The sequence below is a fragment of the Malaclemys terrapin genome, chromosome 25 (assembly GCF_027887155.1).
Source record: "Malaclemys terrapin pileata isolate rMalTer1 chromosome 25, rMalTer1.hap1, whole genome shotgun sequence".
NCBI lineage: Eukaryota > Metazoa > Chordata > Testudines > Emydidae > Malaclemys > Malaclemys terrapin.
The window spans coordinates 13,871,492-14,009,529 of record NC_071529.1 but is presented as its reverse complement, the minus strand read 5'-3'; the positions used below and the strand labels follow the sequence as shown (position 1 = coordinate 14,009,529).

Here is a 138,038-nt window from a genome sequence, read left to right as displayed (position 1 = left end):
GAGACAGACCCGGGGTTGGGGGCTGCGTGGGGCAGGCGGGCAGCGCTCTGTGCCCACGGTGCCTGCTGCCCTGCCCTGCCGGTGGCATGGCTGGGCCACGCACATGAGGGCACCCACTGGTGGATGCACCAACACTGTGAGCACCGCGTTAGTCAGAGGGAATTGGCCCCATCCCTTCCCCCGGGGGGGTAGTGGGTTAAGCGCACGTGTGCTTGCACATGCACACACACACTGCCCTCGCACACACACTTGCTGCCCTTGCACACATGGTCCCTCGTGCACACATACGCCTGCATCAAAGCTATTTACAATCGCTTGGCCTTTGCAGGGGATCGGGTGAGACAACAGGGTCGACGCTGTTGCCGGGGGTCTCTCCCGGGTGCCCAGGGCCGGGCTCGTGGCTCGGGGAGCTGAGCCCCTTTTGCTACAGGATAATATCACGTTGTCCTTAACAAGGGTGGGCTGGCATTGTTTGCCCTGCTGGGGAAACTGAGGCACGGACTCGCTCAGTCCCAGCATCATGCATAGAACCAGGTGTCCTGTCACCCACCTCCTGGCACCAGCGATTGGGCAGCAGTGCCCAGTCCCCGCTTTCCCCAGGGGGCCGGCCCGGAGGGGCAGCGGGGGCAGCCCGTTCAGTCCCTGACCTGCCGGGATGCGCTGGTATCGATCCCAGGCTGTCCCCATGCCAGGAATGCTGGGACTCAGCCCCTGCACATGGACTCTGCCCTCCCGCCCCCGCTCTGACCTCCTCCCCCACGCCAGGGGCCAGCGAGGGCCCCATGCCCCCCCCCACTGCTCCTTGACCCAGTCCAGCCCCCTCGCCAGGCCAGCCCCTGGCACGACCCCAGGGAGCAATGTCAGGCGATGCCAAAATGCCCAGCACCCCCAGCAAACCTGCAGAGCCCTTTGTCTATAAACGAGTCACCCCCCACCTACTTCCTAAACCCCTGTATACCTCCCACCCCATATCCCCCCACCCAGCCCCTTCATACCCCACCTCATATCCCCCCGCCCGCTTCCTACCCCCCCGTATACCTCCCACCCCGTATCCCCCCGCCCGCTTCCTACCCCCCCCGTATACCTCCCACCCCGTATCCCCCCGCCCGCTTCCTACCCCCCCCGTATACCTCCCACCCCGTATCCCCCCGCCCGCTTCCTACCCCCCCCGTATACCTCCCACCCCGTATCCCCCCGCCCGCTTCCTACCCCCCCGTATACCTCCCACCCCGTATCCCCCCGCCCGCTTCCTACCCCCCCGTATACCTCCCACCCCGTATCCCCCCGCCCGCTTCCTACCCCCCCCGTATACCTCCCACCCCGTATCCCCCCGCCCGCTTCCTACCCCCCCCGTATACCTCCCACCCCGTATCCCCCCGCCCGCTTCCTACCCCCCCGTATACCTCCCACCCCGTATCCCCCCGCCCGCTTCCTACCCCCCCCGTATACCTCCCACCCCGTATCCCCCCGCCCGCTTCCTACCCCCCCGTATACCTCCCACCCCGTATCCCCCCGCCCGCTTCCTACCTCACCTCATATCCCCTACCCACTTCGTACACCCTACTCCACCCCATATCCCCCCACCCACACCTTCATACCCCACCTCATATACCCCCCAACCACTTCCTACCCCCTGTATACCACCCACCCTTTCATACCCCACCCCATATACCTCCCACCTCACCCAGACCCTTCATACCCCATATCCCCCACCCACTTCCTATACCCCCATATACTCCACACTCCATATCCCCCACTTCCTACACCCCCCATAACCCCCACCTACTTCATACTGTGACGAAGTGGGGGATTTTCTTGTTTTTTTCCGTGTTTTCCCAATGGTTTGCATGCAGAGGGGGTGAGAGTCAGTGTCCCTCGGGGTTACTGGTTTAACGAGGGGAGGGGAGAGGGAGTTTGTTGTTACAGAGGACGGGAGAGGGAACTTGGGACCCCAGCCGATGGCCTGGAGGAGGGACACCCCAGCGACGGGTGACCCGGAGACCCAGCTCAGGAGCTGCAGCCGGTTCTGGCCAGTGGGAGGACAATGGGCTGCGGGGAGAGGACCCCGATGACCGGACCGGCGGGTTCCAGCCAGAGGGGCCAGAGGACAGAAGAGGGGAGAGGAGGCCCAGGCGACCCTGTTTCCCTGGAGAGAAGACAATGGACAGAGGCAGGGCCTGGGGCCGGTGATATCAAGTGCCCAGCAGGGAAGCAGGGGGGCTCGGGGCTGGAGAGGGGGAGCAGGCAGAGCCCACCTGGATGCAGGGGGACTGGGATGTGCTGGGCTGAGGGAGGCCAGGCCGGAGGTCGGAGAGTTTCTTGTGCTGTGTTCAGACTCTCAATAACCCTCCTGCGTTACACTGAATGAGAGTCACTCCGGTCTAGAGAACAGGGGACATCAACCCCTTCGGGGCGTGGAGGCCCCGGGGGCCCAGAGCGAGGGGACTCCCTGAGGGGGCCCACAGCAGAGACAGACATGCTAAGGCTCAGAAAGGTGCGGCTCCAGGAGGTGGAGGGGCCTGGCCCCGGGAGAGAGTGGACCCCCGAGAAGGGCTGTCTCAGTGGAAGGGGCACCCCCCATGGACCTCACGGGACCAAGAATGGGTACGATCTGTGAGTCTGTGACACATACCCCACCTCATATACGCCCCACCCACTTTCTACACCATCCCACAGCATGCACCCACCCCATATACCCCCCCACCCATTTCATATACCTCCCCCCCAAACACACAACATCACCCCCTGAGCCCCCACTGACATGCAGCCGCCTCTGGGGTGGAACACAGCACCCACTGAAGTCCTGCCATTCTGTGCTCAGACAAGCCAGAGGACGCTTTGCCCGAGGACGTTGAGCCTGCCCAGCGACACCACGCGCCAGGCCAGAAAATGGGGGAATGAGCCTTTGGCGTCTGTCAAGATGAGCCAAACGTTTTTCTAAACACAAATCCCTTTGGTTTCGCTTCAGGGCCTGTGGCGCTGAGCCCCGCTCGAGCTCCCGGTGCGGCCGAGCGCCCACCCCCAGCAGGGCAGGAAATTCATTCCCTGTCTTCGTAACTCCATTGTGAGAGCGAGGAGCCTGGAGTCAGGGCAGAGAACCCCGACTCCTAAATCCTCACACCGCACCCCGCCCCGAGATGCTGCCACCTCTGGGGTGCAGCCCAGCAGCCGACTGGAACAGCACGCAGCATAGGTTAGGACAGGAGGCAGCTGGCGCGGATCGACAGAAAAGCAGCCACCTCTAGGGCGTAGCACTGATTTGTTTAACAGCACAGGGGACAGGCAGGGAAGGAAAATCCTGTCTCTGACTGAGGCTGCGGGGGTAGTCAGGAAAGCCAGGCTACCCGCCCCCCCATATTAGTATTTGTAGCACAGGGTGTTGTTAGAGGCCTCAACCAAGACCAGGGCCCTGTTGTGCTGGGTGCTGCACAGAGACAGATAGCCCCTGCCCTGAGCAGGTCACAATCTAAGCACACAAGACAAGGGGTGGGAGGGGAAACTGAGGCACAGTGCAGGGCCAGGACTTGCCCATGGTGGGAATAGAACCGCAAGTCCTGCTCCCCACCCAGTGTCCCTGCCACCAGGCCAGGCGGCCACAGCAAACAAGCCCTCGTTAGTGAGTCTCAGGGCCTCCGTCCACTAGGCCGCGCTGCCTCTGGTCAGGTCTGGGAGGAGCTCATGCAGCCAGCACCTGGGAGCTGCATCTTGCAGGGCTGTTGCCCTCCTGACGCAGCCGTCGGGATCCCAGCCCAGCACCCGCTGCCGTGGGCACAGCTGCTGGCTGGCTAATTGGCGCTGAAGGAATTCCATGTTTCTCTTTGCAGGGGTGCGAGGTACCAGGCGCCCGGTAGCCACGCCAGGGGGAGACAACGAAGGCAAACCCAAGGAACAGAGCAGCTCCACCAAGCTGGCTCCCCGCCCGCTAGCGAATCCGGCGCCCATTAATGGCCATTAGACAAGAGGCCCCAGCGAGATGCCAGGCCGGTGAGGCCAAGAGCTGCAGCGACCCCATGGCATGGAGCGACGGGCCCCCCCTGCCCAGCCTGTATTGCCTGGGGGCAGGCGTGGGGAGAGGAGGGGCTGGGGATCAGCACGAACCCCGTTCGCTGGGGCACATCCATCGTAGGCCCTGTGGGGGGGACTGTCCCTTTGATCCCCGTCTGTGCAGCGCCCGGCCCGCCGAGCCGTGATGCAAGACTCAGGCTCCTGGCACTGCCCCACTACAGCTAATCCACAACAACAGGGCTGGGCCCGAGCGTGTAACAGCAGCACACAGCCCGTCCCAGGGCTCCACACCCCAGGAGAAGGGGCGGTGGCTGAGGGGGGCGCTGAGACTCAGGGGGGTCCCCTTGTGCCACCCGGGAAGGAGCAGAGCCCAGACAGAGCCTCCCAGTGTCTTGCTGTAACCACTAGTCCGCATTGCCGCCCCCCCCCCCCCTTAGCCAGTGGCAGCACCCAGGGATCCTGACCTGTCGTCTGCTGCTCTAATCACACGCCCGGCCCCAGACCTGGGAATAGAACCCAGGAGTCCTGACTCCCAGTCCCCCCCGGCTGTGTTTGAACAGGGGGCACACGGACGCTGGGGAACGGGCCTCCCCGCCTCGCCGGCTGTTTATTTACAGAGCAGGTACAACCTGAGCAGGGCAGGTGGCTCCCACACACACCACGCCCTGCCAGCGTGCCAAGCCCTGCCCAAGGAACAACTCCAGGCCTCCAGTCGTGCCAACAGGGGGTTGTTTAGCGCACAGTGTGTGTGGGGGGGTCTGGGCTGCAGGCATCTGTCACCCCCCACCCCAAGCCAGGGGGAGCATTTCCCAAAGGGGTTTTGCGGCAGAGTATTCAGAGTCCTGGGACCTCGCTGGCCCAGCCCAGCTCCCCGGTGCCCGCTCCCTGGCACGGCCCGTTGTGCTGCTTCAGAGCGCAGGTGGCGCCAGCCACAGGGAGAGGAGTGAAATTGCCCAGGGCCTGGGGGGCGTTTCCCTGAGTGGGGGGAGGGGATTTGGGGACCCCAATTTGGCCTGGCTCCGGCAGGGTGACCAGACCCCAGATGGCTCCAGGGCGTCTGGCCCCCTCCCGCCCACGTCCCCTTGGCTATGCGCGACGCGCTGCAATCTCTCGGGCATCCACGGCAAATCTGCCCCTTCCCCCGCCTCATGCCAGGCACCCAGGCTGGGCAAGCCCTGCCTGGCAGTGGGGGCGAGCATGTCCCGTAGGGCGGCAGGGCCAGCCCACAGGTGAACGCCAAAGCTCCTACTGGGGCGGTTGGGGAAGCCAGGTGGGGTCTAAAGCAACCAACGAGCATCTCCCCTCACGGCGCCAGCCAAGCAGCCGCTTCCCGCCCGCTCCCTCGCTGTGCCCGTCTCCTACCCTGCCCCACGTGGGGCCTGCTCGCCTGATGTCGCCCTCCCAGCCAGCCCCCTGCCATGGGCGTGCACTGGGAGAGGGCACCCACTGCCCAGCCGGGCTGCAGGGGACCCAGCGGCCCGATGCCATTCGGGAGGGGCTGCAGTGCAGTCTCTGGACAGCAGATCGGCCTCGGACCAGCCGCAGCAAACTCCAACCTCCCCTGGCCCAGGGGGACCACAGGGGTTAGCCTAGTGCAGGAGACCCGGGCTCCCTCCGGCCTGGTACGCAACTCCTGCCATGCGGCATCAGACAGGTGACTGACAGGATTACAGCTGGACCTAGAGACCACAGCTCAGACTGGGCCCCATGGGGCCGGGTGCTCACAGACAGGGACAATCCCTGCCCCCTAGAGATCTCAGTCTAAACAGACACAGGGCGGGAGGGGAAACTGAGGCATGCAGCGAGGAAATGACTTGCCCAGCAGGTCAGCAGCAGAGCCAGGAATAGAACTCAGGAATCCTGACTCCCAGCCCTACCCACTGAGTCACATTGTCCCTCCTCGGGTGTCTCTCCTGCTGCACGGGCTGAGAGCAGCCACAGGCCCACTGTCCGTCTCGGACAGCAGCCAGGCCAAGGTGCTGCAGAGGATGGACTATACAACCGTGCAGTTCATGCCCTAGCCTGCCTCCAGGGGATGTTCCTTCCTGACCCTGGGAGGGGGTTTGGTTGACTTGTGCCCTGATGCATGAGGGTGAATATCTCTCAGCCCTTAGCTAGGCTTGCTGAACGAGGGGGAGGGATAGCTCAGTGGTTTGAGCATTGGCCTGCTAAACCCAGGGTTGTGAGTTCAATCCTTGAGCGGGCCACTTGGGGATCTGGGGCAAAATCAGTACTTGGTCCTGCTAGTGAAGGCAGGGGGCTAGACTTGATGACCTGTCAAGGTCCCTTCCAGTTCTAGGAGATGGGATAACGACAGACCAGATGTTCCTTCTGTTGTCCACAGGGCTGAGATGGGGGATCTCTGGGCCTTTGGAAAATGGCGGGGTACGTATTTAACCTTTCCTGAATCGTACCAGGTCCTCGACCATGTGGCTACGCCTTGGGACGGTGAGTCCCGCAGGTTAATGGGGCATCCCCATGTATAAGAAAGGGATTTCCTGCTAGCCGCATGGCCGGTTTGTCTGTTACATTGGAGCGGCTTCGTCCGCCCGTGGGCTCCCCGGTGCGTATCCGCAGAGCGCACAGGGGGTCTCGGCTGCTTCCCTGCTGCGGAAGATGCGATGGAGCCAGAAGAGACTCCAAGCAGGACAGGGCAGCAGGGAGAGATGGAGGCTTCCTGCTACACGCAACTGGGAGCCAGTGGAGGTGCTGCCCGTATCGGACCGTCCCGCTGGGCCATATGGCCTGGTACCCAACCTAGGACCAAGGCAGCCCCAGGATGGCCCCTTTGGCTTTCCCTTGCCATGGGGACCGTACCCACAGGCAGGGTCCTTCCTTCCCGCCCCAGACACTCAGACCCCCCCAGCCCCACCCACCCAAAAACACTCCTCAAGGGGGGGAGAGATTATTCTCGCGAGATCGAGGCTGCTCATGGCCTTACCAGCCAGCTGCCGGGCTGCCGAGCTGGGAGCGCAGCGCCTCCTAGGGGACGCTCCGCACCGCCTGGGCAGTGCCCCTCACCGTCCAGACCCGCCGAAGCCAGGAGGGCGGAGCTAGAGGCTCAGGGAAATTCCCAAGGCAGGACCCCGTGTGCAGGGCAGGCCCATGCTCCAGAACAGGTGCAGGGTACGAGGCACCGCGCAGGCACCCGGGGAGCGGGCAGGTGGGGCGGGGGGCTGCTCCCTGCCCCGGGGCTCCTGCCAGGCAGCGGTTCTGAGCATCAGGGAATTGAGAGCAGCCGCTTACTGCAGCAAGGGGAGCTGGTGTGGGGGCTCCCAGCGCCACCGCCCCTCCCCTGAATCCCGGCTCTGCCAGCCCCCCCCAGCTATTCGCCCTAGCTGGGTCCTCAGGGAGACCCCGAGCTGACCCGCCCCCGGCAGTGAATAGGCCCCAGGGCAGCCGCAAGCAGGCAGACCGGCTCTGCCCCTCTCCTGGGGGCCAGCCCCTGGCACCAGGGCGGGACTGGGGGCCACTCAGTGACTGGCATCCCAGCAGCAGCTGCTGCACTCTGCGGTGGGGACACAGCACCTAATGCAGGAAGAGGGCAGGGTGTGGTTTAAATACCCGCCCAGGAGTCAGGATGCCTGGGTTCTACCCTGGCTAAGGGAGGGAGTGGGGCCTAGTGGTTAGAGTGAATGGGGGCTAGGAACCAGGACTCCTGGGTTCTATTCCCAGCTCTGGGAAGGGAGTGGTGCCTAGTGGTTAGAGCAGGTGGGGGTGCTGGGAACCAGGACTCCTGGGTTCTATTCTTAGTGCTGCCAGTTTTCCTGCGTGACCACGGAGGAGTCACTTGCCCCCTGCCAGTGGGGCTGCCGACAGCGGGGTTGGAGTATTAGTCGTTAGTGCCTGGAGCCCCTGGGATGGGAATCGCTCAGCAGGCGCATTGTTCCGCTGCCGCCGGCTCAGGGCCAACGCCAAGCTCGGGATCAAAGCACTGCCGCTCTGCCCACGAGGTAACTTTGCACCAGTGAGCTGGAGATTAAGCAAATCCTTCGCACAATGGAGCCAGGGTGGTCCTGTGATGAGGGCTGCAAATCCTTCTCTTCCCCAGGCTGGGACCTGTCCTGACATTTCATCCCCTGCTCCAGAGCCTGCTTGATTGTGAGAATCCGGATAAATATACCCTGCACCGCATGGGGAGGCGACGGACACGAAGGCACGTGTCCCATGGTTACTACAGGGGGCCAGGGGCCAGCTCTACTCCTAGTTCTGCCCTTGATGTGCTGCGCAAAGCTCCGCCGCTCTTTGTGCCTCAGTTTCCCCATCTATAGACGATACATGACACTGCTCCTGGGAGGATCTCATAGTGCTTCAGTCACAAGTTAGCCCCACAGGCCCTTTGTGACATGGGTAAAGGGATCACTTTACCTGACACTGAAATGCAGCCACCTCTGGGGTGGAACACAGCAGCTGTTTAACAGCCGCATGGCCACCGGCACCGCTGGCATTGCCCATGCACTGGGCAGCAGGAGCAAAGACAGGCATCCAATCAGAGGGCTCTGCCACCTCCCAGGGAGAGCCGCGCTGGACGCTAAGATCCCAGAGTCCTAGAACAGCCGCCAGCTTCTCGTCCCGCCCAGAATCCCCCCATGCCAGAGCTCAGAGATGGACAGGAGGCTTCCTGCACACCCCCCTCAGCCAAGAATCATAGAATCTCAGGGGGTCATCTAGTCCAACCCCCTGCTCAAAGCAGGACAGAGATGGTCCTGATCAGACCCACCCACGCTGCTGCTAAGGTCCCAAGCAAAGGGGCGAAAGCCCTTTCCCCATGTGCCCACTGCACCCCCTGCCTCGGGACAGGAGAGTCCAGACCCAGATAGCGGTTTGGTCCCCCTCCCCCCCCGCATAGACACCCTTTGCAGGCGCCGTTCAAGGCGCTGAGGGTGAAGCTCTGGTTCACTGCAGTGGACAGGAGCTATGCTATCGACTCCCCGAGTCCAATTCTCCAGCACCCGCATGGGATTGCGCCAGGGCCGTGCGCAGACACGGGGCCAGTGCAAGGAGCACAGGACGCCGCGCAGGACAATGGCCCCCATGATGCATCTGGGCACCCCAGCCCCTGAGCTGGGCTGGGTCACATGGGCCTGTAGGGCCAGTGCGCAGCCACAGTCACAAACCTCCATGGAATGCGCCACAACTGGCAAAGGTCTTGGCGAGGGACCACAAACAGACGGAGGCGGGGGTCCAGGTTGGAGAGCGGGGTGGGGGGAGCCCAGGGGCTATGGGTCGGGAGTGAGGGGCACCGGCAGAGCTGCGGGGAAGGCAGGTAGCTCAGGGCTGGGCTAGCAGGGGCTGCGGGTCGGGAGTGAGGGGCACCGGCAGAGCGGGGGGGGGAGCCCAGGGGCTGCGGGTCGGGAGTGAGGGGCACTGGCAGAGCAGGGCGGGGGAGCCCAGGGGCTGTGGGTCGGGAGTGAGGGGCACCGGCAGAGCGGAGGGGGGGGGGGGGAAGAGCCCAGGGGCTGCGGGTCGGGAGTGAGGGGCACCGGCAGAGCAGGGGATCGGGGGCAGAAGTCGGTGCTCTGTATCGGGATTGAAGACCCCTGGCAGGGCTGTGCTGGAGGGAGCGTGAACAGCTGGTGCCTGCTCCATGCCTGGCTCTAGCCCAGCCTCAGACACAAATTCCACCCCCCGCGTCTTCCCAGGAGCCAAACGCTGCCATGTGCTGCATCGCTCACTCCAGCCTGGGGTCCCGCTGCCCGACCCCCCCGTGCAGACAGCCCAGCCAGGGGTCCCGCTGCCCGACCCCCCCCCCGTGCAGACAGCCCAGCCAGGGGTCCCGCTGCCCGACCCCCCCCCCCCCGTCCAGACAGCCCAGCCTGGGGTCCCACTGCCCGACCCCCCCCCGTCCAGACAGCCCAGCCAGGGGTCCCGCTGCCCGACCCCCCCCGTCCAGACAGCCCAGCCAGGGGTCCCGCTGCCCGACCCCCCCCCGTCCAGACAGCCCAGCCAGGGGTCCCGCTGACCGACCCCCCCCCGTCCAGACAGCCCAGCCAGGGGTCCCGCTGACCGACCCCCCCCCGTCCAGACAGCCCAGCCAGGGGTCCCGCTGCCCGACCCCCCCCTGTCCAGACAGCCCAGCCTCGACTGAACACAGGGGCAGGGCCAGGCATGGGGAGCCAGGCCCATCTGCCCCTGGGCTCTCAGGTGGGGAGCCCGAGGCGAGAGGGGCAGCCTGTGCCAAGGGCCGCGGCTCCCGCTCCGGCGAGCTGCCTTCCACTGCCACCCAGGCTAATTTTAGCGTCGGAGCAACGTTAACGATTAACAGGCGGCTCGAGGGGCAGCCGCCACCACCTGGGCCCCGGCGGCTCCGCCGCGCATTTCTGAGCCCCCTGCAGCCGAGCGTCTCCTGGGATCTTCAGGAGGCCCCAGGGCCATGCTGCCAAGGGCTGGAAAGGCCAATCACTGCCCATCTGGCCAAGGAGGCCTCTCCCATGGAGCCCCCTTGTCCTCCCTCACAAGCACCCCTCTCTCTGGAGGGGTCCCCGGCCTCTGCCCCAGGCTCTCCCCCCACACGGCGCCTCCTGGTGGCTCCATTCTGCAATGACACCGCAGACCGCCAAAGTGGACAGCTCCTTGGGAGAGGGGACTCCAGGCCCCCACCCAGTTACCATAGTGCAGGACCCTGCAGCCTTATGTGGATACCCCAGGCCCTGCCAGATCTGAGAGCCCCCTGACCTTCCCCCAATGGCCTGACCCTCCCCCTCAGACCCCCTCCCCCACAGTGACAGAAACCAAGCCCCACTTTCAACATGCACCTCATCCAGAGAGTCAGACCCTCCCTGCCACCACAGGCACCTGCTGACCCCCCTCCCCTGGCACCAGCCCCCTGCCACCATGGGCACCTGCTGACCCCCTTCCCCTGGCACCAGCCCCCTGCCACCATGGGCACCTGCTGACCCCCGGGCACCAGCCCCCCTACCACCACCACGGGCACCTGCTGACCCCCTGCAGCCCCCCCCTCCCCAACCTGGCACCACGGGCACCTGCTGACCCCCCTCCCCTGGCTCCGTCCCTTACCTGCGCCGCAGCCCTGGCCGTGCGAGGTCGGGCCCCCCCCGAGCCGGTCCAGCAGCGCCCCCAGCAGGCGCTCGGGGCTGTCGGGCGGCCCCGGGGGCCAGCAGCAGGTGGCGGCGGGGTCGGGGCTCAGCGGCGGCTCCCCGCCGCCGGGGGACAGCTCCTCGGAGGAGAAGGACGAGGGGGACCGGAGCGCGGCGTCCGGGGGCCGCAGCTCCAGCCAGCGCCCGTCGCCGCCGGGCTGGGCCGGCTCCATGCCCCGCTCGGGCTCCTCGGCGGGCTCCCGGAGGAAGCCGGGCAGCAGCAGGCGGGAGACGCTCTGGCGGCGCTGCAGCCCCCCGGGCCCGGGCCCGGGCCCGGCCCGGCCCGCCAGGTGCGAGCCCTGCTTCTTCAGGAATTTCTCCAGCGGCTTCATGCCCGGCCGGCCGGGGCGCGCAGCGGGGGCGCACGGGGCGCGCAGCGGGGGCGCACGGCTCCGCGCCGCGCCGCGCTGCGCTCCGGGCAGGGCTCCCCGCGGGGGGCTCAGGGGGCCATGGGGCCCGGCGGCGGGGGGGGCCGGGCAGCCCCGGGCTCGCTCCGTGGCGCAGACTCCGGCCCCGGGACCCGTCACTGCCCCGCTCCGAGGGGCTCTGCGGCGGGCGGGGCTGCCCGGGCTCCCCGGGATGCGGGGATGCCTGACTCGCACCAGCCCGGCGCCTGTCTCCGCCCCGGGAAGGTAACGAGCGCCAGGCTCCGCCCCTTCGGCCGCTTCGCCCCGCCCCCGGGTCCCCTCCCCCTCGCCTCCACATGTTGCTCTTGCCAAGGGAAACACCTTGGTCTGGGAGAAGGAGGCTAAGACTAAACCCGGGCCTGTCCGGGGTGGGGGCAGGGGATCTGGGTGTGTTTGCGCGGCGGGGGAAGGGGGTACAGCCCTGGGAGCAGGGGGGGCAGGGAGGGGTATGAGAGGAGAATCACATCCGTGCTGGGGTGGGGGGGATCAGACTTGGGGAGCGCAGGCCCCTTTGGGGCGAGAGAACAGAGGAAGGCCTGGCTGTGGGGCGGGAGGTGGAGATTTGGGGTAACACCTGCAGCCGCTTGGCTGTGGGGAGATGTGGCCCCGAGCCCATCCCAGGGAGCGGGAGCTGGGTCGGCAGAGTTCCCACCCCCGCAAGTTCCATAGGCCCACACCCTCCAAGGGATTTTGGCTCCTAACCTCCATTGGAGTCCAGGGGAGTTAGGAGCCTCACAGCTTCAAGGCTCGGGAATGTAGGGAGAGTTCGAGGCCAGACGGGACCATTAGCTCACCTGGGCCGAGCTCCTGCCTGGCCTGGGCGAGACACCCCTAGACGGGGCCCCATGTCTGAGGCCAACGTGCTGCTGCAGAGAACTGAAGAGCCCAAGCTGGCGCCGGTGCCCGAGGCCCAGGGGGCTGGTGCTGGGGGGTGGCTTGTGACCCTGGCATCAGAGGCACCATTACATCTTGTGATTTCACAGTTCCTAGTCGCTGCAGTTGGCCTCAACCTCAGTTCTGCTGATGGGGAAACTGAGGAACAGAGCTGTGATGTGACCTACCCAGCTGGGAAGAGAACCCAGGAGTCCTGACTCCCAGCCCCCTAAACTACTTGACGGCACTGTATAAATTGTGACGATTGAAACCTAAAAGAAGGTTTTTGTGATGGAGGTAGATAATGGGTAGTTCTTTTCAGCCATATGGACGAAGGCTACACTGGGTCCTATAGGAGGAAAGTGGCTCACGTATACCGTATACGTGTTGTACAGACCATATAGATCCTTCAGGCAGCAAAAACAACGCGACAGAGGCCTCTGGATGCTACCACAATATAGGTGGTTAATATCAGACAATAGTCGAGGAGTGGGACTTGCCAGAGCTGCCCTTTGATCTCTCAGGACTCCTGGGTTCTATTCTCAGGTCTGCGCCTTTGGGCCAGTCACTGCCCCTCCCCGTGCCTCAGTTTCCCCCATGATCCAATGCGGGGGAAGCGACTCACTTTTGTGCTTTGATAGCCTCGTGTGGAAAGTGATCAATCCACTGCCTTTTGACCGTCCCTCTCCAGCACAAACTCTCTGGGATCGACTTCCAACATGTATGCTCAAATAAATGTGTTAGTCTCTAAAGTGCCGCACGTACTCCTGTTCTTTTTGTGGATACAGACTAACACGCTGCTACTCTGAAACCCGTTGCTAACACTGTCTGTTGCTCTTCCTAAAGGCCTGTTGGTGTTTGACGTGCCTCTTTCGCTTGACGAGAACTTGACAACGACGTGTTAAATCAGGCCGGGCGGCTGGAGCGTTTCCCGCCGCGTGGCCGCTCTGAGAGCCTTCCTGACGCCGGGTCAGAACATCCCCAGGGACGAAGAGTTTATTGCTGGTGCATTTTATAGCGTGTTTTTAATGGCTCCTTGAAGCTGGGTCTAATACTAGCCCCCGTAACGCTTGGCCTGCACACAACCCTTCGCAGTGCTGGACGTTTTCGCTGTTGTCTCAGCCAGGCTCCAGGTCGGCAACGCGCTTCGACATCCTCGGGGAGTGAGGACTTCATCATGTGCTTAACTGGGCTCTAATCTGCGCCCAAGCAGTGCCCGTTTGACACAAAAACGCAGGAATCTCCACCGCCCGACTGCTGCATCCTTGCTGCAGACAGAAATCCGGGCTCCTTGGGCATCTCCTTGGGAGTGAGAGGGGAGCGTGGGGGAGCTGTCGGGGCAAGAATGACACAGGCTAACAAAGAGAAGTGTTTGCAGGGTCAGACCCACAGACAGAGCCCCGGCGAAATTCACACAGACACCACAGAGTGATGAGTTTCACTTTCCGGTGTGTTACACAGTTTGCTTTTTGTGCTCTGTGGTTCTGTTTATTTTCTGAGTTGCACATAAATGCCGATGGCCTATAAATATCTCAGCTCGCTCGCTAGCTACCTGAGCGGGATGCTGGCACGCTTGGGGTCCCAGCATGCAGAGAAATGTTGAAATCCACCCCCAGAACTCTCTTCACTGAAAGAGATCTACAGACATGGACCACATGACTAGCCCCATTGTTTTGCAACAACCACCGCCACAGGCACATGTGCACAGGCAGTCCCGGTCACGTCCCCTTGTCATACATACAAACCCTACGTTCTGTTCCTACAGTGCTTGGCAGAGAAGGCCGGTCCCGCCCCAGTCCTGTTCTAGGGTTCCCCAGCACTGGGTCACGGATGAAGTGCCCTGGGAGCAGGCGGGAGAGCAGCTCAGAGACGCTGTATTTGTCTGAATCAGATCAGGAGCCCCTCGGGGCTGGGGTCAGGGGACTAGACCCTGGTCTTGGTTACACCAAGGGAACGACTTGGGTTTCTGTGGAGTGACTCCACATTTGCGCTGGCCTGGCTGCGAGCTGAATCCAGCACCACAGCTGACGAGTGTCAATCGCTACGTAGCGTGTGGCCCAGCCCCCGCCAATGGCCTGGGATCAGGATCAGTGCGATTTCCACCCCCTGCCCCATGGGACTGCGCTTCCCCTCGTCCTGCGGCACCGGGAGAACAGCACAGGACGTCTCCAAGCAGGTCCGGGCAGCGTTCTGCCTCCTCTACCCGGCTGCCTTGCCCGGGCGCTGGGGAGCCCCGTCTGACAGACGGTTCCCTGCCAGCAGGAGAAAGCCGGGCGAGGCGAAGGGGAACAGGAATGTCAGGCCAGGCGAGCCGGGACAGGCAGCAGGGCTGGGCCCATGCTTGGAGCAGGAAGCCGAGCGCAGTTTTGTGTGGGAGGCAGGTAATTGTGGATCGAAAACAAGGGACCTTGCTGATGAGCGATGGGGCCTTCCCTCCGTCTACCTCTCGACAGGGTGTTCAGGGCTAGACACAGACAGGAACTGAGTCCCCTGCTCCGCTCCGGACGACGCTGGCTGCCAGCAGGGACACGTCCTGATGCCCCTGTGGGGATCGGGGCTCTGCCCAGCTGGGGGGCAGCGTGAAGGAGCTGGAGCGGAGGCCCCGTCTCCCCCAGCCCAGACCTCTCCCTGCTGGGGTCCTCTCCTCCCCCCACGTTCTCCCTCACACTCGTCATCCCCCAGCCCAGCAGCTGCCGCTCCCAGCGGTGCCCCCGCTGCCCGCGGCTGGGTCCCGAGCCCAGGGGTCCAGCGACGCTGCCCGGGGCCCCCCAGCCCCCTTGGCGGTGGGGACAGGAGAGGAGGCGTCTCCGCACTGCTGGCCCAGCCCTGAGCCGCGCGCCCCCAGCTGGCGTGAGACGGGCCAGGAGCCGCCAAAGCCCCTGGGCCCAGAGGGGATCGAGATTGGAAGTGGCATGAAAAGGGGGAGGGGCCCTGCTTACAGCCATCGCCATGGAAACGCCTGAGTTTGTAACACTCATGGAAGGGAGGGGCCAATAGCAATTCTTGGGAACTAGACTGTGCAAGCTGCCCCCCCCCCCCACTCTGCCGGTGCCCCTCACTCCCGACCCGCAGCCCCTGGGCTCCCCCCCCCCAGCTCTGCCGGTGCCCCTCACTCCCGACCCGCAGCCCCTGGGCTTCCCCCCCAGCTCTGCCGGTGCCCCTCACTCCCGCCCCGCAGCCCCTGGGCTCCCCCACCCACCCCCAGCTCTGCCGGTGCCCCTCACTCCCGACTCGCAGCCCCTGCTAGCCCCGCCTGATGCTCAGCTGACCCAAGCCTGTCAGTCGTTCTGAACCCTGTGGGGGATTTTGCCAGCACGGGGGTTAGTGGACCAGCCCCACCAGCCGGGATTTGTGGTCTAGGACACAGACACCCCTGGAGGGGAGGGGCCTGGGAGCTCACTGCACCCTCCAAACCCGCTTCCCGGAGACCGGGGGGTTAAACAGCAGCTGTTGGCTCACACATCGCCCCAGGTGGCAGATGCCCCGGCCCTGGCAGGGGGCCCTTTGGGACACCAGCCAACAGGCTATTCCAGTCCCTCGCCAGTGGGTGGCTCAGGTAGGGCCCCAGAGACAGGCTCTGAACCCAAAGCTCCCCAGCCCCACGGCGGCTCGGGCACCTGGGATCAGGGCTCTCTGGGCCGCTCGGGGGGAGGCAGAGGGGAGGGGCTGGGCTGGGGGTAACATTTACTACCAGGATCCGGCTTGCTTCGATCAGACCCACAGCGACCAATGCACCCCCCTGCTTCCCGCAGCCCTGGGGGTCACCACCGTCCAGCTCCATCCACCCGCAGTTCAGGGACCCCAAAGCCCCTCGCCTGCAAAATAACATTAACAAAACCCAGGCCGTTGGCTCCTGCACGGGGTCCTTCGGCCCGTGGGGCTCACGCCATTGGGGGCCACTTCCTGCCCTGGAGCAGCCACCGCGCAGGTCCAGGGATGGGTGGCCGGGACCTTGACCGCAACAGGGCCCCACTTTAGGCCGTGATAGCCCCGAGGCCAGGGTGAGGAGCTGGGCCAGGTGAGCAGGCCTCAGAGATGCAAGGTCCCCTCTGCAGCAGCCTTCATGGACTAAATGGGCCAGAGAGAGACCCCACCCCACCCCCGAGCCGGCCAGGGCAGGGAGGAAGCAGCTAGATGGTGTGTGTGTGTGTGGGGGGGTTGTGTGTGGATGTGCCCATGTGTGTGCGTGTGCCCGGGCATGTGCACACACATCCTGCCCTTCTCCTCTACCTGCCCCTGCCCTGTGGATAGACAGGCCCCAGCAGCTCCTGACCCCCTGCGCCCCAGCCCCATCCCACCAGTTTTCCTCATTCCTGTTGTGCCTTCCAGCCCCTCCCACTCGGGCCGGGCACCGGGCATGAGCCCACCCGCCTAATCCCATTAGTGCCTGCCCGGCTCCCGTAGGCCCCACCCTCTGCGCCGCAGGGCTCAGCTCCGCTCCAGGATCTGGCCAAGCGGGGTCGTGCACAGGGCACCCGGCTGATGTCGGCGCTGCAGCCACTTGTGCCCTGCCCCAGGGAGCCCCGGCCACGCCCCTGCTCCAGGCCAGCCTGCCAGCAGGTCGCCTCCCGCACCCCCTGCGGGGCCGGACTAATGAGCGGGGGGGGGGGGTGGGGGGGGGCATGGACCCAGCCTCCAATTACCCACCGCAACCAGCACCTGAGAGGGCCCCAGCCAGGCTGACACTCCCTCCCAACGCCCAGGGAGCAGGGCAGCGCACCGGGGTTCACGCCTGGGGCCAGGGTGCTGCCAGATCTAGAACCTGCTCAAGAACCCAGCCACCAGGCCACAGCCCGTACCCAGAGATGGTGTAAAAATAACAGCTTTGGGGGGCTCTTTATTTGCCTTCTGCGTGTTGAGCCTTTAGGGTGCTCTGGGGTCCCTGTTTGCAGCTTTTCCCACAGCCCCGAGGGCTGGGAACTTACTGGCTCTGTCAGAAGGAAGGCTGAGATCAGCCCAGATCCACTTGGGTCCAGGAGCTGGAGCTTTAAGGAAAATGATGATTATCCTGAGACTCACACCAAAACCATGAGAGCTGGACACCGTGCCACTCACCAGCTCCAGGCACCGGCGAAACAGACACCCCAGGAGCCCAGCCCAGCCAGGCTGGGGGAGCGCAGGGTACAGAGATAGGGGCCAGGTGTATTTTGGGAAATCAACCAAAGCTGGAGCCCGCCTGGGGCCTAGCAAGCAATTGGAACCAGGCCTGGAGCCCCCAGGCCCCTTAGGGGGTGGCAGTGAATGCCGCAGCGGGGGGAGCAGTTATCCGCTGTGTCAATCACCTGCTCGGGGGAGACACATCACAGCCAGTCAGGGTGCCCCCTCCCTGCAGCACCCCCAGACTGCCCCCTTCCCCCCAGTCCGGGGCTGCCCACAGAAAGGGGGACTCAGCCTGGTAAGTCAGTGATAGCAGGTCTGATGTAAGAAACGGGTCCAAACATCTGCCCCCCCCGGGCCCTGCCACCCTCTGAATCCAGCACAGCATCCGCCTCCAGCCTGCGGCAGTGAGTTCCGCAGGCCCGTCCCACGCTGTGCTGAGGAGAAAAACTCATGGGCAGTGGGGGGGATGCAGGGAACATCTCGCTCCCATGCTCCAGGGCCCCGCTGCCCAGCTCCAAACGCCAGCCGGACTGGGACTGGTGGTGGTGGGGAGCCGGGAGATCTCATCAGCTCCCAGTGCTGTGTGTTGCCATGTGAAGCCGGTTGCTTGGTAACCTCCTCTCGGGAAAAGGAGCGAGAGCAAAGCGCCTTGCCTGTCGATGCCAGCCGGAGCCCCCCAGGGCTGGGCCTGACGCACCCCTTCTCCCCACCCCTTCCCCCCAGCCCCTGCAGGAGGGACCCAGCTGGAGCCGGGGGGAGGCGCTGTGATCTCATGCCCCTGGCTCAGCTTCTAGCTGCACTGCTGCAGAGAGCCCCCCCCAGGCCACCCCACCTCTGCCCCCCACCCCCCAAAACCTTCTGCACCCTGGCAGGGAGGGGGCTCAGGCCAGCAGGTCCCCTCCTTCCTACCTGCTGTGGGGTGGAAGGTCTCAGCCCAGCGCGACCCAGGGGAGCTGATCTCAGCCCCACTCCAGCCCCTTCCCCAGGGACTCGCCTGCATTTAACCCTAGCGCCCCCCCTCCTCAGCGGGTCAGCAGAGCCCCCGGGTTTGCACACCGTGGCGAGAAGGAGCAGGGGCGATAGCACATGCCAGCTGAGCCGCAGATGGGAGCCGAGAGCCGCCTGCCGCGCAGATGGTGCTGGGGCGTTGGGGAAGAGTTGCCAGCCCAACCCCCAGACAGCACCCGGCTTCGTGCCCAGAGGGGAGGGTGCAGGCTGGGCCCTGAGCACCCGGGGGGGCCGGGGAGTAGGCACAGGGGGCACGGGCCATTGCCAGCAGCTGCTGGGGAGGACCCAGGAGCTCTAGGCCCAGGACTTTGATGGAGGCACCTGCCCACCAGGAGCAGGGCAGAGACCCACCCTGCTCAGCTCCCACCATAGTCCAGCCCCACTGCGTGGGCGTCTGGCAAGGGCAGCCGAGACAGAGGGAGGGGAAACGGACGCAGCGCGACAGGCGCTGGGTCACCACAGCGCGGCTGGGAACAAAAGCCAGCAGCGCTGCCCCCCCCAAGTGTGCTTTGACCCCTCGCTCGCGGGAAACACCCCCGCCCTGCCAAAGCATGGCTGGGCTCGGGGCTTTTGCAAACGGATTTATTGGCTGCTGTTAATTCTCCTACGGAGCCAGGAACAGAATCTGCCCCCCAAACCGCGCATGAAATGTTCAATTCTCTCAAGCAATGAAAAGCAGCCGGCGGCTGGGAGCTGGGGGCTGAGTGTGAAGCCTCCACGGCACCGTTCACAACAGACCGTGCGTGGGAGGGAGAAATTACAAGCATTCAAGACGGGAAAATGTTCTGTGTGAGCGAGAATTTTAACTCGTTTTCACGCCGCGGTGCTGGGAGTGAAAAGGGGAGTTTACCCTCCGGTCTCAGAGAACAAGATCAGCCTTTGTAGAAAAATACTTCTCCACAGCTCTTCTGTAGGTCAGTCATGGCCCAGGACCCCCCCGTGCCAGGTGCTGTACGAACCCAGAACAGAAAGATGGCCCCGCTGCAGAGCACTGACAATCTATCATTAACTGGCTGTACAGGTGGGGAAACCGAGACAGGGGGAGCAGCACAGTCACACAGCAAGTCCATGGTAGAAACGGATCACAAACCACTGTGGCTTCACTTCTAACCCCCTCATCATACTCCTCTCCCAAAGCTGGGAAGACAGAATCCAGGGAAGTTAAGTCCTGCTCTGACCACTAGACCCCACTCCCCTCCCAGAGCTGGGCCCACCACCCACTCTAATTCCAGCTCTGCCACTGACCTTGGGCAAATTTCCTTCACCCCTCTGTGCCTCAGTTTCCCCTCTCGCCCTTCCTGTATTTAGGCTGTAAGCTCCCTGGGGAAAGGGCTGTCTGTGCAGCCCCAGCCCCTGGCTGCTACCCTAACGCATCTCTCAGAGGTGCCCGGCCAGCCCGGTTTCACTCGGGGGAGGCGCAGCGTTCCCCAGGGAAGCTGCTGCCTGAATCCTCAAACAGCCGCGCTCCGGAGGGTTTCCCACATCGCCCTCTGCAGTATCTAGCTCGGAGCCACCTGTGCGTGGAGCGGGGCTCTGCCAAGCGGGACTGGCCCCAGCCGGGACGTCACAGCCAGCCAGCAGATCGGCCCAGTCACCCCCAACTGCCTGCTGAAGAAGGGGCAGTTTCACCCAGTTCACCGAGCAGCAGGGTCGAGTGGTTGAGCGGCCAGGACTCCTGGGTTCTGTTCTTGGACAAGTCACTTCCCCTTTCCACAGCTGGCTCGCCAGCGGCAGCGCCAGGAAAGCTTTGGACCAAAGGGGGAGAGGAACAACAGCCGAAGGTTTCAGCGGGATCCGAGAACAGGTGCTGCTGTCCCTGCTCTCCTCCGCAGCGCCCCAGCATGCCTCGGCCCTGCCGTCACACCTGTCGTGGGTCACCTTCCCTTCCGCGCAGCTGGCGGGTGGGCGAGAAGCGACGCAGGAAAGGGCTGTGCTGGCCGGGCCAGGCTTGGAGGAGGGGGCAGGAAATGAACGGAGAGGTTGTAGCTCCTGCTGTGGGAGGGGAGTGGAGGCTAGTGGTTAGAGTGTAAGGGGATTGGGACTCAGGACTCCTGGGTTCATTCTACACCTGCCCAGGGATGGAGCATGGAAGTAGGCAAACCTGAGGGCTAGGAGTCTAGACAGCCCAGCTCTGCTCCTTTGAACAAGCTCTTTGTCCTCTCGGGCTGTTTACCCTTCTGTTTGGAAAGCCCCATGAGTCCCTCCCTGGAGCAGCCCATGCAAGGGAAGACACCCTCAGCTGCTGTGAAAGGGCAAGGCCTGCCCGGAATGCTCCTGGGAGGGGCCGTCCGCCTGCCCGGCCCCCGGCACGTGCCAAGCCTTCATTCCAGCAGCAGGGCCACCTGCCATGTTTACTGGCGCTCGGCAGCGGCACGGCTCCGGGTCTGCTCATCACTGCCTTGGGCAGCATTTCAACATGGGCCCTTCCGAAGGCGGGGCAAAGGACAGGGAACCCCACACCCCAGCACCCCAGGCTGGCTGCACTGTGAGACAGTGCCAGGGTGCAGAGATCAGCACTAGCTGCCAGCGCCCGGCTCCTCGCTTGCTTTGCAAGGACCTCCAGCGGCTTCAACAGCTGGCTACCAGCAGCAGCCTTCCAACAAGCCGGGCAGCGTACGTGGCTTGGCTCCCGTCCCTGGTGGTGTCTGTGTTGGCCACAGCAGCCGCTCTGGTCTGTCGGGCACACACCCGAGTTCCGCCCATGCAGCAGGGCCCAGCCAAGGAAGCAAGTTGTAGGTAAGAACTAACATAGCTCCTGCGACCATGTCCAGGAGGCAGCTGAATAACTACTTAGGGGCACTGCCAGCTCACAGAACCGATTCTCGTGACCTGAAAAGCACCTGCTAAGAGGAGGAACGGCCCCTTGTAGCGTTGCTGTTGAATATCACACAGGAGGGCAAGCAACTGAACTGGCAACACGTCCAAGTGCTAGAAATCCAGAGACGACGAGGGGTGAACTAGAGCGCAGGGCATTAAATGAGGGGTTTGCTGTAACAGGCAGAGCGGAAACCCGGTGGAATGAGGATAATCAATGGGACGCTGTAATACCAGGGTATAAAATAAGCAGGAATGACAGAGTAGGTCACGGGGGTGGGGGAGCGGCACTGTATGTGAGAGAAAACATCCAGTCAAATAAGGGAAAAACCTTCAATGAATCTAAGTGCACCGTAGGCGCTCGAGGGGTAGAGATTCCAGACCTGAATCAAAAGAGGAGCCGTTGGAATATCCTACCGACCACCAGATCAGGATGGTGCCAGTGATTGTGAAATGCTCAGGGAGATTAGAGAGGCAACAAAGGCAGAAAACGCAGTAATAATCGGGGGTCCTCCAAGGTGCTGTAGTGGGACCTGTGCTGTTCAACACATTCATTAATGATCTGGGAAAGGGGGTGAGCAGTGAGGTGGCCAAATTTGCAGCTGATACAACATGACTCCTGGTCGTTAAGTCCAAAGATGGCTGCGAAGAGCTACCAAAGGACCTCACTCAACTGGGCGAGAAAACGGGCAGATGAAGTTCAATGTTAGTAAGTGCAAAGTATTAGACTCAGAGACTTTAAGGCCAGCAGGGACCATCTGACCTCCGGCACATCACAGGCCACAGCACCTTCCCCGCCCACTCCTGTAACAGACCCAGACCCTCGGGCTGAGTTACTGACGTCCTCACATCAGGAATTAAAGATGTCAAGTTACAGAGAATCCACCAATTACACTAGTTCAAACCGACAAGTGACCCGTGCCCCCTGCTGCAGAGGAAGTCCCCCACAGGGTCTCAGCCAATCTGACCTGGGGGAAAATTCCTTCCTGACCCCAAATATGGTGACCAGTGCAACCCTGAGCATGTGGGTAAGAACTACCGTCTGACACCTGGAAAAGAAGTCACTGTAGTAACTCTGAGCCTTCCCCCTCTAGTGTCCTATCTCCGGCCGTTGGAGATATTTGCTAGTAGCAGTCACGGATGGGCCGTACGCCATTGAAGGCAACCTCATCATATCAACCCCATAAACGTCTCACGTTCAGCCTTAAAACGTGTTTGGTTCTTTGCCCCCACTGCTCCCCTTGGAAGCTGCTCCGGAACTTCACTCCTCCGATGGTCAGAAACCATCATCTAAGTCAAGCCTAAACGTATTGATGGCCAGTTTATAGCCATTTGTTCTTACCTTGTGCCAACGATGTCCCTTAACTCCTCCCTCTCCCTGGTGCTTTCCCCTCTGCTGTACGTAGAGAGAAATCGTTTGGGTCGGTTAAACAAGTTACGCTCCGGAAGGCTCCTCTGGTAAGGTAGGTTCTCCATTCCCCTGATCATTCTAGTAACCCTTCTCTGCACGTTGAATTCCCTCGTTCTTAACCATGGATGTCGGAAAACGTAACCCCAACGACACATACAAAATGATGGGGTCTAAATTAGTAGTTACCGCTCAAGAAAGATCTTGGTGTCGTCATGGACAGTTCCCTGAAAACGTCCGCTCAGTGTGCAGTGGCAATCAAAAAAGCAAACCGAATGTTAGGGACCATTAGGAAAGGGATCAAGAAGACCAAAAACATCATAATGCCACTACATAAACCCATGGTAGGCCCACATCCTGAACGCTGCAGGCAGTTCTGGTTGCCCCATCTCAGAAACAGATAGATTATATTGGAAAAGGTGCAGAGAAGGGCAACAAAAATGATCAGGGGTCTGGAATAGCTTCCATACGAGGAGAGATTAAAGACGACCCCCGAAGACAGGATGCTGGGCTAGAGACGCTCTTGGTCTGACCTAGTCTGGCCCTTCTTATGTTCTCCTCGAAAGGGCTACAAAACTCCGCTTGCCCCTGCTGCCCTCTGCTGGCCAGCTGTTTGCACGCCCAGAAGGGGTCTCAATTCATGTTTAACACAGGCCATTGGCCTCAAGGGTCAACAGAGGTTAAGCGTCTTGCTCAAGGGGCGTGTTACGGACACATGCGACCCCCCCAGGTCGGCAGAATGTTCCACTAGACTAAGCTACAGCCATCACTGCTGTGGAGAAGGAGAGCCCACCCCCCGTGACCCAGTTGCTCCCCACAGATCAGCGTTTGGGAACCTCTGCGCCAGACCCATTAAAATATTCCAGGAAGAGAGGTTTAAAATCTGCCCGTCTCATCTGCCTCTCTCAGCTCTGCCCCCCTCCAGCATCCCACCCGCTCCTCCTACACTGGGCCCCAAGGGACCCTCAGTGCCTCTCTCACGGGGGCCCAGCCGAACAGCCCAGGGCGAGCTGTCTCCGCGGCTCAGATTCTTTACCAACTTATCCCAGACACCAGCGGAAGCCCGGCCCCAGTGGCGTGCCAGCCAGCCAGCCCTGCAATGCTCCACTGAAGCACAGCGCGGGATGCAGGGTCGTTACTCTCCTGCCGAGCGCTGTGCAAACTGTGTGCTCAGCACCACCTACGCAGCAGTTGTTCCGCCGCGCTCTTGTTTTGTAGCCCCCCCTGGATGCAACAAACCAACCACGGCGGGAAGCTATGTTTTGTTCTGCTGATCGTTCACGCAGGGAGCAGAGGGGATGAGGGCTCAAGTTCTGGAGGGAGAGGGCAGTGGCTGCAGGATTAAAAATGGCACTTAGCGCAGAGGGGAGCTTCACCAAGTGGGAAGAATGGGATTCAGTTTTCCAGCGGTGCTAGAAGCTTGGGGAGGCGGAAATCAGGGTGGTTCGAATACTTGTTTTCCAAGCGTTTCTGATGTCGTATGGCAGAGGGGACATCTGCCCTTCCAGACGACCACAGCTCTATACCAGGTCTCTTGGCAAGACGATTGCAGAGACCACCTTTAAGCAGCACGAAAGACAGACCCAGAGCATTAGTTACTTTCTAAGATGTATTGTCATCTCCACCAAGTCATTACAATGTTGGTTACAAGTGTGCACTCCAAAAGAACAGGAACAAAAACAAAACAAAAAAGCCATCACAGTGTTGTTAGGTCTAGAATGTCAGTCTGCGACCGATATGTTACACGAGACATTTCAGCCTTAAGGCAGAGGAACAGTTACATTTTAAATGTAAAGGATTTTTTTAAAATGCCATTTGAGTTAATTTCAACTAAGTACAAAAGGTTGTTAAATTACAAACACCAACAAAAAAGTACTTCAGTTCGAAAGCCACCTCTGCGTGAAAAGATCTCAACCCGAAACAGGCAGGTGGGGGATCTTCCTCCCGCTCCCTCACAGGCCAAGACGCCGCTTGCTTGTTAGTAACCTGCTGAACGACTCAGACGCACGCTGCCCCAACGCGTCCAGAGCTGAATTCACAACCGTCTGCCAAGTTCCCCTCACGCAATTTGCAAACAGCTGAGAGGCCAAAGCCAAGCTCAAGGGTAGCTGGAAGCGGTGGCGCGATCCCTGCAGGATCTATGCTGCAGAGACGCGACAGCAGATCACTGCAGCGTGGGCAAGCCAGGCTGCTCCAGCAACCACAGTGCTGCAGGGCCAGGCTTCAGACTCCTAAAACAGGGATCAAGGCTCTCTTGCTATTTCAGAGCCAAAGGGGGAGGAACCCATTTAAGTTCTGGTACGTGCACAGCAAGTGTTCCTCCTTGGGGATTAGACCAAGCGGCCTGTCCTTGGAAGTGGATGTGTTAAGGCTGGTTGCATCACCTTGCATTTACACAGAAGCAACACCCAAGTGCTGGGTACAAACTGTACACGGGCTCATCCCGCCAAGCCGGTTTGCCCAAGAACAAGGCTGAGGGAAAAGCAGCCTGCAAGCAAGAGCACAGCTCTTCAGAAAGCCAAGGGCGTGCCTGGAGAGCCGCATGCTCCTCTTTGGGTCCCATTTACTGGAGAATCCCAAGGCAGCAGGAACTCTGCCTTTGCCGGAAGCAGCGTGCACTGGCGGGGCAGCAGAGACTGGACTTTGCCCTGCCTCGGCGCATGCCGCTTCCGGTCTGTTTCAGGTTGAGAGTTTGCACACACTTGGACCACAGAGACTGCCCACAACACAGTTACCAGCAGGGCTTGCTCCAGAAAGAAAGAGGAGGAGCTTCTAAATTACGTGGTGACCGAACGGCCAGCGCGTTCCTGTCAGGCTGCTAACACTCAGCCGCCCTTTCCCAGACATCTAAGCTTAAACAATGTCAGAAATAAACTTGCTAATTTCAGAGCGGAAGAAACAAAGTAACATCAGATATTTCCTTGGGGAGGCGATTACATTCCTGGCTACCTGACCAACAGAGACTCCTATACCCAGCTTAACAGAAAGGCCCAGTTCATTTTCAAACAAAAAACTAGGACAGAACCAAGCCAGCTTCATTCAATATGCTACGATGGGAAAAGGTCAAACATTTAATAACGGGGGGAGGAGAATCACAAGAACTGGTAACTAGGGAGCAACCCTTGTGTTCAGTATTTCAACGCCCTCCATGACCCAGTGAATGGGGGCAGTGGGGAAAGAGGTGGTTTGCAGGAGAGCCCCACGAAACTCTTACGAGGGAGGGGTGCCCGGCCGTGGGCACAATACTGATGCGGCAGGCTGCTGCAGGTGGGGGTCCGCTGGCCTCACCTAAGCACGGAGAAGGGGACTTTTCGGAGTCAGAGCTTCCTGCTTGCTGGCGGTGCCGATTCCGGTGCGGGAACTTCTACGTATTGCTCCTTTCCTTTGATTTTTCACTTGCGCTGCCCTAGAGGGGAAGATGCAAGCCACAGGGTTAGTGCGCTCCTCACACCATTCACAAGCTCTCTGCACAGGGTTACTTCTATCGCCTAGGTGGGCCAAACGGTCCCCACACCAGGGCACTAGAAAGCAGCCACCGTCCTCCCACCACCCTTTGTCTCGGCCGCGCCACCAGATTCAACCTCCAGGATCTCGCTCCAAAGCAAACTTTGTCTGCAGAGTGGTGAAGTGAAATAGGCCAGTGAGGAGTTGGGGCCTGAGATTTCCCCACGGTTACTGGTTAACGTCAGGCAACTCGGAAGCACCTTTTATCAGAGGATCTCAAAGCACTGTACAAAGGTGCACATTCTTCCCATTTTATGGATGGGAAAAACTAAGGCCCAAGGTCACACAGTGAGTTAGTGGCAGAGCCAGGAATCGATCCCGGGGGTCTTGACTCCCAGCCCTCTGCTCTAGCGCATGCTGCCTCTCCTCCTGACGCAGGGAAAGTGACCCTGAACAGCAGCCTGTGATTCTGGGCACGCTGTGACCGAAGCTCACTAAACTCTTACGGTGCACTGGACACCAACACACACACACAAGTGCGTAGCACTGGAGAGGGGAAATGGTACTCAGCAGAGAATTGAGTCTCATCATCTCTGTACAGACTTTAAACCTGCCCCTTAAGCGTCTACACGGTCAAGGCGTCAGCATTTATTTTTCTCGAGAAATCACAATTTCCTAAGTCAACTGGATTTTGTAAGTATTTTTTTCTCTAAACAAAAAGGAAACCAAGAGTCAACTTGGGACTTACTTTGTACGTGGGTTTAGATTTAAAGTATTTAGAAACTCAAATTAACTGGAGCCCTGCTTACAACCTGCAACGAGAAGCTGGAGTTTGGGACACGTCAAAAAGTTAGACAGTTGAAGATTTTCTTGAAAACAACACATTTCTTGAGGGAGGAGAGGGAGGGGGGGAGAGAGAGACATCGCAGGCCACTGGGAAAACGGCTCCTACATGGTCTCCCACAGCAGCACACGGCAGAGGGGTCAGTACCTCGGGAGGCGGCGGCTTGATAGTCACGGGCTGGGATGTTCTTCGTGGTGGTGAAGGTTTCGGCTGTACTTGCTGCTGGACAGTGTTGTAGTAGGTGACCCCTCCGTACACCTGGGCCTGGGCCTGCATCCCCCAAAGAAGGGAAAGGGTTAGTTCTTCCTGACATGCGAAGCTGCAGCTGCCCAGGTGTTGGCAGGGTTCGGCCTGGCTTTCTTTAGAGTGTAAACCAGCTTTCAAAACCAAGTCCTCTAAAGCCAGAGGGGAGCAGAGCGGCCCCCGGCGCACGGCCGGTTAGGGCTCACGGTGCGCTGCGGAATGCCACGCTTTGTCTGCAAATACCTGAAAAAGGAGTTTGCAATGGAGTGGGCTCCTCTCGCTGTCGGCTTGCCCAGACTGCCCGGGGTCACTGGTAGAGGCCCTGCTGCCAGGGTTAGTTGTCTGACTGGGTCAGTCTACACCTAACCTGGTTCAATTCCTAGGTGGTAAGCTCAGAAGGGGTCATTATGCCCTGAATGGTTTTTGCGTAGACCATATAAAGTTCCCACTTCAAATTAGCAACTGGTCTGTGCTCAAAGTGGCTGATCATTCCCCATCATCCCCAGATCACGTCCAGGAGCCCAGGGGTCCTGTGCTCACTCCAGATCAATCTTTCTCTCTTCAGCTAGACCAGCAGAGAAGGGAAAGGTCAAAACGGTTTAGGCTGGGTTAAGAAACTGCACCTCTTTTGTCTTGCCACTGAGTGTCACCCTTGTGCCATTTGCAAGACAGCCTCAATGATGGGAGGTTGTGACCTGCCACAACTCTGATCATTAGCAGGATGCCCTGGAAAAGCTCACACGCCCCCAGAAAGTCAGGCCCTCAAGCGAGACAAACGCTCTATGGCTACAGGACTTGAGTCAGTGGACGTACAGGCCTGGCAGTTAAAAGAGAGCCCCCACCTGGCTTCCAGCAGTTCACAAGAACCTTTCCCAACCCTTTGGGACTGAGATGTCACAGAGGTTTTTCCTGGCCCTAATGTGGCCTTTGGGCTCACACACTGCTGAGATCACAAACACCAGGCCATGCCCAGCCTGCTGTCTTGGTTTGACAAACCAAAGGAAGTTGGCTCTAAAAGAGAAACCAGTAATTCTCTGTGCCTGGCTTAGCTTGGACCGTGAACAGACCCAGCCAGTTAATGTGCTTCTAGGCAGCTTCACTTTCCTAGTTCTCTTGCCTGGTAGAGAATTTAAATTCTTGGCCCAAACAATACAACCACCACATGGCATCAGGGCGCTTATAACTACAATTCCAATTCCAGTCCCAGTGTGGGAGAACCAGGGAGGTCGGATCAGGCTCCTTCTGTTCCCCAAATTGAGTAGGAAGCGAGATGCTTTCCTCGTTCATGCTCTTTACTAAGATTTAACCTTAAAGTCTGTTTAATAACCTAGCGCGTTGCCTCCTCTCGGGAGCAATCCCACATGGCAGGGAGACCAGCTGCTACCCCAGGCCGTCTCAAAGGCCATCCAGGATAGGATCCCATCGCTCCATGCTTAAAGAACTCCTGCTCAAGACAACCGAAGCGTGCTTTAGCCAGCTCACCTGTGTGTTGGGATACAGATGGGGAGGAGGTGGTGGTGGGAGTGCTCCTGGGGGATAGGGGTAGTTGGGATTCCCAAAGTTCATGACTCCGGGAGGGGAGAAATAGGTGGGTGCGAGCAGCTGCTGCGGGGGTGGCTGCCCAGGAGGCATGGAGACTGGTGGAGGATATAAGCCAGGGTTAGCCAAAGGTGCCGGTGTCTGGTGTGGATGTAAACCTAGGAAGCGAAACAAAATAAATCCATATGTAACGTCACCTCTGAAACCAACGCATCCTCGGAAAAGGCTGGGATTGTTTGGTTGCCAAAGTAAATTAGCGTCTCTGGGTTAGCCTGGCTCTGACCTGCGCTATCCTAATAAGCAGGGTTTATAGAACAAGAGCACTTTGCGAAAGACTTCTTGGCACGCGATCACGACAGACTAACTGCTGCACGTTTACGACAGGAAAGTTCACACACTAGTAGTAGCAGGCTGACAGTGGCCTCCAGTTTTCCAAGAAAGTGGTGAGTCTCCCAACATGTGGCTCATGTTAAAACGGAGTGGACAGCGTACCAGGAAGTTACTTACTACGGGGGAACAATCCCACATTAGCCTTTGGGGCAAGTCTAAGAGACCTGCTGCCTCCCTGATTTCTGGGATCCTTCATATCTAATTGCTGCTGGGTCAGAGAGGTGCCAAGCGTTTCCATCCAGGAGGAGGGGGGCGGGCTGCTTCATTAAAACGGGGACGTGACTTAGCCAACGATTCCGCACAAAACTAGCAATGTTCTACCCAGAAGTTTCCAAGACACCCTCAAGTGGGCTTGGACCTGCACTGGCCATAAGCAAAGGAGATGCAGCAGTTAGCAAAACGTATTTACATGGATATATATGACATTTAACAAAGATCACGTCACTTATTCATGGCAGCACCATGGGAGAGAGCAAGATTTACTTACAATGCCTAAGAAATGGATACACGCCTTTGTTGACCTTCATCTCAATGTTAGAGATGCTGCCATAAATGGCTATGAAACCGAAGGGCCTTCGATTTTAGACTTAAACAGATCAGCAACATTTCACATAGCACTTTCCATTTTCAAAATGCAACGCAGATGCCCACTGGTTTAGCCACGAGCTGGTAGGTGAGTATGCCTCATTTTACAGATAGGGAAACAGAAGTTAAATGCCTGGCCCAGGCCAGAGGGAATCTACATCAGAGCTGGATTACAACACAGGAGAGTCCTTGATTCCCAGGCCTGTGCTCAGACAGGACCTTCCTCAAATGCAAGGTTAGCAAGTTTGCTCGTGAGGGCAGGGAGGTGGGAGACAGTGGCTCACCTGGATGTGGGAGATGCATTTCTGGCTGTACAATCATACCCTGGGGGGGCAACGGGGCAGGATTCTCGCTGTGTGTGTAGATTGGTCCCTGGAATTGTACTGCAAGAGAAAACGGTTTGCGAGGAAACAAAAGTTATTTAGCTTATTCTGCTGTAACGAGAGTCACGTTGATTACAGGAGTCAAAGAGAGCCACAGCGTTGGAGCACTGTTGTATTAGAAAAAAAGAAGAACAGGAGTACTTGTGGCACCTTAGAGACTAACAAATTTATTAGAGCATAAGCTTTCGTGGACTACAGCCCACTTCTTCGGATGCATATAGATTGTATTAGAAACACTGCCAACTGCATGTGCCACCCAGCAATGGGATCACCTGCCCGACAGGATTCCAACCGAGGGAGAGCTCCCAGCTATCCCCTACGAATGGAACACACCCCACTTACGCAGTTTCCTCCTTTAATGACTGATTTTCAACATCTCATTTACTCCCCAATCTCTCCCTCATAAAATGGCAACGAAACAGTTATTTCTACCGAGTTTAAATTTCCACTTCTCCTGATCTAGAACAACGTCCGAGTTTCCAAAGCTGCAGACGATCACACAACGATGAAGGCAGTGTCGGTAGGCGCTTTACAAACCAGGGCAGGGATTAAATCCAGAAAACTCGGTTGTCATGGACATTTTCATATTAAGCGTTGACATTTTAGCCAGCTCTGTTTTGGATCTAGAACTAGTTGACCATGTCCCGTTCAAGAGGAAGGATCTCTTCGGGTACTCATGAAAAGCTCCCAATAATTAACTTGGTTTTATGTCTGCACCAAAACACCACATATCCCTTCCCACTGATGGAGCAGCTTCTTAAGTAGCTGGGAACCCCACCCACATCCCGCACTGAAAGCTCATTTCTGAGTGTGCTAAAGAATTGAGAGAAGAGGAACTAGAGCTGCAGGGGTCACTCACGTGGATCATAATAGTGCCCTTCCATGATGCTGATGTGCATGGGGGGAGCAGGCTCTGGAACTGGTGGCCGCTGACGCTGGGATGAGTAACGCTTTGCACGGCCCCCCTGTACTCCCTGAAAGAGTTCAAAGGCATCTGTGAGCTACTGAGTTACAAAGAGGAATTCATCCAGGCTCCAACCAGCGTTACCCACCCAACCTACCTGGAAACCTACATTCGGCTTAAAAAAACCAAAATGACAAATGCTTCTACCCAACGAAAGGAGAAATGATGGTGTGCCACAGCCAGGTTCAAACCATTAAAGCACCGAACCAAATCAACACTTTGACTTAAAATTACTAAAAAGAAAAGTTACACTCCATACAAGATTCCCTGCTTTACCATTTCCTCCATCCTGTTAAACAGAGGTGGTGGTCCAGCTCCCATGTGCATATGATTAGGAATACCTAGGAAAAGAGACACGCTGGTTATTAAGTCTTACACTCGTCTTAATAATACGCAATCTTATGCGTCAGAGGCATCGCTAGAAGTCATCTGCCCACTTATATGAAATGCAGTACAGAAAATGTCACTGTTTTAGAGGAGGTACTGCAGTGCGAATGCCAACATATGCCTTGCAAATTTCAGTGAAAACGCATATATCATAAGGAGCTTTGATGATGAAATAAGTATTAGAGAAGTTAAGGTTTTATGCATTTCAGTACTGAGTACAAAGGGACTCCAACAATTATTTTATCCTTGTGTGATTGGCTCTGCGGCTGTGGGCAGTGACCTAGGGGGTTTTTACCTTCCCCTGCAGCATGCAGGTTACTTGCCAGGATTATCTGGGTCTTTCTCATTTCCCAGTCCCTATTCTCTGTCTATGGCACATAAGAATCTAGTCTCCTGAGGGCTGGGATATTTCGATCTCATGTCGTTGGCTGGGGTTAGCGTGTGGCTGCGGTGAGGTGGGTGGCCTGTGACAGGAGGTCAGACTAGAAGATTGGGAGGTCCCTTCTGGCCTTGAACTCTGACTACATGTAAAATCTCAATCTCAGTGTCATAGGGTAAACCTGCCCCCCCCAGCTCCTCCCCTCGAGTGCCCTCATGCGGCAGGCCACGCCACAAGTGCACTTGCCTCAGTTTCCCCCCTCAAGTAACCCACGGACTCCACTTCAGCGTCTCTTGCTTCAATAAGGCCCTTCCTTGGAGCCGGTTTATTATGAAAATCATAGTGTAAATTACCCAAATCCCAAGAGTCCATTTATCACCCCACTGCAAGCAGTCCTTAAAATCACATATCCTCTCAGCCATTCCACAATACATTCCAGCATCTTCCACCACCCCCGGACTCCGTGTCAGTCCTCCTCTGTCCCTCTGCCAGGACAGCCACCCCTGCCCCTCCCAGCAGGAACCCCGACTGCCTCTCTGCTGGAGATCAGCCTCACCAAGGGACCATCCCTCACGCTCCCAGCCCCTCTGCTGTCAGCCCTCGGCTTCAGCTCTCTGGCTTAGACATTCATACGCTGGTCTAACTTTCCTGGGTAGACAAGCCAGGAGTGCCCTTGCTTCAATCCTGCCAGATTCCACTCTAGGCAGCAGGAGAAACTGCCTAGCACCCAAGCTCAGTGCATAAGAACGGAGGATGTGTCATTCCCAATCAGACCATTGGTCCATTTAGTCTGGCAGTAGCCAAACCCGGCTACACGTAGCTAATTACGGAATGTTGTACACAAAAGGAGGAAAATTCCTTCTGTTTGTCCCAGATGCACCGAGTATCCCCTTGTTCTCACAACATGAGACATGGCAAGAGAGGGAATGATCCGTTTTTATCATACTCTCCCCAGCCCTAAATTACTCCACCTATTTCCTGTTACTAATTCCAGGCTAAATAACCCTCATTTTGGAGGGTTGGGTTGGGAATCTCTTGTCATTACATGAGTCCTGACCAGCTCTCTCCAAACACCTTTTTTGGGACCATTTCAATCTCCACTCCTATCAACAGGGAGGCGGCTAATAGTGGAACATAGTACTCCCAAGGAGAGTGTCATTATTGCTCAACATTCCACACACTGTTTGCTTAATCCACTCAACCACCCCATTGCTAACAGCTGCTTTGCACTGGGCAGATGTCCTAAAGGACCTGGAAGTCTTTCTCTAGTTCCTCTCAAAAGATACTGCACATTCAGAGCCCTTCAGCTCCTACAAGAAGTTTACATTTGTGTTTACACGCATTAATTTCCCCACCATCATGTCATCCAGTCCGTCCTTCAGTCAATGAGCAGTTTCACAATCCTTCTGTTATTAAACCAAGCAATTAAGCTATCCCTCAAGCTCTGATTAACAGACCTTTCTTGCCACAGGAGCCGTGCTGCATTCAGTGGGGAAAACCAATGAAAACCCAGTGGCCCATGGCACTTACCCCGAAGTTCCCGAGGCTGTATGAACGGAGGCTGTCCTTGGGTCCAGGTCTGCTCGGTTAGATTCAACTGAGTCATGTCTTGTTCGAGTCCATCCACGCTGGATTCTACTGGTGTCTCCCAACTACCGGCCTTTGCAGGCGGAGGGGGCGTCACTACCGGCACTGGTTTCGGAGGCACGGGCGTCAATCCTTCTGGAGGCGGGACTTCATCTGCCAGCTTTCCTGCATCGCCAACTTTATTCCTGGTCCTCCTTGCCCGGGAGTAGGATTTCTTTTCGATGGGTCTATCTGGTGGTGGCTGTACAGAGTCTGTACTTGGGGTCTGACTTTCCAAAATGATCTCTTCCTTCTTGACAGGGCTGCTGTGAACATGCGCAATCTCAGCTTCAGGAGAGGGGTCTCTCTCCGGGGCTTGTTCAACACGCCTTGCCCGGTAACTGCTTTCGTGTTTAGCCTGCTCCCCTGTTCGAGAGAGGTGCTGGCTGTTTGCTTCCACAGCTCGGTAGCTTGGACGGTTCTCTTTGTAGCCACCCATCCTTGGAAAGTTCCTGGCTGGGGGCATCCTACCCATGCCCGCGGAGTTCCGGCTGATGAAGGTTCGTGTCGGCAGTGGATCGCTATCAGAGCCCTGGGGTCTTGGTGGCTTGTTTTGCCTCTCGTTGGCCCAGTTCGGCTCTCGCTGCGGAGGGCTCCCAAACCTTAAGGGGAGGAACGCAAAGGATCAGAAACAAACCCCTGAGTTGCACCACTGGGAGGTATTTATGAGCACCAGGGCTGCAATGACCCCTTAAGATCCTTTCCCAAAGGCAATACACCTGTTCTACCTGCCCATCCTGGAGCTGGCTTCCTCCAGAGCCCGATGCTTCCACTCTCTAGTAATAAGAGAATCCCAACGCCAAGGCAGCCCTCTCCCCAAGGTGTTCCCAGACGCCCGGATACCCAGAGGCCTGAGCCTCAATCTGACATGGATGCAGCAGAACATCATGCACCCATCAGTTCTTTGCTCATCCCCCGCCTTCAAGTCCTTCCCAGTTTGACGCTCAACATCTCGGTGGTTGCAAGAAGGCTGATCTTTCTCCCCAGTACACGAGGGGCCTTCTGACTGGCCTCCCTAAGGCCTTGGCTACTCACCGTGGTTTGCGCATCCTCCTCGGCTTGATGTCGTCGGGATTGTGAGCCGACCGGATGTCATAGCCGTAGAGCGCAATCAGCTCCTGCCTGCTTTTGGGGGCTTGCTCGTCTTCCCGGAATTTGTCATGTTCCCAGCGGCCCTCATCTTTCCAAAGCTTTCGCTGACGACCCTTCGGCCTGGAGCAGGAAGACGGAGAGACCCAAGGATACGTGGGTGGAATGGGCATGGATGGTCCAGACCGTACAAAATGCAAACAAAGGCTGCTTATTTCTAGGAAGGGGTGTGCCTGGGAGGCTGTGGAACATCTCCCCTTCCCCAACTCCATTCCCAGACTTTCAGGGCTCAGGGAGTCACTGCCCTGCCAGCTCGGGGAGGTAGAGAGGGTTTTCTTGGGAACACGCCACTAGCACTCCTTTACCTCAGCAAAAGGGGCTCAGCTCAGGCTTCCGTAGCATCACCCGCCTCTGCTTCATCCTCAGGAGCACGTGGAACCAAAGCCAGTCCTGGCAGAACACTACCACTAGGCAACTGGGCCACCACATGGCCACGTCTCACAAGTCTTAGAAAATCTCCCAGTCTGCCAAGTATTTAACACGGAAGCCAAGAGCTGGGATGTTTTAGGTGCTGGCTCAGGACTCAACCTCTCTTTACCCAAGGAAGTTTCATGAGTTTTACCTACCTGACTTCCTCCTCCTGGGCCTGTCCTCGGAGATCATGTTCAAAGAAGAGCCCTTTGCGGGGTATGTACGCAGGGTTCTTCCGATCCTCGTCGTCATCCAAGTGCTTGGGGACCTTTTTCCCAACTTTATTCTCAGCCGGTTCAGTGCTCTCCTATCAAAATCAGAGAATCGTTACACTGCAGCAGCCCTTCTACGGACAGCCAGCCTCAACCCAGGGACCCCACAGCACACATTAGATATCTACCTGCCCATCCCCGCTTTGCCTCTCGCCAGTCACAGCACCTTTCGGGTCAGGTTTCTCTTCCCCTTTCTCTGCTTTTCCTGTGGATTCACTGCCATTGTTACTCTCCTGCTTCAGCTCCACCTTTGAGCTTTCTTCCTCGCTGTACTCCCCTTCCTCGGCCTGAAAACAAACACCCAATCGCTGAGACAAGGTGACACGTGATGCTAGCGGCAGATTCCCCAGCAAGTTATAGCCGACGTGCCTATATCTCCACAGCTCCGGACAGCCCCCTATCCAGTACCTCTTGCCGGTGCTAAAGAGGGCCAGCCGTTTAACACAGAGGAAGGGAAGACCAGACTGATTCCTTTCTCCACAAATACCACAGAGCAATCCTAGGCCACCAACAGTCACAGATTCTAGAAGAATTCAGAGCAAATGTCGAAGAAAATCACAGCACAACCAGATCCTCTGATCTCTACACCACGGAGCCATTTGTACAGCACCGTGAGGGACGCTACCAAGGAGGGTAGCTCATGCCATCAGGCTCTGCTGCTCACATGACTACCTCTCCTTTCCCCCACTGAAGGGCTGGCCCCAGCCACCGCTGGGTTTCTGAACTCCCTGGAACTGCATGGTTGGCTGACTCCAAGCACTCTGTTAGCAAGAGTCTGACATCGTTTCACCCTCCGGGAGACTGCAAGCCTTGCTCTGACTGGAATCGACACTAAAAATAGTATTGAACGATTAACAAGACGACTGCTCTAGTTTCTCTTTCCATACTGCGTGTTCACATGTCAATTGCTGCTCCTTTTATGTATGTTTGGAAACAGGGAGTTTGCATTATATTTAGGTACAGTGGAAGAAGAGAGCCGTACTTAACTCACACAGCAGGGCCAGTACATTAAAGTGTTGGGAGTTAGTTCAGTTGCTCTGGAGCTATGGTTACTGGGGCCCTAGAGACCCAATATCTATATTTTCCAGAGATTTAGCTGCAGTTTGAACGCAGGTCCCTGCAGATAAAGTCTTCTCCTGAGAAGTCGGAAAGGGCACACTATGGAGAGAGGGGAAGAACTCATGATTTCAGAGCCCACTTCCCCGTCCACATTCTGACCTGGCTTTGGAGCCTGCAGCAGCCCCCGAACATTCACTGAAGGGAATGATACACGGAAGCAACGGCATGCCCAGCTAGGTACTTTAAGCAAGCCTCCTCCCCGCCCCTTTCTCTGCCTCCCCCCCATCTCCCCCACTGCTCAATTTGAGAAAGGTTTCACTGAGCTATGCAGCACCCCATACACCTCAGGGGAGAAGTGTTTGGACACTAGAACTGCCATGGTTACATCGCAGCTGGCAGGTGGTCATGGCCACTACCAAACTTCCCAAAACATCCTTCAACCTCCTAGTTCTATTGTCAGACACTAAGTGTCCATGGAGCACTAGACCAGTTTGCAATCAGGGCTGCCTTACTGAACAAACCGGCTGTCCTCAGTGACACAAACAGAAGGAATTACTGACTAGAAATCAAAGAGAAATTGCTGAACTTCAGTTCATTTGCAAATTTGACACCATCAGCTCAGGATTAACAGAGACTATGAATGGCTAGCCAACTACAAAAGCAGTTTCTCCTCCCTTGGTGTTCACACCTCAACTGCTAGAAGAGGGCCTCATCCTCCCTGACTGAACTAACCTTGTTATCTCCAGACTAATTCTTGCCTGCATATTTATATCTGCCTCTGGAAATTTCCATTACATGCGTCTGACGAAGCGGGTATTCACCCACGAAAGCTTATGCTCCAATACATCTGTTAGTCTATCAGGTGCCACAGGACTCTGTTGCTTTTGAGAAGAAATGTTCTCTTTTGTGAGATGTGAATGGTCAGGCCACATTACTGGACGCAGCTCAGCATCTGTATGACTCTTTCAGCCAAAGAATATTTTCAAGTTCAATATTTATGTCTGAGTTACAGCTAATCAAGACATAGCAAGAGCTCTAATCCCCCTTTCCTTTACTTCCTGCTGCCGTTTTCAAATCTGTCCCCAGATCTGCACCATTTGCTTCCACAGAGGAGCCAGACCTTAATTTTAAGTCTCCTAGTATTGCTTGTTGGCAGGGCCGCTCTTGGACCAGAGACCTGGTCAGTTTAAGGCAGGCTAGACAAAATGCTAGATTCCCAGATTCCAGGGCCAGAAGGGACCATGTGACCTGAACGCCTGGACAGCAATGGTCAGAGACCTGCCCCCAAATAATTCCTCGAGCAGAGTGTTTAGAAAAACACCCCATCTGGATTTAAAAATTGCCAGTGCTGACCACCATTGCCCTTGGTATCCTGTTCCAAGATAATATACTACAGTACTGCACTGGCCAGAGGGACAAACTTGATATCGCTCAGTGGGATTTTCCATTTGACAATTTATGCAACATAGCCAGTCTCAAGTACCCACACAGGCTGGATGCAAAGCCTTGCCTGTCATCCCATTTCTTGAGACAAAGGGAAACTCTCCAGCCAGGGTCAGTAGGACCCAGCAAGGCATATGAGCTGGTGGTTTCTGTGCTAAGATGATGCAAGAAAAAAGCTCTGAAGACTATTCTAGGTGTCAGTATAAAGAATACACTCACCTCGGAGTCTTCTGCACTTTCGTAATCCGACAGAACAGCTAGAGAAGAGAAAGCAGAAGTTTGGCATAAATGCTGCAATAGTGGCGCTTTCTCCAAATATGAATTCGTTTTGAACTGTAACACTTAGAGCATCATTCATCAACAATCCAGTGTACAGATACACAAAGTATTCAAACCACAGACGTGCTAAGCATTAATATTAAACTGGTCCTCAATCTCCCAGCTGAATAGCATAACCAGTGCTGGACTAATGCTCCATCTAGCCCAGCGCTACATGCCTCAGAGGAAACAAACAGAACAGGCTCTCAGACTGTAGCAGGGGAAGCAGACAGACAACTGGCCTTTCCAAGTGGCCTCAGAATATGCATTTTTAATAGATAATGAATTCTATGCTTTCATCTCTCACTTCTCCATTCCAGCAGGACAGACCAAAGATACTTATTACTCACCATCTCCTTCGATGCCATCTTCACTTTCCTATTGAGAGAGAGAGAAACACACAGACATATTACCGGGTATGTAGTGACCAGGAACATTTCAGTCACTTGCCTATCAGGTTGACCCCACAAAACATCTAGACAAGTGCCGGGGAGATGCCTGTGGCCGTGACACATATGGGGATCAATGATAAAGGGAGACATAGGAGAGCCATCCTGGAAGCTAAATTTTAGAACACTCAAGGAGAACACACATAGATCCAGGAATCTGTACAATAGCTTTCCTGAAAATGCATCCAGTTCCATGCACAGGGCCAGCCAGACTGAGGGAATGCGTGACGAGGTGGGGTTAACAGTGTATTAAGTCACTATGGATCTTTTGGGGAAGAGGCAGCCTACACAGAAATAATGGGCTCCCTTCATAAAACTGGAACCAGACTGCTGGCTCAGAAGGTAACTGGGGGATTATTTAGTCGCTTTCCCCCACCCTACATGGGCTGAGGAGCGCTCAACTCAGACACGCATCTGCTACAGATGTCAGAAATATAAATGTTACTCTGTACCCAGTAAAGAATAGGGCGGAAGTTAAGACTGAACTGGAAGAGGAGATCAGATCACAGCGGTAAATTCCAGAAACGTAGCAGAGTATCAGACTAAGGAATTTAATAAAATAGGCTCATGATCAAAAATAAAAAACTGTCTATATATTAATGAGAAGCCTAAAAGCAGAAACAGGTGACCGGCGAACATGTCTGAAAACAGAATAGGAATGTGACATAATAGGTCTGATGGAATGACAAGATACTATAATACATGGCTATAACTTGCATAGGAAGAACAATTAGATTGGACAGGTGGGCAGAGCAAAATCCTAAAAGAGTGCATAAAAATCTACAGAACAAGAGGAAGACCAGAACAAATACAACCCCCAAGAGTTATACTACTGGCCTCCTGATGAGGAAAAGACAATGACAAACACAACCAAGAAATTCTGTAATCCTCATAATTCTTGTGTCAAACATGAAACCAGAGAGAGAATTGTTCGGTTCACCGAAGGCGTATGGCCAAGGCAGAAAGAGTGTTTTCACTGTATACACAGTTGCATCCATAGGGCTGACAAGCTACGAAAACACAAGATTACATTTTAACACAATTTCCCTCAACACCATTTTACCTGACTGATCCATTTCAAGAGCCCTGATTGTTTTACATTTCCCCGAAGTCTGACTTGGGGTCAAGCAATACATTCATCCGCTGACCTGCCGTCTTGATGGTCACATTAAGCTTTGCTAACTAGCTGTAAAATTTCACGAGAAAGGGTTGTGGACCAACCAGATAGCGCTATTAATCTGAAAGTCCAGTCCCAGACCACCTGCACTAAATCACCTGAGCAACACAGTCTGTACAATCTTTATTGCTACAGTGGAAAGAGAGATGAGGAAAGACCCAGTCCTGGAATGAAAAAGGATCATTGATACGTAATGTTTCATGTCAATCCAATAGTATTTCCACTGCTACTCTAATGTAGGAAGATGTGAAAGGAGGATCACTCTGTCTACTAGTCTGTCCCTTAATTGTTACATTGCCTGTTTGGCTCAAGGGTTTCAGTCATTTCTGTAGCGTGTGAATGCGGGAAGGACAGCAGGGGGGCGTGTTGGTAATAAGATCTTTAGAAAAAGTTAAGTCTTACTGTGCTGCAAAGATCAGTCTGATAAGGGGCAGGGTTAGGAGATGGAATTCAGGGTTTCTAATCAATTCCTCTCTAAATACTTCAGCCCTAGTATTCTGAATGAGGGAAATTTAGCAAGATTTTTAGGATGCTGGGCCCATCCATAGATGGTGTCTATCCACACATTTCTTGTTCCGGATGATTACTTTAAACTGAAAACGGAAGGTATTAAAAAAACAAACAAACCCCACAGTTGACAAGGATACTGTCAAATTCAGTATCACTTTAAAAACAAAGCTGTCTTCCCCATGGCACTACCACCATCTCGGATTATCAGAAACAACAGAAGATAAAGACGTCTACCCTACCTCGACAGCAAGGAGTTTAACTTCAGCATCATGAGTTTCTCTTTCAGAGTCAAGCCACACTGGTGTTATGTTTAGGCTGCAAATGCCCCAGGTGGTATTTAACACCCTTCCCTCGAACTGCCTTCGGTTTTAAGAAAAGGACCAGGAGGCAGGCTACCCACTCACACCACTTGCTTGCCCCAGGCACCTCCCTTTACAGACCTGCCCTGTGGGGCTGTCAGCCCATCCTGACTTGCCCCGGGCCCCCACTCGCCCCAGTCCCGCCCTGCATCCCCCCCGGGCCTCCCCCCGCCCCCCAGCCCCGTCCTGCATCGCCCCGGGCCCCCACTCGTCCCAGGCCCGTCCTGACTCGCCCCGGGCCTCCCACCTCCCCAGCCCCGTCCTGCATCGCCCCGGGCCCCCACTCGCCCCAGTCCCGCCCTGCATCCCCCCCGGGCCTCCGCCCCGCCCCCCAGCCCCGTCCTGCATCCCCCCCGGGACTCCCCCCGCCCCCCAGCCCCGTCCTGCATCGCCCCGGGCCTCCCCCCAGCCCCGTCCTGCATCCCCCCGGGCCTCCCCCCGCCCCCCAGCCCCGTCCTGCATCGCCCCGGGCCTCCCCCCCGCCCCGTCCTGCATCGCCCCGGGCCTCCCCCCCGCCCCGTCCTGCATCGCCCCGGGCCTCCCCCCGCCCCCCAGCCCCGTCCGGACTCGCCCCAGCCCCGGGCCCCCCCGCCTCACTCACACACTCGGACTCCTGCGGGCTCTTGGCGGCCCCGGCCGCGCTCTCGGGCCCGCGAACCCGGCCCCCGGCGGGCAGGGTCCCGGCGACGCTCCGGGCCGGTCGCGGGGGCGAGGCGGGGGAGCCGGAGCGGACCGGGCCGGCCGGGGAATCGACGCTGTCGGAGGCGGCCGAGTCGGACTCGTCCTCGCTGTCCTGGGAGGCCCGCTGCCGCCGCCTGTCCGCCATCTTGGAGGGTCTGGGGGGGTGGGGTGGGGAGCGCGCGGAGACCGACGGGACGGCGAGCGGACTACAGCTCCCAGGATGCACCGCGGGGCCACCCGCTTCCGGGCCCTCCCTGCAGGGATCAAAATTCTATTTCCGGGAAGCCCGCTCCGCTGCTCCCAGAATGCTTTGCAAGAGTACCTGCCCCGCCCCCAAGGAGTTGCTGAGCTGGGGGCGGTCCCATCCCCGCCTTGCGGGGCGGTGCTATGACGTCATATCACAGCACGTTGACGTCATGCTGGTGTGACATCATTGCCCCTTCCCTCTGCAGGCCCTATTGCAGTGCGAAGAGCCCCACTGCCCCCCCTCCCCCATTGGCCCTGGTGCAGGGGAGCAGGGGCTGGGCTGGGGGCCCCTCAAGCATTGGACCCATGTCTCTGGGGGCAAGGGACAAGTGTCAGATGCAGGGTCTGGGAACCAGCATGCTACATACACGGGGGCGGGGCAGACCGTTAAGGGGCTCACACATGCTGCAGGAGACCACTTCAAGCGAAGGGGGCGATCGAGTGTTAGCCGGGCATGTTATTTACACAGGTTTCATTATGCTCATTTTACAGATGGGGACACTGACGACAACACACACACACACACACACACACACCCCTCCCTTCCTGCAGGATGTTGCACAACCACACATACACCTACGTTTTTCCACTGGTAGCTCCATTTCATACTCCTTACATTGTCCCACATATCATTTTCCAGTGAGGAAAGCTAGGGAGGCCTGGCTTAGTGTCAAATGCTGGTAACTGTGGCCCCATTCCTCGTAGGTAGTTAGGAACCTAAACTCAGTAGGAGTTCCAAAGTATTTAGGTGCTTACTGAAATGAGAGGGAGCTGGACTCCCAACTATCCTTGAGTATCTGGGCCTTTCAGACTAAGTGCGGGGCAGTAGGGAATTAGTCATTCGCATTGTACAGAGAAAGAAACGGAGACACAGAGAGGTGACTGGCACCCATAATGATAAAGTGGGTCACTTGCCTTCACTGGAAACAGACAACACAGGCACGTTGACCACACCTTCCGTGCGCCGTTATCTACCTAACGCACTTGTTCACCCTCTGTAAAGTGAGGTGATTCTCCACATATTCCACAATAGGTTCATCTCTCTCTTCCAGCATTTGGTATTCTAGCACTTGAGGTACACCCCCTGCTCAGCTGTTATCTATGAACAGCAGCAACTGTCTTTGCCTTTCCATCCGCCCACTTGCTTAAAGATTTGTAAAGAGAACAACAAAAAATTAATCAGGAGCAAGAGCCTGTGTGTGAATCTCTGGAATGATTGCTCCCTACAGAATTTATTAAACTAGCGTTTGGCAACAGGCCCGTCAGCACTCCCCACGCACTGACCCAGACCAAGGGGCAATCTGCATTGCAGTTTTTAAAGCGCCAAAGCAAGTTCTGGCAGAAGCCTTTCAGCGCAAATTGGAGTCAGAATACAAACAAACAGCCTCGGGAAATATTTTTAATTTTTTTCATACATTTGAACAGTGGGTTCCACAGATTTGGCTCTGGAATTGAGGGCTAATGGCTTAGGACTTCAACCTTTCAGATGAAAGATCCTTAATGTAGTTTCTACCACCGCCAAAAGAGAGAAAGACAAGGCCTCAAGGATAGACGGTTCTTCCAATCCATAGTTCTAAGCCAGCTACAGCAGCAGCTGACATTTCTAAAACTGGTAACCTCATTTCCATGAGAGGCGCCAAGCAGGCAAGAGAGGCACTTTTTAATTAGGTCTGAGAAAATTTCCAAACAAGACATGTATAAGGGTTTGAGACAAATGTGACCACAAAAACGTACTTTTTTTTTTTTCTATTTTATTGTAAAAAAAATTTGATTTGTTTAAATTTTTAAACATACAGGCAGAATTGTTTAATACTCCCCATTAACACTGTTAATTCTAACAAACTGAAGCAGAAATTCAAAAAATTAACAGCCACAATAGATTTTATTTACAACGGAACTTTTTTTTTTATAAGATATTTACAAGACGACCGATTTTACACATTAGAAATGGTATCAAAAGTATGCATTACAGACAACTATGTGTCAAATGGCCATAAAACAAGGCTGAAGAATACAGACAAGCTTTAAATTTTTTTTTTAAGATTTTATTTTTACACTAGCTTAAACTTGGTTAAAGAAAGCAAGGTTTGAACGGTTCTATTAGGGAATTGCAGGGTCTTCCATTGCAGATTGAATTTCACAGTGTTGTACCCCATATTGGGAGAAATAAGACTATTTTTCCACACTAACACTCACTGAAAATTTAACTTTGTACTTCCCTACTCCCGGCCGGCCCACCCACCCGCCCACCCCCATCTGTAGCTGATGACTGCTGGATAGATGTATATTAAAGAGGATCATTTATAAAACCTGTCTGCCTTTCTGGATGGCAGCATGAAAAAGAGTTTAAAAACCGGCTTTGCACTGGGAGCTAGGGCCAGTGGGACTTTAGTCTGAGGTCAGGCAGCTACCAGCAGATACCTCTCAGAGCTGGCTGTCACTGGGACTCAAAAAGTGTTCTGACCCCTGAAAAGCCACTAACGCAGGGTATAACCAGAATGCTAAACCCGCTCGATGCAGACCTGAAAGAGACAACATCAAGGAAAGAAACAAGGCTCAAGCTAATATTTGCCCATTTAACATTTTGGCTCCTAATTGCACAGAAATCCATTAAGGACACACGCTATCATGCGAAAGCAGGACACCCAAGAACAGCCTTATTTAAAAAAAAAAAAATGCAGTGCATAGCCCTAATTATGCAGTTTATGTGGTACCAGGGCCCATGCTTCTAGAGATTCCCCCTTTTATGTGGGTTTCGGACCCTCTTCCAAACACCATTATTGTAGGAACCCTAGCATAACCCACTGCTGTGTCGCGAGAATCAGCCTCTCTTCCAAATTGCATAAGAATACACCCCAGCTCTCGGGAAAAAGAAAAAAAAAAACCACCACGTTTTGTATTTGTGCATTACTATTAATAGCTGTTTGAACCAAAGCAAGGAGAGAAGATTGCTGGCCTTAGACAAGACCACAAACTCAAAAGGAACAATCAGAGGGGATCATTTCTTCCCTGGCCCACTAACATCTTCGGAAATGAAGTTAGCTCCTCCCTCCAACCGCACACCTGTCAGTGGTAGGACAATAACTGTGGAGCAATCAGACAGGCAAGCATTGTGAACAAGAGTAACAGGCCTCTCTTTAGAGACCAAACATTCCTGCTTTGACTCCAGTCCATGGTGAAGCCCGAAAGGCGATTGAGAATGTGTCGTCCAAATTAAACAAAAACACACAACTCAGCTCAAGACTTCAGTACTAGTTACACCTATAGCAGAGCATTTGGCATCACCCATTAGTGTAGTACAGCAACGAAGGCTAGTTTCGTAAAGGAAGCAAATTACTAGAGCTAAAGCATAGGTACCATTCTAATTTTCTCTAGCCAATCCAAGCGTTTTACAAGATACATGAGTTGCCAGCCAGTGCTGTCCTTAAACATTTAAATAAAAATGAACCACAATTGTGCGTCTCGAATTCTGTTTTCACAAACAAAAATGTTTAAAAAACCCTTCACCCCCATCTATCTAGAACATGGCTTAGCTGCTGGCAAACAGTCTCATCTGCAGAAGCATTTTCGCACTGGTATTCGAGGGCAGTCTCGCTACAGAATATGCGCAGCTATCCGATTTCTGACACAGGTAACTAACCGGGTGCGTCTTGCGGCGACAATGGGATGCAGTGCTCAATCCAGCCGCACTCGGTGAGACACGTCATGGTCAGAACCGTCTGCCAGCCTCTCAGGGTATTCATGAAGTTAGTTTCACCCGTTTATTAAAAAAAAAACAAAAAAACAATCCTATCTAGCACAACACAGGCACTGTATTGGAAGCCTGACCTGTCAGGCAAGAGGAAGTCGCAGCCAAATCTACTATCCTCTTAGATGGGTTCTTTTCATCACAGAGTTTCAAAGTGACAGTGTGACAAGCTTGGCCTAACTCTGCCTGCTGGTCCCATCTGCGAGTTCTCGCTGCTGAACGTCTTTCTAAGAAAATAAACATCAGCTTCCGAAAGGTGACGGGCACCACACACTGAGCCAACACACAGGCATCACCCATGGGGACTCGCAGATGGGACAGGTCGCAAGGCAGGCCTGTTTTTAGGCTTCCCAACCTCCACAAGGCCTCTTATGAAGTGTAGTGGCCACAGCAGCTGATGAAGCTCAGGCAGAGAGCAAAAGGTGTCTCTTAGCTTCCAGCCCTGCTGTTCCAGCATAAAGCTTGAGAACTTGCTGATAAGGAAAGCGGGAGCGGGGGGAGAAATAAATAAACCACAGTTAATCAGCCAGGTAAAGAGTTTTTGTGAAAAACAGGAAAAATACAGAGGCATGGAGAAAAACATCAGTGAATAAGAATATCCACGAGGATAAAGATTCATGGGACCGAATAACAAACAGTTCCTCGCCGCCCGTTGCCAATGGCGCGCTACGCCCATCGCAACGCTACCCGCGCAGCTACTTTCTGCATGTTCGGTGAGGCGTCTGCTTCTTCTGCATCTCCAGCCGACAGCGGCTTCGTTCGTCCAGCCACGGCAGCTCAAAGTTCCTGTCAAACAGGGAAAAAGGCCTTGATCCACGATGAAAACACCCAGTTCAGAACAGAGGGAGGTTTATTTTGAATGAGACGCTGTAGCTGAATTACTGCCCGCACCCCCCAAACAATATTGGATAATTAATCATAATTAGAGTTTATTTATTGTAATCTTTGCATCAGTCGATTTCCAAGCACTTTACAAAGGGAAGCCTAGAGAAGTGTAGTGATTTGCCCAAGGTCACCCAGCCATTGGTCTAGACCCTTGGTCTTCCGAGTCCTCGCCCAGTGCTCTACCCTTCAGGGCCACTGCCTTCCCCATCAGATGAGGGTGCAAATCCGTACAGGACCAGCCTTCAGCATGACGACCAAAGCGCCTGCCCGCCTATTGTTATTCCCTATGGAAGTATTGCAGGCCTGCGATGGGCGTCCTGCTCCCATACGGTGTTGGATTCTGCACTGTTGATTCTAAAGCCTCAGAGTAGGGTGGGAGCAATCTTGTAAGGCCTGGGAATCTGAGCAACTGTTTCTACAAGACTTCCTTCGGGCCCCTCTCCTCCAGCACGCACGGCTATCCTCTGTCCGGGTAGCTGGGAATTGACAGCATCTTCCACATTTAATGCTGCACTAGGCCAGCCACTGGGGCGAGTTCTGTGCTGATCTGGCCTCACACAGCACAGTAGTCAAGGACTGACAGCACGTTGCCTACAGACCTTTACCACTGGGCTGTCACTTTGCTTCCCACTCCACCTAAGCTGAGTACACATCCAATCAGTGTAACTGAGCTACTGCCCCTCCTGCATGACCCTTTCAGGGCTGTTTAGAGACTAGCCCGGTGGCTGTGTGGGTTCTACTAAATGCCACTTCCAAAAGCATGGTCCAGCTTCCTTGCTGGATTCACTTTAGAAGAGCCCTGTCTGAAACTTACAAGTGAGAAATACTTACTGTGGAGTTAGTTTTGGTAACGGTCGGCCAAATGCTACAACAGGCAAGTAGGGGGTAATCAGCAAGCTTTCAACTATCAGGAGAAAAACACAACGGAAGAACGTTACTCAGCCGCACAGCTTATTGGTACGCATGGCTAGGTTAAAGCTACAGACCGGCTGATTTAGAGCAAGTGCTCCCCACCCCCTTCCCCCAAACCTGTCTGATAAGGAACTCACCATCATCTGGCTCAGGGAAAAATGAGGTAACTTCAGGCTCAGATTCCTGGATTCCTTTCTTTTTATACATTCTGAGCTGCAGTCGCTGTAGAATTCTTTGTTCCCTGATCCTCTGAATATCCCACCTGGAAAACGTAAAACAAGCCCCAGACAGTTAAAAATCCTTATTCAGTAAACAATACTTGGTACTTCTTTGAGCTCCTTGGATGGATGGCCGTAGAGCACTTCCCTAATGTCCACTGATTAGGCCTTGTGACTAGGTATCTGCTCCATCTGCAGCCACCATCATTATTCTAAGGCTGAGATAACGGAGAACACACGCACACCGAGTGGCATGCAAGGGCTTCTCCTCCTGGAAGTTTTTCCTGTTCTCAGATCCATGCAAGTTTCCTGCTGACAGATGCTGGTGCATGAACAGGAGATGGCCAAGCTGGCTTCTGAGTACAATGCAGGGAAGAATCCTAGAATATCAGGGTTGGAAGGGACCTCAGGAGGTCATCTAGTCCAACCCCCTGCTCAAAGCAGGGCCAATCCCCAGACAGATTTTTACCCCAGTTCCCTAAGTGGCCCCCTCAAGGATTGAGCTCACAACCCTGGGTTTAGCAGGCCAATGCTCAAACCACTGAGCTATCCCTTCGCCCCCCCTCCCCCAATATACTGGCTGGGGGGATGCACTAGATGACCTCTTGGGTCTAGTCCACCTCTAATATCTATGATCCCACATTGCTTATGATTGTCCTTACAAACACAGAGTTCACAGATGGAAAGGCCAGGAGGGACCATTCTGATCATCTAGCCAAACAGGCCAGAATATTTCACCCAGCAGTTCCTGCATTAAGCTCAATAACTTGTGGTTCCACAAGAGCATCTTTGAGAAAGACACCCCGTCGTGATGGAGACTCCAAGTGTTCGAAAATGTAACAACATCCCTGGAAAGCTGCTCTGATGGTTCAGTTACCCCCTCTGAAAAACCTGCAACTCATTCCCAGTTTGAATTTTGTTTTTAACTTCAAATTCCAACCACTGGATCTAGCTTTGCCTCTGCCTGCTAGGAGATGAGAGAGGGTGTGGAAGTTGCCTGAAGACCACATTCGAGTCTCATCTCTCAACCACCTCTTTGATAAGCTAACTAGACCAAATTCCACACGTCTCTCATCGTGTCTGCCAGCCCCCAGGTCACTCTTGGGCTCTTCCCTGAGCCCTACAGTGACTGAACAGAGGAGGTGGAGTTTAATAGAAGAGAAACACACTAAGAAGTAGAACAAAAAGCTCCTGCTCCACAAACTTCTAATGCCCGGCATCCTTCCTCTTCACTTGTCGGAGCACGTCTGACTCCAACTCATTTTAGAGAAGCCCTGGAGCGCCAGAGGCCACAAAAGCCACTACTGCAATATTCAGGGGGGGAGAATTTTTGCCCTTACCTTTTCCTTCTCTTCTCATCCAGCTCCAGCTTCGCGTGCCTTTTGGCAAATACACTGTCGTCTAGATTCTGGGAAGATAAGAGCAGATGTTAGCCCTCTCCTCCCCCACAACAGGCATGTGCTTGTTCATTCACCTGCTGCAATCCACTTTCCCTGCAACGAAGGGAAGAGCTGCAGAGTGACTGTAATTGCAACACAAACAGCCACAGGACGGTACAAATCCAAATTCTGCGGTGAGTCACCTCTCAGCGGCCACACCCAGTTGTAAAACTACAGCAATTATTTACTCAAACAGTTTAATAATAGTCAAGAGTTTCCAAGGTTTTACCATGATTTAATATCAGCTCGGCAAGGAGGACTGCTCATGCAAAGGTAGGAGATTCCTGGCCCAGCCAGGAAAACTAGTATCTCCCTATTGATCAAACTGTACTAATGGCCTCACAGACACAAGCTGGAAGTTTGAGCTTTAAAACAGACCATGGATCAATGGTAAAATGGGTATTTTTGTTACATCTACAAGTTGTACACACGCAGGCTCACAGCAATTTATTCTCTTTGGTCTCCTTCACCAAAACCATGAATTGACTATGTACCTCCAAGAGATCTGAAGGATTTGAGTCTCTCAGGGGCTCCACAGCATGGTCCCTCCATGAAGGAACTGTGGAAGGAAACAAGAGTTAACATGGGTCAGTGTTTTCACAGGCCAGAAGGGACCTAATATATAACACAGGGCACAGTATTTCATCCAGTCACCACACTACTCTCCCAGAGCTGGGAACAGAACCCAGGAATCCTGATTCCCAGTTCCCTGCTGAAACCACTAGAAAACACGGCCCTTCGTTCTGCACAGATGCTTCTGTGCAAAAAGAGCAACTCACCATCAGTCAATCTGCTAAAAATGGAAACTCTGCTTCCTTACCGTGAGGAAATGTTTAATTCGATCATAGCCTGTAATATATGTACTCATCATTTGCAAGCTTGATTTATGTAGCCTGCTCTGAGCAGAACATGTCAGATCCCCAGTGATCCAGGAACTGGGAACAAAGTTCACCTTTAAGAGAAACCAAACAATTGTATTCTAAAGAAGGGATCAGTTTGGTACAACACACATGCTTAGACTAGAGAGTTTCAAACATAATTTAGTGCCAGATCTGTTCCTTTTTTACATGCTAACCCCAAGCACCATAAATCCGTGTGGGGAGAAAACCCATCAACAGAACAGCGCTCGTTTTAAAGCGGTCGCTGTTTAAAAGGATCAGAGAGGAGCTGTGTTTAGACAGAAGGAAAGAATTGGGGCTAGATGTTCAGCTGGCCTCAACCCAGCCTTCCATGTCATGCATGCACATTTATTAGGGTTTGTGTTTTCCACATCCAAGTGCGAAACCAGGTGCACGTGCAAACTGAGAGGCCTCTCTAAGTATTGCTGCTTACTCTTTAAGGGCCATTGCGTGGAGACTCCCTTCTCTTTACATATCAGGGTTATTTTATCATCAAAGCAGCTAGTTGTTGCTAGGGAACCGGGGGAAGAAAGCAAATGGGGAAGTGGATTTTCAGCTTGTTTGCCTGACGAGTATTTACGCTGTGACCCATTCTATCCCTGATGCAAAATCAGGAACTTGCCCTCTCCCAAGACACCCCCAATCTTTGCCGCTTTGCCAGGAGAGCTTTCAAACAGATCTCAACCCTGGGATCATGAAGTAGTTCCACAAAGCTAACCCAGTTTTTGGCTGTTAGACACTCAACAAGATTTAGAGGCAGGAGAACATGGGCCTCACATTAATCCCTTCTCCTTACAAATCCCCTCACTGGTCCGTTGTCCTGATTTTCACAAGTGGCAGAATTCTGTGAAATTCACCACCACCACAGCACAACCAAGAGACAATTTCTCAGCGACGAACAGCAAGCTGCTTCCCAATTTCACAGAAACGGGCGTGGAAGTGGCCATGTAAACAAAGAGGCTTAAAAGGCAGCCCCGTGAACTGGCCTTGTTCAAATCATCTCTGCCTTGTAGGTCAGTGCACGTCAGCCCCCAGGCCTGCCTCAGCACAGGGCGAGTTCAAAGCATGGATGGTCAACTTGTGCTTCCTGACTTCTGTGCACTGAAATCAGATCCTCAAGGTCACTTCACACTAGCTGGTGTCTGGTTATTTCTTGTTTCAGGACAGGGAGGGGAGATGCCACACAAGTTTGGCACACTTGACCAGCAGCTACTGCCAATGCCAACAGTAGACTAGACTTAGATTTGCTCTCTAATCCAGCTTGTGCGAATGTCTGGTCTGGCCGCAGGCCACCTTACCCTCCAACAGGCAAGAGACAGGTTCCCGAGACAGGATTTGAATTTTGAAGTGATGGGAAGGCAGAGAGCAGTTGGGGGGGGTGGCAGAGTCAAGGTAAAATACATTAGAAAACACCCCTCCCCCTCAAGTCATGGGACAAGAGCAGCTGCCTGCTCACAAGCATTGCCTGTCCACACACCTCGCTGGGCAGCAGACCCCGCTGCTCCCGGACCTCCTCTAGACAACGGCTCTGAGGAGAGTTGTATATATATTGCCTGCAAAGCGCAACGCAGGCTGGGATTGTGGGATCTTAGTGAGCAGCAGACAACACTTCTGTGCAGCTGCAGAAGATGGCTGGAAACTAAAGGAAGGGGGATCAGCGAGCAGGGGGCCCAAGGGAGTTCACTTTGACACCCTGACTGGTTTCTGTCCCAGGGATCGTGTGGGTCACCAAGAGATTCCTTCTGCCTGCCCAGCCATGAGGCAGCAACTCGATGTGTCGACTGTGACAGCATGGCCTGGTGCGTGCTCGTGAGGGCAAGGAAGAAGGGAGTTCACCTTGCAGTCAGAGGCGTGGGTTGCACTGGCCATTCCTCCTATAAACATCCTACTGTGAGCCCTCGTGTAGACAGGGCTCTTACAGCTGCTGGCTTTTGTTGCCATTGCATTGGGCAGCGCTGCTCAGAGAAGGCCTAGGAAACATGGCGATTAAGATGCCAGCAGCGATCAGTGCCTGGTGCCCACCAGCATTCCTGCTGGAGCCGAAAAGTGGCAGTAACGGGGGAAGCTTTTAGAAAAAAATCCCAGCGTAGACAAGGCCAGAGTGAAGGCCCCTTTACATAACTGTCACATTAGAGGTCTCAGAGCTGAAGAGTGTTTGTTTTTTTTAAGTGAAAAGAAAACCAGGGACAATCTACATCCCGAGATACACTTGGCCTTCACAGGATCACGTAAGCACTATGCAAAACACAGACAGAGCCACTCTTGGGTTTACAGAAACCAACTGTGGCTTTAGATCTCCTTCCACAGCTGCTAGTGTGTTACTAGCAAAACCCTCCAGCAACCAGGGAATGACAGAGCACTGCTTTCGGGCAATTCCACCTATTTTCACGTTTGCCGAGCATCTGTTCAATAGGAGGGTAACACTTCAGGTGGCAAGCACGTGTGTCAGACTGACCACTACGCAGCTACGAGCAAGTTTTGTATCGCTTACTTGCTACAGTCTCCTCCTTCTTTGGAGAGGGTTCTCGTAACGGCAACGGTGACGGGGGAGGTTGATGCCAACGACACAAGTACATTTCGGTAGTTGAAAGGTACGGCAGATCTTCTGTCTCGCTGGGGAAACTTTTATCCCTGGGGTGGGCACTGGGACTTTTCAATGGGGTGGATGGTTTTAAGGGAGTGTCCACTAGCGATCTGGCTTTTTCTGGAGTCTCTTGACTCCTCAGTTCACGTTTGCAAACAGTTTCGGATAAAGAGCTACTCGGCTCCTCTTTCACTGGAGAGTGTTTCAGAGTTTTACTCTTGACTTTTGAAAATTCGGCCACCAGCTTTTTAACTGGAGTTTTCCTCTCTGCACTTCCGAATGCCGACTTCCTGTTAAAGAAGGGAGAGAGTTTAGCAGCATATTTGGCTAGCCTATCGCAAGAGCAGCCTACTCATTTTCCCAGGGTCTGTATTTTTATTGTGTGTGCCATAAAGCGAATGCTAGTTGTCCCGTAACCATAGATTTACATTCAATGTATGTCCCTTTGCAGAGATCAGGCAGCAGAGTTTGTAAGAGAGGCAACCGAAGGCTGAGGGGTTTTATTTCCAGAAGACTGGTGTATTGTGCTCCCTGAGGCTACTGTGCTATGCAAGATGTAACCTTCCAATGGTAGCCCCTTACAGACTGTGTTGCAATACAGCAATCCAGATTCCAGAGACATGGATAACTGGGAAAGAGCTGCAAAGTGCCTGCTACCCACACATTGCCAGACATGGGTTAAAGGGACACTCCCAACTGGTGAGAAGGTCACTGATCTATTTTATGAGACAGCATCCTTAAAAAACAAAAAAAGTATGTCTTAAAAAGAAATGTGCGGGGTTTCCCTATTCCCTTGATAACTAGAGGGGTCCACCCAAAAGACCCTTCAAGAGCAACATCAAACAAATGCCTCCTCCCCACCCACTTCCCATACACACCTGCCTGCTCCCTCATTAGGTTCAGCTTTGCTGTTATAGCAAACACCCTCTCGCAGGGCCTGGAGAAGAGCATACTTGTGAGCTTCCCCCGATCAATGCATGAGTGATGAGAGACAGTGTGGTCTAGTGGCTAAGACCCTGGACTGGGAGCCGGGAGACCTGGAGTCTAGTCCAGGCTCTGCCACTGGAATGCTGCACATCCTTGGGCAAGTCATGTCACCTCTGTGCCTCAGTTTCCCCTCCTTACCTTAGGCACTCAGATACTGTGAACACAGTCTAAAAACGCAGACATACTAGACTAGAATGTGCTCATATTAGTGCATGAGACAAGTGAAATGGACCATTAAGAACAGAGTTAAACTGTCAAATGCACAAATTAACAAGATGGGGGAGAGGAGAACAAGAACAGTTTGAGAGAGAGAAAAATCCGATTTTCAAGGTGCCAGTGTCCTCTTAAAAAAGGAAGGGCATTTTGGGACATAAATGTGAACTTGGGAGCAATAAGTGACCCAAAAAAAACATTGCCACGCAAAGTTACAAACTTCTTGGACAAAAAAATGGGCAAACCCATTTGGTAAAGGAGGCAAATTCACTCCTTGTCATCTCCTCGGGATGGAAGAATGCCTTTTATTTCAAGCTAACATTACTCAGATAACTCAAAGGAGCAAATCCACAAGTGGGCTGTCCTAAGTTATCCCTGACTTACGAAATCCAGGCATATTCTTTGTTCTGCATCTAATATGGACGGTACTTGCGGTTTGGTATTTGAACATGTATGTTAACACCTAGCTCTTCTTTAGTGCTTTTCAGCAGTAGATCTTACAGCACTTTAGAAAGGAGGTTGGGATCATTATCCCCATTTTACAGATGGGGAAACTGAGGCACAGAGCAGAGACAAGACTTGCCCAAGGTCACCCAACAGGCCAGTGTCTTATTTGTCAGGCTTCTTGGTATCTGCCAGTCAAACCCTTACATGAAAAGCTGACAGGAGTTAAGGGTAGGAGAAATAGCATTAAAGCTGACCGCTACAATGAGCTTTTATACAAGTGATGTGACTGACAGCAGATGGGTCTACACACACTCACAGGCCCCACTGATGCATGGCAAGCCCTTATGAAGAATAAGGTGGTGAAGGGGTCCTGTACCTTTTATGTCCCTTTCCATTTCTTCCATATGAGAAGTGTTTCGGAGGCAGGGGCTGGGACGTGTCCAAGAGATCCTGCTGGCATTCAATCTGTAGTTTCTCAGACGCTTCGGATTCAGCCTTCTCTTCGGTTTCATACCCTTGAAAAATCCTGTGTTTCTCTCTCTCATTATCCTTCTTCACCAGCTGCATCCTCCTTTCCATGCGCTCAATCCGAGCTAGGAGCTGAAAGAGGAACAAAGGCCAACACTTATGCTTTAGCCGGCATTCTTTCATCAGAAAAGAATTGCATCAAGTCCAGTTTGATTTAATCAAATAAAGACACCCCTAACTTATTTTCTTCACACCACACCTGTTCTGGTATTTGTGCCTGGCTGTCCACCACCTCTGAGCTATAATTACAATCTTTCTCCAAATTGTACAGACAACAAGACATCACAGAGAGGAAGAAGTTCCAAAGAGACTTTATTTCAGTACTGTCATTTGTCTCAGGCTGTACTCCCATGGTTTTCTCAACACAGGTTTCAAGGAAAATGATCAGTACGAACTTCACCTCTAGAAGCTGGGAAGATGGCTGTGGAGTGATCAGATGAATTAGAAATGCTCAAGACACATTTCTGATCCCGATTATAAAGTTGGAAATCCTGAGGCCACACCTCTCACTTTAGAGTGAAAATTACAGCCTCAGGTTGATTTAATATTTCAGACTCACTAAGGCACAGCACAATTTTAAATAATTCAACTCCCCTCCCAAAGTTACAGAGGGGAGAAATCAGGGACAGCTACATGGGGAGAAGGGCAAAAGGAACAGGGTTGTAATAAGAGACCTTTACAAATGAGAAAGTGTTTAGAAGTAAAATTTTCAGAAGCACCTAAGTAACTCTAGAGCCTCAATTCTATTGATTTTCAATGGGACTTAGGCACTTTTACAAATTGTTACGTGTTCTGTTTATCCACAAGAAATCCGGACATCACAGCTCCAAAACCACCACATTTTTGCATTCAAAACTCCATAAAATATTCACTTGTAATTTGACTTATTGCTTCCCCTTGTTCCCCAACCAACTCCATCGGACGATCCCAGAAGGGAACAAAGGTCTACAAATCGTTCCAACTGACAGATATGGCGCAAACTTTGAGAGCACCCAAAACTGCACATCACCTCCACATTCAACTAGGCCATGTAATTGGGTCTGAAGAATATCAATTTAAAATAGATTTTAAAAAAAGACAAGAAAGAGGCTTACCAAAGCCTCTGATTAAAATGCAGTAGGGATTTATAATTCAGATAGATCTGTAATTGTGTACGCAATGCATTCCAGAGATCCACCTCTTCATCCAGGTGCTTTTAAAAAGCACATGTTAAGTGAGAGACACACAAGCTACAGTGACTTTCAGTAGGTCCTGCAGTCCCAAATCAGGCTGGGGGCGTGTGTACACGTGTGAGAGAGAACGCCACCTTTAACCTTCACACAGTCCCACAGAATTGAATCATATGGTCACAATGCACCAAGAAAATGAATTGTAAACTTTCCTCCCTTCAAGTTTTTAAATCAGCTTCATTACAAGAGAGAAAACAAATTCAGTGGTGTCCTTAATTCAACCCCTGCTTTGCCTAGGTACTGCAGTTAGGGGACGTAGCCTCCAGAATGGATTATGCATCTGCAGACAGCAGAAGAGACCAGAGGGTCAGAGAGAACTAACTCAAATGTGCTTGTCTCTCTGTTTGACTCACAGGCTTATCACACATGGCTTGTGTGTTCTATTTCCTTGATTTTTTTTAAACCCTCACAGGAGAATCCCACGTGTCAAAACTCCCATCACACCCTTTGACTGCAGTACAGCAGCTGCTACCTCCATGTTGGTTCACTTTACTCAGCTCAACACCAGGAGAGGTTTTGACAATGCCTTGCATCTCAGATCCTATCCCACCTTGCAGTCAGCATATGCTAGTAAAATACTGCCTGCTGGCTCATGCCATTCCTTTGGAAAGCAAGGAAAATAATCCCCCCCATACTGGATGTGCAGCCCTTTGAAGATTTTTGCAAAAAAACCAAACCAGAACACCCTTCCTGTAGGGGGACAATTATAGGATGGGGAAGAAATTTATTTTTAGGTTGCTGCAGGCATGCAGATTATGGACAGGATAGTGAGGCCAATAGACTCTGTGACATTTTAAGGGAATGGAGAACTATTTATGGGTTTGCACTGAGAAATCTGCACCAAATCGGATAGTTTTAAATAACTCCTGCTTGCAGGGAAAAAGCTAACAAATATTCATTTGGTTCTGATCTAGTGGGGCTTTCCAAATCTATTCCCCTGTGCCCCATGAATATCTCCAGGAGATCTTAGTGTGTGTGTGTGGGGGGGGGAAGGGGGCCACCACTGCTTCACAATTAACCTTCCCCCTAGACGTGCATCTGACTAAGGGGCAAACCCTGCATTAGTACAGCTCTGCAAGTGGGCCAGGCTTCCATGCGCCTATCAGCAAAGCAGGTCAGCAGTATCCTAGTCTGGACACTGGCCAGGTTGTTTCTGTACATTGCCTCAGTACGTGTGAAACATTTAAAGGAGGAGGAGGAACTGAGGCTGGTCTCATTATAGCACAAGGGGGTGGAGAGTGGGAGGCTCCCTGGAGAGGAGCAAAGAGGAGGGAAAGAATTTGCTCTGGGAAGGGGGGAGTGTGTTATCCATTTGTAGTAATTAAAACGGCAGCAATTAAAGGGCCCGCTGTGCTCTCCTGCCCTGCCACCCAGATGGCTCGCTGCAGCCCTGTTTTACTTCTGCTACCTCCATTCTCCTCCATGCCAAGCATATGTAACAGCTCCAGGCCGGGCCCCTTTAATTTAACCCTTCACAAACTATATCGCTCCAGCCTTAACCCGATCATAATCCCTGATGGGCTCCTTTAAATTAACCCTTTCCTTGCCCTGTCCTTTTCTAATCTCAGTCCTATGGCAACCGGACCCCAGCCCTTTAACCCTTACCATACTATGGCCCTTCTCCCCTTCTCACAGTCCCAGAGGCACATTAACCCTTTGGTTGCCAATGCCCCTCCCCCCACTCATTGACAGTTACTATCCCCTTGAGTGTCCTCGGCCCGGCCCGCTGCCCGTTAACCCTTTGGTGACAACGCCCCTCTTGTCCATTAACCCCTCAGGTGCCGTGTGCCCACAGCCCCACCGCCCATTAACCCCTTGTCTCCTGCCCGCTGCTTTGCCTATTAACCCCTTCGTTACAGTGCGCCTCTTGCCCATTAACCCCTCGGGTGCCGTGTCCCCCCCCCCCCATTAACCCCTTGTCTCCTGGCCCGCTTCCCTTTCCCATTAACCCCTCGGGTGCCGTGCCCCCCCCATTAACCCCTTGTCTCCTGGCCCGCTTCCCTTTCCCATTAACCCCTCGGGTGCCGTGTCCCCCCCCCCCCATTAACCCCTTGTCTCCTGGCCCGCTCCCCTTTCCCATTAACCCCTCACGTACCGTGTCCCTCTCGGCCTTGAGCTCCTCGATCTCCTTCTCCTTGGCCTGCAGTTGCTGCTGCTGCTGCTCGATCAGGTCCAGCTGGAGCAGGAGGATCTGCTTGAGGCAGGCCGCCTGGTTCGAGGAGCCCCCGCCGGCCCCCATGGGGCTCTTCCGCACGCCGCCCTTCCACTTGCTCTCCGAGGCCGAGGCGGCCGCTGCGGGAGGCGGCTGGCCCGGCTCCGCGGTGGCCGAGGCCGGCGGGGCCGGGGGCGGCGCGCTGGCCGCGGCCGGGCAGCCCTTGTCCTTCGCCGCCACCTGGGAGGCGGTGTGTCCGGGCAGCACCGCCTGGTACTTGGGCCTGCTGCTGGCATCCCCCACGCCGGCCTGCTTGCTGCTGGCCGGGGGGCAGGGCAGGGGCACCAGGCCGCCCCAGCTCTCCTCCTGCTGCCCGGGCGCCCCGGCCGCCGCCGGCACGCTGCCCCCGCCGCCGCCGCTGCCCCCGCCGCGGCCCTTGTGTCCCCCCAGCGGGGGCGGCTCCTTGGGCTTGCGGGGCGGCTGGCGGTGGAGCGGGGCGGCCTCCCCGGGCGGCTCCTCCTCCGGGCCCGGCTCCAGCGCCAGCCCCGGCCTCTCGTAGTCCAGCCTGTCCGCGTTCAGCGCCGTGGCCGCGGCCGCCTTGAAGACGGTGGATCTCATGGTCATGGCGCGGCCTCAGCGCCGCTCCCGGCCCGGGCCAGCTGCGGGACGAGGCCCCGGCCGCTACCGCCCGGCGCCATGGGCAGGCGGCGACCAGGAGCGCGGGGCCGGGCGGACGGCGCTGTCCATGCGGCGGGGGAGCCGGGCTAGCGGGCGGCCTCCTGCGGGCTCATCCCCGCCCCAGGGCGCAGGCCCCGGCCAGGGGCTCCCCCGGGGAGGGGCGGACACACGGAGCCTCCGCCGGGCTGGGGCGCCCCCTGCTGCGGGGGCGGATACGGCGGGTGGCCCGGCCCGGGTGGAGCCCGGTGTCCCCCCCCGGTGCCCCCCGCTGGGAGGGGCCGATCCCGGGTGTCCCCCCCCCGCTGCCCCCCGCTGGGAGGGGCCGATCCCGGGTGCCCCCCCCCGGTGCCCCCCGCTGGGAGGGGCCGATCCCGGGTGCCCCCCCCGCTGCCCCCCGCTGGGAGGGGCCGATCCCGGGTGCCCCCCCCCGGTGCCCCCCGCTGGGAGGGGCCGGTCCCGGGTGCCCCCCCCGCTGCCCCCCGCTGGGAGGGGCCGGTCCCGGGTCCCCTGCTAGGGGAGGATAGTGGGTCTCCCGGGGCCCCCCCGGGCTGGCTCCCCCTGCCGGCGGGCCGGGCCGGGCCCCTCTCTCGGCCGGGCCGGCGGCTCCGTGTCTCAGCGGCCGCCGAGCGCCTCCATTTTCCCTCCGGCTCTCGGCGGCGCGCGGGGCCGCGGTGGGGGGGTGCGCGCGGGGCGGCCGCGAGTCGCGCTCCTCCGCCGGGCCCCCCGCTCCCGGCCCCGCCTTCGCCGCCCCCCGCGCGCTCGGTGCCGCCGCCGCCGCCGCTCGGGCCCCGCTGCTCTTCGGTGCCTTTAAACCAGCCTCCCCCTGCTCTGCGCCCGGCGCATGCGCCGGCAACGGGGTGGGGGCGTGAGGAGCGGAGGGGGAGAAAGTGAGGGGAAGGGGCAGGGGGTACATGGGGGCAGAGGGGAGGGGCAGAGAGGGGAGAGTACATGGGGGAGGGGGCAGGGGGTACATGGGAGGGGGAAGAGAGGGATATGTGGGGGTACATGGGAGTAGAGGGGAGGGGTACATGGGGAGGGGCAGGAGATACATGGGAGGGGTACATGGGGAGGGGGCAGGGGGTACATGGGAGGAGAGGGGTACATGGGGGAGGGGAGGGGGCAGAGAGTACAGGGGGATAGCTACATGGGAGGGGGCAGAGAGGGGAGGGGCACATGGGGAGGGGCATGGGGTACATGGGAGGGGGAAGAGAGCGCTATGTGGGGGAGGGGCAGGGGTACATGAGAGCAGAGGGGAGGGGTATATGGGGAGGAGGCAGGAGGTACATGGGAGGAGAGGGGTACATGGGGAGGGGAGGGGGCAGAGAGTACAGGGGGGTGGCTACATGAGAAGAGAGGGGTACATGGGGAGGGGGCAGGGGGTACATGGGAGGGGGCAGGGAGAACAGGGGGAGAGGTACATGACAGAGTGGGGAAGGGGTAGAAGGTGCAGGGTATGGGGGGTAAGTGGGGGAGAGGAGGAGAGGGGAGGGGCTAAAGGAGCCAAGGGGTCGGCTGAGGGAGAAAAGAGCAGGGCAGTGCCCTACTTGGGGTGTGCTTTTCCTGGGCAAGGCTAAGGCCCCGTCCTTGGGGGGCGGGTAGGGAGGCTGGGCAGTGAGGTCTGATTTCCTGGGTGCTCTGGGCATAGCCCCTGGTTGGAGGGGGCAGAGCTCTGTGCCATGCAGGCGGAGCTCATGCTCTGCATTTCGTTCTGGTCGGTCGTGGGATCAGCCACCACCCCCCTCCTCCGATTTTTGCTGTACTGTAGTAGAAGGGAGGGTTGCTGGTCAGGATGAAGACACAATGGATTCTTTATCAGAGTCTAGGCCAAGTTCATATGGATCCCATGTAGGAAAAACGATCATTACCCAGTACAATGTTCTCTACCGAGTGATACAGGAATAAGGAGCCTCCAAAATATGTTTGTTGGTGGATAATAATCATAATTGTTTATAAGGTGCTTTCCCACTGCACAACGCGTACCGCGCCGTAGCCATCGCCGACCATTCCATTACCAGAAAATGCACAATATCAACAACACGAGCCACGCAAAGGCTGAAGCAAAGGGTTGTGCGTCTGGAATGTGTTCAGTGGGACAACGAGCTGGGGGCCTCAGGGCTGAGCAATCCAAAAAAAACCCAATACACACTGATAACATATCTTCTGCTGGGGCCTGTTCTCTCCGGGCTGGGCTGTCATTCCATTTCTTTAGATCCCATTTTCAAAGCACCTCAGAATGTGTTTTAGGTTGGGGGGGGGTATAATTGGGAAATTGTCACACCGTCTAGGTTCCTGGTGCCATCTGGGCTGCCATCAGGTAACGTGAGGGCAGGGCCCAACTGTGAATTATGTCATACACAGGGGCATAAATCGGTAGGACTGAAAACCAGGGAGAGTCGAAGGCCCCGATCCTGCAATGATCTCTGCAGTGATACCTATGGGACTCCATGCAGGCTTCCTTATGGCTTCCGGGGCCTTCTTCAGGGCCCCATCAGAGGGACTCCTAATTGGCCTAAAGGGTGGCAGTGCAAAGCACCCCGTTCCCCCGAGCTTACATGTATTGCTTCGGTAACTAGAGACCCCAGAGCACCAGCAATCAGTACCTCAGGGTTCACCCCCCAGGGTCCAATCCCACATCCCAGGAGTGGCCTCCACGCCTTCCAATGGTCCCATTGACTTTAACGGGGCCTTTGTGTCAGCAGAGTGGGCCAGATCAGGGTCACTAAATGGAGAAAAATTCCTGGTTTCATTTTATACTGTCTTCAGGTGGCGGCTCAACCCACCTGCCCTGCAGCATGGGGGAGCCTTGTCACCCCACTGGGGGGTCTGTGTGGACTGTCCCCCGCATTCCTCTCTCTGCTCTTGTTGGGTTGATTTTTTCCCCCGGGTTCATCCCAGTTTCTTTATCTTACTGCTTTTTCCCCGCACGCCCGCTACCTGGCCGCCCATGAGCTCCTGCCCCTCCCTGCGTTCACTGCATTCTCCTCAGCTTCCCCCCCTTTCCTTTCCCTCCCACTGGTCATTTTCCAGTTCAAACCACCAGCCCCAGCTATCTCCTCCCAACCGCCCAGCTCCAACCATCCTCTCCCAGTTCAAACTGCCACCCCCAACCTCCATGAAGCCATCTGAGCTTCTGGACCAGGGACCTTATCCAGCGTGGCAGACTGGCTGGATCAGCACCCGGTGTCTGTCTGCCTGCCTGCAAGCTTGGGCCTTGCATGGTATCTGCTGCGCCACTGTCTCTAATCCTGAAAGTACCAGGCTGCATGGGAAAGCCTAGTCAATTGCACCATCCTGTTGGCCCCGGGGGGGAAGGGGTGTGCATGTCTGTGTTGTTTTTGCCTCATTTCCTGCAGTGGTTTTCCTCCTGCTGAAAAAAAAAACAACCAACCCAAACACATTTGAAACAGAGAAGGCAAAGGCTGACAAGAGGAGCGCAAAGCGGCCCAAAGCGACGGCTGGTGGTAGGGAGGTGGCTGAAGTCGATGGGAGTTCCTCAGTGTCGATTTCCCACTGTTGGGCCTGCAGACTGGGCAGCGGGACATTCTCCGAAGGGCAGATTGCCATGGTCTGAAACGTGGGCTGTTTTTGTGCTGGCCTGGGACCCAGGGGAAGAGGGGAAAGTGTCTCTTTCACTATTGAACAAGTATGATCAGAGCACAACAAATACCAGATTTACAACAAATGTATAAAAAGGCCACAGCCTCTCAGAATCAATTGCTCCAGCTAGTGAGAGATTCAGCCCGAGCATAGAGCCAGGAGCCAGGACCCAGCTCTACGTCTGACTCACTATGAAGTCACTGCACTGCTACGTGCCTCAGTTTCCCCACCTCTATACAATTCAATTAAATACTCATCTAACCCAGCGGGGGCGAGAGGCAGAGAGCGATTGTGCAACTAAAGGCACCATCTAAGTACTGAGGATGGACAGGCCAGGCCAGGCCTGGACCCACACAGAGAGTTAATCTTTGGGGCCACCAATCCAGCCCCTTCCAGCCACACTCACCTCCTGGCCTGACTACAACAAAGCAGTTGCCTCTGCTTGACAGCGAAAGGGCCAGATCCTGCTCTCTGATGGCCATGTAGTCTATGTAGCCCTGCCCAAACACAAAGTCAAAACCCTCCAGATTTACACGGGTGTGACTGAGATCAAAAGCAGCCCTGAGCCTGTCCGCCCTGAGCCCACAGGCCCCACCCAGCAGCGTCCCCTCCCCGGCACCTCGTGACTTTGTTTTGTCTTTCCTGGCCCCTGGGAGGGCTCCCCAAGACGGCAGCGCCCTGCGGGGCCATGGGGACAGCAGCCCGCTCCAGCCCCCTCCTTCAAGGGTGACGCAAGAAACTCAGGGAGGAGAAAGAAAAAAAAACAAAACGTTCAAACCAATAGGCATCACAAGAGCCTAGCTGGATTTTCTCCCAAGCGTCTCAGACAAACAGAGCGTCTTAATTAGCCATGGATGGATTATGTAACAAGCGAAGACCGTGCCCGCCCTGGGGGAGAGAGATCTGCAGAGGCCACTGATCTCCTGCTCTGCGCCTCCTCCCCCGACCGGCCCTGCCACCCTGGCATGGACCTCGAGCCAGGCACCAAACTGAACAGTCTGTGCCGAACGGCATCTTCACTGACCCGCAGGACAGAACTTCCGTGCACAACTTGGCTGGGCCCCCGCACGCGATGCCCAGAGGCATGGCCCCCTCCCCAGCCGACTGGACGTTCCCCGGTGTAAGGGGAAAGGAGAATTTGGCCTGATCATGCTCCTGATGATTCTTGTACGTGAAGGGGGGCAGCTTCTTTGCATCCTCTCCCCCCAACAGAACACAGGCTGGGAGTCTTAGTCTGACTGTCATTTATTCATTGTCTTACCATAGTGTCCAGCAGCCCCCGTCATGAATCAGGACCCCAATGTGCAAACCCCAAATAGTCCCTCCCTCAAAGAGCAGGACTCACGCTCCCGGGAGCCGCACACCTACTTGACTCCCTGCAGCTGGAGGCCTAGTCAGCTTAAAACCAAGACAGGAATAACTCAGGCATTGCTCACCCCTCGCCCCCAACCTTGACCAGGAGAGACCCTGCATCCCCAAGGGTTGGAGAAAAGTTCAGCCTCAACTCTGGGCCTCTCTGCTGAATGAATAGGACCAGGGAGGTGAACCCTGCTGAGCCCTGCCAAACTTGTTTCATGCAGGGCACTGAACACACCCTGCCTCGCCTCGGGGGGAGCTGAGCGAGCAGCCCAGCGGGAAAAGGAGCCACCACCACCAGTTCTTTCTCCCCAGAGCCACCCAAGCTCCATAGGCATCAACCCCAGTCATAACGGGGGAAATTCCCTGCTTGTGTAAGCCACTGAAGTCAACAGTGACACCAGCAGAGAATTTGGCCCGATCATAACAGTAACAAAGCCCTTTGCAGCCATCCATTCACCGCTAGCTTTACGTATACAGGCAGCACCAGAGAGACCATCCAGTTCCGGTGGCCGCACTTCCACGCAGAGGTGGACAAATTGCAAAGGGCTCAGAAAAGAGCTACGAGAATGATTCAGATCAGGGGGACCAGCCTGATCGGGAGAGACTCCAGTTGCTTGGGCTATTCAGTTGAGGCAAGAGAAGGTTCAGAGGTGACCTGAGCGCACTCTAGAAGAAGCGACCCGGGGAAGAGAGTTCGTAGAGGGAAGGACTCTCTCATGGAGCAGACAAAGGCCGCCAGACTTCCAGCGGCTGGGAGCTAAAGCAAGATCAGAAATAAGGCACCTGTTTTTAATAGCGAGGGGAAGGAATCAGCCAGCAACGTGGTGGGGTTTCCACCTCTTGGAGTCATTGACTTGAGACTGGAGTCACGGGCCAGTCCAAACAAGATCCAGGCTTGCTGCAGCGATCTGGGGGGAAAGTTGCTGGCGTGGGCTATGCAGGAGGTCGGACGAGATGCTCAGAATGGGCCCGTCTGGCCTTACAAAGCAATTAATCTGTTAATCAGTTCCCACCGGCCCCTCTTACTGCAGGTAAATCCCATCCATAAGTGCCTAACAGCCAGAGGGTTTCCACGGAATAAGCCACTGGAAGCGCTTGGCAGGCAAACCGGGGACAAAACTGCAGAGGTTCTGCCCGGGAACAACAGCCCAATCTCTGGAGATGTTCTGGGCAGCTAAGTAAAAGGACCTGATTCTCGGCAGCTAGTGAATCGAGGCCCCATTGTGAGAGTGTCCCCGCCCCGCGGAGCTCACGTCCCACGTAGATTAGGAGAAAGGAAGGACCATTCTTGCCATTTTGGGGCTGGGCTAGAGAAGTCCGGAGAGAGTCAGTGACTTGCCCAGCGATCAGGCAGGGTCAGGGAGAGCTAGGGGCTGGTTCCCCAACACCCTGCACCAGGGCAAAGGGCTGTGAGACGCTGCTAGGTCAGTCTGCAGGGCCGTGGATGACGGGACGAGGTGCAGGGCGATGGGCCGTCAGGCTCCCTGGGTCCCAGCCCAGGGCTTTGCCCCAAGCCCGCCCTTCCAGTCCCTGGGAGCCACAGGCACTCAGCATGTCCCAACCGCAGCCTCCCACCCTCTCAGCGGGGTCATCCATTCTGCAGGGGGAGGGGGGAAACTGAGGCATGGAGAGGCCAAGTGACTCACCCAAAGACACACCGGCCTGGTCCACCCGTAACAATTCGATCGACCCAGCTACACCGCCCGGGGCTGTGACCCATTTTGTGCCCCGAGCGCTGCAGAGAGGTCGACCTGACACACACACCCCCCCCCCAGGCAGACACGGCCAGGACGCCAGACGGATTCTCTTGTCGCCAGCTACCGCCTCAGAGAGGTGGATTAACTCGAGTGTCGGGTGCTGCGGGACGGGTCTGTGCTCCGGCGGGATCCCGGCAGCGCCCCGCCGTGCCGTGGAGCGTGGACGGGGCCCAGGGAGCCAGCGGCAGAGCGGGGAATAGCACCCCGGCTCCTGCTTGAACCCAGCTGAGGCCCCAGGGCTGGGGCGAGCCAGGCTAGTGAAGAGAGAGGGGCCCAAGGTCCCCTCGCAGGGGGCTCAGAGCCGTTCGCAGCCCAGATGCTGCTGCAGCCATCATCAGGCCCTGTCCCCCGCCTGCTCTCTGCACAGCTGGGCTGCAAATAAAGCCTCGAGCAGCAATTGCAATATTTGGCCGCTCGGTGTCTCCAGAGCTCAGCAGCAGCTGGGATGGGGCAGGCAGGTTGTGTGCGAAGAGCTGGCTGCATTCCCTTCCAGGGGCTCTGATCTTCCCCCTTGGGCTCCTTGATACCTGGGGGAGACGCCGACACCTCCTGGGGAAGCTCTTCCAGCCTCTTCGCACAGGCACCCGGTGCAGGATCAGGGCGGGGTGGGGCAGGACCCAGCCCGACGTGGGGGAGCACATTGCCCCACGGAGCTGGGATCCCCGCAAGGATCCTTTTAGCCTGGCTGGTAGCAGGTTAAACTTGTGTCCAAGGTGCCCTGGGACCCTGGGGGGGCTTCCCGGACCTTGCAGTGAGACCCCCATTGCACTGGAGCCAGTGGGAGGCGCTCTCCAGCCCCGGCGACCCGCGGATGTGCACAGCCCAGAGCGAGGGTCCTGATCTGTCGCGGGAACCCCCCAGGCTCTGTCCCATCCATGTCCCACTCAGCCTTTGGTCCCAACGCTCCCTCGCAGGGGTGGCCAGGGGCGTCTCAACTGTGCAGCACCAGTGTGAGCACCCAGCTCAGATCTCCAGGAGTCGTCTGGGCTGGTACATTTCCAGCCGTGCCAATGGACCGAGCCTGTTACGACAGGCACGTGGGCAGACGGGGGAATGGCTGGGATAATTAATCCACCTCACCCTCAGGGATCTACCAGTGAAACCCACGTGCAGTCCAGTGGGGCACCTGGCAGGGGTCACTGCAACCTCGGGTGGGTCTCTCCTGTGCCAGGCTGCCTCGTGCCAGGGGGTGCTGCCTCTCTCACTGTGTCCTCTGCTGAGCTCTGAGCTGCTGCATGCCAGTGTGTGGTGCGCCCTCCCTCGGGCACAGAGAAGCAGGGCTGGGGCCAGCGGCGCAGGGAGGAACCGGGGGCAGACGGGCAGCTTGGAGAATCAGCCCATTGCTACGTGGAATACCAGTTGCGCTTAGCTGCAGCTGCAGAGGGGCTGTTGTAATGGTAATACAGTGTGGGGTAGTGGTTAGAGCTTGGCCCAGGGAGACAGGACTCCTGGGTTCTACCCCCTGCCCAGGGAAGGAGTCAGGTCTAATGGTAAGGGGAGAGGACTGTACTGTCCCCCATTGCTTCGTGTCCTGGTACACGCTGGACTGTCATGGGACTGAGCTGCGTGTCACCGCTCTAGGTCGCAGGTTCAAAGCCGTCCCAGGGGCTTTCATAGCTTGTGGGAAATGAGGTTGTGTCCCAGGGCCCAAAGGAGCTGTCGTAACCCACCCTGAACCAGCAGGCTCAGTGCACTGACCTCTGGGCCAAAAGACTCAATGGCCCTGGCTCAAGTGGGGTCCCTCAGGGATGGCAGGGAGCAGGCTGTAGGAGCCGTCTGCCCTGACGTAGCTGTCCTGGGTGCACAGACGCTCCAGGGGGACCCCCCGCCTGGACCCTTCGCCAGCCCAACATTCGCTTCGTTCCAAGGCCTGGAGGAAGGAATCAAAGAACCGGAGCAAGAGCAGCAGAACCGAACAACAGAGGAGAGGAAAGTCCCCACAGGCGAGACTGAAGTTGGTATCTGGAGCCTGGACGCTAAGGTGATGGGCACTGAACTGAGCATTTGGGGGAACCCGGCCTGGAGGGTGGGTGCGGAGCCTTTGAAAAGACAGAGCAAGTGGAACCATTGCCCGAGGTTCGTGCTGATTTCTCGATCCCAGGCAATTTGGGAATCAAGACGGGACGTTTTTCGAAAATATCTGCCCTGGGAATTGCTTTGGGGCAGTTCTCTGGCCTGAAGACCCCGGAGGTCAGACTCAGGGACCACAGCAGCCCCGTCCATGGGTCCTGGGAATCTCTGAATCAATCGGTCGATGTGTCTGGGGGTAGGGGGCAGATGGATGGATACTATGCCCAGTCATTAGTAAAGGGCTCATTAGGCAGTCTTCCTGGCTGGGTCTGACTGTCTAGGTTATTAGCTTTCTGGGGCAGGAGCTGTCTCACGCCGGGCAGAAGGATCTCAGTGCATTTCCCAGCACAAAGAAATAACGAATTCCTATTGAAAGGAGGCTGTTCTGCTTTGATCTGGGGGGCCCCTGGGCAGCCCATGGGGTCATGACACCAACAATCACAGCAGCTAACCTGCCCTGCGTGCTGTCCCCCCAAAAGGTGGCAGCCCCCCGCCTTTGCCTGAGCCCAGCGGGCTGTTTTCACTGCGCTGCGGAAGGAAAGCTCCCAGCTTGGCGGGACTGCAATCCCTCCGCATCAGAGAGCTCCCCGAGCCAAATCCCCCCTCCCCGCTTCCCTCTGCGCCTGAGATCTCCATTGCAGCAAGCGGCACCAACGCTCTCCAACAGGCTCCACCGAGCGGAGCCTGACAAACAGGGCTCCCCCTGCTCCGCAGGCACCAACGCCCGCCCGCCGTGTTGTGCTCGCTGAGAGGAGTTTCCTGCGGGCGGCCAGCGAGCACACCCAGCACCCAGCTCCTGCAGGCCCACGTGCCTGGCCTCCACTCCCAGCCCTGCACATGTCTCTGCAGCAGGGATGTTTAGCAGGGAAGTTGTTGTGGCTAAAAATGGAGCAGCCCTCACATGCCTGGGCCACGTGACGCAGGCACCACAAACAGCTCTCAGATGGAGCAGGCAGCACGCACCAGGAGGAGGAGGGGAGGGCAGCGCCCGGGCTCACATGGGCTGGCAAGGAAAACACAAGCTCTAGGCTGGGTCAGAGCAGCAGAGCCGACTCCCAGGAGCACATGCCGGCGTCCGTGCCAGCACGGCCGCTGCTCCGGGTTTGCCCAGGTCCTAGGAACGAAAAGAAACAACAACAAGAAGCCCCGTCCTGACGGGGACGTGCAGGGAGCTCGGCCAGCGGGGCCCAATCCTGACGCGCACACCGGGGGTCCCAGGAGGAGAGCGGCATCTGTCAATCACCCTCGGGGACCCAACACTCCAGCGCGTCAAGTTTGGGCCAAATCCATCCCCGGGGTAACACTCTGGGCGCCGCGGGAGGTCCCCCAAAGCGCTCAGTAGCTAAGGTACATGTGGAGTGCGGGGCACCTTGAACCTGAGCCCGGCTCTGGCTATCACCAGCTGCCCAGTGAAGTCTTGCAGTGTGATCTGTCCGCTCCTGCCCCTAACAGAGAGCAAGAGACCCTGTCTCTGCCCCACGGGTTTGCAATCTAATTAAAGCAGGTGACAATCAATCCGGAAGGCTGGGGGAGGGAAGGTGCAGGCCAGATAAAGAGGGTAAACAGGCAAAGTCCCTCCCCCGCCCAGCCGTTATCAGCTGGCATCAGGGCCTAGGGGAATTGCGTCAAGAGGGAATGAAGGATATGCAGCAAGGCAGGGCAGCGTCGCCCACCCCAAGGGTTCAGAAATCCGGAGTCGAATCCCCAGAACCCCGAGACCAGAAATCGCCCGTGGGGGGGTTCCGCGCACTCGCCTTCCGGGCTCGGGCCCTTCTGGGGCCGTGTCTGCAAGCCCAGGGGTCGGGGGGGGGGCTGTACATGGAGACCGCTGCCGTTCTTCCCGGTGCCCGTGTCTCCAGGAGCTGGAGGCTTTCCGGAAACCACCAAAGCTCGCGAGAGCGGCCGACGCCGCGTCCTGAGCATGGGTCTGAGCCATGTCTGGAAACCACAAAACTATGGAGAAAAGCCCCAAACTGAAGCAAAAACCCGAGCGCAGGATTTTATAAACTACCCCTGGACCCCCAGCTAGCAGTGGCTCAGGGTCCCCCGGGAGGGAACAGTGACAGACAGGGCAAGGGCACCAATCCGGCCACACCGATAAAGGCTTGTTCACAGTTTTATACACTCCTAAGCCACATAAGGTTTCTATAGCCCTTTGCACGCGTGTCAAATGTCCGTGCAAGCCAGTGGCGAACCAGGCCCTGGATTTCTCTGCGCCGGAGCAAGGACCCCGGCGCAAACGCTTACAAAAACGGGCTTTGCCCCAGGGCTGGTGGTTTTTACCCCTGTGCAGGAGGTCTGCACCGGGGCTTGCATGGTGCAGCTATAGCTGAGAACTGTAGTTCCCCTTCTCCAGCCTCCCCCGCCCAGGACGGACCATCCCAGAGCGCTGCAGGGCAGGGCTACTGCAGAACCAAAGCAACAGGTCCAATTAGGCTGCCAAACACGAGACAGGACGCCCGGTTTCCTTCCCCAAACCACCAGCCCGACCCTTTAGCAACCTGGCAGGAGAGCCAAACGCAGAAGCTGTTTCCTCCGTGATCTGCTTTCGAAATGGGGGGATTGCGACATGCCTTGGGAGCAGCGTGGATGGGGAGCAAACTAGGCCCCGATCCTGCAAAGACCGACCCACAGGCTTGATTGGGAGCCAGGGGCTAGCCCCCTTCCCTGGAACGCCACCGGGAACCCCCGGAATTGAGGCTTTACAAGAGCTGGGCTCTAGTTCACCAGAATTTCTGGTGACGCTGCTCTGAGGCGGCTGCATCCGGCAGGCAGGAATGTGGGCTCTCTCCCAAGGCAGGCAGTGGGTTAGGAGGAACAGCTAGTAACAGGAGCCCAGCCTACATTCCCTCCGCTTGGCAGCTCCTGCAATGCAGAGCAAGGAAAGCTCTCGCCAGCCACCTCCGCAGGCGTTACACTGCACCAAAGCGGGGCGGGTCCCCGCGTCCTTGGGAAGGAGGGCAGGAAAGCCTTGCACGGGCTGCAGTGGAGATCCTACAAGGACGGAAAAACGTCTGGACAGCCTGCAGCAGGGGCTGGAGCACCCGTCCCAAGGCATTCACACGCTCAGGGGTCACTGCGGCTAGGTCAGGGCCCCGTGCAACCAATGCATTTACGCCAGAGGGGAGGGGGTCCCCTCTTCATTGTTGTGCAAGTCCCAGAGAGGCCCTGGATGGGATTGTTTCAAAGGGGGGCAATGCACAAGCGACCACCCCTGGCTGGTGCATCCCCCTCAAAACCCCCCCGGCCTCTGGGAGGGGGCGGTGCCCTTGGCCTTCTGCAGTCCCAAAGGTGACTTGAGGTTCCCCTGCTCCCAGTGCCTGCTTGTGCCAGGGCAGCCCGGGCGGCTCCCTGCACGGCCAGCGCTTCCCAGGCCTGTGTCACAGGGGGCGGACTCGAGCTCGGGCCGCAGCCGGGAGCCTGCGCCGGGTCCAACGCACCCAGCGGGAGGGGGCGCTTCACCGGGGTGTGAATCGCACCGCGGCAGGAGGCTGGGGCGCTGCAGAGTTGAGGCGTTACAACCACCCTGCGTGCTGTGCTGCCCATGGGGTGATCGGGGAGCAGGGGACGTCACGGCAGCCTGCTCCAGGCCGAGGTGTGTCCCCGGCTGGCTGAATAACTGCACTCATCATTACAGACCCCAGTTCAGTTCCCTGCCTCCCCCCACCCCCATTTTGCAGCATTGGTTTCAATTAAAGCAGCTTCTGTTTTGTACAACCCACTTGGCGTGGTGCCTTTGTGTCTCGGGGGGACAATTCCCTGGTTTCTATTTACTCCTTTCTTTTGAGGAGGGGAGGAGTTGGTCCTGGAGCTGATCTGGCCCACATGCCAGCAGAGATGACTTAGGAGCTAGAAGTTGCCTGGCAAAACCTCCAGGGGCAATCAGTTCTTGGCCTGGCCACCTCGCCAAGCCCTTGGGGGAGTCTGGGTTTCCTCTTTGCCATGAGCCGAGACCTCACTCCCTGGCTGGAGGGGAGGGTCACGGGCTGGGACAGATGCGTGTCAGGACCAGGGAGCATTTGCTGATTTTCCCCTCCAGTATATTGGTAACGTGAAAAGCACCTTTCAGGGAACTCCCAGCAAATGTTACGGCCTGGTGCTTGTTTGCTGCTATGAGATCCCAGCTCGAAACCTTTGCAGATTTCGGGCCATCAGGCAGCGTGGAAGGGCCTGAGCCCTGGCTAACAGCGGAAGGGCTGTGAATTCAGTTTGCACTGAAAGACAATGTTTGTTAAAGAACCCCCCCCCCCCCAGTGGGATGTATTTCTGCCTCCTCCAGCCCTGCCCTGCCCTTTCACAGAAGCACGGCAGCAGCAGGTTTTAAGGAGGAATAGTCAGAAGGAAAAACAAGGGACCATTTAAGGTAGAATTGAAGTGATGTTTGCTTGCAGGTGTGAATGCACCCACTCCTTTTTCCGTCATTAACCTCGCTGGGGGCAGAAACCACCAGAACTGGCAGTAACCCAAAGGTCCCGTCAAACGATGGCATAACGGGACTTTCGTCAGGGCCTGGGGTCAGAGGCCAGAGGCCAGATCCTGAGGTGGTGCAAATCAGCGCGGCTCGGCTGGTGTCAGGAGAGCTATTCGGATTTCCTCCAGCGGAGGAGCTTGGCCCTTATACACGTGTCTTTTCTGCAAGGGGCCCAGAAAGGAGAATCGTTAGGGAACAAAATGTGACTGTCGAATGTCCTGTTCCTTCAACTCAAACCTAAGGTGCATGGTTTGTCCCCGGCAGATAATTCGTTACCTTCATATGCACCCTACATGTACGACACGTATTATATGGGCTGGCTGCAGCCTGGCAGCCGAGAGTCATGCAGTCTGTACCCCCCCATGCCAGTGGCTCTCCGGATGGTCTCGGGCCCATCTCTTCTCTGTGCCTCAGTTTCCTCTGGGCTAATGGTCGCGCCTGACCTGCTGATGAAAAGTGTTATGCGTTATTGTTTGTTACGTCGGTGGGTTATTCACTTGGGGGCGGTGTGTCACGGAGTATTGGGGGACTCAGGGCCCTGCACCCCCGGCTTCCTGCGATTCACCATGACTCTCAGCCAGCCAGTAAAGCAGAAGGTTTATTTGGATGACAGGAATACAGTCCAAGACAGGTCTTGCAGGCACAGACAACAGGGACCCCCTCAGTTAGGTCCATCTTGGGGTCCCCGGGCATTCCAGCCCAGCCCCCCTTGGGGGGTCAGAGCCATCTCTGCCTCCCAGCCATCTCTCCAGCCTCCTTCCAGCCTGCTTCCAGCCCTCTGCTTTAGCGACCCCTCCCACCGCCTTTGTTCAGTTTCCCGGGCTAAGGAGTCGCCTCGCCTTCAACCCCTTCCTCGGTTCTCATGTTACACACTCAGGTATGCGCCCTCGGGCAGATCCCATCCTGCAATGCAGACTATCCCAGCACACTCCCCTGTCAGCATTCACAGACCACCGTGAGAACAGGCCCAGTTCGTCACACGGTGGAATAGGTTTGTCACAAAGTCTCTCACCGGAAGCAGCAGGCTCTGAAGAAGTGTTTGTGGGGGGGAATTAGCTAGTCCTCGTATTAAACACCCGGGATGTGATGGAGTCAGAGCTCCCACTGTGCGCTTGATTTGGCCTGTTCCCCAGGGGCTGACCTGAGGAACCCTGCCGATGTGAAGCAGTCACCCTGGGCTCTGTGGGGGCGCGTGTTAGCCCTTGGCTTCAAAGCGCTGTACAAGAGAGATAGGTATCCTGAGCTCCAGCTGGGGAAACTGAGGCAGAGCAAGGCAATGACTTGCCTGAAGTCACCCAAAGGCCAGTGGCAGACCTGGCAATAGAATCTGTGTTCCCCCTCTCATGCTCTACGTGCCCTTCCTCATGTGAGCCAACCTTTCTCTCCGGAGTAAAGCCCTTGAATCCAATGGGATGGCTCACACGAGCTGATTCGAGGGCCTCTGATGCAGATTCTGGGAGCACTCATAGCCTCTCCTCCGAGCTGCCCTGTGGGGTGACTCCTGTGACGGGCTTTTGCAGAGTGCTCTGTGGGGTGACCCCCCCAGGGGCTGTAACATAGAGAGCTCTGCTTAATGCACGCAGTACAGACTCTCGACAGACTCCGCTTGGCTTTGGGAGCTGCAGCCGCATGTAAAAAGCCCTTTTCTGGAACAGGTTTTAATAAGATAAAGAATCTGGCAGTGGCCAGCCTTGAAGTAAAAATAACCCCTCACGCACACAGGTGCCAAGTCACATGGCCCAGTGGCTGGGCACAGCCAGAGCTGGGACCCACAGGGCACGGAGACCGGATTCCTCAATCCCAAAGGAGATTTACTGCCCAGTCTCCCCTTCAGCCCCAAATGCAAAAGGCCTTTTGAGGTCTGTTTTTAAGCTGCATCCTTGCGATTCCCAGCAGCGCAGCCCAGCTGTGACGGTCTCCTCTGAGGGAGGGCCAGAGGGTAGCAGCGGATCTGAGCCAAGCCTGCTTTGCTTGCAAGATCTGGGGTGTGAAGGGACAAGTCCAGGCTAAAAGGGGATTTCCTGGTGGCACCAGCCAGGGGATTGTGCGTGCTGGGCAGGAAGCGACATTCAGCTCCCTATGGGAGAAGCCCGGTTCAGCTCTCCAGGGGACAGGCTGCAGACATCCAGTCTTCGGCAACTATCTCCAGCTCCATAGGGGCGTGCACTGCATGATTGGGAATTTTAGATATTACTTGTATTGCAGTAGGGCCCAAAGGCCCCGTGAAGGATCGGGCCCCAGTGAGCTAGTTGGGATGTGCACATGTGACACTATCTTACATTGACGCAGGAATCTGTACTCAAATCTCTCGGGGACAGGTAGCAGCGGGGATGGGGAGCAGGAGGGAGCCCAGTGCCTGACGCCACGTTCCCGGTGCGCCCCCCACTGGCATTGCCTCCAGTGCAGGGGCTGGCTCAGAATCCATGCTTTAGAATAGCTCTGAGACCCTGGAGGGCTGGAGCCAGTGCTCTCTGGAGCCAATAGAAACACTCCTGTTGACTTTGGGCCAGTATTTTGCTAATCCAAGGGAGATGGATGGGGCTACAATTTGGCCTTGGGCAGCATAAGGGACCCTGGCTGGAAATCCTGGGACTCAAACCAGGGCGGAGAAGCAGCTGGTTTAGAATTTGTATTATTTATTCGTATTGTGGTAGCAACCATGGAGCTCCAGGTGTGGACCAAGACCCCAGCGCGCCAGGCGCTGTACAAACACAGAGCAAAAAGCCAGTCCCTGCCCCAAAGAGCCGACAGTCTAAGACCTGCCATTGCAAAGTGCTTGCTGATCCTCGGATGAAAGCTGCCATGGAAATGCAAACTATCAATGGTCAGTGACACCGTGCATGAGAGCAGAATGTGTTCCTGCCGTCTGACCGATCGGGGCAGCAGAAAGCACTTGTCCATTGCTGTTCGTATCACTAGCTAATCAAAAGGGATGTTTAAAAGGATGTGTTGGAATCAGTTGTAAAACGCAGAGTCTGATACACAGAGCTCTTTGCCTCTGAGAAGCGTGTACTCCACCCCCACCAGCACACAGCTCTGTCTGAGGGGACCGGTCCAGTCACTCGTTACATTTCCTGCAGAATAGGTGGGGGGCGCTCGAGGGCACAGCGCTGCTTTTGTGAAGGTCCTACATAAACTTTGGCTTTGGTCAGCTTGGGAGGAGGAAGGGTGAACAGGCTCGGCAGACGCAGGGAAAGTCAGTAACCCCTCCCTTGCCATCAGCGTTAGCATCCTGTGGCCAGATCCTGGTGGTGCTCTCTCGACTTCATCAGCACTGGGTCAGTCGACACCAGCTGAGGATCCGGAACATAGGGGCTGCCAGACTGGATCCGACCCCAGCGCCCTGGCCCGTGGCCCGTCTCCAGCAGGAAGGCATGAGAACCACACAGTGGGAAGTTAGACTCAAAGATTCCTCTATCCCTGGCCGGGCTATTTCAGGCCAGATCCATCCCGGGTGTAACTCTCTTGGAAGGAATGTGGCCCCTTAATAACCCTAGTGGCCACAAGCTATGCAGGGCACAGGTGCTGAGCATTCACCCAGCTCAGTCGAGCCAGTGGGAGCTGCAGCCGCTCCGCGTCCCCGACAATCAGAGACCGTTTCTATCTAGCAGCCGAATGTGAAGCAATCGGGTTTGCCATTTTTGTTAAGCCCCCGGGTTGTTCTCAGGGGTGCAGACTCTCCCCAGATCAGCCACTGAGGTCACAGTGCAAGTTGGAAGCGTGAGCGGGGCAGGGCCGGTCCCACGCTCTGCAATCCCACTTCCGGCTGCCAAGGTCACATTTGAGGACCTGCTTCCCAGTGCCAGGGGTTGCTGCAGTGGTTGTGGGTGGCTGTTTTTTCTGTGCTGAAAATGAATAGCCTAGGTCAGGACTGATTCTAGCAGCCCTGGAACATGGGTGCGGCAGGGAGGGAGAATCCCAGGCGTCTGCAGAGAGAACCTGACGTGCAGCTGTGCATGCCTGAAACTGGGCTCGAGCCACAGCTGGGGTGCAGGAGCTCCGGCCAGACTGTCCCTTCTGGGCTGGGAATGCAGGCAAGCGATGGTGCACCAGGCAGGGCTGAGGCACCAAGGCCCCTGTCACTTTTCAGTCCCCCTTGCAGGAGGCAGACAGGATCCGAAGTTCACCCCGGCATGCCCAGCCCGGGCTAGCCGAGGCACGGAGAGGTCGTCTGACTGGTTCAAGGTGACTCAGGGAAGGAGTGGTTTCCGCAGGATTCGGCAGTGGCCTCCCTGATCCCGGGCCGGATGAGCACATGACCTCTTCACCCCTTTGCCTGCACCTGTCAGGGCACTGAAGCCGATGACAAAGCACCCGTTCAACGGGCAGGCAGGCAGGACTGTTTTCCTGCACGCTCTGAGCCTCGATGGGTAAAGAAAAGCAGCCACGGGGCAAGTCAGGAGATACAAACTGCGTTGGGTATTTAGGATCCTTTCCTCCCAGCATCAAAGCAACCTCACATTGCTCATGCTTCAGTGTGGCCATATGTTTGTGAGTCATCATTGAATAAACAATAACATGGGAAGTGGGTCGGGGTTTGGGATTTCCATCTGCGATCGGGAGGAACCTGCAGCATTGGTGCCAGACACAGGCAAGCCCAAGGCAAGGAACGGTGGAGAAACTCCATATAAGCCCTGCTAGTTATTCTGAATGGCTCAGTTAAGGTGGGATTGCAGAGCAGGGCAATCTACCAGTGACCTTGGCTATCAACGGGTTCTGGGATGGTCCTTCAGGGGATCCTCAGAGCCACCCCTGGTTGGCCAGAATGCCATCAAAACATCTCGGCATCAGACAGAGAAGCGGCAGGGCAAGGGGATGGAACTGACTGTCTTTATATGGATCTAGCGATGTTTTAAGAACTGGTTAACATTTCTCATTCAAAAACATGTTTCTGACCAAAACGAGCCTTAAATATATATATATTTTCCTTGCAAGCTTTATTTCTTTCAAAAATTTTCAGGTTTTCAGCAAAAAAGCAGAAAAGTTTTTGCCCAAAAAAGTGAAAAAATCTCCCCCCTCGAATGTGTATTTTCTTGTACATTTCTTAGTGGAAAATAGCAGCATTTTCTGACCCATTTTACTGGCATTGGTTTGCTTTGGGATCTCTGGCTGAGTGAGGTATGGGGCAGATTTCAGAACAGAGGCTATGTGGGCAGGGGGCCTGCCCTAAGGGATGCCAGAGCAGGGGGCCTTTAGCTTTTAGCCCATACACTGCTCTAAGCCCTTGCCAAGTATGACACACCCTACAGCTTGAAGCGAGAGAAATAACTAACTCCTGGAGGAAGTCCCAACGAGACAGGTTTGCTACGCCCAAGAAGCACATCTCACAGATCGGCCTGGGAAATGTGTCTCCTGTCAACAGCCTTGGCAGCTTTCCCAGCCGGCCAGCACAGGTGCAATTGAGTTGAGGAAGAGTTCCCTGAAGTTTCTGCCCTTCCTGTAATGACTAGTTTTAAAGGCTCTTTGCTGGTGTCACGGGGTAATTTGCCTTTGTTTTGGCTGTGGACACATGTTGCTGGTTGCACATGATATGGCTGCTTGGAAGTCCATGAAAAAGATCTGGCTCCGGCTCTGATGATTTGGAACGGCTCTGCAGTACGTGATGAATACTGTGACCTACTTATCGGGGTGTTTGCTGCGTGTCTATACTGGATTAGATCAACAGGGCTACCTGGGAAAACAAGCAGGCAGGAAAAAGCAGGCTTAAGGAAACCAGCTCTCAGCAGGAACTTAAGACTGTTATTGGACAATGCTTGGAGCACTCTGGCTCTCTGGCCAGCAGGACGGGTTTGGGCAAGAAGGGCCACAGTCTAAGAACAGAAGAGCTGTGGGAGGGTTAAAAGGACCCAGGCAGCCACTGGGTGTCCAAAGAAGGAAGGTCTGCCTGTCTGCTGAGCTGTCAGTCAGGCCACTAGAGTGTCTGATGCTTTCAAATCCCCTTTTGTCAAAATGCTTTGTCCCTACTGCAAAAGGTGGGTTTACGGAGCTGTCTGGTCACCACGTTCGTCACTGGGCCCAGACTCCCAAAGAGAAGAACTGTGAATGCTGACCTCAGCTGGACCTGGGTTGATTCCCAGGGCACTGTAGCCTGGTCTAAGAGTGGGAGAACTGTGAAATTCCACCCAGGATAGGGAAAGATATGAGGGCTGAGGGGAGGGAGAGGGCGCGTTGGCACTCAGGGACACCAGAGAGTCCTGTCCTGTGATTCAGGAACCTACAGAAGGAGCAAATCAGAACCCTTCAAGGACTGTATCAATGACGAGTATTGTCCACAGCAGGTCCGTTTCATGAGCTAGACAATAAACAACTTGTTCTTCAGGTGCCAGCCCTTATTTCCCACCCACTGGCCTGTTGAAATGTGCCAAAGAACCACTGTTAATAACTGTTATCGCTACCTGACCTACATCTGCGCTGCCGCAGTGCTAGCCTGGCATTGCTATGTGGCCCTGCCTACCTCCCGCAGTGGTAGTACAGTACAGACAGCAGTGGGGAGAATGCAAAACTGGGGCGGGGGGAGGGGTCCCTGGTTTGAAAACGTCATGAGGAATCTGTCCCCTTTTCTTTTGCATTTCACCAGACCAGGCTGCTCAATGTCAAGTTGAGGCTCGATCTCATGTTGCTTGTAATTGTGCATTTAGTAAAACAGTGGAGGAAGGGGGGGGGGGTGTCCCCTAAACGACCTGAGTCCTTTTCCTTGCCGGGGCTATTTGGACAGGTGAGCTGGGATGGCCGGGGGGGCTGTGTGGACGAGGTAGGGGGATGTCACGGCGGCAATATTGTATTTTGCTCTTTCACGCCCCTACCCTTTGCCAGCCCAATTTTTTCCAGCCCGCTGGCGTTTTTGCAAGCGCAGGTCTGCCCCCTCACGTGAAGCCCTCACGTTTTGAAGTCGCAGCCTCTTGTAATCGCTCCCGGGAGGCAGCCGAAAGCGGAGTCACTCCCCAGGAATTCACATGCTCCCGCCGCACACGCTGCGGCAAGCCAGCGAGCGAGGGCACGGCCCCGGGAACTACAAGTCCCGTCAGCCACCGGGCTGGGCAAGCGCCCTGGCCGCCGGCTTCACGCGCCCGCCGCTCGCCGAAAGTGTGTCACTGGGGCACGAGGCTCTCCCCGGGAATCACATGGTGGATGCGCCGGAGCCGCGTGCTGGGGACTGCGCAGCCGCGCCGGGTGCCAGGCAAAGAGGCTGGAGCCGGAGCCCTGGCAGAGTAAAATATTGCCGAGGAGGGAGAGGCGGCGGCACGCAGCGCTCCCGTCCTGCCTGCGCCCCCAGACCAGCCGCAGCGCAAAGACCCAGCGCGGGCTTCCCCTGCGCCCGGGAGGGAGTTTCTGCACCAGCGCGCCCCTAAGGATGGCAGCTCCGGACTCCAACAACAACACAGGTACTTTGCCCTCCAGGCTGGCGTGTTCTCCCCCGGGCCCCGCGTGACCCCTCCGAAGTGGGGGTGATGCCCCTGGACCCCCCCCCTCTGCAGCGCGTGGGCACCCCGGGTCCCCCCACTCCTCTGCTCCGTCCTAGCCGGTGCGGTGTGCTGGGGGTGGGGACCCGCTCTGCCCGCCCCGCAGTGCGCTGGGGTCCCCCGGAGGTGGGGGGAGTTGGGGGAGCCCCCTCTGCACGCAGTTGTGGGGGTTCCCACGCTCCCTTGAGCTGCCCGAGTGGGAGGGGCTCGGTCTGAGCTCTCTGGGTGGAGCGGATTGGGGGGGCCCGCTGGGTGAGGAGGGGGTTTAGGGTTCGGTTTCCCAAGCTACTGAGGCTGTTTATGGGATGTGGACGGGGGGGGGGCAGGAGGGGGCCCCCGGCTCGGTCCCGGGGACCCCGGTCCCGGGTAGCAGCGCAGCGACCCGCGGCCTGGGACAAGGGTTAATCCGAGCAGGGAGCAGCTCCGGCTTCCTCGCTACTCTGGTGTTAGGGGAGACCCCCCATGCCCGGCTCCGGCCCGGGGAGTGCTGGCTGGGCTGAGGGGGGGGTCAGTGGGGTCACCCGTCGCCCCCACTTCGGAAGGAGTCAGGTGGCCGCTGCGGGCTCCACAGCCTCCACCAGCTCCCGTGACCCCCATGGAGGGGGGCGAGTTGCTCCCCACTTTTCCCTGGGGTGTCATCCCGGGCCCCCCCTTTGTCACCCCTGCCAGCGCTGCGGCCCCCGACCCCCCCTTGTCACCCCTGCCAGGGCTGCGGCCCCCGCCCCTCCCCCCGGGGCTCCCCCTGCCTCACGTGTCCCCCTCCCCGGCGCTGCCACGTGCGGACTTTGTTTTCCTCCCTTCCCCGCCCCGCCTCGCCCCCTCCCATTGGTCGCCTCCCCCGCAGGCCCCGCCCCGTGGGCTCCCGTGACGTCACACCAGGAAGACTGGCGCCGCGTCTCCCCGCCCTCTGAAAAGTAAAAGGAAGCAGCCGCGCGGGGCGGTGACGCCATCGCCGGGGCAACGAGCGGCGGCCAATAGCGCGGCGGGGGCGGAGCAAAGCGTGATGGGCAGGGGCTGGGGGCGGAGTAGCCACGTGCGGCCCGGACACGTGGAGCGGGGACGTGAGGCCGCCAGAGTCCGAGTCCGGGACCCCCAGCGGGCTGAGCCCGTCCCTAGCAGGACCGCCCCCTGCACCTGCCCCGTCAAGGCCGAGCCCCCCCGGCCCAGCCCCTCCCCCCAGCAGGACCCCCCCCCAGCACAGCCCCTGTCCCCCCAGCACAGCCCCCACCCCAGCAGGACCCCCCCCAGCACAGCCCCTGTCCCCCCAGCACAGCCCCCACCCCAGCAGGACCCCTGGCCTAGCCCCTGCCCCCCCCCAGGCTGAGCCCCCACCCCAGCAGGACCCCTGGCCTAGCCCCTGCCCCCCCCCAGGCTGAGCCCCCACCCCAGCAGGACCCCTGGCCTAGCCCCTGCCCCCCCCCCCCCAGGCTGAGCCCCCCTCCCCCCCAGTGGGACCCCCAGCCGAGTCCTTGGGATGTTGTGAAGGCCGGGGTTGAAATAAGAACTAGAGAAGTTAAGTTCCCGGGGGGACAGGTCCGTCAGTGGCTATTAGTCAGGGATGCAGCCCCATGCTCTGGGTGTCCCTAGCCGCTGACTGCCGGACGCTGGGACTGGACAACATGGGGTGGATCACTTGATGTTTGCCTGTTCTGTTCATTCTCTCTGAAGCACGTGGCGTTGGCCACAGTCGGCGGACAGGGCGCTGGGCTGGATGGACCATTGGTCTGACCCAGCCAATCCACAGGTCCCCCCCCTGCCACTGTAAGGCTACCCCTGGGGCCATGACCTGCCCTGGGGCCCCGTTGTGCCTCTCCCATCTCATGGGGTCTGTGGCCTGTCTGTTCCCCACACATCCCTCTCTCTTATCTGGCTCCCATCACTAGTCTCTGGGTGCCTCACACTCTTGGATGTAGTTACACTGGAGAGGGGGGGAGGGCGGATGACAGGGCTAGTTTCCCTAGCACAGGGATGGGATCTGGCACAGAGAGGTTAAGGGACTTGCCCAAGGTTACATATGAGTCTGGGAGAGCAGAGAATTGAACCTGTGTCTCTGAAGTGCCCTATAGCTAGGTTCCATGTGCTACCCCCAGACGAGTCTCCGGGAGGGAGTTTTGCTCCACAAGAAAGGGTTGAATAAAAGTTGGAGCGCAAAGTGGTTGCCCTGGACGATGAGCGTCTGACTAGGGGGCTCGCTGCCCAGCGTTACCTGCGGGCAGACTGGCTTCTGCGGGTGTGTGTACCAGCTGTGCCCTGCGGGGGGGGATGGAGGGGACGGACACATGGCCCTGTCCAAGAGCGTGTGTGATAATAGCGCTGGCCACGTGTGGAGGCGCTCCTGACTCATCTGCAGGAGGCTGGTGTCCTCAGCAGTCCTGCAGCCTGGGCGTGAGATTTCAGCGCTCACCATTCACACTCCCCGCCGCCCGTGTGCCTCCCACATGCCCCTTTGGACAGCTACCAGCCTCATCCGCAGAGCCCTTCCCGAGGCCAGAGGCAGCCTGGGGAGAGCTGGTTTTTGGGTGTGGTGAGGGAAGCGGTTGGGGTTTTGTGACCTACTTCCAGGGCTCTGTTTCCCAATCTGTTCTATTTAAAGACAAGGAAACAAATGCACCAAAGCTGACGCTGCAGCTTGAGAATGACTGGAGCGAGGGGAGGGATTGGCGGCTGGCGTAGCAGTCATTGCTCGTCCCTACACATACACGGCACCCTCTGGCTCAGCCGGGATTCCCCACCCCGCCCTGCTCCCTTGTTGAATTCAAAGCCTTCCCGATTACGCCTCCTTTTCAAAAAAGCCAAATGATTTGTAATGTTTCCACCGTGTCCCTCCTTTGACGCCAGCCAGTGCTGAGGAGTGTCAATGCCGTTCACGGGGGGCTCCGGTTTGCCTCCCGCGTTCTCTATTTATAGCTCTTGGTAGCTCTGTTCCCATTGGAAAAATCCTCGCAGGAGACATGGTCTCTCCCTTGATCCAGTGTCTCCTTCTCGTCCTCCCTGCCGAGAAGCAGCAAGGTGCAGAGATCAAGACTCAGCTGGGGGCGGAGTTTCTTTCCCCCTTGTGTTGCAGGGAGCAGGGCTGGCTGCGTTATCTCCTCAGTACTTGGCAGGATCCGTTTTCTCCCTAGGTTTGGGCCAGGCACCTTGGCTTTCATACCCGCTGACACCAGCTGAGGGGCAGATCCGGCTCGCTGGCTTTAAAACCCGCTGGCCTCACCTTGCGCTCTCGGGCTTTTAACGGCAGCTAAGTAAACGTTGCCCCGGTGAGCGTTTAGTGACTTAACCCCTGGCATTAGCCTCTCTCGTGCAGATGCCGCGTGTGTGGGTGGCTGTACGCCTTCCCGGGCGGGGGAGAGGAGAGTTTAAGGATCCTGGCTGCGTTCCTAGGGTCAGGAGCGGCAGTTCTTGGGCTGGAGGGATGAGCCCTGGTGCAGAAGCAGATCACACACGTGTGATCCTCCCTGCTTGTTTGTCGTCTGTTTTGCAATGATGATGGTGTTTTTGCAGGAGGCTTCCTGGTCTCCACAGTATTTGCGGCTTGGCAGACGCTGGGCGTGGAGTCCCACTGCCTTATCACTGTTGTTTTTCCTCTTACGTGGTTTGGGTTTTCCCCAGTACCCCCCGCCCCCAGTGCTGCTGGCTGTGACACCTGCTCCCATCCCTGCCTCCCAAGGCCCCCTTGGCCGAGCTCCTGGTGCCCAAGATCTGGTCCCTTGGCTGGCTGCCTGCCTGCCCCAGCGCTTCAAACCCTTCCCTTGTGTGGCTGGGGGCCTGGCTGAGCCTCCCCGCCCAGCCCGCAGATGTAGGTCAGTGGCAGCTGGAGCATTTCAGAGCTCCAAGGGGAAAGAAGCGGGGGAGAAAGGCGAGGAGGAAGCCATGACAGACGTGTGTAATTGCAAATCACCCGGCGGTGCCTACAAACCTGCCTGCCTGGAAGGGCCCAGAAAGGGTAGCCAGATCTTAGGGGGTGGGGGGATGGATGGACAGATGGACACACACAAACATACATACTCCATGCATATACAGACCCCCATGCATGCCCCACGTACCCCTCCTGCGCTCAGACACCCCCCCCCCCCCCCGTCCAGCCCCCTGCGCGCACCCACCAGCCGAAATGTCAAGGGCTGTTTTTCTAGGCGTGTTATTGACGGAGGCCTAGGAGGAGCATAACCCCGGAGGGGAGGGGCTGCATTTCCGGTGCTCCCCATCTCCCCTGGCTGCTCCCCCCACCCGCGCTGCCGCTGCCCTGCCTGTCCTTGGCGTGCCTGCTGCAATGCTGCGTTTTTCTACCTGTGCCGGCTCGGCTCGCTGCAGCCTCCGCAGTGCAGAGAGGGGGGCTGCAGCTAAGGGACTGGCAGGCTGAACCTGTGGGGGGGAGGCTTCCCAGCACAGAGACGGGTGGGGTCGAGAGAGCGTCTCCCCCGAGGATGCACCCGGGGGGGGAGGTAACACTAGACTAGCCAAGGCTTAGTAGAGCGCCCTGCAAGGCAACAGGTGCCCCCAGCAGCAGTCCTGCTGCTCTGTCTGTCATGGTGCTAACGGATTCCAGGTGCCCCCCTGTGACGAAGTGGGGGGTTTTCTCGTTTTCTGTGGAGTGTCCACTGTGCCCCTTGCCTGAGCGCTGTCGGGGCCTGTCTCAGCCACCCCTGGGCACCCTGGCAGGCTGGCTGCGAAATCCCCAGTCTCCTGGGAGGGAGGGCTGGCCCTGGGCGGGGGGGCGAGGCCAGCTGGGCTTTATCTGCCATTGGCTCGCTCCAGGGGCCAAATCCCGTGGCCTCGCCATGACTTTCTCCATGGGGGTGTGTGGGAGAGACAGGAGGGGTGTTATCGCTGGGGGGGAAGGCAGGCCCAGAGCAGGGGTAGCACAGACAGGGGTATAGAAATTTCACCCTCCCCTCGCTGTGCTGTGATTACCTGTCCCAGAGACCTGCCAAACTCATTTCACGCATGAGCCACCGCACAGCTGTCAGGTGGGAGCAGTGTTTGGTCACAGCTGCGCTGGATTGAAGCTGGTGCCCCCTAGATGGGAAAGGCCCCGTGTCCCTTTCCTCCGCCCGAGCCATCTCATTTGGGGAGGCCCCCCCCTGCACTTACCTCGAGGGGGCGGCGTTGCCCTGTTCTCAGCCTCTCTCTCTGTCTCCCCAGGCGGCGTGATCAGCTACATCGGCTCCAGCGGCTCCTCGCCCAGCCGCACGAGCCCCGTCTCCCTGTGCAGCGACAGCTCCAACGGCAGCTTCCAGTCCGGTTCGCAGGCCTTCCCCTCCTACTTTCCGCCCTCGCCCACCGGCTCCCTGACCCACGACTCGCGGCCCTACGGTGCTGGGCTGCAGGGCTCACGGGAGGATGGCTCCCCTTCCTCGTCGTCCTCCTCTTCGTACAGCTCCTCCGGGACCTCCCCCGGGGGCCTGCAGGTCGCCATGGACGACGGGAGGCGCGTCTCTCCTAGCAAGACCACCAGCAACATCACCAGTGAGTGATGGAGGTGGGGTGGCACCGGGCGTGGGGAGACCAGTGGGAAGGACTGGGAGTGGTGGGGATAGCTGTGGGTGGGCCCTGGGGTCCCTGTGGTGCCCTCCATCCCTGGCTGGAACTCGCAGTCTGCCCTTGCAGTGGGTGCTCTCTGGACCCCTGTCCTCCCCTGCTGGGGGTGCCGTGCCCACACGAGAGCGCCCCCGTCTGAGCAGCAGTGGGCACAACAGCTAGACCTGCCCCAGGGCAGCTGCCCGCCACGCAGGAAGGGCGACGTCCTGGCTGCCCCCGGGGGCTGGCTCCTGGGCAGGGCTGGGTGCTGCAGCTTCTCACCTGGGTGTCTCTTTCCCCTCCCAGAGCTGAACGGGATGGTTCTGCTTTGCAAAGTGTGTGGAGATGTCGCCTCAGGCTTCCACTATGGGGTCCATGCCTGCGAGGGCTGCAAGGTAAGGGGGCGGGACAGGGCAGGGCAGGGGGAGCTGTGGCGACATGGGGCTCCTGCAGAGCCAGGAGCGCTGCCGGGGGCTCCTGCTGTTCCAGCCCGAGTGGCTCAGTCTTGGGAGGGAGTGGGACCAGTGCCCTAGCACCTCGTTACTGTCTCACCCCCTGTCTGCCCCTCCAGCCAGCCAAGGGACTCGGGCCCCAGAGGAGGCCCAACTATTCCCAAGTGGCTAATGATTTCGGGGGCCCTGAAATGGCTGGGATTTCCCAATGCCGTCTGGCCTCTTTGGGAGCCTGACTGGAGATGCCTTAAAGTCACGAGCCACTTGTGAAAATGTCCACTGGCCTTTCACAGGGTTTATCGTTGGTTATTTCGATCCTCGAACTTCCGTCGCCTCCCTTCAAACTTGGCTTCATCTTCTCCTTCCCCTTCTCCCCCCTGTCCTCGGCGGGGCCCAGAAAACAGCCCGTGTGGGATGTTTAGGGCTTTCTCCCAGAACATTGGGGGTTTTTGGCACTGTTGGGGGAGAACGAGCCTGTCGTTGGCTCCTGCGTAACTCGCCAACAAGCGCGACTGGCCAGAAACGTTCACCGCTGGAGCATGCCAACGCTCGGCCCCAAATGATCATTGTTCTGGGGTCAGGATGATGATCGGGGGGGGGGGGGGATGGAATTGGTGGCGGCTCCTAGGGAATTCTCGGGCTCCGGCAACTGGGCAGCACTTGGCTTGTTTATAGTAAGCCTGGCACTGAAGGTAGCTTCAGTTGAAGGAAACAATTGTCTGGATTTTTTCCCTTGAGCTTTGTCATTTCTGCTGGCCGCAAACAATTCCTCAAATACAAACCCGGGTGGCAGGTCAGCGTGGAGGAGCATGTGGCCAGCCCACGGGGCAGAGCTCATCACCAGGGCGGGGCCTTGCAGCTCACAACGTTTTCTATCGTCCGCCTTCCGTGCTGTTTGCGATTGCCTGGCTCTGCCTCCCCCCGTCTCACCCTGTCTCTCTCTCTCTCTCTGTCTGTCTCAGGGTTTCTTCCGGCGCAGCATTCAGCAAAACATCCAGTACAAAAAGTGCCTGAAAAACGAGAACTGCTCCATCGTCCGGATCAACCGGAACCGGTGCCAGCAGTGCCGCTTCAAGAAATGTCTGTCGGTCGGCATGTCCCGGGACGGTGAGTTCCCACCTGGGGTGGGGGTGGGGGCAGGGCAGGCTCCCCCCGGCACTGGGGTGTCCTCCCCTCCCCCTTCCATAATGGCATGCCTGTAGCAGTGTCTGACTTCTACACACTGTTCAAATAACACATCTTCCACACCCCTTTATTTGTGGCGCCAAGAGGCTGCGGTCAGGGATCGGGGCCCTGCTGTGCCAGGTGCTGCACGTCCACGAAACCCCTGCTCCAAAGGGCCTGCGCTGTCAGCCGGGAGGTCCCTGTCGATTCCCCTGTTGTACTGGGCGTGTGGCTGTCCCCATGGACACTGAGTTGGGCCAGGGGCTGCGAGGGGGGGTGGCTTGGGGAGGGGAGATCAGCTTGCCCTGCTGCCGTGGGGTGCACGGTGGTCTGGAGGCGCCTGGGTCGCTCTGCGCAGCTGCGGAGGGTGGGGGGCATCTGCCGGTGTCTGGGCTCTCTGGGTCAGGCTCTGCTCTGCCCCCTGCTGGATGCTAATCTCCATCCCCCCGTTTCTGCAGCCGTGCGCTTCGGGCGCATCCCCAAGCGTGAGAAGCAGCGGATGCTGGCGGAGATGCAGAGTGCCATGAACAACATGGCCAACAACCAGCTGAGCGGGCAGTGCCCCCCGGAGGGCTCCCCGCTGGGGCACCCCCAGCCTGCCAACCCTCTGCCGTGCCATCAGCAGCTCCCCGGCTCCCCGCCACAGCAGCAGGCCTGCTTTTCCCAGTTCCCCCAGCAGCTGACGCCCCCCCGCTCCCCCAGCCCCACGGAGGCCATGGACGATGTCATCTCGCAGGTGACCAAGGCGCACAAGGAGATCTTCATCTACGCCCACGACAAGCTGGGCACGGCGCTGCCACTGCCGCGGCCCTGCGATAACAACGCCCTCAACTGGGAGAACCACCGCTGTGCCAACGGCTACCAGGGCAACAGCCTCTATCGCCACGACAACAACAACCTGCCCCACCCCGACGCCTCCCGCTTCCCCGCCTGGCAATCCAGCTCCCCCAACGCCTGCCACCAGAACAACATGAACAGCCACCGGCTCTGCCCCACCGGCTACCCCTCCTTGGCCCAGGAGGCCGAGACCCCGGCAGGCCAGGGCTGCCCGTGGCAAAGGGGCACTAAGGACATCCTGCTGGTGAGTGCCAGAGCCCCACGCGGGTATTTCCAGCTGGGACGCGGCCTCCCCAATGCCTCGGTATTTCTAGCCTCTAATCACTAGTAATCGTCTTGTCTCTGAGGCCAGAACATCAGAGCCGGTCCTGTCCCTGGCAGGGCAGAGCTGAGGTGGCCTTGGTGGGGGGCAGAAGGGGATGTGGCATTTAGGCCCCAGAGTCGTGGGTTTTTCTCTCTTTAAGAGGGAGAGGAGTTTTGCAGGGATTGGTTCCTGCTGGGTCCCAGTCACTGGGATCTGGTGCAGCCAGGGAGGCTGGGATCTGGGGCTGGGGTCTGGTGCAGTCAGGGAGGCTGGGGTCTGGTGCAGCCAGGGAGGCTGGGGCAGGGATCTGGTGCAGTGATGGAGGCTGGGATCTGGTGCGGTGGCCCCGGTACAGGGAATGAGGCTGTCTGGGGCTGGGAACCAGCCCTCTTGCTCCGTGTCTGAGGTCTCTCCCCGCCCCCCCACAGGCATGCCCCATGAACGCGCACCCGCACGGCAGGAGCGGCCACACCGTCCAGGAGATCTGGGAGGATTTCTCGCTGAGCTTCACGCCCGCTGTCCGGGAGGTAGTGGAGTTTGCCAAGCACATACCAGGCTTCAAGGACCTGTCGCAGCACGACCAAGTGGCCCTGCTCAAAGCCGGCACCTTTGAGGTAGGTCCGGGGCCTTCGCTTCTCCTGCCAGCTGCCCTTGCGACAGCGCTCCGTTCACAGGGGCCCCTCGGCGCCGCCAGCCCCCTCGGGGGTATTGTCCTGCGGTCGTTAGCAGTGGCTGGGCTGCAGGGGCGCAACTGGGGGGAGCCTGTTTCAAAGTAGCCCATGAAACCCCAGCCCTGGGGCCTCCCCCAAAGCCGGTTACTGGCCGAGAGCTGCTCGCTCCATCTCCCCCCCCCGAATCTCCTTAGGAGAGGGGGGCAGCCCCATTAGGCCTTCGTTCCCATGGCCACCCCTCTGGCCCCCCAGGAGGGCAGCGCTGCCTTGCTGGGTCTGTGCCATGCCCTTGGTTCCTGCCCCCTCCGCTGGCTGTTGGGAGCCCCGTGCCCGGCGGGGTGCCCGGACCAGGCCGTCACCGCTCTCGTCTCCCCCTTGCCAGGTGCTGATGGTGCGGTTCGCCCCCCTGTTCAACGTGAAGGAGCAGACGGTGATGTTCATGAGCCGCACGACGTACAGCCTGGGGGAGCTATGGGGGATGGGCATGGGCGACCTGCTCAGCTCCATGTTCGAGTTCAGCGAGAAGCTCGGCTCCCTGGAGCTCACCGAGGAGGAGCTGGGCCTCTTCACCGCTGTCGTGCTGGTCTCGGCAGGTGGGTCGCGAGCCCCCGGGCATCCACTGCCTGCTGCTGGGGGAGCAGGCTGGGGAGGGGGATCTGGAAGCAGAGATCTGAATGGAGCCAGGAGGCTGCGATCCCAGGCTGGGATCTGGTGCGGCAGGGGAGGCTGGGATCTGGTGCGATGGGGAGGCTGGGATCTGGTGCGGCGGGGGAGGCTGGGATCTGGTGCGATGGGGAGGCTGGGATCTGGTGCAGGGATCTGGTGCGGCAGGGGAGGCTGGGATCTGGTGCGATGGGGAGGCTGGGATCTGGTGCAGGGATCTGGTGTGGCGGGGGAGGCTGGGCCGTGGGCTGCTGGTGGTCTCTCCCCGGCTCACGGTGTGTTTTTCCCCCCCCCCGCTGGACAGACCGCTCCGGCATGGAGAACACGGCGTCAGTGGAGCAGCTGCAGGAGACCCTGATCCGTGCCCTGCGCGCGCTGATCCTCAAGAACCACCCCACAGAGACCTCGCGCTTCACCAAGCTGCTACTCAAGCTGCCCGACCTGCGCACGCTGAACAACATGCATTCGGAGAAGCTGCTGTCCTTCCGCATCGACGCCCAGTAGGGCTCCCCCCGCCCCGGGACCCTCCGCAGAGAAACCCACCGGACTCTCTTGCTGCTGCTGATTTAGCCAGGACAGAGTCCCCGGGATGGCCACCCCCTGTAAATAGTGATCTGTGTATATTGGAGTTGTTCTCTATTGCTGCTGCCCCCCGTGGAGGGCTGGAGCCCAGCTCTGTCTGAGCCACACGGGAAATAATATATTGAAACCAACGCCTTGGCCTGGACCGTCCCTTCCTGAGCGAGCCGGGCCCCCTGCTCCTGTCCTGGGCACCCCTGCCTGCTGCTCACTGCTAAAGGTGGGGGGGAGCTGGATGCCTGGTTCTGCTTTCCACGGGGAGAGGACAGGTGGGTGGCACGGCTCGTGTGGGGGGAGCCCCCGGGGGCTCTAGCCGCAGCTGGGAGGGCCGGTGGCCAGAGCAGAGTGGAGCAGGAGCTGGGACTCCTGGGCTCTGTTCCCAGCTGTGCCCCCAAACCTGCTGGGCGCCCTTGGGCCAGTCGGTTGCCGAGCTGGGGAGTTCCCTGGGGAACCGGGCCCAGCAGCGACTCCAGCCTAGTGACGGTCTCGGCTTCAGCACCTTGAGCCCAGGGCATGTGGCTGGCTGCTGCAGAGCGCCCGAGCCACCAGTCCTGTCTCCCAGGGCATGGGGCTTACTGGCTGCGGGGGCAGGTTATCCTGCCTATGCCTCCCCCCCCCCCATGGTAGCCCCGGACCCAACTCACGGCACATGCTGGAGAGGACTCTGGATCCAGCCTGGGCCCTGGTTTCCTCAGGTGCAAGTGGTTGATCCCTGGGGGGCGGTGCAGAGTCATGGAGGGAGGGGGTCTGGCTGTGCCTTCGGGGGTCTGTGCATCCATCCCTGCTTCCGTGGCCAAAGGCAGAGCCACAGTCACTGGTGGGTGTGTGTGTGTGCGCGTATATTGGGCTGGCCTAGGACCAAAGCATTGTTCTAAATGCGCAGATGTGCCCCTGCCTCCCATATGCCCTGCCCGCCCCAGCAGCCCAGGCCCGTTCTGCCAGGTGCCGGCTGCCCCCCCGCTTCGTTACCACCACACGCCCCATAGCACCAGGCTAGAACCGGGCTTCCCCCACCCAGGCCCCAATTTGGCTCAGGTATCCCCTGGGGGGGCAATGCCCCACTGCCCTGCCCCCCAGCTCTCACCCCAAATTCTGCAGCCTCCTGCAGTGACGGGGTGCCCACCCCTGCCCTCCCAGCTGGACCCAGAAATCAGAGGCCAGCGGGGCGGTGGGGGTGGGGTTGGTTGTTTTTCATCATATATTTATTACATAAATATATAGTAAAATAGACCAGCAACAATTACCATAAAAATATCTTTCTTTAAAATCCTGACCAAAAACACAAAGGGTTTAAAATCGCACGTCACAGACACTGTGATTGTCATGTACAGCAGCAGCTCTCTGCCGCCCGGCCCCCTCCCTCGTGGGGCACGGGGGAGGGGAAGGAGGGTGGTCTCACCTCCCCGCCCCCCCAATGCACCGAGACCCAAACATCGACATACATTCAGTAACTCCTGCCACTGCCCTTCCACACTGCCGCAGCCGCGGGAGCCACAATGCATAGTACATGGGGTGGGGGGGAGGCCCCCCCAATGACTGGACACAACAGGGAAGGACCCCCACCCCCAAGCGAGCTCACGGTCTCTAGAGATGGGCTGGATTTGAAGCTGCTCCCCTCCCATTCCCCTGCTGCGCGATGGGAGGGGGGGCGGGGGGGAGGTACCAGGTCCAGAAGCTAGGAGGTATGTGCTTGGTGACCAAATACTGAGGGGGGGAGGGGATGTGGGAACACGGGGGGGGGGGCATAGGTTGCCTCTGGCATTAAATAGGGTCCCCCTCTGGGGGTCAGCCCCCCTGCCCCTGAGCAGAGGTGTCATACTACAGTCTGCCCAATGGGGGAGCTGGGCTGGGGGGCCCCTGGGAGCAGAGACGGGGGGAGATAGCGACACTGGACGTGTAACTGCAACGGGGACCAACAGATATGACACAGAGCCACCCTGGAGGGAGCAGCTGGACATGGCCACGGCCAGCAGGGGGCATGGACCCCACCCACAAAGCTGGGGTGTAACGCAAGGGTGGGGCCCCATTGTGGACGTGGGTGTGTGGGTGTGTGCCTGGTGTGTGTGTGTGCGCGCGTAGGCGGCTGGCACTGAACCCGTCCCCCAGGAGTGAAGTCGCGGGCCCCACTACTGGGGGTGTTTTACACAAGACAAGCGTCCTCCCCCGGCTCCCTCAGCAACACCATTGCAACCCTGCCCCCCCAGCATCTCTGAGCCCCGAATGCCTGAGGCCCCCTCCCAGCAATGGGGGGAGGGGGGTTTGGCCTGGAGGCCCGCCCGGAGAATGGATTTGTCTGAAGGCTCCTGCAGACTCTCTGCCCCTTTGAAATGGTGGGAAGAGGGGAGATTGCAGGGGTAGGGGTGGTTTTAGCTGGTGTACCCCCCAGGCTGAGCCCCTGCCCCTGGCTGGCCGGGGGGGGCTGGGGCACAACTCCTGCCGGGGGAAGCATGGGGGCAGTGCGCTGCCGGCATAACCAGGGGAGGGGGGGACCTGGGAGATGGTCATGGATCTTCCTCTTTGCACTCCCAAGGAGCTTCACCGACTGAGCCGTGGGGCTGGGAGTCTCAGCGGGGGCACAGGGAGATGGAGGTGTCGCACAAACACTACAGCACGCAGCACCCACTGCTGCGTACCCGGACCTGCTCACACCCTAGCCCCCAAGGAGAGCGACGCTGGCTGGCCAAGGCCCAGCGGTACGGCCTTTGCCAAGGGGAGTAGGCCGTGGCGGGTGGCTGAGTGGTGGAGGGGCTGGGGCAGCCGTGATGAGAAGAGAAATGGCACTGGGCAGCAAGCGTGTCAGGTGATCGGTCAGATGCATGTGCAATCAGACACACATGTCCAGAGCTGGGCACACACATGCACTCATGCTTGCACACACGGAGACTCACAGACGCAAGTGTATTTGCACAAATAAATGGGCACACGTGCAAACAGACATGCACACCACACATGCAAACACACGTGTGTACACACACACACACACACACACACATCCTTTGCAATGGGGACCAGGCCAGCAGCCCAGCCCTTCCACCACCATGAGCTGGACCATGTCAAGGCCCTGCCCTGTGCCCCCCTCAGGGTCTGGGCGATATTTCCCTGAGCAGTGGGGACCCCGGCTCCCCCCGTCCCCTGCCCCCGAGGCCTTCGGCACCACCTCCGCCAGGGTCAGGCCTCAGAACCGGGCCAGAACTGTGCAACCTGCTTTGCTCATGGGCACAGGGTGCCCCAGTCCTGTGCCAGGCTAGCAGGGGTGGGGGAAGGGGCCGGCTGAGGGGGTCTCATACCAGGGGGAGGGGCAGGGTGGGCCAAATTTAGAGCCTTCCTCAACAGCCACCCATGGGCAGCCAGGCCCCTCCAGCTCTGCGCATTAGTGTTTGGGCATCAGGCTTGGCTGAAGGCCCTGCGAGCTGGCACAGCCCCCAGCCAGGGACCTGGTCACATTGCAGACACACCCGGATCCCCCTCCCCTCCCCGCCCTCAGAGACCAAAACAACCGGCAGGACTGGGGGGCAGGGGAGGCTGAAGGTTCCTGATGCCCCCCCGCCCCAAACCCTATTTCCTAGACAAGCTGCTCAGCAGAGCTGAGGTAAGCAGGGCAGTGTGTTTCCTCAGGGTGGGGACTTCACAGTTTTCCTAGGAGCTTAAGACATTTTGCACCAACAGTGCAAGGAGACGAGGTCCCCCCCCCCCCCCAATCAGCAGCCCCGCTGTCACTGAACTGACGTGCCTGATGCTGGAGCAGCCGCTCGCTCCAGAGCAGGGAAGGGGCATGGGGCGGCACCCTCCCTGGGCTGTGTGTGATGGGGGACGGACAACGGGATGGGGGGACAGTTGCTAGCTGAGCTGCCCCCCCACACCCACTCATAAGCATGACCCAAGCCCCCCACAGCGTTCCTACCATCAGTGCTGGGGAACAATCAGGGCTCCCTGATTACAGCTTTAACCGGGGGGGAGGAGGGGAGCCTGGGAGGGGCAGGAGAGCTTGCAGGAGTCTCAGCTTCTCCATGGGTTTATAGGGAGGCCCCAGAATCAGAACCACCTCCCCCCACACTGGGGGTTTGGATCAGAACCAGCCTTTCACCCGGGGTTTGCAGAAATCAAAACCAGCCCCGATTTGATCCATTTTTAGCCCCCTTCCTCCGGCACAGACCAGGAACAGGTGAAGATGCTGTGCCCGTCACCAGCCTTGTGCCAGCCGCTCGGTGCCAAGCCGGAGCGCTGACAGGTGGGGAAGAGACTGCCGGGTTCTGAAGCCAATTGCCAGCCCCCAGCATTCAAACAGGCGCTGTTTGATTAACTCATCCAATTTGGGTCCCTTTTCCTTGCCCTCCAAGCTGCACTCGCTTCCTGGTTTCTAGCCTTTCTCGGCAACCACGAGAGAGAAAAATCTTTTTTTTTTTTAAATGAAAGCTGAAGTTTCCCCCAACCCCATGACTCCGGGAGCTGGGGCTTTACAAAAAGCATCAACCAGTGGGAGGAGAGCTGGCATGCTAAGTAATGGGCCGAGACGCTGCTGCTCACAGCACCCCGGGGAAGGTGGGACTGATTACAGAAAGCCAGAGTATCTGCCGGGGAAACGTACTCCTTCCTATATTTACAGAATGGGCCACGGCTCCAAGCAGGCGGCACCCACGCCTGGGCCCAGGTTTTCCACGGAGCCCGCGACGCTGGGTGCGTGTTGGGTGCTGAGATTGTTTGAAAACCTGGGCCCTTTGTGGGGGCCCGGGCCCGGGCCCTCGCGTCTCCATCTCTCCCAAACACAGGTGGCTCTGGGAATATACTGCAACAGGCGAGGCTAATACCAAAGGGGGCTCCAAAAACCTGTCTCCCCCCCACCAGAATCAATTCCTTCCCTGGCTGCCGCCGGCTCCGGCACCCTGGTCACAACGCTAACGGGGCAGCTCCTCGGCCTACGCCCACCAAGTCCGGAGTCACGGCGGTGGCTGGGCTCCTGTCCAGCCCACCAAGCACTATCGGACCAAACCAACCAACAACAAAAGGTTTGTGTGTTTGTTTGTTTTTTTTTAAAATAACCCGTAAAAAGATTTTTTAATTAAAAAAATTTATATATATAATTATATATATATATATATATATATATATTAGCTTAAATCGGAGCGGCGTTAACCCTGCGGTGGCTCTCCTCACCCGGACCTGAACCTTAAACGGTACATTCAGAATAAGCCGATCCCCCACCCCCCATCCCCGTTGGCCTCTCGACTGAGGTAAGAAAACGAAAATTCACGCCCTAAACCGGGTAAGAAAAAGCTTAAAAACGAACTCCCTCCACTGGATACTGATATAGATGGATAGATACAAAGACAAGGCGCAAATCATCGGCCGGGGCTTTGCTGACAGACAGCTAGGGAAACGGGGGGTGGGGGTGGGGGGTGGCATGTGTGTGGGGGTGTCCAAGCGTGGCTGACTACCAGTAAGTGCCCCCTACAGGCAGGGGTGAGTGAGTGCAGCTTCTCCGCACAAGGAGTGAAATTGAAAAGTCCAGAAAGGCTGATGCCCATTGGGCCTTAGATCTGCCCCCTGGCGATTTAAATTCCTTTACGATTGTTATTTCCCCCCCACCCCCAAAGGAAAGAAAAGGAAAAAGCAGCGGAGCAGAGACGGAAGAGCCAGGCGGGTCGCAGCCCACGGGGCTGGCTAAGTGCAGAGGGACAGGGAGCTCCCTGCTACAAGCGCCGCGTCGCTCTCGGCTGAGGCTCAGTTCTGCTGGTTCAGCTTTAAGGATGGGTCGTGCCGGCGTGCCCCTGTGGCTGCTGCCGGGCTGCAGGGGTGGGCAATGCCATTGTCTAGTCCCCAAACGGCGCCGCCGTGAACTCGCCCGCGCTGGGGAAGCCGCGTCGGACAACGCGGGGTTAAACACGCGGGCCTGGCCAAGCCGGGATCGGAGACGCGTGGGTGGCACCCCGGGGCTGAGCCGAAACACGCCCGCCGCTCGGGTGTGACGTGTCTCCTGGGCCTCGTGCTTTCCCAGAGCGGGTGGGCCCCGGGCTGGGGCCGTGAGGGGGACGGTGGGCGAGGGGGATCCCCGGGCACAGCAGGGAGCGTGCACACCCCACCCTGGTGACCACGGGGCTCTGGCTGTTGGAGGAATCGGGGCGGGGGCTGGGAGAGAGATCAGGGCAGGTAGACAAACCTAAAGCGACCAACGCAGCTGCCCCGGCTTGGCCTGTCCCTAGCTTCCCCACACGCCTAGGAAGGGCAAACGCCTCAGCTCGGACTCCCGGCCCCTGTGCCCAATAAGTGCCATTTTCCAGGGCTCCCCAATCCCTCCTCCCCCCGCGCACCCCTGCCTCACGGAGAATCAAGGCTTTGAGGTGGTGAGGCGAGCTAGGCACTGGGACGGCATAGCTGGGGGACAGGGTAGCGCATGCTGCAGGCCAATACAGGGCAGACTACTGACGGCGTTAGTGCAGTGAGCGGTGGCAGGGAGGGGGCCGTCCTGTGGAAAGCGCGTGCCCATTAAAAGTGTGGGCCCGATGGGAAGCGGCGTGGGTGGGGCTCAGCGCACGGTCCTCCCTGGCCCCTTGCTGAGTGAGAGGTTCTCCTAGGGGCATGTTACCAGAGATGATGGGCAGATGGTCCCTGCCCTGGGGGTATCAGAGACAGACAGGCCACTGGAGGGGCAGGGGCAGGGACCTGGGCAGGGGGAGTTGGTCAGAAAATAGGCAGCTTCCCCAAAGAAAATTACGACTTTTTGGCAAAATATTGAAAACCGAAATATTTCCATTCAAAATGGCACCGCGCTGCCTGGTGGGAGTTGTAGTTCAGATGTCTCATGCCCCCATTCTCCTCTAGGGGTTGGTTTCTTAGGCTGGACTCCATCTCCCATGATGCCCCAGTGACTTTTCTTGGGCAGGAGGTGCCCCATGGGAGCCTCTGGCCTGGTTCATCATGGGAGATGGATTCCAACCAGAGTCCATCCCATAGAGATGAATGGGAGCTCAAGGCCCCCAAACCACAACTCCCAGGAGGCACGGCGGCACCATTTTGAATTCAGCTCTTTCGGTTTTCTGGTGTTTGTTCCGTCAACGAAGCATCAAAACTTTCCGCAGGGAGCAGACTCTGCATGGAAAACCAAATTGTCCCGCGAGAGCCAGTTTAGAGCCAATGTTTTCGACCAGCTCTTATCTTCCCCCTCGCCCCCTCCCAGCACAGCCCCCAACCCCTGCGGGCTGGAGCCTCTCTCCCTTGCCCACCGCTGCCTCGCCTTCGGGAAAGTGTCAGAACTACGGCCCTCAGCAGGCGCCTGCACTGGGGGAGAGGCGGGTGTGCTGGGAGGATTGGGGTGTCAGGACAGACCTGCCCGCCCCATCCAGCCTAAGAGGTAGATGGGCCGAAGTGGCGGGTTCTTGTGGGGGGGGGGGAGGCGGGGAGAGGGCAAGGGACCTGACAGCCCAACCTCGGAGCCCCGATTCTCCAGTGTAGCAGGGAGCTGACGTTCTCTGCTGGTCCAATCCTGCAACCCTGGCACGGGGTTCAGCTGGCACCCTGGCTTCGCGCCCTGTAGTTCGATGGGAAATCGAGGCACCCCTGGGAATCTAACCAGCGACTTCCCGCTGGAGTTTTGTCTTTTAATAAAAAAAGTGCATTTGTCGTTCACGCTCGGCTCCATGGCCCGAACCCCCCCCCCCCCAACCTCACCCCCTCTCCCTGCGCCCGGGTTCTCCCCTCTAATAATTTAATAGCTTTTCTCTTCTCAAAGTGCAGTTAGTTAATATTTTAGCCTCTCAGGGAGGGAATAAATGCTAAAAAGAACAAAAACAAAATCACCTAAGGAAATAATAAAGGAAACAAACGCTCTGACGTCTGGGACTGTCCTGTGCAAACAAACAAAATTCATAAAGTCCGTGGAACGAGAGAGGTTTATTTGGGGGGAGCCGTGAGGTGCCAGCTGAGCCTAGTGCCAGGGAGGTGATGGGACGGAGAACTCTCTGAGTGGGGGGGTTCTTCCTGCAGTTGGGTTGAAATCCGGGCTATGTATCCACCCCCCCAGCACCCCCATAACTGAGCGGTTCAGAGGAAAGGAGATCCAGGTTCCACTTATCCTCCCCTGCTACTCCAAATCCAACTCCTCCGCACCCCCCAAAAAAGCTCATGTTTTGTGTGGTTTTTGAAAAGTTTTGCCCCTCCCCCCCACCCCGACAGCAGCCCCGCCCCCACGGTCCCACCCCCTCCGCGGGGGTGGTGGTGGTGGTGTCGGCGCTGCCGGGTGACACCCACGCGCAATATTTAGAAAAACAAACCAAAACGAAAAAGAACCAAGTAAAACGTGTCCAGGAGGGGCTGGGGGCGGGGCTCTCGTTCGAGTCCTGGCCCCGCCCCTCACTCCCCTCCCCTCCCCCCGCCCTAGACTTCCTGATCCTCAAAGACCTCGAGGAAGAGGGGTGGGAACAGCTCGGTGGGGCACTCCACCTTCATGTGCAGGAAGCGGCTGGCGTGGCAGGCACCGATCATGCGCAGGTCGGTCACCTTCATCAGCAGCTTGGGCCAGAAGTGGGGAATGTTGTGTTTGCGATAGTTGATGTAGTGTTCGAACGCCAGCAGGTAGGTCTCCTGGCACTTCTCGATCTTCTCCACCCGCAGCAGCCCGGTGCGGTCTGCGGGGGGGACGGGCGGGCGTCAGGGGGGGATGGGGGCAACGCAGCCTCCGCCCGAGGGGCTAGCCCCACGGCTGCCCTCCGTGCCTATCGCTAGCTCTCCGCCCCCTCCATCCAACCCCCACCGTATCCCGCCCCTTCTACCCACCCCCTCCCACCCCGCCTATCGCTGGCTATCCGCCCCCCTCCATCCAACCCCTGCCACATCCTGCCCCGCCCATCGCTAGCTATCCGCCCCCTCCATCCAACCGCCCCCTCCATCCAACCTCCCCACCTCTTCCCCTGTGCTCCTCCAACCCCCCCCAACAACTCCCCCACCCTACCTACCCATCCAAACCCATCGCTCTCCCTTTCTGGCTATTCAGTCCCATCATTACCCATGTACCCCTCCACCCCATAAATACTCCTTTATCCGTTCATCTCCACAACTACCTGCTACCTACCCCTCCCTCCCCCCCCACTTCTCTCTGCCCCCATCTAGCCCAACACCTGGCCCCACCACGACCCCTCCGTCTCCAGTTCTCTCTGATACCTGAGCAACAGCTCCGGCTCTGGGCTCCCTGGCTACACCAGGGGCTTTGTCTCCTGCGCCCTGGGCCTCTCCCCTGGTGCTCTTAGTGGGCACCAGCAGCGCATGGGGACCCCCAGCCAGGGAAGCTGATGGGGGGGAGCAGGCTGTGGAGATCTCAGCTGAGCTCACAGTGGGAGGAAGGAACCGGCCCCTAACCCCATGGGCAGCATCGGCCATGTGGCCTGGTGCATGATGGGAATATCCCTCCCCAGCAGCAGGGCCCAGTGGGTGAGGGGGCGGCCGCCCCCCGCTGGCCCTTACCTGAGGACATGAGCAGCACGGCCTGGAGCAGCGCCACCTCCGTGTCGTCGAGGTTGAAGGCGGAGAGCGACTTGCCCAGGTCAAAGATGGCGTCGGACACCACGCCCAGCCCGCCGTTTTTCAGCTGCTCCCGCTTGACGGCCATCTCACCGCTCAGCGTCAGCGTCTCGCTCTCGGGGTCGTAGCGCACAGCCGCCCGCAGCGACATGATCTCCATGCAGCAGCCCTTCAGTAGGATGATCTGGTCCTCGCAAGGCAGCTGCCAGGGGGGAGCCGGGGTCAGACACAGGAGAGACCCTCGGCTGCCCCGTGCTCCGCCCACTTCCCCCTTGGACTCCTCCCCCAGGCCCTGCCCCACCCGCTCTCCTCCTGCTTTTAACCCCCTCTCAGTCCTTGAGTCCCTGTCCCCCCAACCCATCTCCCCTTCCCCGCTGACCACACCCCCCCTTTCCCCTTTTAACCCCCTCTCTGCCTGCCTCACGTCTCTGACCCCATCTCCCCTCCCCCGCCGATCACCCTCCGCCTTCCCCCTGCTTTTAACCCCCTCTCCGCCCACTTCAAGTCTCTGCCCCCCACCCAACCCATCCCCCCCTTCCCTGCTGACCACCCTCCCCCTGCCCCCGCCTACCTCTGAAAACATGGGCAGTTTTTTGGCAAAGTCCACCACGCGAGTGATGGCCGGGGTAATGATTTTTGTAAACTCGCTGAACGCCTCCAGGTCGACCTTGTCCCCGTCGGGCATGGAGGCCATGGGCGATTGGCCGATGTCCTCGGGCTGTGGGGAAGGCCGGGACAGCCCGTCAGGGAGCCAGCCCGCCCAGCGCGCTGCCTGGACCCCTCTCCCCAGCCTCCTCCCTGCGTGAGCCCCCACTGCCCCCCACCCTGGGAGAGGGGGAGGGGCTCAGGGCTCCTCCTCTTGTGCCCCAGACAGGTTTGGGGGAGAGCAGCCTCCGTCTGAGCCCCTTGTGGCCAGGTCAGGGGAGAGGTGGGGGGGGCGGGGTAAGAGAGGGAGCCGTTCACCCAGGGCACAGAGCCGGTCAGCAGCAGAGAACCCAGGAGTCCTGGCACCCTCTCCCCCACGCCTTGGCTCTCCCATGGTACCAAGGGGCTGTGGCCAGGAGAGGGAGCTCCCTCAGCAGCCGAACCCTGGCCGGCGTGGGAGGGGGCTGTGGGAAACCGCCTCCCCACTCAGAGCTGTGCCCTTCACCCACCCACAGGAGGCGGCATTAACCCCTTGGCAGCTGGAAGGGCCAGTGGGTGAGGCAAGACCAGGGCATGGACAAGCCCTTTGGAGGGGGCTGGGTTTTCTCCTGCTCGCTCCCGGGGGGACCCATCGTTCTCCTGTGCTGCAGGTTCTGGGGTTAGCCTCTGCCCACCCCGTCTGTGCTCCAGCGAGACCCCTGGGCACCGCCCCACAGCCAGCACCAGAGCCTGAATGGAACCGGTCTCATCCTCCAGGGTGTTTTTGGGGAGAGAACCCAGGAGTCCTAGCTCCCAGCCCCCACTCCCAACCCACTAGACCCAGCCTAGGTCAGCAGAGTCGGGAGGGTGCCCCTATCTGGCAGCGCTTTGGTGACCCACGTCTGAAATGAGTTTGCTGAGTCTCAGCCCAGTTCCCAACGGCTGCATCCTGAGACCTCCCCTCTAACGCGACTGACCCAAATGAGCCCCCTGGGCTCAGCAAAGGCTGAGCGGGGCACAGAGCCGGAGGGTCGCCCTGCCCCCATGATGGAGGATGGATGGGTCACAGGGGGCCTCGCAGAGCCATGGGGGAGAGGACGGGCTCAAGTTAGTGCTCTATGATCGGTCACCCACTTGGAGAGGACAGTATCATGCCACCAGGCCCCTCACCATGGTCTCTAGGCTCTGAGCCCAACAGGAGGGGGACGGCACTCCCACACCGGAAGGGGAGCAGGATGGGTCCCACACACGGGCTGCACAGACACCGGCCATGGCCACAGAGCATGGGGGTGGGCTCAAAGTGTCCCCCACAAACTGCCAGCCCCTTGCAGTGGTGTGACGGCTCTGGGCACTGGGGAGGGCTGCGTGCTTGAATGAGCATTGCACAGCGCGCCAGGGCCCGTAAGCACGTGAACATGTGTGTGCGTGACTGCGGCTTGCACGCCTGCGAGGGAGCATATGGGCAGGGCTTGCCCGTGGTGCCCAGGGCTGCAGGTGCGAGTCCGTGCTCAGCGACCGTGGCTTGCCCGCAGGGTGAGTAGGCGTATAGGCAGGGTGTGCCCGCTGCGGGCGGGGTGGGTGTAGGTGACACGACCGGGTCAGGGCGCTCACCAGGAATTTCCGCTTCTGTTTCCAGTGGCTGCCCTGGGCGTTGGTGCTGCGATGCGCCTCCGTCACCACGTGGATCAGCTCCCACTCCTCGGCGCTGGGCTCCGGGCGGTGCTGCAGGGTCTTGATCATCTCCTCCTTGCGCCGCCGCTCCCGGTTCTCCTCGATCAGCTTCCGCTTGGCTACCCGCTTGGAGTCATCCAGCACCACTGGGGGCAGCACGCAGAGGGGGCGGGGTGTGAGCACAGGGGGCGGGGCCTGACCAATCCCAGCTCAGTTCCACAGTGGCCGTGGCGATTGGCCAGGGCGCCACAGCAAGGGCTCTGGGGGAGCCTCTCAATGGGCAGAAGGTGCACCCCGCGGGACGCAAGCCGTCCTGGGGGGAACCCCGGTGTCATGTTCCAAGTGACGAGTTCGAGGTCAGGAGCCTGGGGCTACCCACAGGGGCAGCCCCTCTCTGGGGGCTCTGCCCCAGCTGCCTCCCCGAGTATTGAGGGTGATCACCGCCCTCTGTCCCACCCCCCCCAGCGCCCCACACCGGGGCGGGGGGGGGGGGAAATACGTGTCATTGTCTCACACTTGCAACCCCACCCCTCCGGTGTTAATCTCTTGCTGCCCTTGCGGCCGCCCCCCACTGCCCCCTGGCTTGTGGCTGGAAGAGGGGGGGCCAGCAATGGAAGCGGGTCTGGGGTCCCCCTCCCTGGCAAGCACCCGACCCGGGGAAAAGCCCCCAGACAGGCCTGTAAGCAGGGACTGCACCAATACCGAGTGCGTGAGCCTGGCCATGCGCTGCCTCCCCCCCGCCCTTGGCCCCGGGGCCCCCCCAGCCACTGGCTGCCCCTCCCCACTTACAGTCCATGGCCATGCCCACGGCGATGCACTTCTTGAAGCGGCACAGCTGGCACTGGTTGCGGGTGATCTTGTCGATGACACAGCTGCCATCGTACTTGCAGGAGTAGGTCGGGTGCAGGTTCTTCTGGATGGTGCGTCGGAAAAAGCCCTGTGGGGAGCAGAACGGGCCCCGGTGAGACACCTGGGCCAACCCAGCCCTGAACCTATCCACCCCGCCCCGGAAAAGCAGGTGCAGGGGGAGCCCCCGTGCAGCCCCACAGGATCCCAGGGCTGGTATCGTGGGGATGTCTCCCGGCACGGGGATGCAGCCACCTCTGGGGTGCAGCACACCAACAGTTCCGTGGCAGGTTAGAACAGGAAGTGACGGAGGATCCTATGACCTCCTCCAACATCACCACAGCTCCCCTGCCCCAGAGGGGAGAGCGCCCCAGTGAGCCTCCTGCAGCACAGCGCCCCCTAGCGCCCGCCTGGGAAACTGAGCTCAGGGATAGGCAGGCGCCCCCTACTGAGCCCCCCCAGAGGTCTCCCCATCACCTCCAGACCATCCCTAATGCTGCAGAGCTGAAGAGCTCCCGCGGCCCAGCTGTGCCCTAGACACCAGGCACCTCCCTTGCATCTCACCTTGCAGCCCTCGCAGGTGATGCAGCGGTAGTGGTAGCCGGTCGCCTTGTCGCCGCACACGACACATTGTTCATCTTTGTCCAGGTAACTAGGGATGTACCCTGGGGAGGAGGGAGCCCGGAAGTTACAGCCCTGCAGAGCCAGCGTTCGGGGGAGAGGGGGAGCCCCACGGCCTGCAGGAAGCGGGTGCCCTGGAAGGGGGGTGTCAGGGACCCAGGCCCTGTGCCAGCAGGCAGGTGCCCCGGGGGGCGGCACGTGCACTCCGCCAGACACCAGACGAGACTGTTCTGCTCCATGCGGCAGCCCCAGGGCCGGGCAGCACACGGGCAGGGAAGGACGCGAGTGGGGCAGGGTGTCACAGAGACTTGGGGCTGGCGCGAGTGCCGAGCAGCGCTGAGGGCAGGCGCGGCCCAGGGCGCAGAGCAGAGACAACGCAGGCGTGTCCAGCGGGCCGCAGAGGAGCCAGCCAGCCAAAGCACGTTGCGCTCAGCAAGGCTGCGGACACAGAGAGAGACGCCCCCTGGGTTCGAGGGCGCCTTGTTCTGGCAGGTGGGGATGCAAGCGGGCCGAGGGGGCAGCTCAGGGGGCGCGGGTGTGGCTGGCGGTGCTGGGAGGAGCCAGGGTCTTGCACGGAAAACGCCGGACGCTGCAACCCAGGAACTTGACTCAGGAAACACAGATGTAGATGGGCACAGAGCCACCCTAAGCCCGTGCCCGCCCCTGCCGTTCTCTCCAGCAGCCCCTCCACGCTTCCCCCCACACTCTCCCACGCCCCACACCAGCCCCTCCACGCTCCTAAAAGCATCCGGCCTTGCTCCCCTCCCACCCGGGGAGCTCTGCCAGCCTTGTCCCTGGGACAGGCCCCCCCATCACAGAGGTCGTGTTGTTTGCTGAGCCAGTAGGTTTATCTCCCGCCCGCAGGGCCCCACTGTCCAGCCTGCTGGAGCCGATACCCTGAGCTGCCCTGGCCCAACCTCCCGGGGACTCGGAGCTGGGCCCGCCCCCGTACGCCAGGCCCTGGCCTGACCCCGAGACCCTCCCTAGGGCGCTGTAGGGACGGAGCTCCTTTGTGGCAGGACCCTGCGCCCTCCTGGCCTGGATGCTGACTGCCCTGGGAAGGGGGCACTAACCCACCCGTGGCTGTGGTGCCCCCCAGCCTAGGCCAGGGCCCAGTGACGACGCCAAGGAGAAAACAGCTGCATGCCTGACCCATCAGCCGGGGCACAAGACAACGCCCTGGGGTGCCCGCAGCCTGTCCTGGGGACAGGGGGACAGAACAGGCCCCAGGGCGGGGGGAGTGGACAGGCCTGGCCTGGGGGTGGGGGACACACAGTACCTGACATGCTGCTCTTCACCGAACATTGGCTGCTCTTTCTTTTGCGTTTCCCATCCAGCCACCTGCAGCAGAGCGAGAACAAGACCTGGTTACTAGCTGCAGCAACGCCTCCCCCTGACGGGAGCTCCCCCGACAGGCGGGTCGCCCTTCCTGTCCCCATTGCACGGTCGGGCAAGCCGAGGCCCAGGGCAGCGACCCACAAGCCAGTCCCAGCTCAGGCTGCAGGTACCAAGGGGCCGGCCAGGGGCGGCGACAGCCCGTTATCTGGAAGAGCAGGGGAGATAAAGGGGCTTGGGAGGGCCAGGGGAAGCTCTGAGCACCCCCCCCTGCCCCAGCTTCCCTGCCCCAGGCCTCCTCCTCCCATCCACTGACTGACATCCACCAGCCCTATAAACCTGACGCCACCCCCACACCCCACTAACCCCAACCCCGCACCCCCCCCAGCCCTGTATCTCTGACCCGTTCCCTCCGACCCCTGACCCCACGGCCCTCTAACCTGGACCCCATCCCTCCCCGCCATCTAACCCTGTCACCACCCCCACCAGGCCTCTAACCTGACCCGTTCCTCCCACCCCACAGCACAGTCTCACGCTCTCCACACCCTCAGAGTCTCAATAAACAGGAATCCAAGGGTTAGATTCAGATGCCCCAGGGCAGTGAGATCTGGGGGGGTGGGGGAGAAGGGGGGACAGGGGGCGTGGAAGCTGGCTCCCAGCAGTGGCACCCAACCTGGCCAGTTCAGGGCAGGGGGCACTGATCTGCCTGCCGGCTGCAGAGGGGCCTTGCATGCCCTTCTGTCCCCAGGGCAGCAGAGCTCGGAGGGGTTTGCTGCAGGGACACCCCAGGAACCCCCAGGCAGAGGCGACGGGAAAGTGGCCGTGCAAACCACAAGATGGCGCCGTGACATGCCACGAGCGAAACAGCCCCTGGCTGGATCCAGAGCCTGAGCGGGGGGGCGAGAGGGGGGGTTGGCAGAACCCCCGGGGGAGGCGGGGGGGAATTTACCACCACATGGGCAAAGGGCAGCACATCCCAACCACTGTCCACTCGGGCCTGCCCCTGGGGCTCTTCCAGCTCCCTGGGTCCAAGAGGGGCCATGGATTAGCACAGGGCAAGGTTCCCCTGCTGCCAGGCCTGGCAGGCACGGCGCGGGGGGCACAGGGCAGGTGGGGGGCAGGGCAGGTGGGCGCGAGGCAGGAGGGCACAGGGCAGCCGGGGAGACAGGGCATAGGGGACCGGGCAGGTGCAGGGGGCAGGGCAGGTGGGGGGCAGGAGGGCACGGGGCAGCCAGGGAGACAGGGCATAGGGAACCGGGCAGGTGCAGGGCAGGTGGGGGGCAGGGCAGGCGGGCGCGAGGCAGGAGGGCACAGGGCAGGTGTAGGGCAGGCGCAGGGGACACAGGGCTGGTGGGGGGCAGGGCAGGCGGGTGTGGGGCAGGAGGGCGTAGGGAACCGGGCAGGTGCAGGGCAGGCGCGGGGGGCACAGGGCAGATGGGGGGCAGGTCGGTGGCCCCCAGGGCCCGTGGCTGGTTTTTCACTCTCAGTTACATTCAAAGACAAAATGTGCTTTTGGCCCAGGCTGGCAGAGGCAGGTTGGCCAATCGGCAGCCAGAGGCCGGCAAGTCATTTGCATGTCGCGATTCCATTGGTGCAAACAGCTGGAAAAGATCAGTGGCAGGGGGGTTCCCGTGTGTGGGTCTGGCACTGCTGGGGAGGCAGCGAGCCAGGGGCATCGGGGCTGGCATAGCAAAGGGGCTGTGGGTCAGACTCGAAAGGCACTGGCTCAGCCCTGCCCGCAGAGCCCAGGGCTGGCACAGCAGGGGGCTGCAGGTCGGGCTCGAGGGGCACTAGCAGAGCCATGGGGGAGGGAATGACGGGACAACAGGGGGACTGTGCCAGGACCCCTGTGCAGAGCTGAAGGTCCAAGAAGCTGCCTCTCCCAGGTGACGTTTCCCAGCCCTGAGCTCTGTCTGGGAACGCCAGCTCCCCGCGTTAGAGGCTCCAGGGCCGGGCGCGCTAGTGGCAGTGTCTGGAATTAGCCCACCAGACGCGGGATGAACAGCCCCGAGCTCAGCCAGGATGTTCCATCCCTCCCCGACAGCCAGCTCCAGGCTGAGCGTCCGGGCAGGAAGAGGGGACCAGCCCCACGCCCAGTGCTGCCCCCTGCACAGCCGTGGGGCGAAGGCCAGGCCCATGAGGACAGCGGTTCCAGCAGCAGCAGCGTGGTCAGGGGATTGGTTCCTGCAGGGTAAGCGCCCCCTCCACAGCTGGAGGGCTGGCTTCCCCCGGGTAGGGTGAATGGTGATGGTGCCCAGTGGTAGGCTCCGCATCTGGCCAGATGTTTCTAGCCATTCCTGGCACGCTCCATTGGACCCTCCGGGTCAGAACTATTGCAGCAAATACACTTGTTCTCCCTGCCCTTCCCACAGACCCTATAACAACATCCCAGCGTGTGCGGCGCCGTCCCTCCCAACAACCCTTCAATAACAAATGGGGGGGCGAGGCGCAGCCCGGCCCACAGACCCTCCAACAACATATGGGGGCGGGGGGCAGGCACCGTCCCTTCCCGCAGACCCTACAATAACAAACGGGGGGGGGGAGAGGGGGGCGAGGCGCAGCCTAGCCTGGCCACAGACCCTCCAACAACAACCCCATGCCAGGTCTGGGTCTGCCAGTGGCTCCTGGCCTGGGCATTCGTGCTCCCGGCAGCCTGCGGCCGTTGCCCGAGCACACAGAAGTGAGTGGGAGATCGGGGCGCTCCCCGCGCCGTGGGGCTGACAGCCCGTGCAGTACCAGACAGCTCCTGGGAGCTCAACGCTGCCTGGCAGCCTGCCAGGGACCCGACCACCTAAATCCCGGCTAGATAGCGAGGGCAGGACAGGCTGGGCCTGGGCCGCAGCACACAGCATGCGCAGCATGGAGAGAGCTCCCCCTGCGCAAGGGGGGGGGCAGTACAGAGCCCCCCACTGCCCCCAGCCCAGGGCCCGATCCTGCAGGGAGAGCAGTGCAGGGGAAGGGGGCACACAGGCAGCACAGAGCCCCCCCAGCCTGGGCCCGACCCTGTGGGGCTGCACCACAAAAGGGGATTCTCCTGCTCCGAGGCCCGGAGCCGCTCAGGGGATCCAAGGGTGACCCTGCCTTGGCCCAGCTCCCAGCAGGGGGGAGCCACGTGCTCTCCTGGGGAATCGGCCCCAGCCCTGCCTGAGCTCAGACAGCTTGTTTACCAGCTGGGCACCGCCAGGGGATGGGGCCCTCGTGGGGGCTGCTGGGTCATCAGGGGACAGGGGCCCTCAGGGTAACGGGCTTCCTCCCGCCCTGCCTGACATGGAGACTGCTCCCAGGGCAAAGGGGGGCAAGCCGCTCCGGCAGCAAGGCAGGGACCCCAAGAGTCCTGGCTCCCAGCTTCCCCCCACTCTAACCACTGGACCCCACTCCCCTCCCGGAGCTGAGGACAGAAGCCAGGAGAGCTGTGGGGAGCCAGTACTAACCATGAGTCAGCGCTGTCCCCCGAGCACCCTGCCTCCCTTGGCCGGGGACCCTTTATCCCTCCTGACAGGAGCAGTAAATCGCAGGCAACCTGATCCAGTGGGTCCCGCCAACCCCTTCAGAAGAGGCGGGGTGGAAAGCCCCGGCCCCACGTGGCTCCGCAGGGCTGGGCAGCGCTAGGGAGCATGTGTCGGCGCTGGCTCCGGCCCCCACTTCCCTCCAGCCCACGCTCCCTTCCTGTCCCATGGCCCCGGCCAGCAGGGGGCGGCCCAAGTAAATGCCCCGGGGGCTGGGTTTCTGTGGAGTGACACTGCCACCCGGTGGCCAGGTGCGCTAATCACAGGTGCGCATCTCTGCCCCCCCACCCCCACCCCCCCGGGCTCTGCTCTTGGCCAAAGATGGGGATGTGCGGGGAGACCTTGGACTGTTGCTCCCTCCTCCGTGCCTCAGTTTCCCCCTCTGTAGGGGGGCACCTGCCTCTGGGGAGTGCTTGATTGGGGTAGTCATGGTCTGCACCCCTCAAAGCAGAGCGCTCCCCCCTGACAGCGTGAAGGTTAAGAGGCTGGTGACCCAAGGCCAGGATGTGAGGGACCCTGAGAGTGCGGGAGAGCATGTGTGCGCACGGAGGCCTGCACACATGGTCGTGCACACACCTCAAGCCTCGCACGCTCCCGGGTGGCGGGAAGGGTGTTCACAGCCCTGGAGGCACAAGCTGCCTGGGTTCCGCCCCCCCAAGCACAGCCCCACAGACAGAGACAGGCATCCCATAACCTGCCCTCCCTGCCCCCCGGCCTCAGCCAGCACTGCCCGCCCGCTGACCCCGCGTGGCCTTCAGGTGGGGGTGGGGGGGTTCCATCTAGTTTCCACCCCAAAGATTTTTATAACTAGGGATCAGCACCCGCCACCCCCTCCCCCAAATGCATCAGGCTCTGGGGTGGATCATGGCAAGGGACACACAGCAACGCTGCACGGCCAGTTAGGACAGGGAGTGACAGCAGAGACCATCTGATCCAGTGCTGGGCAGGGCCACTTGCACCCCAAGCCATGGGGGACAGGCAGGGCACCGGAGCCAGGAAACCGGAGCGAGAGGCTGTGCAAACGCAGGGCAGCGGCACGGGCCGACTGCCTGCCCGCTGGCAAAGAGAGACCTGCTGCTGCCCTGAACCCAGTGGGGCCTAGCTGGTGCCAGTGCTGGAGAACGGACCCGTTCTCTGGCCCTCTCTCTGCCCGGCCAGGAAACAGGGCCGGCTGGCACTGACGCTTTGCAGCACGCACGGGCACGCCCATCTTCACTAGCGTACGTGCTCGTGCAAACCCCATCTCTCATACCTCCCCCACCCCTGCTGCCCCGGCTCTGCTTGGAGGAAAGGGGGCTGCTGACTCACCCAGAGAGCCCCACGTGGGAGCACATGAATTCAGAGACGTCCAGGGCCCGCAGGCCCCGAGCCACAAAGGGACCAGCACGGGCAGGAGGACGTAGCCCGCTTGGTCTGGACAGCCCCTCCCCCATGCTGAGCCATGTTCAGCCCTCCCCCGAGGGCTGAGCGCCTCCACCCACCCACCCCAACCCCGGGGGCAGTGCCAATCCGCAGGCATGAAAAGTCAGGGGTGGGAATCAGGACAAGTCCAGCCCAGCCGCCCACCTTGGCCCGTTGGAACCTGGGACATCAGATCGGCAGCTCAAGTTGCAGGGAGAACTCCATCAGATAGCAACAGAAGTAGGCTATTATCCCCTTAGAAGATGGACCACTACGGGACGTTGCCCTAGGCCAGGGCAGGTCACAGCTGCCCTGGACGGAGAGGGGAGCGGCAGGGGATGTGGGGGGGGGGGTTGGCGGGGGTGCAGGGGGCTTAGAAGGGGGGCAGGAAGGGGGTGCAGCACGGGGCTTCCCCAGCTCTTACCGGGTTTCCTCTGGCTCCGACAGGCAGTCCAGGGTGCTGGGCTTCTGTTCCATTCACCGCAATTCCATCCAGGAGCGCTCAGGTGAGACCAAGGTGGGCTCCGCCCCCAGGTGCTCAGCACCGCGGCCGCCACGGCAGACGCGGGGTGCCGGGGGGTGTCTATGGTGCACTCCCCATGGCGCCCGGCTCAGCGCCCACCGGCGGACACCATCCCCGGGGGGGGAGGGGCGCCGATCCCACAGGAGAGACCCTACAAAAATAAACACCGCCTTGAAATGGCAGCTACGGGGCCCGATCCTGGCAGAGGGCAGGGACTAACTCCCGTCCCAGAAGTGGCGGAAGAACCCCCTGCTACTGAGCTGTGCTAGGGCTCTTACCCCCCCGCACGTCCCCTCCCCCCATCGTGGGGCTCAGCCTTGCCCGGAAGGGCCCCCTCTAGTGGGGAGCCCAGGCTCCATGGCCCCCCCAGCCCATGGCCAGCGAGGGGCCAGGGGCGCTTGTGCCCCACGGGGGGCGGGGGGGAAGGGGCCTCGTTCCGCTCTGTGAAGGACAGGAGCCATGCGGGGGGGTGATTAGGGTCCCCTCAGCCCCACCGCAAATCCCTGTCCCCCAGGCAACGCCCCCACCCTCTTGGCTATCACACTGCCCCGATGGCAGAGAAAGGGGGGTACAGGCAAAACGGACAGTCAGACACAGGGAAGGGGGTTGCTGGAATCCCCCAGGGGCTCTCAGCCCTGGGTCCCCCCTGGCTCAGAGCCTCCCAGGCACACACCTTCCCCCCCCCTCCCCAGCCGGGAGCCCGCCCTCTTCCCCTTCCCCTGGCTGACAGCAGCCGAGGTTACCCAGAGGTTAACAAGCAGCTGGATGCCCTCCCGCAGCCTGGCACAGGGCACGGCCCCTCTCCCGTGCAACCCCCGCACCCCACACAGCCACCTCCCCTCCCCTCCCAGCCCCCCCTTCCCTCCCATCCAAACATAAGGATTTCTGCAGACAGCCTGGCACGGGGCCAAGCTAAGCAGACGCATCAAAGGGCAGCGGAGAAGCGGGGTCCCCGCAGGGCCCCCCGAGGCAGGAAGTGCCGGGAGGTGGGGGCAGGCGAGCCATGTCCTCGGCTGACCCCCGGCGGGGTCTCGGCTCCGTGCATGACGGCTGGGCACACAGCACACGTGGGGAAACAATCGCGCTCCGAGGTCGGCTGAGGACAAGAGACTGGCGCTCCCGGCTTCCCAGCGGAGGCACAGCCGCCCCGGGGCACATGGCCCCACTGCAGCTACATGGGGGCCTGGGCGGAGGGGGCTTGAGATGGCAAGTGGCGGGGCCTGCTGGGCATCGGGGCTGGCGCAGAATCGCTGGGGTTGGGGGAGAGGCTTTGGCTTGGCACATCCATCGAGTGCAGGAGTCTGTGCACAAGAGTTTGCAATAGCATGCGTGGAGCGTCCGGACTGGCATGCCCATGTATGCCACACTGCGCATGAGGGGGCAGGCCTGTGCCTGGCAGAACGCAGCTCTGTGCAGAGGAGTGTGTGCAAGGGGGCAGCCTCGTGTGAGAGCGGGTGCACACGTGTCCCGAGAGCCTGGGGGGGAGAGGGAGGGTCACACTTGCACACTTGTCGTGAGTGCTGGGGGTCACACGTGTCTGGGGGGCATGCACCAGTCACACCACTGCTGGGGTGCGACAGCACCTTTGCCTCCTGGCCTGTCTGACACGGCCCTGATCTGCCCCCATCCCCAAAAGCACCGGGCACCGCAGGGCCCCCCAGAACAGCTCCGGCTGTTACAGCCATGGCGGGAGGCCATGGGGCATGGGGGCCTGGGCGTGAGGGATTTGGAGAGGTGGGGGCAGTGTGCCGCTCCCGAGAGCCGCTAAAGATGCCCGGTCTTCGGGCTCCTGCACCAGGCAGCCGCAGGGCAGACCGGAGAGCTCAGGGGCTGTGACGTGGAGACTCCAGGCCGCTGCCCCCCTCTCCCACTGCACTGGTGCCAACTGGCCAGGTGCTGGCAGGCGTCACAGAGAGGCCAGAACTGCGCTCCCGGGGGGGCGTCCAGGGGACACCCAGGGGACTTGTCTCCCTCCAGCAGGAAGAGAGGAGCCTGTGAGAAAATCACAGGAGAGAGTCCATCCCCCTGCCCCCCAAGCAGAGGGGTGCCCTGCCCTGGGCTTGCGGGCTGGAGCCAAGCAGGACGGGCACAGACAGGAAGGGGGGTGAGAGCAGCTGGGCCAAGGCACCACTCGCTTCCCACAGCCCCAGGTAATGGGGGAAACTAAGGCACGGAGGGAAAGGGACTGGCAGAGGCAGTATTAGAACCCAGGCATCCTGGCTCCTAACCCCCCTCCCCGCCCGCCCCACTTTCCTAGACCCCGAGCCCCCACTCGCCTTCCCGAACAGGAGCAGAACCCAGGAGTCCTGTTAGGGCCCCCGCTCTAGCCACTAGCCCGTGGTGCCTCTCAGCGCTATGGCAGGCACAGCTTTGAGGGGAGGGGGAAATCCCTTGCAACGCAGCACCCCCCTGCCCCGCCTTTCTGTGTTGCAAGGGCTTATGGGAGATATGCAAATGAATCTCCCCCCCCCAGGGACTTGGGGGCTATCCCTGAGGGGGGAGGGCACTGGCTCTGGGCAATGCCAGGCCCACCTATGGCCCAGCACCTCCCCCAGAAGGCAGGCGGATCCCTACAGCGGGTGCTCCCCGGGGCACCAGCGGGTGGGATGAGCCAAGGACATGGCCTCACCCTCTTGGGGATTCCCTGGGTGCCAGCCAAGGCCGGTCATGCTCTCGGCCCCAGCGCGGAGCAGAGCGGTGCGTCTCCATGGCTGATGGGCTCCCATGCCAGGCACTGCCGGGGAGGGGGTGGGCCGGCTTTCCCAGCCAGAGAGAAGCAAGGGGGGCGGGGGACAGGGACCCGCTGAGCCCCAGAGCCAGAAACTTCCTGCTCTCAAACTCCAAGCAAGTGCCCCGGGGCTGCGAGAGAGCAAGTTAAAGCACAGACCTGGGAGCCAGGACTCCTGGGTTCTATCCCCTGTTCTGTCACCAGCCTGGTGTGTGACCTCAGGGCAGACCCTTCCCCTTGCCATGCCTCAGTTTCCCCATCTGTACTCTGGGGCGCTGACATGACAGTGAGCGAAGGGCAACGAACACAGGAGTAGAATGGGGGTTTTTTGGGGGGCGGGGGGGAACACACAGACAAGCGAGTGTGTGTCAGTGTCTGTGTACACACGAACGTGCAAGCAGGTGTGTGAATGGGCATGGCTGTTTTCAGGCAGCACCTCCCTCTGCCCCCCAGCTCCGGGTATGCAGGCCTGTTCTGTAGCGGAGAGAACTGCAGCAATGGGGCTGGCAGGTGACGCGTGCAGCCCCACGGCAGCCTGCCAGCCCATGCCCCCCAAGAGCCCAGAGCTGAGTGTGGGCCTGGCAGCACACCGCAGTGCCCGCCCACAGCCAGCGCACATGTGTGTGCCAAGCCCTGGGGGATCCCTGCAGTGGGTGCAACAACATTAAGCCTCCTACCTGCCCCGGTCAAGAGAGCAGGGATGGGCGGTGGATCAGCTCCACACGCCACCCTGCCCTGGCTGCCCAGAGAACAGCCTGTCGTGTGCCAGGGCTCGGCCCTGCTCCCACGGTGCTGGACGGCGCAGCACTCCTCCGGCCCCCTGGGACTCCCCCAGCCTGGATGGAGCTGAGAGCAGAGGCGGCAAGGCCCCGTGGCTGGGGCTGCTGGCCAGAGAAGGGAGGGACTGGGGGTTCAAGGACACCACCTGCTTCTGCCCCGCCATCAGCCTGGGGCAGCCAACAGCCCACGTGTGGGGGAGACTGGGACCTGGCCGGGCACTGAGAAGGGATGAATAAACCAGGCCTTCTCTGGCAACCTTGGACACCTGGATCCCAGCACTCCTGGCCTGCCTCGCGGATCACTGCGCAGATAGGGAAACTGAGGCACTGAGCAGCAGCGATGAGTCAGTGCAGTGGGAGAGCCAGAAATAAAACACAGGAGTCCTGACTTCCAGCCCCGCCTGCTTTAACACACCAGGCCCCTCCCAGAGCTGGGACAGGACCCGGAGTGCCAACCGCAAGCGCTAACCATCAGACCACGCTGCCAGCGCACACTCTGTACAGAGCACAGCGTGGCCCTGGCTAGCCCTGGGCCGCGGGTGCCCATATAAGAGGCCTCCCTTCTCAGCTCCACCCGCGCCATGTCCGGGCAAGCAGGACTCACACTAGGGCCAGTGGCTGGCGCAACGCAGGAACAAATGCTCTCCAGAGGTCTGTGGCACTGAGCCCTGGGCAGAGCTGGGCACAAGCCCCTGCCTCGCCTGGAGCCAGCGCTGCCCAGGCTCCTGCACGCCCAGACCCTGCGGGCACAGAGGCGTTGGCAGGGCACAATCCATCTCCATGGTACTGTTGGAGGCTCCTGGGGCAAGCCCAGGCCAGAGCCTGCTGCTTTGCCAAGCTCAGCGCCCAGGGAGAAGGCAGGGGCTGGCCTGGGGCACACGGGGAGTCAGCTTTCGCTTAGACCCAGGAGTCCGGGTCAGACTCCTCCCCCGCCGACACAGCCGGGTTTGGAATGGGGGGAGAGGTGCTTGTCACACTTCTCCTTTTCCCCTCTCCTCACTTCCTTGCAGGGGAAGACGCTGCCGAGCAGCTGTGAGGGGGCGGGGGGGGGGGCTGCGCCCTGGGGCGCTGAGGGGAAGCAGGGCTCCAGGGGTCTCGACCGAGCACTCTCCCCCCTCCCTCCCCGCCCCATGGGACTCTGACCTGCACAGGCCTCTGCGCTCCCAGGCGTCAGGAGATGACTCAGAAGAAACGAACAGTGTCCCCACACCACGCAGGCTGGGGCCTGACCCAGCTGCCCTCCCAACCCAGGCTAAAAGTGGGTGGGCCACAGGGCCGAGCCCCTCCCCGCAGCAGAGCGCTCTCATGCTAAAGAACTTCCCCGCTGCATAGGCACTGCTCCCCCCCAGCTCAAATGTGACTACCTCTGGGGTGGAGCAAAGCAGCCAGGCAACAGCCACAAAGCAACACCGCACAAGAGCAGTTTAGGACAGGAAGTGAAGAGGGAACCTTCCCCCACTCAGAGCCGCAGATCCTCGCATCCGGCACCCGAAGGGTCGGGCACAATATAACCACTCAAGGCACTGGCATCCCTGCCGACAGGAAGGCTCAAGGCCATTGCTGAGGCCGGTGGGGAGCAGGGGGGAGGGTGCAGAGGGGCTGGGCCACCTGTGGGAGACCCTGCCGCCCCGATCTGCCCCCCAGGCACCGAGGCTGGCGGAGCAGCTGACACAGAGCCCAGCTTTGTTGTTGCATCTCCCGGGGCAACTAATCCCTGCACCTGTGGCAGGGCCGGAGGGTTTCCAGCCCCTGACCACAGGACAGGGGGCTGGTTTCCAGCCCAGCGCCGCCCCTCACTTCCCCCAGGCACAGAGCCCAGCTCCACAGCCGGAAGGACCCTGCAGAGCCGCCCCACGTGGGATCAGAGCCGGGGCACGAACGGGGGAACCCAGATCATCGGAGAAGAAATTAAAGAGCGGAAAAGCCCGCGGGGCGAAGGGAACTGCGTGGGGCAGAGCGGGGAGAGATGGGGAGCCCCTCCACAGCACACCCCCAGCCCCTCCACCTCACGCCCCCGGCCCATCTAATCTGGTTACCGCCCCCAGCCATGCCACCTCATGCCCCTGGCTCCTCCAGCCTGGTGATCCCCACCCACTAGTCCCTGGGCTGCCTCAGCCCATGGGCCCATCTCCCCATCCCAAGTCAGACACGTCTGCTCCCCCGCCCCAACCTCCTGCCTCTGACACAGCCCCTGGGGGAAGGTCCCCCCCGGCCCCACTGAGCCCGCAGCAGCTGAAGACACAGCCTGGGGCACCGGGAGGGGCCCCTCCACGCAGCCCAGTGGAGACCCAGCAGGGAGAGACAGTGACCTCGCGGACAAAGCATCCCCGCCCTTGGGGCCATGGGGTCAAGGCCGGCCGGGGCCTGAGCGAGACGAGCTCGATGGGCCTTAGCCCAGATGCGGCTCCAGACAGACCCGGGCCGGAGCCCCTGGAGCAGGGGGCAGGTCGCATCCAGGGAAGGGGCTCGCAGGGTGCGATGGGAGAGTCCTGCCATGGACCCAGCACCGGCCAGACCTGGCTCAGTATCAGCCCATCCCAAAGGTGGGACCCCTGAGGGGTGCCAGGCCCCTGTAGCAGGGGCTGCTCTCCGCAGACCCCGGCGCTCCCTGGCTGCTCATGGGTACCCCAATCCCAGCCCAGAGCCGAGGGCCCAGCAAATGAGCCCTGAGCGGGCCTGGCGTGGCCTGGCGCTGGGGGGTGTCTGTTGCTGCGCGGGAGATGACGCAACCCAGCTGAGCGGTTGTGAAATGACAGGCGCTAACCTGGGTGCAGGGGAGCAGGGGCCTCTGCCGGGGATGGGGCAGGCCCAGGCTCTCTGCAAGCAGGGCCCAGCACCTGGCGTGGGGGGCCGGGGCCGGCCTGTGACTCCGTGGGGTGATACAGAGAGTCCCCCACAGCTTGGCATGACAGAGCAGCCAGCCCCAACCCCAGCCCCCTTCCTGGGCAGCACACGCCACCCTCTGCCGGCGAGAGGCAGCACACGACCCTGCTGCCCCTTAACACCCACCGGGAAGCCGGGCCGGTGATGGGGGTCGTGGGCCCTACGCCCCACAGAAGCTGCCACTCGCTGCCCTGCCACTAGGAGCCCAGCACCACCTGCTCAAGAGGGACCCTCCCCGCTCCCCCATGGGCCCTCTGCAGGCCCCAATCCCAGCTGCTTCCAAGGGGAGCTCAGCCCCCCCCCGACATATCCTCCCCCACCTCACTGAGAAACACACACCCCCTCCCTGGCTCCATTGCCCCAGGCGCTCAGAGGAGGAAGGAGCGGCTCGCTCAGGTGAGGCCAGGCCGGGGGGAGCCCCACACCCAGCAGCCCACGGGTGGGGCGCACCAGGGAACATTCTGCTCCCCGGGCTGGCAGCGTTTCCATAGCAACCTCCACAACAGCGCCCGCCTTGGGGCGCCAGGCCCACTGCCACGGCGGGGTCTCTGCCCCACCTCCGCTCTCCAGCCATCTGGCTCCCGGAGGCACGTCAGCGTCTCACCCTGGGGTGTGCCTTTCCCACAGCAGGGACGGGAGACACGCCCCCCCCGCCCCCCCGCAACATCCTGCCCCATAGTGTGTGTGGGGGGGTCATAATCCAGATCCTGTTGGGTTCCAGACACCAGCATGGGGCCAGGCACGGAGAGGGATTCCCTGAGGGGAACAGGGCTGAGACCCCACCAAACTCATCACACACGTGGGCCCCTGCGCAGGAACCAGGTCCCCATGACCCTGGGGGCAGAAGGCCCCAGAGCCCATTCCCACGAGCACCACGTTGCCCTTTAAACCCAGCCGCCAGTCCCAGGGCCACCACCAGCCGTGGGGTTATGTGTACAGCGACCACACGGCCCAGGACAGAACCCCGTCCCCAAAGGGCTGGGGTGCAAGGAGCGACTCCACGGGAGCAGCAGCAGCAGGTCTTTATCCTAGATGCAGACCAGCCACTAGAGGGCGACCTGACACAGCCCAGCACCGCCCCCCCCCATCCCCTTAGGGGCAGATGCCAACAGCACGTGGCCATTTGCGGAAGGTAACAGAAAGTGACTCACAGTTGTAGGTGACACCAGGGTGGGGGACAGAGCGAGGCTGCTTCACACCCCTCCTCTTCCTCCTCTTCGATCCCTCCTGCAAGGAAGATGCAACAGGAAGATCAGGCGAGAGAGCAGGGCTGTGAAGGGAGCCATTCCCAGGCGCCGGGGGGAGGTTCAGGGCCAGTCCCCATGCCCGCTGCTCTGCCCAGGGCTCCCCGGGGCTCTGATCGGCCCATCTCTTAGCTGTCCCTGACTGGGGAAGAGCTGGCAGTCCAGCGGCCGGCTAACCCCCCTGCAGAGCCCCGCTGGGCTCTGGGGCATTGCTGGGGGGCAGGAAGAGATGAAGAAGCCCGGCCTCTCTCGCCTCCTTTGCCCTTCCTCCCGCCCCGCCAGCTGTGGGGGTGGCTTTGGGCAATGTGCCCAGCATGCGCCGGGAGCCCCCCAATGGGCACCTGCTCCTCGCCCCCCTGCGTGCAAGCTGGCGCCCGCCTGCCCCTACCAGCGCAAGGGGTGGAAAAGTCCTGGCACGCTTTGGGCATCTCCCGCCCCGCCCTAGTGCCGCACCCAGTCTGAAGGTGGCCCCAGCATCCCCCACTGCAGAGAAACCCACCCAGGGGTGCCCGCCTCTGGGTGGGAGGCTGGGCCGGCCGTGGTGCCCGGCTCACCAGCGGCCTCTGCTGAAAGCTGCTGCCTCGGTGCAAGGACAGCCAGGAAAGTAGGTCAAGTTTGTCTTGGCCAAGGGAGAGAGTCCGTGTGCAGATTTATAACATGGCAATCACTGCCCGGCCGGGCCCTGGGGAGAGCCAGCCTGGGGGGCAGGGAGCTGAGCCCCATTTCCGAGCTTTAGCATCCCCCCTCCTCTGAAAGCACCAGCCCAAGGTGGAGCAGCGGGGGATGGCCCTGGCGAGACAAAGGCAGAGAGCTCCCCAGATGCTGCTGGGAGAGGTGCTGGGCCCCCCGAGTCAGAGCTAGCCCCAGTGTGGCACTGCACTAGGGGGCGCTGGGCTGCAGGGAGGGGGGCAGGGGGCGCTGGGCGGCAGGGAGGGGGCAAGGGGTGCTGGGCTGCAGGGAGGGGGCAGGGAGGGGGCAAGGGGTGCTGGGCTGCAGGGAGGGGGGCAGCGGGGTGCTCTCCCCGCTGCACAGGGCTGTCTCTTGGCTGGGATCACCACAGAGGTCCCCGCTGGCAGATCCCGGGGGCCCTCCCCCGAGAGGCAGGGCGTGAACCCTGATGTCTGGGCCCATTTCCAGCTCGGGAGATTCCCAGCTGCCTCCCTCAACCCCGCCCTGCCGTCCCGGCTCCCGTGCTACCCCCTTGGCGTTGCCTGCGGGCACCCCGCCCCAGAGCGGGCTGCATGGCAGCGGCAGGAGAAGCCGAGCTCTCTGAAGTGGTTGCGGCTGGTTGGCACGAAGCCCAGGGGTGGAGAGATCCCATCACCTCACCCCCGCCTGCCCTGTCCAGGCTCCCTCGCTCCCACGCCCCCCCCATGCACCCGCCATCGCCCCTGCCCCAGAGGGGTCGCTGGGCACCTTCAGGGCAGGGCAGAGCCACAGATACGTGATGCCCAAAGCCCTTATGGAACAGGGCTGAGAGTGTCACAGGCTCCTATAGAATTCCATTTCCATAGGCTCCTCTAGTGCTCCAGAGAGACCCCCGGGACAGAGGGAATTCTACAGGGGCAGGACCAAACCCCATGGCAGGAGGGGTTCATCCCGGGACGTTCTCTAGGGCCCTGCCAGCGACATGGCTCCCATAACGCCCCCGGCGCTGCAGCCAGGGAAAGTGAGGCAGACGGAGCAGGGTGGGGGGGTCACACAGAGGGTGACCAAGGGAAACCAGGCGTCCTGATGCCCAGGCCTGTACTTTGACCCTAAGTCTGACTCCAATATGGCCCTGGGTAAAGTAAGACCTGGCTCGTGCCCGGGCAGGTTTAGACCCTGCCATGGGACCCAGCCGCAAAGCCTGGGACACAAAGCAGGTATAGGGGTGTCCATGTCCTCCCACTCCAATCCCCTGGGCTGCCACATGGACCCCTTCCATCGGCACGGGAGACGCCAACTCATCGCTCCCAATCTGAGCCGCCAGCCCCTGGTGCCAGCAGCACCGCGCTGCGCCAGTCTCCGGAGCCTGCCGCGCTCCCCGCTCACGGAAGAGCAGAAGCCGCTGGAGGCTGCTGGGTGAATCACCAAGACCAGCTCCCAGCCGGGCAGGAACGGGGTGAGTCAGGGCTGCGGGGTTCTACAAGGGCAAAGGTTTTCCCTGCTTCCCAGTGGCTGGGGCCTTCCCCAAACCACACCCCGTCTGCTGTAACCACGACGCTACATCTTCTCTTACACCACCTGCCTTGCAACCCCCCAAATCGCTCCGATCCTGGGGAACCCCCGCAGGGCTCCCTACTGCCCCCCACCCACCTCTCTCTCAGCAGGGTCTCCACTTGCATGGCACTCAGGGTGCAGGCCCCCAATGCAATACCTGCAACTGGGGGATTATTTGAGGGTTCGCAGGCGCCACACCTCACGCAAGGAGTCCCTGGGGCTGGCGCCCCCCCCCCCCCCCAGCTCTCCCCCCCAGCAGCCCGCAGCTTCCGGCATTGCTCAATTGAGCTGAGTCAGTCGCTGGCACGTCCCATCCCAGCCAGACACTGAGCAGAACAGCCCTTCCCCAGCCGGGCCCGTGCCGACCCCCCCAAACACATGGCTTGTGCAGATCCCTCCCCCTACCCGCCCTGCCGGGATTCCTCCCCATCGCCTCCGCACGCGCTCTCCATCCCCCATCTCACGCCCGGCCCGGCCCTGGGGCACAACCTGGGCCCACTCCTCCCCCTACCGCCAGCACCCACACAGGCTCGCCCAGGGCCTCATCCAGCACATGGGGCTGGGTGCCTGCCAGCGGCTCTGCCCTCCCAGCGCCAGGCTCTCCAGGGAGCTGCCCGTCCCGCTGAGCCCATGGGCAGAGAGCAGCCGTGGCGGGCGTGAGGGGGAGACAGCAGGAGCGCGGGCAGGGCCAGCGTGGGAGAGGTTCCGAGGGCGTGGGCAGGGGCAGGGCCGAGCGCGTGCAAGGCAGACGGTGCCAATTCACTCTCCATGGACGTGCCCCCCCTGACCCCGTGTTTACACAGACACGGCGCTTTACAGAGCCGTGTGGTGTGGGCGGTTAGAGCCGGGGCTCCTAGGTTCTATCCCTGGCTCTACTCCTGCCCCTCCATGAACCCTTGGGGTCAAGCGCTGCCCCTCTGGGCCAGCTAACGCCGCGGGTTTGAGGCCCGGGGTGAGATGTACTGTGGGCGTCCGGTATTTGGGGCACACAGTCCCCCCAGGCAGGGGGCACACAGGGCCCCAGACAGCGCCCCTGTAGCTCCCTCCCACCGGGCCGCAGGCAAAATCCACCCTCTGGGAGCAAGTATCAGAGGGGTAGCCGTGTTAGTCTGGATCTGTAAAAGCAGCAGAGTCCTGTGGCACCTTATAGACTAACACGTATTGGAGCATGAGCTTTAGCTGCGGCCGCTCCCTGCTCCAGGCGGGCTCCTGTCTGCGCCCCACCCCGGGTAGCGCCCACAGGCTACAATGTAAATACAGCCTGGGCGAGGGGCTGCGCCGGGCTTGTTCCATCGGGGAATCAGCCGCACGAACACTTCCAAGTATAGGCACTGGCGAGAAGCCAAGGACACAGGATCCGCGGCCTTCACGGGCCGGCTCCAGCCCCCCATGCTGTGATTCTCCCGCTACCCACTCGCTGAGACCCCCCGCCCCCTCCCCCGAGCTCCTGCATGCAGCTCCTGCCTCGCAGGAGGGGAGGGTGCAGGGCTGGCAGCCACCAGCTCCATATCGCCCCCATCACCAGCCAATCTCCCCACCCCGGGTCGGCTGCAGTGCTGCCAATGGAACCCAGGAGTCCTGGCTCCCAGGCCTGTGCTCAGATCGCTGGCGCCAGTCCCCCCCCCCCCCCCCCCCGCTCTGGGAGTGAGGGGTCATACCTTGGTAGCACTCCCTGCCCCACACTTTGCAGGCCGCTGCTGCTCCCCAGAGGTGGCTGCATTTTGGCAGTGCTGCAATTCCCACGGCTCAGGCATGGGCCAAGCCCAGGCACTGTTCCTACTGGCCCCCGGGTCGTTCCAATGCAGGCTTTGGGATCCCCAGGGGTATGCAGAGAAACCCCCACATCCAAACCCATACGGGACCAGCACTCCTCCGCTGGGATCAGGGCTTTACAGGCAGGGACTGTTTAACTCTTACAGCCCCCTGGGCTGCCCTCGCCCCCACCTGCAGACGGGGAAACCGAGGCACAGAGCAGGAACGTTCCGCCAGCACTAGAAAGCTTAGCGTGTGCAGACATGATCTCTCCAGCACAGGCGGCTCTCACCTGTCTAAGGCATGTTCTAGCCACGTCCCTGACACGCTCCCAGGGGAGGCAGCCCGGCCCCACTGCCCAGGCCTGAGTCAGGTCTGGGGACGGCCTGAGATTCGCAGCCATTCAAAGCAGCAGCCGTGGCCTCTGGAGTCGCTGCTCAGCGCCTGGGGCCGGCCCCCCAACACCCGGTGAGAGCCCCGCACGCCTCCGGGGGCCCCACAATCAGGGGCCACTTCTGACATTTCAAAGACAGCTGCCAAGGCCGGGTCAGAGCTGGCCAGAAGCCAGGAGACCCCAGATCCAGCCAGGGCCTGCAGCAGCCTCCGGGGGCAGAACCCAGCACTGAGGGCGTGAAGACAACCAACGTGGGGGAGAAAACTCAGCAGCATTTCTCAACGCCGCCTCCCACTGCAGCAGCCAGACGCAGAGCTCCCCCCCAGCACCGGCCAGACCCCCAGCTCCCGCCCCTGCTCCCCAGACACCCAGCACAGGCCAGACACCCAACTCCTCCCCCCAGACACCCAGCTCCCACCCCCAGCACCGGCCAGACACCCAGCTCCTGCCCCTGCTCCCCAGACACCCAGCACAGGCCAGACACCCAGCTCCTCCCCCCAGACACCCAGCTCCCACCAGACACCCAGCTCCTCCCCCCCAGACACCCAGCTCCCACCCCCAGCACCGGCCAGACACCCAGCTCCTCCCCCCCAGACACCCAGCTCCCACCCCCAGCACCGGCCAGACACCCAGCTCCTCCCCCCCAGACACCCAGCTCCCACCCCCAGCACCGGCCAGACACCCGGCTCCCGCCCCTGCCCCCAGGACACCCAGCTCCCACCCCCAGCACCGGCCAGACACCCAGCTCCCGCCCCTGCCCCCAGGACACCCAGCTCCCACCCCCAGCACCGGCCAGACACCCGGCTCCCGCCCCTGCCCCCAGGACACCCAGCTCCCACCCCCAGCACCGGCCAGACACCCAGCTCCTCCCCCCCAGACACCCAGCTCCCACCCCCAGCACCGGCTAGACACCCAGCTCCTCCCCCCCAGACACCCAGCTCCCACCCCCAGCACCGGCCAGACACCCGGCTCCCGCCCCTGCCCCCAGGACACCCAGCTCCCACCCCCAGCACCGGCCAGACCACCAGCTCCTCCCCCCCAGACACCCAGCTCCCACCCCCAGCACCGGCCAGACACCCGGCTCCCGCCCCTGCCCCCAGGACACCCAGCACAGGCCAGACACCCAACTCCTCCCCCCAGACACCCAGCTCCCACCAGACACCCAGCTCCTCCCCCCCAGACACCCAGCTCCCACCAGACACCCAGCTCCTCCCCCCCAGACACCCAGCTCCTCCCCCACTCATGCACCCCTGCCCAGACACCTGCTGCACCCCACCTCTCCTCACACCGCCCTCCCCATGCTGCCCCACAGCCCCCCTGGTACTGGGGGGGGGGGTGTCGTACCGTGTGGATCTGGTGGGATCCAGTGATCCTAACAGGGGGCATGGAAAGTCCAGCCCAAAGAACAAGCCACCCTGCCCGCTCTCAACCCCAGCCGACTCTCCGTATGACACTGGGCACCACCTGCCCTCCCTCTGCCTCGGTTTCCCCACCTGGGCGTGCCACCGGCAAAGGGCCATGGGCCTGGCACCCAGGACAGGCAAGCCGCTGCTCCCAGCAGAGCCATGCAGCCGGCCGGGCCCCACCCACAGGCCATGACTGGGCAGGGGCACAGGTGCGAAAGGCTCTACGTGCCGCGACTGATAACCAACGAGGCGGCTTAGGGCGAAAGCCGGCGCTGAGCCCGGCTAAGCTGCGCTAACAGTGACGGCCAATTAACGACCTCGGAAGCGCCCGCTGCAGCGGTGCCAGTGGCCCAGCAGCCGGGGAAGGAGCCCGGGGACACTGGGGGGGCTGCCCCATCAGCGCAGCTCAACTTGGGCTTCTTCCCACTGACCCGCGCACACCACTGGGCCGTCCCATAGCCGGCCCTGCCCCACTGCCAGCCACGCTGGGCTGGAGCCCCCTCACCCCACGAGTCCGGCCAGGATGGTACAGGCCCCCAAGGAAGCCGGCCTCTTCCAGCTTTGCCTTCGAGACTCACGTGCCCCCCCCAAAACGCTGGTATGCTATGCCCAGCACACCGGGCACCCTGCCCCCCAGCCTGCATGCACAGACCCCATCCCCCATCCCCCCCAGCCTGCATGCACAGACCCCATCCCCCCCAGCCTGCATGCACAGACCCCAGACCCCAGCCTGCATGCACAGACCCCATCCCCCCAGCCTGCATGCACAGATCCCATCCTCCATCCCCCCAGCCTGCATGCACAGACCCCAGACCCCAGCCTGCATGCACAGACCCCAGACCCCATCCCCCCAGCCTGCATGCACAGATCCCATCCTCCATCCCCCCAGCCTGCATGCACAGACCCCATCCCCACAGCCTGCATGCACAGACCCCAGACCCCTGCCCCCCAGCCTGCATGCACAGACCTCATCCCCCCAGCCTGCATGCACAGATCCCATCCCCCCAGCCTGCATTCATAGACCCCATTCCCCATCCCGCATGCACAGACCCCATCCCCCAGCACCCTGCCCCCCAGCCTGCATGCAGAGACCCCATCCCCCAGCACCCTGCCCCCCCAGCCTCAATGCACAGACCCCATCCCCCAGCACGCCGGGCACACCCCGCCCCACCCTGCACACACACACACACACACCCTAACATATCCACTTCCTAACACAGGGTCCTAAATGCACCTCCCCCATCCAAAGACCCTGATGCAGACCCAAACTCTCACCACCACCCCCCCATGACACTCCCTCCCCAGCACCCGGGCTCAGGGGACCAGACAGGCCACTAACACATTGGTGGGGAGGGGACTGCCTCCGATGCCCATTCCCCTGGCTGGTACCCCAAAGGCAGCCCCAGCTCCTCCCAGGGCCACGGGCACTGGGACAGCTCAGAGCAGCTGGGAGCCCTGCCAACCAGGAGCACGACCAGCTGAGGGGGCAATGGGCCACAGACACTGGGCTCCCCCATAGGCAACAGCTCTCCCAGTGCCTGAAAGACAACAGGTCCCTCTGCACCAGGCTCCCGCCGCAGGGTGACTCAGCCAGACGCCCAGCCAGGCCTGGACAGACCCAGCCAGCCTGCGGGCACCAAGCCAGCTCCTGCCTCCCCCGAGGGAAGGGGGGCTCCCCAACCAGTCACCTGTGGAGAGCAGGACTCGAACCTCAGCCTAGGGCACAAGTGAAATAAACTGGCCAAGTCTCAGCCCAGCAACCCCCTGGCAGTCGGCTCAGTCACGGGCTGCGGGTCGGGAGTGAGGGGCACTGGCAGAGCTGGGGTGGGGGGAGCCCAGGGCTGGGCTAGCAGGGGCTGCGGGTCGGGAGTGGGGGGCACCGGCAGAGCTGGGGAAAAGGGAGGAATCAAAACCAAAGCAGCAGTGTTTCTCTTGCACCCAGAGCTGTTGGGAAGCCCCCCTGCACATACCCCAGGGTGGGGGGGGCTGGGCAAGAGCCAGCTCCAGAAGGGCCCGTCCCATCCGGGCTCCCTGGTTTCCCGGGCACGGCTCAGAAAACGTTTAATTAGCCAAAGTGCCCGCCAGTGGGCGCCTGCCAAGCGGGGGAAGGGAGCGCTCTGCAGCAGCAGACAACGTCCAGCACCTGTCACTGGCCCAACCAGCGCCCCACAAACCCGCCGGGGCCAGCGCCGGGGCCTGCCCAGCAGTTCCCCGCTGGCGCCCACAGGGCACGCTTGGCTGGCAGCCCAGGGAAACGACTGTAACAGCTTCCGAGCTGCACTCTCCCCCCCTCAGCCGCCAGGGCCCCCGCTTTCCTGTGCATGGGCAGGAACCTGCATCTGCACCCGCACCACATCTGTGCAACGGCTCGTTCACACCCAGCAGCCAGCTGGGCACGGGCAGATTCCTGCCACCGACTGGGAACTGGCCCTGCAGGGGCATGGGGGAGGCTTATGCCAGTGACCGATACCACCCCTCCCCCCCACAACACACACACTGCCCCCGCCAAGGGCAGCTCCAAGTTTGTGGCCCAGTCAGTGCTGCGCGTCTCTGCCCGCTAGTGCTCACCGTGGGGCAGGAGTTCTGCTGCCCACACCTGCCCCGCGAGGAAGGGCCTGAAACCTGACAAACTCATTTCACATCAGGGTCCCACAGCGCTGACATCCAGCTAACCCAGAGCCTCCTCCCAGCTCCCTGCCCTGGCCCAGCCCAGACGGGATTTTACTGCTGAGTTGGACAAAACAAGGCGGGTTTTATAGGGCTGAAAAACAACCGGTGGGCAAAGTCCAGGGCCGGGCGGGACCCCGGCTAGGCTGGTGGCTGCAGGGGGGAGGTGGGTTTGGGGATGCCGCATGGGCCCAGAGCATTGCAGGACCCAGCAAGAGAAAACCCCAAGCCTCAGCCGGGGAGGGGGATCCAGGGGCTGGGGCCAGGGGCGCTGCTTGCTGGGGGGATGTTGCCCCAGACAGTGAGCGGGCGGATGTTTCTGCCCACAATAAACTCTGCAGCTGCTAATGGCTCGGAGGGCTGCGGATTAGGACTGAGGGGCACCAGCCGAGCCACCCACACCCACATGGGAGCCTGGTGCAGGGAACGGGCTGGCAGAGCTGTCCTGCCACAGATGTGGCAAGGTGCCAGATGTGCAGACAGCTCCTGGCGCGGGCTGCACACAGGCTCAGCCGGCCTCTCAGGGAGGCGGGACGCGAGGCCTGGAGCAGCTGGGGCAAACGGATCTCGGGGTGATGGGGAAAGGGGCGCTATGGGGCGGGGCAGAGACAGGAAATGGGGCACTGGGGGGGCAGGGCGCTGGGTCAGATGGGACCAAGAGGGTGTGGGAGGGGATTTGATCCATGTGCCTCCCTAGGGCAGCGCTAGGAGCCCGATGCCTGGGCAAGGGGACAAGGACACTCCCTCTGCCGGCGTCCTGAGGCGCCCAGCTTAGAGGCACTAAGTAGGCCCGGGGCGGTTAAGGGGGGGCTAGCCTCGCGGGGCTCCCCATTGGCTGGCATCTTGCTACCAGCACCGTGAAGCGCGATGTCTGAGAATGACATTGAAGGGAGTGGCACGCCAACCTTCCCAGGCCTGGCATGGAGCCCCGCCGGTGGGTCAGGCCCCCAAACGGGCACAGAGCGGTGCCAGGGGCTAGGTGAGAGTTCATCCCTGCCCATGCCAAGGCCTGGTGGGTGCTCGCAGCTGGTGGGACCTCTGCAAGCTGATTAACCATCATCATCAACAGCTGGTGGGGAGGGGCCGGGTGAGCGGTGGGATCGGGGAGGGTGGGCATGGGCATGTCACTGAGCGAGTGTACAATGAGCGTATGTGTGGGTGCAGATGCAGTCGTGTACATGTGTGAGCAGATTAAAAGGCAGATAGGTACACGCACATGGCTGTGGATGTGTGTGCATCAGAATGCATGGACGTTTGCACACGTGTGTGAGGCTACAGGGAGTGTGAGCGGGAGGAGCTGTGAGCAGGTCTGTGTCTGAGTGTCATCTATCCATCTGGGGCTGCACACCAGTGATCGTGTGCGCTCTCTCTCCACCTGGGTGTGCACACTAGTGTGCACGCATGCGCCGTCCCTGGCTCGGTGTGCATATCCCATGTGTGTGTGCACGCACGTCTCTGCCCGGGTGGGCATGTGCCCGGAGGTGCACACACCAGTGGGTGGCTGGGGACAGCCAGCATATGACTACATGCAGCTGGAATCCCAAACATTTGATAGCAGCAGCTGGGCTGCTTGGAGTGGCTCAGGTTTGGAAGGAGGATGCCATGCGGATGACATAATAGAGACACGGGACCCAGCCTACCCCCATGGCAGGGAGAAGACACCCGCAGCCACCCCCACGCCGGGGCCGGGGTGACAATGGCGCTGCGGCTCCTGCAGCTCTGACTGCGTCAGGGGTGAGGAGTTTAAGCCGGAGCACAGGGCCTCAGCCTCTGCTCCATGGGAGGTGACGTTCTCGGTGATACAACCCCCCCTCCCTGCACAAAGACAGGCCGGGATCTACCTGGCAACAGAACAAACTATTGTGAAATCAACGGGCTGCCAGCACGCCCCCGTGTAAGGAACCCACCGACCGCCAGCCTGCCCGCCCCTGCCACCGCCCCGCCAGGGCTGACCTACATCGGGAGGGCAGGGGTCAGTTCCAGGCTGGAGGGGGTGGGAGGGGCATGCTGGGGGGGATCGACCTCTTGAGAGTCAGTGTCAGGTGTAAAAGTGTTTGTGCAACCGAGAAAAAACATTCAAAGCAAAAGATGACCCTAAAACCTGCCAACAGGGGCCCATGGTAGCGAGCGAATGCAACATTTGGAACTGTTTATGTAGCGGGTGACATAAAATACACAGTCTTAAAATCACACACACACACACACACACGCGCGCGCGCGCCTCTCTTGCCCCTCCCCGCATGGAGATCTCCCGCTTCCTCACAGCTTGTGAGATTCTGCCTGACAAGCCAATCTCCCACACCCAGAAAAACAGGAAAATTAACTTTTCTAGAAAACTTTTTTTTTCTGTCCTGGGACTTTGATTTCAAGACAGTTATAAACAGCTCCTTGTTGGGCATGTGGCGCACCAGAGAGCCGAGAGAGCAGCGTGGCCGTGCCAGCAGGAGAACGTGTTGGGGGTTTTCAATCCAATCACTGACCATTAGACGATTTAACATTTGATGCTTTGTATGTCGCCTTTTGTGTTCAAAAGGACCCCCAGGCTAAGCACCCACCTCTGGGATGAGAGGCAGCAAACAGCACGCAGGGGGCTCCTGGAACACGGAGGTCACTACTCACTCAGCCCAGAGCCGCTGGGATGGCGCCTCTGGCTACAAGCGCAGGACTCCTGGGTTCTATTCTCAGCTTTGAGAGGGGAGTGGGGTCTAGTGGTCAGAGGAGGGGAACTGAGAGACAGGACTCCTGGGTGCTAGTCCCAGCTCTGCCCTTGGCTTGCTGTGTCACTGTCCTCACTCAGTGCCTCAGTTTCCCCACCTCCCATGGTTGTTGCAAAGTTTCACCATCCTCAGAGGGGAAGCGTGAGAGGCCGTTACTGACAGGAGGGGAAGCTCTGACCAAGGGGGCTGGGGCAAACACCGGCTTTACGAGAAACACCGCAGGACGCTGAACGCCCCCAGGGAGGGTCTGACCCAGGAGTGGGGGAAAGTGCGAAAACCCCTCCTGTTGCACAACTACAGCCAGAGAGAGCTGTGGAGCCCCCCTCTTGCACCATCACTGTGAAACCACCTTCCCCCGGCCGGATGGCCAACGTCCCCCTGGGGGCAGGGTGCAGGGCTCAATGCCCGGAGCCTTCCCCAAGAGACGCAAACCTGCATCCTGGGCCGGAGAGGGCTGGGGCCGAAAACACGGGGTAGCTTACGTCAGCGCCCAGGGAGCGAGCCCAGCGAACGCCCCGAGCAACACGGCCGCCCTGCAACCCCACACACAGGGGCCAGGGGAGGCACCGCAGCAGAGAAAAGAGGGGTCAGCGCCCTCCGGGGACACAACTGATGGGGCACTGGGGGGTAGGGGGGAGAGAGGCAAAGCTGGGCCAGTCGCCAATGTTTCCTGACACCTGCCAAGGTGGGCAGGCAGGAGGGGCTGACCCCAGGGCCTGGACGGGTTGGGGGACGTGCAGAATTGCTTCTGCTCCAGAGACTAGCAAGACTTTTGGCAAACAAACCCGAGGGGCTTGCGAGCAGGCAGCTCCCCAGGGAGCCCGGCCCGGCGCAGCTGAGAGCTCACTGGATTCCAAGACACCTGATTGGCTGGGGACGCACGAGTTGGCACCCTGGGGGAACCAATCAGCATCTGGGATCCCCCTTCTCCCATCACCCTGCCCCACACAGCACAGGCCTAGCCACCAGGGGGCAGAGCCTGTGTGGCCCTCCTGGCTCGGGCCCTTGGCTCATGGAGCCCAAGGAGTCCCCCAGCTGGAGAGGAGGGGGCCGACACCGGAAGGGTTAAACCATCCTGGTGGCTGCTGGGGGAGCAGGGGAGAGCCCTGGGGTAGGATCGGGCTCTCGCCAGCGGACAGGGTCCCAGAACAGGGGCTGCTGGCGGGTCCTGTGCGGGGAGAGGGGGGCTGTTCTGGGCAGGAAGGCAGCCTCGCGGCCCCATATTGGGAGTTCCTGCCACCTGCTTCCGACTGCGGTTCGCCCGGGGAGTCCCCGGCTCCCACTGGCCCACTGCCACCCTGGCGCCGCACTCGCCTGCAACCCTCGCCCAGCCGGGCGGAGCAGGCAGGGGGCACTTGGAACACGGGGGTCCCCGCTCGCTTGGCCTGGGCTCCCCACTGGGCCCACCAGCTTGCAAAGCCAGTCGGGGCCTAGCGGCTGGGGGTGCCGGACCGGCTCTCTCTGCTCTCCCATCACACGACCTACCAGGCTCCCCTCTCCCGCCCGCCCCGGCAGCCAACGTGTAACGAGCACCCTGGCACTCAGCTCTCCCTGCCCCCATCACAGTCAGTCCCCTGCGCTGGGAGCATGAAGGACTGAAGGAGCCAGGGAGACTGAACAGCCCCCATCCCGCTCCACAGGGCCCCCCCAGGGCCGGGAGCAGATTCCCACGCACGCGACCCTAATGCCTGGGCCCTGCGATCCTGCCACCAAGGGGCCTCAGGAGCGGACTCATTTTTACCCCCTTTCCCCAGCTGCGCAAGGACCTGGGGGCAGCAAAGTGCCCATGGGCCAGGTCGATGGCATCTGCTTCCCCGCCCCATGTCACGGGGGGAGGAGGGGAGGGCGACTTTAAAATGACTCTGAGCCGCCAGCAGCATCAAATGTCTGGTCCCGTGCATGAGATGCCTGGGTCCTATTCCTGGCTCGACCAGCAAGCGCGAAGGAGGAGTTCAGTGATTAGATCAGGGCACCAGCACTCAGGACTCCTGGGTCCCATATCTAGCTTTGGCAGAGCAGGGGGGCAGGTGGTGAGAGCAGGTGGACCGGGGGAGAGTCAGGACTCCTGGGCTCCATTCCCAGTTCTACTACACCTTGCCGAGGGACCTTGGGCAAGTCACACAAGCTGCTACTCTATGTCTTTGCACAGCACCCGTCGCCATGGCGTCTGATCTCTCCGTGCCTTGGTTTCCCCATCTATAAAACAGGGCCGGTAACTGCCCTGCACCCACAGAGCGCGCGGAGGTGCCTGGACGAAGGCTGTTGTCACTGGCAGGCACCCAATGGCCTGGTCCCTGAGCCCATCCAAGTGGCGTCTGGACGACCCCCATATGATGCCCCCGAGGGTATCCCTGCACTGCAGCTGGGGCAGACAGACACTGTGGCTCGGTCCCAGGGTCAGGTGGGCGGGGGAGCCGCAGCGCCCGTGCTGCTGTTTGCAGACAGTTCCCCACCTACCCCGCGGCAGTGACACTGGGGCAGCCGGTTCGGGTTCACGCTCTGGGGCTGAAAAAAAGCAGCGCAGAGGCTCGGGCCAGAGACCGTCCCCCTGGCTGGGTCTCGGAGCCCGGGCTCCAGCCTCAACAGGGTCGTCAGCCTGAGTCAGCAGCGCCGAGCTGGGCCTGGTTCCAGGAGCTCGAACCCCCCCGGCGCCGAGCCGGGAGCCTCACCGGAGCCATTCTCCCCGGCCCTGCTCACACGCTCCCCTCCCCAACCCTCCCCCGGGACCTGAGCACGCCTGCTAACGCGGCTCCGCGCGCTCCGGCCAGCCAGCCTGAACCCTGCCCCCCTACAGGGAGGGCCAAAGCTGGGGCTGGGCCGGCCGGGGCGCGCTCTGGCGACCTCGCACACCCAGCTGGCTGCGGGGCCCGGGCAGGAAGTTGCACGGCGCAGGCGGACCCAGCTGCACGCTGCTCCGCGCCGGAGCCTTGCGAAGGGGGAGGGCGGCTGCTTCAACAGGTTCTTGGCCCTGCTCCTCCCTGAGCGCGGCACTGTCACAAGCCTCGGCCGGCACCTTCCTTCCAAGGAGCACCAGGAACAGCTGCTACCCAGGCTGCTGACGCCCCCCAGGAGGGGCTGGCTGGGCAGCCCCATCCCCCGTGTGGAGACACCAGGGCATGGAGCAGGGAAGTCTCAACCCAGGCTGCACGGTGACTTGGCCAGCACCAGACCCCACATCGGCTGGCTCCTGGCCCTCACTGGGCTAGGAAACGCTCCCCAGAGCGGGGAATAGAACCCAGGAGTCCTGACCCCTCAACCCCCACCCGAACCCAGGGGTCCAGACGACTCCTTCATTGCTCCAGCCACGAGCCAGGGCTCCCTCCCCTCCCACCCTTGCTCCACCAGAGTTTGCATGGCCTCCTGGAGACTCCAGCCCATGGCACTGCTGGGCGAGGGGGGGGGGGGGGCACAAAGCCACGCGAGAGCTGGGCTGGGTCCCCAGTTTTGAATTCCAGGCGTCCTTGCAGCCAGAATCCAGCCAGGCCAAGGAACTTCACAGTGTCGGGGCCAAGGGCCTGTCCCGGCTCTGCCTCCCCGACCGTTGGGGCTGCTGTGGGATCGCACCGTCAGCGCTTCCCAGGAGGGTGGCGACCCACATTCCAAGCGCTCCTCCCAGCTGCCTGTGTCTAGCGCAGACACGGGGGTGGAAGGGCCCTCCCTCCCCCTGCACGGGAGCACTCCAAGGTGCAGGCACTTGGGAGTCCCCTGGCCCGGAGCGTAGAGGGGAGAGCGGCTGCAGCCACCAGAGCGTGATCCCTAAGCTGAGGCTGTCCCCTGACCCCCCCCCCCCCCCAAGGTGCCAGAGGGTGGTGCCTGTGTGTGTGGGGTGCCCCTACATTCTGCATCCCCCCCGGGGAGGCCCCCTCCTCTGCCACTTCCTGTGTACAGGGTGGAGAGGATGAGCAGGGGAAATCAAACCCTGCCCTGCCTGTCTTAGCTGTTCCTTGCCTGCTCCGCCGCGGCTCGCCATGCGGTGGGCACGCACATGTCTGCTCATCCATGCATGTGTGCATGAAGGAACACACACGCATCTCTACCCAAACCCCTGTGTGCTCCTACTACATATGTGGGGACGCATATGCACGTCTGTGTCCGTGCACACGCTCCTGAGTCTGTGTGCACGCCAGGAAGAGCTGGTGCACACTGGGGCACGGATTCACCCTTGCTCACGCAGGGGGGTACGGATTTGTGTCTGCCTGTCCAGAGGCTGCATGATGGCACGGGGATCCATGTGCACGCATGAGGCCAGGGTGGGCTGCAGACGTACTGATGGATCCACGTGTGCACAAATCCATGTCCGCAGCTGCATGCATGTGTGCAGCACATGCACCCGCACGCACGTCGTTTGTCTACTGCAGGGACTTCTGCCAAGGGGCGGGGGGGGGAAGAATCCATTAAAGAAACCTCCAACTCTCAGCGAGTTCCCCACCCTGAGAAACACCCTGGGGCCCAGGAGAAAAATGAAAAAACCTCAAGGAGCTGAGGGGGAGAGGGGAGGTGCGGTGTGTGGGTGGGGGGGTCCTGCAAACCAGTTCCACAAGGTGCTGGCATGGGCATCTGCCTGCCTTCAGCTCCACAGCAGGGAAGGAAATGAAATCCCTGCGGCCCCCTCCTTCCCCCAGCTCTCCCCCATCCCAGGACACCCTGTGACAGGCTGGGGGGGGCCCTGTGCTCAGGCAGGGGCACACAACAGCCCCCCGCCCCGTACATCACGCCCAGACAGGGACCAAGCCCCAGCCCACGTGCAATGTCCCGGGAACTGTTTTAGGGAACTCAGATCTCCCCATTTGCAGCCAGTTCCTACCATCTGCCTCGCCCCTGTGCGGGCAATCCAAGGCCACGGGGCGGGAGAGGGGGGAGGAAGCGAGCGCAGGCCATGGAGAGGGCAGCTCCGAGGGCTGGCGCAGCCAAAGGTCATGCCGGGCGAGCCGGAAAAGCCGGCACAGGGTTTGCCCCACAGCCATCACTGCTGTGAGGTGCCTGCTCAGAAGCGCACAGGCCGAGGACTCCCTTGGCGGCTCCGCTCGGCCCAGGGAGCAGACAGGGTGGCAGGGCCTCGGAGCAGGATTGGGGGTCAGGAACGTTTGATGCAGTGTGGCCACAAGCCAGGCGGAGCCGGTGCCCGCCAGGCACCAGAGAGCTCAGTTGCATGCGCAGATGCCTGCACACCCCTCCTCGGTGACACCAACGTACCATGCAACCCCAGCGTGCACACGCGCACTGGGGCACCTAACCCAGGGGTCAGCTTGATTTCTCAGTACCTCTATTCCCCACCTGTACAGTGGGGAAAACCCTGCTTTCTCCCACCCTGTGAGTTCTTCGGGGCAAGGCCTGTCTGCGTGTCTGGCCAGCGCCCGGCCCGACGGGGCCCCGACCTCAGTTACTGCGTGTCTGGCCAGCGCCCGGCCCGACGGGCCCCGACCTCGGTTACTGCATGTCTGGCCAGCGCCCGGCCCAACGGGCCCCGACCTCGGTTACTGCGTCTGGGCAGCGCCCGGCCCGACGGGCCCCGACCTCAGTTACTGCATGTCTGGCCAGCGCCCGGCCCGACAGGCCCCGACCTCGGTTACTGCGTCTGGGCAGCGCCCGGCCCGACGGGCCCCGACCTCGGTTACTGCGTGTCTGGCCAGCGCCCGGCCCGACGGGCCCCGACCTCGGTTACTGCGTCTGGGCAGTGCCCGGCCTGATGGGCCCCAACCTCGGTTACTGCGTGTCTGGCCAGCGCCCGGCCCGACGGGCCCCGACCTCGGTTACTGCGTCTGGGCAGCGCCCGGCCCGACGGGCCCCGACCTCGGTTACTGCGTCTGGGCAGTGCCCGGCCCGACGGGCCCCGACCTCGGTTACTGCGTCTGGGCAGCGCCCGGCCCGACGGGGCCCCGATCTCGGTTACTGCGTCTGGGCAGCGCCTGGCGCGATGGGGCCCCGACCTCGGTTACTGCGTGTCTGGCCAGCGCCCGGCACGACGGGGCCCGACCTCAGTTACTGCATCTGGGCAGCACCCAGCACAATGAGCCCCGATCTCGGTTACTGCATCTGGGCAGCGCCTGACGCGATGGGGCCCCGACCTCGGTTATCGTGTGCCTGGCCAGCGCCTGGCGCGACGGGGCCCCGACCTCGGTTACTGTGTCTGGGCAGCACCCGGCGCGACGGGGCCCCGATCTCGGTTACTGGGTCTGGGCAGCACCTGGCGCGACGGGGCCCCGACCTCAATTACTGCATCTGGGCAGCACCCAGTGCGACGGGGCCCCGACCTCAGTTACTGCGTGTCTGGCCAGCGCCCGGCCCGACGGGCCCCGATCTCAGTTACTGTGTCTGGGCAGCGCCCGGCGCGACGGGCCCCGACCTCAATTACTGCATCTGGGCAGCACCCAGCACAATGAGCCCCGATCTCGGTTACTGCATCTGGGCAGCGCCTGACGCGATGGGGCCCCGACCTCGGTTATCGTGTGCCTGGCCAGCGCCTGGCGCGACGGGGCCCCGACCTCGGTTACTGTGTCTGGGCAGCACCCGGCGCGACGGGGCCCCGATCTCGGTTACTGGGTCTGGGCAGCACCTGGCGCGACGGGGCCCCGACCTCAATTACTGCATCTGGGCAGCACCCAGTGCGACGGGGCCCCGACCTCAGTTACTGCGTGTCTGGCCAGCGCCCGGCCCGACGGGCCCCGATCTCAGTTACTGTGTCTGGGCAGCGCCCGGCGCGACGGGCCCCGACCTCAATTACTGCATCTGGGCAGCACCCAGTGCGACGGGGCCCCGACCTCAGTTACTGCGTGTCTGGCCAGCGCCCGGCCCGACGGGCCCCGATCTCAGTTACTGTGTCTGGGCAGCGCCCGGCGCGACGGGCCCCGACTTCAGTTACTGCGTCTGGGCAGCGCCCGGCGCGACGGGGCCCTGACCTCAGTTACTGCGTCTGGGCAGCGCCTGGCACGACGGGGCCCTGCTCACTGTTGGGAACTTTTGGCGCTACCAGGTTATAAACTACTATGACGACTTCTCCAACAGCAGCAGCCCTTCATCTTCTACCAATGACCACAGAACAAGCCAGACCTCCCCCCAATGGCCAGAGGTGGCCTCCAGCTGACAGGACAGTCAGCTGGGTTTCCTGAGAACTCCAGCACAGCCATTAATTGTGTATGTGGCAATGGACACAATGACAAGGGGAAGGCAATAAAGCTGGGGAGGGACCCGGGGATGGTGGGGGAGGGACCGCAGGGTGGAGACAGCTACATACTGGGTGCTTTGCGGAGCAGCTCCAGATTAGAGCATCAGACCCTGCCCTCAGCTGCCAGCTCCTTCCAGCCCACAGGTGACTGTGCCCCTGACCTGACCTTCCACTCTGCCCCTGCTAGCCCCCTCCGGGGTCACCCGAGATCCTGAGCAAGTCATCCCGGACTTCTGGGGGTGGCAGCAGTGCCATGCCTGGCCCAGCCCAGTCCGCTCACCAGAGCTGGCCTGTTCACACGCTGAAGGGACGCCCTGATGTCACAGGTCACCTGCCCCCCAGCCCAAACCAGCTCCCGCAACCACAAAATCAATGCAAAAAAATGAAATGCATTCCTGCCGCCGCTTGCCAAGTTTGGAGAGGGGGTGGGGCCAGGCTGAGCAGAGCGCCCTCCACAGGTTCCCCGGGAGCGGAGCACGTGCGAAGCCAGGCCAGCTGCCCAGCGCAGGACGAACCTGGCTGAAGTCTGACGGGGTCCCTGTTTTCTGAGGGGCGAGGGAGTGACGTTCAATCCAGCAGGCCAGGGCCAGGGGATGGCTGGGGGCACGCTACAGAGGGCCTGACCTTGCATGTGTCCCCAGAGCACTCAGCCCTGCACCGGATTGGGCCCCCACATTACCCCCGCCCCCGGAGCCCGCTGGCCACGGCTGTCATCCTCCTTTAAGCAGACTTGGCCGTTGACATCACGGCTGTCGCTGCTACGCCCGTGCCGCCCGTCTGGAGCCTCCCTGGGCCGGGGAGGGGAACCCCACTGCACGGGTCGCGCAGCCCAGCAGTACGCCCCACTCCCCCCACTGATCCCCGGCCACAAATGGGGGGCGGCGGGTGGGGGGGAAGGGGAACATTGCTTGCTCCTACCCCTCCCTGCCACCAAAGAGGAGTTGCAAGTTCAATCCGTCTGGCTCTGCCGGAAAAGGGCCGTGCCAGCATAACGGAAACCCACGCAGCCCCCCTAGAACCCCCCTGACTTGTGATCAGCCAGCCACATGCCAAATGGCCCTGGTTTTTAAGAAAATATTTACCCATATTTTCCTCCCCACTCCGCCGCCCTCCCCAACTCACCCCCTTTGCTCCAGCAGCCCCCCAACATTCTCCCCCCTGCAACGGTTGATCGTACACAGGTCCTGGCCCCCTTGCGCCCCACCCCACCCCCTTTAAAAGCAAAAATACCGTTGCCGGGCAGTAGAAAACTGGGGATATTCCAAGTCAGAAACGCAATGAGAGAGAGGGGATGCCCCCTCAAAACCAGCTTAACCTGCCCCCCCCTGCTCCCCAACAGCCCCTGTGCTGCAAACAACTCCTTCCCGGGCTCGGCTGGCAAGCGGAGTGAGTGTTGCCATCCTTCCAGGGGAGATTAGAGGCGCTTTGCCCCCGTGTCTGTGCGGCTGGGGGACCCGGCCCCAGCGCCCGGGGTCCCGCGTGCCAGAGCCCAGCCTGGCACCGCGCAGGGCGAGCTATGCACACCGTAAACAAACCCAGGTTTTAAAGGGCTGGCGCTGTCTGGCAGTGCGTGTGTGTCTGTCTGTCTGGCCCCTCCAGCTAGGCCAGCGCTCTCCACTTGCTGGAGAGGAAAATATAGGTTAATACCAGCACGGGGGAGGGAGGATTAAACCTGGGTGTCAGGAAGGAACCAGAGCGATCGAGGGATCCGGGCTTGGGGCGGGGGGGGAGGAGGGGAGTGTGTGAATTAGTACGAAACACAACACGGTGCAAAATCCAAGGGTGTGCGTGTGTGTGTGTATTGGGGGGGGGGGTGTTAATTGCTCCCTCCCCAGCCCGGGCCTTGGCACTGACAGGGCCCGGGGCAGCCGGGACAGGGGGCAAGAGAGAACCCAGGAAACCGGACAGCACATGGGGGGTGGGGGGCAGAAGGGGCACTGGCTTGGGGAGTGGGGGGGCAGCCCCCCCCCCGAGCAGGGGGGCAGGGCCCTGCTGTGCAGCCGAGAAAGGCAGGAGCGGGGTGGGGGGCTCGCCTGTGACTCTGCAGTTTAGTCCCTGCAATGCCCGGACCCCCCAGATCCTGCCCTGCACCCCCCAGTGCCTTACCTCGGCGGGGGGCTGCTCCGCCCCTGCCCCGGCAGGAAGCGGCGGCTCGGCTCGGCTCGGCTCGGCCCGGCTGCGGGGGCCCGGGCGGCCCCGGGCCGGTGGCTGCGCGCGGGGCCGGGTCTGTAAATCCGGGGCTGGGAGCGCGGCTCTGGCTGCGTGTCCCCGGGAGCGGGCTGCGGAGCGCGGCGCGGCCAGGCTCCGCCCCGCCCCGCCGGCTCCTGCCGCGGCCCCAGCCCCCTGCGCCGGCGAAAGGCCGCTCCCTGCCGGCCGCCCGGCTCGCTGCGCCCGGCCCCCGGCCCCGCTCCGCCCCCAGCCCCCGGCCCCTTCCCCCGCCCCGGGCCCACCCCCCACCCCACTCCCTGTATCCCCCCACCCCACTCCCCTGCGCCCCCGGCCCCTTCCCCCGCTCTGCTCCGCCCCTGCACCCCCACCCCACTCCCTGTATCCCCCCACCCCACTCCCCTGCGCCCCCGGCCCCTTCCCCCGCTCTGCTCCGCCCCTGCACCCCCACCCCACTCCCTGTATCCCCCCCACCCCATTCCCCTGCGCCCCCGGCCCCTTCCCCCGCTCTGCTCCG

The 138,038-nt window shown here is 59.9% G+C and overlaps 5 protein-coding genes across 8 annotated transcripts in view; 1 reads left to right on the top strand and 4 right to left on the bottom strand.

Moving 5' to 3' along the window:
- Positions 1-11,698, bottom strand: part of RAPGEFL1 (Rap guanine nucleotide exchange factor like 1) — a 25,306-nt gene extending 13,608 nt beyond the window's left edge. The window contains exon 1 of the mRNA XM_054014587.1: positions 11,023-11,698. Coding sequence (XP_053870562.1) covers positions 11,023-11,434 — 412 coding nt within the window. The 5' untranslated portion in view covers positions 11,435-11,698. The remainder of the gene's footprint in view (positions 1-11,022) is intronic.
- A 12,609-nt stretch (positions 11,699-24,307) lies between these two features.
- Positions 24,308-41,469, bottom strand: CASC3 (CASC3 exon junction complex subunit). 3 transcript variants are annotated; one of them, XM_054014199.1, is made up of 14 exons: positions 41,245-41,469; positions 38,499-38,526; positions 38,050-38,087; positions 35,457-35,615; positions 35,212-35,363; positions 34,532-34,708; positions 33,401-34,098; positions 31,381-31,445; positions 31,000-31,114; positions 30,042-30,140; positions 28,726-28,940; positions 27,148-27,270; positions 26,905-26,981; positions 24,308-26,118 (listed from the first exon to the last, which is right to left on the bottom strand). In XM_054014199.1, the coding sequence occupies exons 1-13, from the start codon at positions 41,467-41,469 to the stop codon at positions 26,946-26,948; spliced, it is 2,130 nt and encodes a 709-aa protein (XP_053870174.1). In that variant the 3' UTR covers positions 24,308-26,118; positions 26,905-26,945. The 3 variants fall into 3 exon arrangements, 2 of the variants coding, with proteins under 2 accessions (XP_053870174.1, XP_053870175.1); XM_054014200.1 differs by having other exon boundaries at positions 26,905-26,968; XR_008443283.1 differs by having other exon boundaries at positions 26,905-27,270.
- Positions 41,470-43,433: 1,964 nt separating this feature from the next.
- On the bottom strand, positions 43,434-58,747 carry MSL1 (MSL complex subunit 1). Its single transcript, XM_054014198.1, has 8 exons — positions 57,755-58,747; positions 54,279-54,502; positions 52,163-52,545; positions 49,267-49,331; positions 48,674-48,741; positions 47,253-47,377; positions 47,035-47,107; positions 43,434-46,104 (listed from the first exon to the last, which is right to left on the bottom strand). The coding sequence occupies exons 1-8, from the start codon at positions 58,433-58,435 to the stop codon at positions 46,014-46,016; spliced, it is 1,710 nt and encodes a 569-aa protein (XP_053870173.1). The 5' UTR covers positions 58,436-58,747; the 3' UTR covers positions 43,434-46,013.
- A 19,949-nt stretch (positions 58,748-78,696) lies between these two features.
- NR1D1 (nuclear receptor subfamily 1 group D member 1) lies at positions 78,697-89,521 on the top strand. The gene is given in 9 exon segments (XM_054014689.1): positions 78,697-79,078; positions 79,081-79,125; positions 84,343-84,666; positions 85,024-85,112; positions 86,132-86,276; positions 86,792-87,414; positions 87,903-88,088; positions 88,528-88,738; positions 89,113-89,521. Coding segments are annotated over 9 exon segments (2,205 nt in total). The 3' UTR covers positions 89,313-89,521.
- An 8,032-nt stretch (positions 89,522-97,553) lies between these two features.
- THRA (thyroid hormone receptor alpha) lies at positions 97,554-137,639 on the bottom strand. 2 transcript variants are annotated; one of them, XM_054014691.1, is made up of 10 exons: positions 137,462-137,639; positions 116,963-117,038; positions 109,323-109,572; positions 103,936-103,997; positions 102,600-102,700; positions 101,979-102,126; positions 101,130-101,335; positions 99,466-99,612; positions 98,838-99,096; positions 97,554-98,005 (listed from the first exon to the last, which is right to left on the bottom strand). In XM_054014691.1, exons 3-10 carry the CDS (start codon positions 109,373-109,375, stop codon positions 97,755-97,757), a joined length of 1,227 nt encoding a protein of 408 aa, XP_053870666.1. In that variant the 5' UTR covers positions 109,376-109,572; positions 116,963-117,038; positions 137,462-137,639; the 3' UTR covers positions 97,554-97,754. The 2 variants fall into 2 exon arrangements, with proteins under 2 accessions (XP_053870666.1, XP_053870665.1); XM_054014690.1 differs by lacking the exons at positions 109,323-109,572; positions 116,963-117,038; positions 137,462-137,639 and having other exon boundaries at positions 103,936-104,095.
- Between the last annotated feature and the right edge of the window lie 399 nt (positions 137,640-138,038).

Excerpts from the sequence above, each read along its gene's own strand:
- THRA (XM_054014690.1), bottom strand. The coding sequence starts at position 104,095 with ATGGGGACAGGAAGGGCGACCCGCCTGTCGGGGGAGCTCCCGTCAGGG. Across the intron at positions 102,701-103,935 it reads GGTGAAGAGCAGCATGTCAG|GGTACATCCCTAGTTACCTG; the intron begins GTACTGTGTGTC and ends CCTCCTCCCCAG. Across the intron at positions 99,613-101,129 it reads AACAGAAGCGGAAATTCCTG|CCCGAGGACATCGGCCAATC; the intron begins GTGAGCGCCCTG and ends CCTTCCCCACAG.
- CASC3 (XM_054014199.1), bottom strand. The coding sequence starts at position 41,469 with ATGGCGGACAGGCGGCGGCAGCGGGCCTCCCAGGACAGCGAGGACGAG. Across the intron at positions 35,616-38,049 it reads AAAGTGCAGAAGACTCCGAG|GCCGAGGAAGGGGAGTACAG; the intron begins GTGAGTGTATTC and ends GTTTGTTTTCAG. Across the intron at positions 35,364-35,456 it reads GGCAAAGCGGGGATGGGCAG|GAGAGCACTGAACCGGCTGA; the intron begins GTAGATATCTAA and ends TGATTTTGATAG.
- MSL1 (XM_054014198.1), bottom strand. The coding sequence starts at position 58,435 with ATGACCATGAGATCCACCGTCTTCAAGGCGGCCGCGGCCACGGCGCTG. Across the intron at positions 48,742-49,266 it reads ATCCTTCAGATCTCTTGGAG|AATCTAGACGACAGTGTATT; the intron begins GTACATAGTCAA and ends TTATCTTCCCAG. Across the intron at positions 47,378-48,673 it reads GATGAGAAGAGAAGGAAAAG|GTGGGATATTCAGAGGATCA; the intron begins GTAAGGGCAAAA and ends TACGTTTTCCAG.